General features: G+C 53.2%; 4 protein-coding genes across 7 annotated transcripts; 3 read left to right on the forward strand and 1 right to left on the reverse strand.

Annotated features, from left to right (window-relative positions):
* Positions 1–17,072: 17,072 nt before the first annotated feature.
* On the reverse strand, positions 17,073–23,252 carry COMMD7 (COMM domain containing 7). Its single transcript, XM_064521721.1, has 9 exons — positions 23,095–23,252; positions 21,369–21,422; positions 21,168–21,270; positions 19,511–19,567; positions 19,396–19,433; positions 18,728–18,818; positions 18,531–18,580; positions 17,981–18,029; positions 17,073–17,452 (listed from the first exon to the last, which is right to left on the reverse strand). The coding sequence occupies exons 1-9, from the start codon at positions 23,176–23,178 to the stop codon at positions 17,376–17,378; spliced, it is 603 nt and encodes a 200-aa protein (XP_064377791.1). The 5' UTR covers positions 23,179–23,252; the 3' UTR covers positions 17,073–17,375.
* A 7,134-nt stretch (positions 23,253–30,386) lies between these two features.
* Positions 30,387–52,232, forward strand: DNMT3B (DNA methyltransferase 3 beta). 4 transcript variants are annotated; one of them, XM_026107066.2, is made up of 20 exons: positions 30,387–30,579; positions 32,012–32,118; positions 36,313–36,457; positions 37,565–37,671; positions 38,433–38,585; positions 38,821–39,042; positions 40,305–40,463; positions 41,760–41,867; positions 42,598–42,739; positions 43,149–43,277; positions 43,950–43,994; positions 44,419–44,498; positions 44,671–44,783; positions 45,125–45,308; positions 45,587–45,671; positions 46,195–46,340; positions 46,510–46,600; positions 46,939–47,087; positions 47,828–47,913; positions 51,969–52,232. In XM_026107066.2, exons 1-20 carry the CDS (start codon positions 30,402–30,404, stop codon positions 52,108–52,110), a joined length of 2,571 nt encoding a protein of 856 aa, XP_025962851.2. In that variant the 5' UTR covers positions 30,387–30,401; the 3' UTR covers positions 52,111–52,232. The 4 variants fall into 4 exon arrangements, with proteins under 4 accessions (XP_025962851.2, XP_025962849.2, XP_064377793.1 ...); XM_026107064.2 differs by having other exon boundaries at positions 38,505–38,585; XM_064521724.1 differs by lacking the exon at positions 30,387–30,579 and adding an exon at positions 31,229–31,286.
* A 3,014-nt stretch (positions 52,233–55,246) lies between these two features.
* MAPRE1 (microtubule associated protein RP/EB family member 1) lies at positions 55,247–64,109 on the forward strand. Its single transcript, XM_064521725.1, has 7 exons — positions 55,247–55,398; positions 56,141–56,264; positions 59,096–59,241; positions 60,447–60,651; positions 61,084–61,193; positions 61,883–62,035; positions 62,425–64,109. Exons 2-7 carry the CDS (start codon positions 56,144–56,146, stop codon positions 62,479–62,481), a joined length of 792 nt encoding a protein of 263 aa, XP_064377795.1. The 5' UTR covers positions 55,247–55,398; positions 56,141–56,143; the 3' UTR covers positions 62,482–64,109.
* Positions 64,110–65,738: 1,629 nt separating this feature from the next.
* On the forward strand, positions 65,739–99,721 carry LOC112987252 (uncharacterized). Its single transcript, XM_026107055.2, has 19 exons — positions 65,739–66,554; positions 69,835–69,951; positions 71,675–71,778; positions 73,869–73,954; positions 90,399–90,514; positions 91,047–91,137; positions 91,713–91,817; positions 92,178–92,333; positions 93,226–93,289; positions 93,779–93,842; positions 94,662–94,747; positions 95,028–95,204; positions 95,831–95,884; positions 96,373–96,543; positions 96,859–96,926; positions 97,041–97,083; positions 97,587–97,650; positions 98,216–98,295; positions 99,337–99,721. Exons 5-19 carry the CDS (start codon positions 90,415–90,417, stop codon positions 99,379–99,381), a joined length of 1,368 nt encoding a protein of 455 aa, XP_025962840.2. The 5' UTR covers positions 65,739–66,554; positions 69,835–69,951; positions 71,675–71,778; positions 73,869–73,954; positions 90,399–90,414; the 3' UTR covers positions 99,382–99,721.
* Positions 99,722–105,648: the final 5,927 nt, after the last annotated feature.

Genomic DNA, 105,648 nt, shown 5'->3' on the forward strand with positions numbered 1-105,648 from the left:
GGTGACCGTCAAACGGAAGCCCATCACCATGGCGTAGGGTCGTTATGCTGTTTTTTTGCGAGGGACAGACGCCCTCGCTGACCTGCGTGGCCTTGGCGGAGTGAGAGCTGGCTCTGCCCGCCGGATCGGAGGGACCCGGCCCGGAAAGGGCCGGCGCAGGACGAGCCCCGGGCAGAGGCGTGCGGGAGAGCCGCGAGGATGATGGGGGCAAGCGGTAGGAAGGCTGGAGGAGAGCTCCCAGCAAGGCTTTGAAAGGAGGAAAAGTTCATTGGAGAAACTGGCCGTGGGAGGCAATTTCTAGCGTAGGGAGAGCCTGAATAGAGGGGTGAGTCAAGAGGGGGAAGGAGAAGAAAAGAGCCGTGAGGGCCCCGGCACGCGGCTTGCGATTGCTGTTTTGTGCTCGGAAGTGAGGCGGTGATCTCGCGGGCGGCATTTCCACCCTAGCACTGTCGCGTTGTCACTTGCTCGCGCGCGCTGGCTGGGAAGTGCTCGCCACGACGCCGATAACTAACACGAGCTTTTGGAAATCGAAGGAACGGGTCCTGCCCCGTGTGGAGGTGGTGGGTCCAACAGAGCTGCTGAGGTGAATTACAGCGGTTGCATGGCCAGTGCCTCGGCCGCAGCCCTCTGCGTGCGTGCGGGTGCTCACCAGGGCTAGACGTAGGACCGGAGGCAAGAAGGCAGGTGGAGAAGAGATATCCATGGGCTGGGAAGCTTGGATCTGACCCAGCGGGGAGGAAGGCACTGGCAAAGAGGGGCCTGCGAGGAGGAGGAGTGCGGTGCCGCGTCTGGTCGTCAGCAGTCGCGGGCTCCTTGAGACCGTTCATAGACAGCGATTTGTTTGGGTAGACATATACTTGGCATGCAGCGAGCCAGTCTGCTCCAACCACATGGTGGGAACGGCTGGGGGAAGGAAGTACTTCAGTGGCCTCCTCCCTGGCAGTGGCTGTCCTCCGCAGAAAATTGCTGGAAACAGCAGTATTTGCAATGAGTGCCCTTAGTCGGATGTCCAGCGCCCGCCAGGCTCGCTTTCTTTGCTTTTCAGTGTCCTGGATGTTGAGAACTATGTCCTCCAGCTTTGTCGTTTGACTAGATTTCTCTCGTGTCTTCCATCTGGTTTGATTTGCTAACTGTTCCAATTAATTTCCGTGTCTGCTCTTCCCTATGACTAACTGAGTCTGTCTGTTGTTTCTGCTAAGCAGGTTTGGGCTCTACCTGGAGATGATACGGAGGACCACTCTCCGGAGAGCATGGGAACGAATTTCCCCAGTCTGGAAAGGCGAAACAAGGCAAGGAAGGGCAAAGAAGAGAAAGGGACAGAATATAAAGCAAACACAGCTGTTGTTCTCTGAATGCAGATTTGGGGAACATCATCTCCACCATGGGTTGAGTGTTCAGATCTACATTTCAGGTCCCAACCCAGCATGCATGCAACAAGGGTTTAAGCTGTAGCGCATCAGTAATCTCAAAACGTGCCAGATTTTAATGCACGCAATTGAGACCACTCTTGTCCTTAAAGTTAGGAAAAAAAAAGTGTCAATATTAGTTGGAGCTGGACCTTACACCCTCAGTTCTGGACAACAGAAATAGTAGTCATTTAGCATAGGGGATCTGCTGCAGGCTTTTTGGTAGACAAACATGTGATAACTCCAGGTCCGTTGCTATTTATACTATGTAAATAAAAATTGCTCTTAGGACCTTCCAACAATTCTAAAGGAGACAGTAGTTCTCTGTGTAACAGCATTTTTTCCTGCGGAGGTACCCTAGCCCCCGGATTACTGTACTGCCTTGTGATTATTGGGAACGAGCAGTCATAATACCTAGACGATACTTAATCAGAAATATCAGACCAGCTTAGCTGAGGTGGGAGATGAGCCAGGAAGGCCGCGATGCAATTCTGCATGGAGAACGGAGAACGTCCAGAGAAGGGAAATGGCACATCCTTGCTGGTCTCTTCTCACAGCGCAAGAATAAAGGGACAATCCGCAAAACTGAAAGTCATCCAGACTGATAAAAATAGGTAATTTTTACCCAGTTTATAGCTAAGCTATAGACCTCACCACCACAGAGACTGTTTGTGTGTTCAGAAGGACTGGGCGCCTGTTGGAGGAGAAAAACGTGAAGGTGCAGATTTAAAAGAAAAGGAGAGCTGAACACTCATGCTTTAGGGGATAAGTCCAAAGCGGATTGTCGGAGTGGGAAAGATGCTCCCACTGTGGATACTTCCTTCTGCAGCTTTTCGCTGTAGCGCTTGGGCCTTCCTTTGACGCTTCTGATGTTTATCGGGGTCAGGGACAGCACAGCGGTCTGGATGGACTGATTCGGCTCGGCGGTATTCCTGTGCTTCCTGCGTTTCCTACAGCTGCTACGGCTATCCAGCAGCCCCTGTTCGGCGGGGTCCTTCCATCGCCTCTGCATCCAGCGCCCGTTCCGGAGCACGCGGTGCCGTCGGCCTCTGCTCAGTCCCACCCGAGCTGGTCGGGTGGGAATGGGAATGGTTTGGCGCAAACAGTCACGGTAAGGTTAGTTGTACTTTGAAAGAAATGTCACCAGGTATTTGTACTCGGGGCGACTGTGAAACTTTCCTCATGAAAGCCGTAAAGGAAAAAGGGACAAGGGCAGCTCAAACCACGTAAAAAGCCATTTCCTACAAGTCAACAGCAAGTGCTGCATAGATCTCGGTTAGAGACTGTACAGCAGCAGCTAGTGCCCTGCCGTATCCCGGGTTATTCTGGTTTTATCAGTCAACATCTGGATTCGTACTTAGAGTTGGACCAGAACTGAAACCATTTACCAAGTATTCCCGGGTGCTGCTGGTTGGGATAAGAGAGGCAACCCGAGGAGCGGCATGCAGGAGGAACCGAGCGTCTCGATGGACGCGGGGTGATACCGGGCAAAGCGAACGGAGGAGTTAACCATCGTTTCTGATAGGAGCTGGAAGTTCTTCACTTGGAAATAATACAGCAGAGAAATGCTGAGGTACTTATTGGATCACCAAGGATGAGCATTCGACTCTCTTAACTTCAGTTATTCAGAAGCTGGACAGCTGGTGGGACCTGGCTGTCTGGACTCCCTTTGCAGTCAATGGGGGAAGATGAGCACCTCCAGAAATGATTCATCCCAGATGCTTTAAACACCTATCGTATGACTCGCTCTCTGGAGGTGCCTTATTCTTTCTACCAATTATAAAGGGAGCCTAAATACCTCGCACAGACTTTATCTGTGACTTTCTGCTACCTGAAGCTGGATGAGATGACTGTGATCCAGCAACAGGATGCAGTGAAGAAAAAGGAGCGTGTGATCGCAGGCTGTCTCAGGAGAGTCATTTCAAGAGAGATACAGAGAAATATAAAAGGCTCTGGTGAAGCTCTGGGCTACTGTGTACAATTTTGGTTACCTATATTTAAAGAATTTGGCTTGAAACAAGTGCAGAAATAGTTGTTAGAGTAATTAGGAGAAAGGACAGCACCTTGCAGAGATGGCTTGGCTCGCTGATCTCGGTAAAATGAATACTGAGATTATCTGTGGACAATCAAGAGCAAAACGCCAGGGAAGGAAAAGAACTAAACAACAACACTATGCTGGCTTGGGAACAAATGGGAATAAACTGACAACGTATAAATTCAGGCTTGAAATCAGAAGCTGCTAACCGAGCGTCGGAGCAGGGAGTTTCTACAGGAACCATCTCGGAGGAGAACTGGGGAGAGGAGCTGACCGGTGTGAAAACGGAGCTGGGTCGGCTTGTGAAGGACACTGTGATGTGGCTGCCTCTCGCAGCAGGGGACCGGGTGCCGTCTAGCAGGTCCCTCCCAGAGCTGTGTCCTTCTCGTGAGAAATCAGTTTTAATTCCCCATAGACTTTGCTAACTCTGAAGCTAAACAATGAGATTTTGCAAAGCAGAATTATCCTTGACTTTAAAATCAGAACCTGATTTAGATCCAGGTCAGATAAGAAGTCTAAACACCTAAGGGGAGTCAGCAAAGAGGGTGAATTCCCTCTGGGCGTCACAGCAGCAAAACATTTTTGGTGCGCCTTTTGCTCTGGAGAGGTCTGGGACCGAAACAAGCGGAGGAACTGCTGGTACAAATTGGATTGGGATCTGTGAAACTAATAGACTTTCTCCCACCTTCCCTCTCCAGCTTGGCCTCAGAGGTCTGGGAATCGAACAGCGTGGATGCTCATTTGACATGACTGGGGAAAAAAACGCAGAAGAAGGAGCGCAGTAGCTTGAATGTTTTGGTTAGGACTGAAATACCCATCAGCTGCCAGAGCCGTGTGGGAGCCTGGGCTGCAACAGCCAAGGAGCTGCACAGGACTGAGCTACATTTCCAGAGCTGCGTGGGGAAGTCTGATGGCACCTGCCCACATCCTGTGCGACTGCACATGATGCCACAGCTCCCTCACTTTCACAATCAGCAGATTTACCCCTCTCTTTTTTTCCTCTTCAGGAGAAAAAGAAAAAGCCCGACCGGGAGACCAGAGCTCTGCAGGCCGGGCTGTGTTAGCGCGGCGCGAACGGTCGCGAGGCAAAGCCCGAAGAGACAGGATGCCCTCTGCAAGCTAGAGCTCTCGTTGTCTGTGTGGCAGAGGATGAGAAAGGAAGTAATACGAATCAAAAATAGTCTTGCAGTTTGGGAAGTGAAACCGTGTTCCTGTGACCTCTAATGCTTGTGCTCATGGGCAGGGCGATGGGTTTTCTTGCTCACCCAGCCGAGAGAGGAGGGTCGTCTCCTCTCCCCTGGGTGGATTTCATTCCCCTGGACACGTCTGCGGGCTCTCCTCCCCGTTGCCGTGGTCCTCTTCTGAAACCCTCACCGGGGCTGCACTCCGGCAGCATCTGCCAACATCTGGGTGGGTTTTCCCGTGAGCCCGTTTGCACTGCTGTGCGGCCAGGGGATCGCTCTGGCCCGCTGCGAGGAAACCCCAGCGCGGCTGTGCTGCCCCGTGGGACCTTTGGGCAGTAGCTAGCAGGGGAAGGCAGAGGCTAGTTTTAGCTTAAAGCATTCGAATTCTGCTGCTTAAAAGAGTCTGGCTGGTGGGGAAGGAAGACGGCAGCAGAGGCCTTGTGCCCGGGGGGGCTGCCCGCGCGCCAGGGTCCCTCGGTGGGAGCTGGGCTTAAATTTCCGCGGCATCATGGTGGGCACGACGGCCCATGCAGCGACAGTCCTGGGCGGGTTTTAATGGACTCGGGCTAAATCCCGGAAACGTGCTTAGCACTGGGATGGTGAAATGCCAGCGCTTTTTCGGCCTGGCTGTTTCCCACGTCCTAAAACTTGAAATATTTTGCCGCAGCAGTTAATTCAGCGGTGGCCGCTGCTCCGTGCGACTCCTCCGCCTCCCGTCCCTGCTCTGCTCGGTGCCCAACGTGGTTCATTTGTGACCGCCGGGGAGCGACCGCCCGCAGCGAGCACGCTGTCTGGATCCTCCTGGATGCAGAGGCTCGTTCCCGGCAGCCCGGCCTGCAGCATCCCCTCCGCCCGGCCGCGCGGCCTCCTCCCGCACCGGGGCTCGCGGCTGCTCCGCCAGCCAGGCCCTGCGGCACTGCCGGATGCTCTAGGATGCTGGTTCCCTGCGGGCAACTTTTAATGCAAGGCAGTGGCTGAGTGAGTACGGGGACAATCTTTATTTTCTTTTTTCTTCTCCTTTTTCCTTTTTCTTGCCTGGCTCCCTAGGATTTTCTCAGAGGAGCTGAAGTCTGCCCTGGTCCCGGATTGCGCATCGTCGTGGCCCGGAAGGGGTTAATTTTTGTGCTTCTCTCCCCAGCTCGCTGCGGACTCTGGCTGGGACAGAACATCTGTCTGTTGCTATGGTTGCAGTATACTTGAAGGGGATGACTGGATAATTATTGCAAACATCCATCCTGCTGATGTGCGCCCGGACCCTCTCCTGCCGAAACGAAAGGGTGACGGCGAGGAGGTTCGGAGCACAACTTCGGTCCGGGGATCCTACCTAGGCATGGTGCGCTGGCAACACCTCTCATTTGCATAATTAATGAGGCCGAGGCTGCAGGGCTCCTGGGAAATCCAATGCAGAACAGCAGCGATAAAATGGCATGGAGGGCTCCAGCCTTCTCCTTGGCTCGTTAGAGCTGTGCTCGCTGGTAACGCCCCGCTTTGGAGCTGCAAGGGAGCTGTTCTCCCGGTTCCATTAATCCACCACCCACTTCTCTCCGAGCAGATTGCTCGGGGCCCGATCCTGCAAGCGCCTCCTCCCAGGCCCGGCCCCGGCCCCGGCCCCGGCTGCCTGGTGCAGCCGAGCAGCCTTCGCGCGCGCGACGCACAGGTGCTGGTCGCGGCCGGGACGCGGGGCCTGGGCACGGTGCAGCGGCGATGCAGGGCAGCCGCCGGCCGGCACGTCGCCGGCGTCGGGATGCTGCTAGCAGCAGGCAGCTTGCTGCTCTGCAAGGTAAGCGAGGCCTCGCTGTGCGCGAGCGGTGCCCCGGCAGCCCTCCGGCAGCCCCGTTTTGGTTAAACACCCGGGAACAGCAGGGTCCAGGCTGCACGGTGTGGCCGCGCACGGCGTCCCGGCACGCTGCCCGTCCCCGGGGGCCGGCAGGCCCCAAAGCGCTCCCCCCCGGGAAGCCCCTTCCCGTGCTCCCGGGAACGCGCCTGCCCGTCAGCCGCGCGACGAGCACCGGCCAGCAACACCCCGGCCGGCACCGTTCTGACTTCACTACGGGTCTTTTTGGCTGCAGGTGTTGAACCCTGCTCCAACCCTGGGGGATGTTTAAAATCCAGCTCTGGCCTTGCATTTTGTGCATCATCCCTGTTTCATCCGATCCCCGCGTCTGGATTAATAGGGCAAAAACCGACACGGACGTTCCCCTTCGGACTAGAGACTGCTGTGCTCTCTGCTTAACTGTGCAACTTCAATGCATCCATTGTACAATTTTTTCTGTTTATCAACAAGTGGCGGGATAGTGAGTCAGGGACGGAGCTGGAATCACAATGAACGCGGACCGTCGCAGCCGCCGGCCGATGAACAGAGCCGCGCGGCCGGGGACCCTCCGCCGAGGACGCGTCAGCTCCCGCGCGCTCCAGGTAGGTGCGTGGGACAAGACTGCCCCTTGCTTTCCAAGTTATCTATAACACCGGCAGTAAATAATAACACAGCGCATTTCGTGCAGCGCTTCACATCCGAGAGGCGCTCCGCAAACATTATTCAGTGCGGAGTTGTGGAGCCGGCGTCGGGGGGGGACGGGCACGGGTCCTCGTGGCTCCGGCCGTCAGGCAGCGTGGCCTCTTTAAGCAGGAAAGGAGGGTGGCACAGAAAAAGCTGTGGGCTGCTCAGCGGGTCCTGTTTGATCGTTATCACCCATGCATTTTTGTGTATGATTCAATAAACTCCTTTGCTTGCACAACTTACTTGATTTTCATCAGTATGACTCAGGTGTGAATGATCCGCTCCCATTAGCAAGCCGTAGAGTTGAACCCCATGGCTACAAAACCTTGGAGAGATCCTTCTTTCGATTCCACCCGCCTGGAGGGCAGAGCCAAACGCTTCCCTCTTCGAGGCCGGTTCCCCGCGGATGGGGTAAGCGAGGGTGGGACTGCACGCACCACGCCGGCTCTGCAAAGGGGGCTCCCGGGCACGGCCGAGGTTCGCATCTCTTTGCCAAAGCTGCAGAAAGTCCGAGCTCTGCCGTGCTGGGTCGGGCCCGAGCCCCGGGCACCCAGGGCGGCCCGGGCTCCCCGGGGATGCGATCTCCTCCGCGGGGCTGGCTGCAGAGGGAGCTGCAGGCGCTCGGCACCTCCGACCGAACGGCCATCCGGGCGCCCGCGCCCGCTTGCAGGTGTCTCGTTCCTAGGTGCCCGTGCCTGGAGGTAAGTGACGTGCCTGCGACAACGCGGCACGCGTGGCCCGTGCACCGTCCTGGGGCAGAGTGTCACTGCCTAAAGTCACCAATCCTGCCCCGGGGCTGGCTCGGCGACGTGGCTGCGGTGTTGCCAGCCAGGCCCGTACAGGAGACGGGGCTCCGGATGGACAGCTTCGGTTTCCGTGCTCCCGAACGCCGCAAGCAGGGAAGAGGCCAAGTGAGTCACTGCAAAGCCACGGCTGAAATGCCGGGGCTGCGCCGCTGCCCTGGGAGCCGGGCTTTGCCCGCGGGCGGCCGGGGAGCGGCTCCAGCGAGGGGAGGCCCCCCCAGCCCGGGGCGGCCCGGGCAGCAGCCGGTCGGGAGCTCGAGGTGGGGATCGGTGGGGAAGCGGAGCCTGGCCACCTCCTCTACCTCTGGGTTTGGCCCCGTTTCCACCGCGTCCTGGCACCATATGGTGCTTGCTTTATTCGTCCGCTGCGCCTGGGGAAGGAGGGCAGCGTTTCATTGTCTGGAGGAGGAGACGGGACGCAGGCACGGGAACATGTCCCGGTCCCCGGGGATCCCCGTCAGAGCCGCGGCTCGGTGCCTCCCGCTCAGGCGCCCCAAGCAGCCCTTGCTTTGCTCCGTGGGGGCTTCCCGGAGAACCGCTCCGCTCCGGAGCGTCGCCCACGTGGCTCCGGAGCCAGCCGGCACCGCGTGCATCCCAATGCCGAGCACTGCAGCCCCGCTGCGGGACGCGGGCTGGTAGGAGGGAAACGTGGCAGCGCTGTGACTGACTCATCGGCGCGCAGGCAGCCATCCTGCACCCGCGATGCTGGGCTCGCCCAGCACCAGAAAGTGACAGCTCGCTCCCCCCCGGCTCGCAGCGGGCAGGAGCCTCCCCGCGTGCCCGCTGGCCGGAGGAGCCGCTATCCCGCGCATCTCCCAGCCTCGCTCCGTGTCGTGTCGGAGCGCAGCCTCCAGCTCTGCCTCCCCCCGTGCTCCCGGGGCCGCGTTTCTCGTTCCCCGCCCCAGCCATCCTCCCTGCTGTCTAGCTGCAGACAGCGGCGGGGGGGGCGCGGGGGGGGCGTTCGCATGAGAGGCCTCCGAGGCCCTTCCCTGCAGGACCTGCATGGTTTTTCGCTAGCCCCTAACGGAGGCATTTCTGAGGGGAAGTGCACGCGTCTCCTTCCGTCCCGCTGCTGCTCTGGCTGCCGGGACAGCAGCAGCCGCGCGTTAAAGGGACGCTGCCCGGCCTGCGCAGCGGGCTTGTCGTGGATGTGGCCCTGCTCCGCGCGCTCGCGGGACCCCGCTGCTCGCTGGCTCCGAACGGGGACGTTTTTCCTGGGTGGTTTCAGAGCCGAGAGGCTTTAACGCTACTGACCCGGGACCCGGTCCTGTCCCTCTTCCCCCGAGCAGGAGCCCTGGCGGTAGCGAGGCTGCAGCTCCACCAACCTGCACATTTTATTTTTTATCAGAATTTCCAGCGTCTCCCTCCTCTCGTGTATAATTTAGCCGCATGGAAAGGAGCTGTGCGAGGAGGGGAGAGGATGGGGAAACTTGCAAAGTCAGCCATGGAGAGGGAATCTGTGTCAGAAAGCATTACAAAGGGAGCCGGGGGATTGGCTCCAGTCGCTTCCAGTTGCTGTTTGTTTGTGCCAGCCCCTTAGGAGATTGCCCAGTGCGATGCGAGGCTCTTTCTTTCCCTGCGTCCCTCTCTCTGCCTTTATTGCGCTGCAGACTCGGGCTGGGACAGCCCATCGCGGTTGCTATGGCTGCGGTGTGCCGGGAGGGTTTGGCCGGATGATAATTGCGAGCATCTCGCTGCTTCCTGCCCCGCGGTTCCCGCGGCCCCTCTGCCCGGGGACCCCGCAGCTCAGCCGCGCTCGGGGGTCGCTCCGGCTCCTCCCCGGCCAAAGCCGCCGCGCAGCGTTTCGTGCCCGCGGGACGAGCCGGGGCCGCGCCCGCCGCTGCCGGGGCCCGCGGGGCTGCTCGGCCGGGGGGGGGCCGGGGGGGCCGGGGGGGCCCGGGCCCGGCTCGCCGCCTCCGCGGGCGGCGGGAGGCACCAGCTGAAGGCGGCGAGCGCAGCTGATGCCCGGCCGCGGAGCGCAGCTGAGCCGCAGCCCGCCCGCCCCCGCCAGCTGCCGCCGAGACGGGGCGGCCCCGCACCCCCCGGGCCCCCCCCGGCCCCCCCCGGCCCCGCTGCCGCAGCCCGGCCGCCCCCGCCTGCGCCGGCCGCCGAGCGCGGGGGGGGCCGCGCAGGTGAAGGGCGGGGAGGGCACGGCCGAGGCAGCCGGGGGGGCGGCGGCGGGTCCCCGGTGCGGGAGGGAAGAAAGGGCCGAGGCGAGCGGGCGGGGCGGCCGGGGCCTCGCCAGCCCCTCGCTGCGGAGCCGGGGCCGCGGGAGCGGGCGGAACAAGCCGGCTGAGGCCGCTCCTCCTGCCGCCGGGGCTCCGGGCTCCGGGGGTGGCAGCGCCGGGGGGGGCCGAGCCACTCGCTGCGGGCGGAGGGGCCGGAGGCGGCGGCCGCCCCGGGTGGGGAGCGCTGCGCCGGGCGCTGCCGGCTGCGAGGACTCAGCTCGCTCGGCGCCGGGTGATGCTCGGGAGCAGCCCCGGCCGCAGCGCAGTTCCTCTTATCCGGCGCGATACCGCGAGGGGAAGCGCAGGGCGTGCGACCCCCTTTTGTCCCCACGGCAGCAGCAGGGCGAGCTGCATCCCGGGCGGGCTGCATCCCGGGCGGGCTGCGTCCACCGCAGCCCCACTGCAGCCCCCGCTGCAGCCCCCGCTGCAGGCCACACTCCGTGGGCTGGGGACCCTGCTGGCGCTGGCACTGCCCCGCTCCCGGGACCGGGGCGATGCTGCAGTCTGGGGACCACGAGCACCAGTCGGGACGCGGCTGCCACCCCTCATTGCCCCGCGAGGTCCCCGTAAAGGACCCCGCCGTGCACATGCATTTGCTCATGCAACACGCATTTGCTTGGGGCAGGCGTTGCGGTGAGCAGGGCCCGCAGCGGTGACACAGCTGCGATGGCACATCCCAGCCTCGCCAGCGTGGCCCCAGCCCGGCCGCGGTGCTCCGCTCGCCCTCGGCACCCGCGGGCCTCGCGCTCCTGATTGCCGTCTCGTTGGGAGCCGGGGCAGCGGCTGTAATTCAATGCTCTCCAAGTTGGGGTTTACGAGGGACACGGCAGCCATCAGAGGGCTCCTCTTGCCTCCCAAGAGAAAAAGTCTTCCTCTCCCCGCAACACGCAGCGGCTCTGCGTGCCAAGCAGGGCTGGCCTCACGTGGGGCATCCTTCAGAAATGCCTCGCGGGGTCGGCACCTCCGGAGCGATGCCTGGCAGCCGGGCTGGGAGCCCTCCGGAGCGCTCGGCCGTGGGGCAGCCCGCTGGTCTCCGTGTCGGTGCCGGCTCTGCTCGGCTGGTCTCCGTGTCGGTGCCGGCTCTGCTCATCGTCGCAAGGGCACCCGGCGGGCAGGAGCGGCGCGGGCTGGAGCTGGCTGCCCCAGGGACTCATCAGCGACCCGTTGACAAATCCTTTCACTCGCAAGCAAGAGAAGCAGGACTCAGCCTGGCGCGAGGCCTCCCGCCGCGGCTGCAATCCCGCTGGGATTTGCCGGTGCCACTGCCACGGAGCTGCAGAGCAGCCCCCTCCCTGGCTGCCGGGGGCTGGGGACAGGCCGGGGACACCCGCCAGGGCAGCGGGCAGGGTGGCTGCAGGCCCGTCCACGCAGAGCAAACGTCGCGGGGCAGAGCCACCCGCGTGGCTCGTCTGCAGACCGGGGAAGGCAGCTGCTCGTGCCCGTGCGCCTGTCTTTTATCTGCCACACTCCCTCTGCAAGGCCGGTCTCCGCTGCAGCCGGTCTTGGGCAGCGGCACGAGGGCAGCAAGCGCTCCGCGAGCCCTTCGTGCTGCACCGTGCTCGGGCAGCGGCATCTGCCGCGGGGGAGCAGGTCCTGCCGTTTGGGGGGTTTGGTTTGGTTTTGTGCCCCCAGCTCCCGGGAGCCCCCGGCCGGGAGGAGGAGGAGGAGGATGGCTGAACCCAAATCAGTAGCGGGAGAGACGTGGTGGTAGCCTGGATGCGGCAGGAGCTGGAGCCCGGGGCGGTGGGGCTGGGGTGGGGCTGGGGCAGGGCGGGGGCCAGGGGCCACGGCGCGGGCAGGGTGAGGGGGGCGGGAGGCGGCCTCCAGGCAGAGGCGGCGAGGCCGGGTGCCCAACCAGCTCCGTGCAAGCGAGCTGCGCGTGTTCCCGGGGGCTGCACCGAGGTGACCCGCTGCTGACGCTGCTGCCTGGCCCGGGGGGGGGGGGGGGACAGGACCACACTGCGCTCTGCGGCCGTGCGAGCCCGGGGCGTTGCACCTCGGCTGCGCGGGAGGGTTGGCAGCGCGGCTGGGGAGGCCAGGGCCCATCCCCGGGGCTGCTGCCCAGCACGGGGGGCAACCTCAGCTCTCTGCTGCCCTGTTTGTAAGCTCGGTTTCTAGGTAGAGCCTTAAAACTGGCATGCATACAGCACTAAAAAAAAGCATAATTTTATTCAATAATTGCATTGTGTGCTTAGAATTCACTTACACAGGAGATGGATCTAGCAGGAGAGCCTGCGGAAAGACACGTGCTTTCCCTCCCCATAACGTGCTCCCGCGGCGCTCCGTTAAACCTGCTCGGACCAGGAGCGGCTGCCCGCAGCATCGCCCCGCGCACGCGGCTCCGTCTCCAGCGAGGGACCCGGGCAGCCCACGGGGGACGCTGGCAGCGCCTCACCATCCCTACACGAATGAGGGGTTGGTAACTTTTATACCTAAAAAAGCTGATTCCTGGGCAGCGGAAGCTTAAAACTACCAGCCGGCCTGGTCCTGTACCTGGATGCCTTGATTCGGCCCCAGTGAGCCGGTATTTTTTACCCTGCTGTTAGCAAAGTCAGCCCAAGTGCCACCCCGCTCCGATGTGGCCCATCATGGGGCGCAGCACGTCTTTCAGGACTCCGAAGGGGCTGCCACAGACTGCTCACCCCCGGGTAGCAGGGGTACATGGGGTGACAGGGAGCTGATACAGGCACCCATCTGCAGGGGAGGGAAAGGGGACGGTTAGCCTCCAGGTTCATCGCATTTCAAATTAATTTGCAAAGTGAATAAAGGGGTGCAATGATGCAAAGCAGCTGCTGCCCTTACCAGCTGGGAAGCTGAGCTGGGGTGTGTGCTGCAGGCTTGGCGTGGCTGGGCTCGGCGTTTCCTGAGGCTGGACCCACGTTTAGCACCACGGTAGGTTTTGGAGCGTCTCCGGTTCCCAGTAGCCCCGGACAGTGCTGCCCAGCCGGGAGCAGGGGATGCTCTGGGGACTCTGCTGCTGCAGCGAGGCCCGGGGCAGCCTGGAAGCCGCTGGGCTGGGTGCTCCCGGCTGGAGGCTGGTGCTGGGGGCTGCCTGTGGGTGGGTGCTGGGGGCTGCCTGTGGGTGGGTGCTGGGGGCTGCCTGGTGCTGGGGGCTTGGGGCTGCCTGGTGCTGGGGGCTCGGGGCTGCCTGGGGGTGGGTGCTGGAGGGCTGCCCGGGGCTGGGGCTGCCTGTGGGATAGGTGCTGGGGGCTGCCCGGGGCTGGGGGGCCGCTGGGGGTGGCCCGGGGGGTGGATACCGGGGGCCGCCCCGGGGTGGATGCTGGGGGTTGCCCGGGGCTGGGGGCTGCCCGGGGCCCGGCGCGCGAGCGCGGCGCCGCGCGGTGCTTTGGCGCCCCCTGCTGGCCTCGGCGGTGCGCAGCGGGCGGCGGCCCAGCGCGGTACCGGGCGAGGGGGGGGGACGGACTCGGGCGCGGTACCAGGCGGGGGGATGGACGGACCCGATCGCGGTCCCGGGGCGGCGGGATGGACGCGATGGCGGTGGCAGGCTGCGGGGCTGCCCACCAGGGGTGGGGGCAAGGAGCAGTCCTGCGGGGTTCCCAGAAGCCGGCCGGCACAGCGGTGTCGTGAGTTTGCCCGGGCTCAGGAGTGGTGATGGCAATGTGCAGAGGAAGAGATGGGCCTTCCCCCCGCCCCCCCCGAGGGGCCCCCAGACCCCACCGCTAGCTCAGGGTCCCGGTGCCACTTTCCCGGGCCGGGGATGCCGTGGTGCCAGGCCCGGGCCGGCTCGGGGCTCCTCACCCAGCGGCCGCAGCGCGATCCCGGGGGGCGGTCGAGGGAGCCGTTTCGCAGCCGTTCCTCCGGTGCCGGGAGACCAGCAGCAGCGCGAGGGTTAACCCTGCCTCCGCTCTCTCCGTGGCCGAACTCGAACTCGCGGCGTGCTCGTGCGGTGCCGGTGCTCGGGGATAACCTCGTGAGCGGCTGCGCTGCAGCGCGCGATGCCCCTGGGACAGAGCAGACCTATAAAATGGAGCTGCGCGAGCCGCGGGGAAGTGCTGGGAAATGGTCGCGGCGGTTGCTGGGCCGGCGAGGCCGCACCGTGCCAGGTCCGGCTGCAGCGTGGGCTGGGAGCCGCGCGGGACTGCAGGGCCGGGGCACGTGCTGCACGGTCCAGGCGGCCGTGACGGTGCTGGGCCCAGAGGGAGGCAACTGCAGTGCAGAGACGGGCGACGTCTGCACAGAACCGCTGGCAATTTCTGCACGTTAGAGGATGGGAAAAGCAGGGAAAGACTCATCCGTTCAGGAGCACAGCTGGAGTGGGCTTTGGTCAGAGGCGGGTGGGATTCACCTGGCCTGCGGGGCAGATGGGCTCCCTGTGCCCAGCATCCCTCCCTGCTGCGGATGGACAGCCACAGCCCGGCTCAGCTGTCCCGGTTGTTCCCTGTGTGCACGGACAAAGAAACGCCCAGCGAGATGGCAAGGCTTCGGGAGAGCGGCCGTGCTGGGGACATCCCTGCCCTGCAGCCACGGTCCCTCCCCTCCCGCGGGAACGGAGGCAGCGGCTCCCAGGGCAGCCGTCCCGGAGCTGGCTGCAGCCTCCTTCCCGGGGAGCCGGGCTGTCCCGCTCCCGGCACGGGAGGGCCCTGCCAGCCTCCCGGGGCGGCCCACGCATCTCTGACGGCTGCTCAAGCTTTGCAGCGCGCTCGCTCCCCCGCGGCGAGCGGGGCCGCGTTGGTGGGGGGCGGCGAGCTCTCGCTTCGCCTGCGCGCGGCGAGCAGGGCTGGGAGCGTCGCTTCCCCCCACTGTGGAGCTGCATCCCGCAGTGCTGCGGCCTGGGATGCGCTCAGCCATTGCCTGCATCCCTATCCCCCCCCCCCCCTCGGTGCTGCAGAGCTGCATCCTGCAGCATCACGGCCTGGGATGCGCTCAGCCATTGCCTGCATCCCTACCTGCCCCCCCCCCGGTGCTGCAGAGCTGCATCCCGCAGCATCACGGCCTGGGATGCGCTCGGCCATTGCCTGCATCCCTATCCCCCCCCCCGGTGCTGCAGAGCTGCATCCCGCAGCATCACGGCCTGGGATGCGCTCAGCCAGCGCGTCCTGGGTGAAACCAGCCCCGAGCCGGCCGTTCGGCATGGCGGGGCGCAGCCGTGCCCCGGGACGTCCCGGCAGCGGGCTCCCCCCGTGAGAGCCCAGCGGGTTATCGAGGGGCCCCGGGGCTCAGCTGGGGCTGGGGCAGGCGCCAGGGAGGGGGGGGTCGGGGCACAGCTGCCCCCGGCGGAAACGGGCCGCGAAAGCCCGCGGGGAGCCCAAACCGCGGTGGGCGTACGGTTGGCCTGGCCCAGCGCTGCGAGGGCCCCGGCTTCCCCCCGCGCCCGCTGTCCCGCCGAGATTAGCGCTCGGCTGGCTGCGCGCGGCCGGAAAAGCCGCTGGTGGGGGGCCGCCGGCCCGGAAACCCCAGGGAACAGCCCCGGAGCGGCCCCGGCCGCGGCGCTGCGGGGGGGCGGCCGGCAGCCTGCCGCCTTCCTGCCGGCCCCATCCCGAGCATCCCGCGCCGGAGCAGGAGGCCGGGGCGGCAGCGCCCAAGAGCGGCACCGCCGCAGCCCAGCTCCCCCGTAACTGGATGCGGTTGAGCGATGCTGCCCTGGCACCGGGGGGCTGGGAGAAATGATAGGAACAGGCAGCAGAAAACGTTAAGCGAGGAAATTCCTTTTGTCTCGAGAAAACAGCCCTTCAGAGCCTCTCTTCCTTCCCAAAATAGCTTTTGCAGCTACCCGAAAGGAGAGGGAATATTTTTGCAGGACAATATTTCAATAGATGGGGGTTTTTTTTTTAATTTACCATAATCATGTGACAAAGCTTGTGAATGGACCGATACGTGGGAAAACAAATATGCAAACATTGTCCCTGGGTTTGCCAGCAGCACTCCCCATGCTGTTTTCCAAACACACAGCACAGCCTGTGTTTTTTACAGGTTCTGGTTACTCGTGCAGAGTTGCGTGCAATGCAATGCAGAAAAATGCGAAGTTGTCTGTAAGCTGGAAACGTGCGGTTAAAGCGGGGGCTGCAGGGAGCTCTGCAGCCGTCACCGTGCACGGCCGAAACTGGGACCAGCCCGGGCAGAGGGAGCTGTGGTGCTGTGTCGCAGCAGACTTGCAGCGTGCCACAGTCGGGGAATCACCTCGGATGTAGGCTGGAAACTACCTGAAAGCATCTTACCGGCCCCTCTCCCGGTGCTGCAGTCCCTCACGTCTGCTGTGGCTGCCGAATTCACCAGGGACGTGCCAGCGCCTCGGGAAGTGCCAGCGGTGGAAAGAGCACGCGCTGTAAGGGGAACCGCTCTCGGCTCAGCGCTGTGGGAGCAGCTTACACCGAACTCGGGCTGCCGAAAGGTGTTAGGAACGATAACGCTGGACGATTAGACAGCCCAGGCACAGGAGGGACCTCGGTGAACGTGGCATCTTCTTCTCGCTGTCCCTGTGGCCAGGTCGGGGCAGCCCTCTGCTTCCCAGCGAAGAGCTCGTCCTGCCATTAGACAACCGAGTAGCCAAGCTGATGGTGCTCCGGGGGCTCGGGCAAGGAAATGGGCTGCATCTAACTGTGTTATTTCACACAAACTGCAGATTAAAGAGGTGTTCGCTAGAGCCCAGCACGCCCAACATTTGTCTAGTCACCCCCCTGAGATGGTTTTTCCCCCTTGCACAGAGGCAGATGCTTGATTGTTTAAGATTTAAAATCAACTGCCACTTAGATACTTTTCCATACGGAGGCATGCTTGGGACAGATGCAATCAGTCCATTTCTCAGGACAAGCGGAGTGAGAGGCTTGGAAATGAACGTGAAGTGATTCATCAGGTTAGGAGCTCTCCTCACTTCTCTGTCCTGTTTGCTTGATCCTTCCAAGTGTGAAAACAATACTTTGCTTGCGTTCCTCTCTCTCAAAAAATCAGACTCTGATACGAATGGAGCAGGACATGAATGGGTTTATTTCTTTGCTATTTCAACACAAGCATCCCTATACCTCTGACAATAATTTCTCACAATAGTATAAAAAAGAGGTGAATGGACCTGTAGCTGCTTCAAAACAGTTGTGGAAGTTTCAGGTTCTAAAGGACTGATGAGTCCTTCTGGGTCTTCACACCACTGCTTGCTACAGTGTTGTCTTCTTTTACCAGGTTGTTGGAGGCAGCTAGGAAGGCGCAGATCTGCAGGCCCCTGAGAGCAATTAAACATCCTGGAGAGATGTCTGTTCTGGCCCATGCAGCTTCAGCTGAAGCTTTCCAGGCTGGTTTTGACCCGTTCCATCTCATGCAAAAAGCTGTAGAACTGGGGCAAAGTTAACTCTAGAAAATAGAGGCATAAAATCTTAGATTTCAGGTTATGCTTCCAACACCGGAAAAGCCATTCTGGTGCTGTTGCAGAACAACTTACATTCACCTAAACTAAGCTGGATTAGATATTCTGACTCTCGGCAGCTGTCTTTGCGCTAGCTGGACCGCACGGGGATCCCAGGCTAGGATTTTCATAACAGGGACTGACACTTTGGCATATTATTTTTGTTTACTTTCTTCTTCTGCCACGCTACTTTCTGACTGCTTTTGACAGTTCCCTGGCATATCTACATTTACTTGTTCAAAGATGCAAAGACTGCTCCCAAATTAGCATTCCTAAACATTTCCCGGAGTGACGGCGGCGGGGAGAGGCCGGGGCTGGACGAGCCGCCAGCATCCACCCAGCGATGCTCTCGCAGTGACCCTGCCAGGTCTGCTCCCAAAGCTCCTCCGTCGCCACTAATGCCGCGGTCTTTCTGAGGTGCAACTCAGCTTTCACGTATTTAAGTATTTGCTTCTCTTCTAGAACAGGTAACTTACCTATGTACACATTTTCCATTTGACTCCCTTTTTTGATCACCAGCTTCAGCTTGGGGGGAGAAAAAGCAGAGATGTTTTAATTAAGATAGGCCTGGTTCCAAGCATCGTGAAAAGACACTCTGCCCTGAGTTTTAGACAGCGTCGACTGCTGTAAGGCGTATGCATTTCTGACTGACAGGCTTTTCGGGGAACGTCACTGTAGGAATAGATTCCTCAGGCATTGAGGGGTCTCTGGAGCTCCTCAGCAACGATCGTCCCCCCCGCCCCGAGATCGCGTGACCTTTGCTAGACTGAGCTTTCTGCACAGCTTCTCGGAGTGGGCTGCGCTTCTGAGATACACGACGTCTTCAGAAAAGAAACGAATAGCAGCGTGCCTGCTTTCTGTTGGCAGCGGCACAGGGAAGGCGCGAGAACGTGCACCGTCGTGGGGCCTGGTCCTGTGAACCTGGCTTTCTTCTGTCCCCTCTCGAGCCAGTGCTTCCCACACGCCTGGTCTCAGACTGGGCCTTAACTGCACTAGAACCTGAACTCTCTGATGTGGGAGATTTACCTGTAAGAAGATACTTCCCACTTTTTCCAGTTCACTGCTCCCGGCAGTCACTGTGAGGCAGAAAGAGGAGAAGGGAGATAACCCGTTACCTAAACTGTGAAATAAAAAGTTCTTGCGGCCGAGAGCTGCTGTTGCGTCTCGGTCCCTGCGTTCTGCAGGCCTCCCACCCCACTCAGTGTGTGTTTTAGCTCTGTTACCTCCAAACTTCCACTCCATGTCTATCAGCTGGTTAATCATCAGTGTCTGACCAACAGCCAGGCGCGTTAGAGCGGGGGAATTCAGCTTCCACTGCAAGAGCAACAGACACAGAGCGATCCGCTGAGAACGGCCTCCACTTAGGTCACTTGGCGTTTCAGCATAAACCCGAAGCCAGGCAGAATCAGGGTAAAGCGCAAAGTGGATGTGTGTAAAGGGACAAGCTAATGCAGACAGGAGGACGCTCAAAGATGCTTGAGTCCTGCTAGGACCTCCATCTGCCTTGTCGCTTCTGGAAATCAAACGTTTTGGTTCGTTTGTTTGTTTTATCACTGGTTCAGTATCACAATATCTGTGCAAAAAGTCATGTGTTCATGTAACTGCATAATCCCTGGCCTCGAAGCATGCGAAGGAGAAAAGCAATCAAAAGAAAGCTACGCAGAATTACAGGAGTCAGTAAACCTGTGCGGTACAGGCCACTCCGAACCAGAGGTATCGTTAGACAAAGTGTTTCTTATCAGTCATCCTAGGATCTTCAGTTCAGGAGCCTGAGCTGGTTTTGAAGCAATCGCCCAAGGTGCTGGTACACCTCCTTATCACATTGAGGTTTTATAAGCTCCCACTCCAAGACTGTTATTTTGTTAATTTAGAAACAAAAAAATATTAATACCTGTTCTGCAAAATAACTGGCTTTCTCTTCACTGAGTCCTGTGGGAGAAACCACATGAGATTACTAAATGATAAATATTAATTAGCTTTTATTTAGTGAAAGTCAGGTGACCTACCTAGAGCGATAAAATCTGCCCGGACTTGTTCGGAAGACAGATTCCTCTTCAGGGCACCTGAATAAACAACGCAAAGGAGAAAAATCAGTTTTTCCCGCGTCAAAACAGTCTTTACTGAGTCAAATAAATGGAGAGATGGAGACACTGCAATAGGAGGACTCTGTTCTTGGACTGTGTTTTGAAACAAACCGCAGTTCACCCAAATAGGAAATACGATTGCATCTGCTGGTATCGTTGCAGATGCCAGTGCTTTAAAAGTCAGGCCCACGTTTAAGTGCCTGAGAGAGAGAGATTTCATTGCAGGTATCCATGGCGACAGCAGCAGCAGCCTTGTTTTGAAGTTACGGCTCCTGCTCCTAGAGAAGCTTTGCTTGTTAAAGCAAAACCGTTAAGGCTGGCAGGCTACTAATTTGACCTACCTGCTGTGTTTTGGATTATGGGTGGGAACATGTGCGGTGAGGCTTCCCCCGCTGCGCCTGCCTCCTTTGTTCTGGGGCGGGATCTGCTCTCCAAAGGCAGGAGCAGGAATCTCGTAAATTCAGGGGCCGCCGGCCCCGCGTGGCTTTGCAGCCGTGCGGCACGTAGGCAGAGTTATCCGCTGTGATGCGTTCTGGTGTGTCCACAGCATCCCAGGGCTAACCAGGAGTTACAGACGGACTGGAGCGAGTGCACATAAACAGGGACTATGGGGCGAGACGACGTGTGCCTGCTCCAGAGGCGGGAAGGGGGAAATGCCGATTCCAGATTAAATGCCTACCGGGCAGTTGTAGGAAAGGGAACTATTCAGAGCTTCTCCTGGACAGAGGAATGGCCCCAAGTAGTAGAATGAAAGTTGAGACCTGAAAAAAGTTGTGCGTGGCTGCGTGGAGAGCTATGGGAAACGCAGGCCGGAAGGGTACTGGTAAGAAGACTGTGAATAACGGGCAGGATCGATGGGACGAACTCGCAGCGGAGGTGGTTGGCGCATTATGCTGTCAACCGGCAGCCCTGCCATCACAGTAACCTCACACAGTGCCAGAGCCAGGCCGGGGCGTTCAAAGCGAATCCCCCCCCCCCGCCTCGCTATTTATGAATGAGAAATTGCAGGACACCTAAGTGTTTTTCTAAAGCAAGGCTTCAAGGACAGATGTCTCATTTACGTGACCTGGCACTATGCTGGTTTCCAGCCTGCTCTAGAGAGGTGTGAATACTGTCTCCTCTGTCTCAAGCAGCACTTTGTTCTTGTGGGAATTACGGTACTGGGTCACTTAGATGCTAACTCCCACAAATAGTTAGTGCCAACATAAGTTTGAACTGGTGTAACAAAATGTGGATTTATAGGTTAGATCAATCTCTGTTACTGTGACACAATGTTGTGCATGCCTTTAATAAACAGATATTTAAGTCAGTTTAGTTAAAGCTGTGAAACCTGTGTGCAGGTTCTCTAAAGAAGACAAAGTCTGACTCAATAAAAGGGATACTTCAACAGGAAAGCGATTTTGGGATTTTTGCCAATTCATTTTTGATTCTTAAATACTAAGTCATTTATTAGCTACCATTAATGCTTATTGTGCAAATCAAATGCACCGTATTTCTGAAGACATATGGACTTCAGCAGCGTGCAGGAATGGGCACAACAGTTTGGTCGCAGGGTAGTACATGCACACATATTACTTACCGTTCGGTACCAGAAGAATACTTTTGACGATGTTTTTCAGAGGGCCTAAGCTGATTTTATTCATGGTAGCAAAGTCTGAGAGCTGGGTCAGAAACCTTTCCACCTGACCAAGAGAAAAAGCAGGAATATAATCTCATTTCTGCCTGTGTCTCACCGGAGCGCTGCAGTGAACCGCGTCCGGGTGCTCTGCGCGTGCCTTACCTCCTTGGGCTCCGTCAGAAAGCGGAAGAGCACTTCGGTCAGCGCCGAGAATTGCTGTGAAGGAACAGGACAGCGTTACGGAGCTGGGCATCGGCAGGGTACGTTGCTCAGCCCCCGCCAGTCCCCATCGCCACCGCAAAATGGCAGTGGTAACGCACCTCAATGCAGCTAACTGGGAGCTGCTGCTCTGTGCTGCCTGGTCCCCAAACCTGCCTAATGGGAGACGATGGGAACGCCTACTGTTGTGTTTCATAAACCCACGGAGTAACCCAGCTAGCCTGGGGAGGGAGAAGAACTGGTTAAAGCCGCTGGCCCGTGCAGGCCACGACCGCGGGGCTCCCTGGGGTGATGCTGCCCGTGAGTCCCATCCTGCGCTCGTAGCTGGCCTTGCACCAGGTCATCTGACTGCAGTCGGCTGTAGCCGCACTCTGTGACGAAGGTGACACTGGGGTTTGCTGCACCCACGGGTCTGGTGAACGTGGGTCTGATGTAACCCATGGTTCAAGCAAGCTCAGGCGAAAAATCTGCACGTCTTCCACTAACGGCAGCGTGAGCGGAATCAGCCTCTGAGAGGAGGTGGCACACGGTGGCGGGCTGGCTACGAGGGCACGTGCGCACCGAGCCCGCGAGCACTGACTGCGGACGAGAGGGAGGCTTGTTCTGCACCCACGCGCGTGCCGGTGCCAACCCAAACGCTGTGCAGAGCAAAGCGGCGTGCGGTGGGAACCTCTCACTTAAAGGGTGAGAGACACGAGCATCTCCATCCCCTACACGCCTTGCTCAGCGCCCGTAGCCCGAAAAGGCAGTTCCCAAAGTGCGCGGGGGCTTTCCCCGCCGTGCCGTGCCGTGCCGTGCCGTGCGAGCCGGCGGGGCTGTGGCACGTCCCAGGGCCTGGATCCGTGCGCGGGCAGCATGTGGGCACAGGGCAAATACCTCGAAGCAAAGATGAGCTCAAACAAGAGGAGCCGCTGTTTGCTCCTGCTGCAGGCTGAGACCTGGGGGGGTCCCCGGCACCAGGGCCTGCCAGGCCCCCGGGCACCGCTGGTACCAGTACCGGGGCCGTACCGGGCTGCGGGGCCTGCCAAGCCCCCGGGCACTGCCGGTACCAGTACCGGGGCCGTACCAGGACGCAGGGCCTGCCAGGCCATGGGGCACCACCAGTACTGGTACTAGGGCCGTACCGGGGCATGGGGCCTGCTAGGCCATGGGGCACCGCTGGTGCCAGTACCGGGGCCGCACCAAGGCATGGGGCCTGCCAGGCCCTGCGGCACTGCCGGTACCAGTACCGGGGCTGTCCCAGGGCACGAGGCCTGCTAGGCCCCCGGGCACTGCTGGTACCGGTACCAGGCTGTGCCGGGGCGCGTGGCCTGCCAGGCCGTGGGGCACCGCTGGTACCAGTACCGGGGCCATATAGGGGTGCAGCGCCTGCCAGGCCCCTGGGCACCGCCGGTACTGGTACCGGGGCTGTACCAGGATGTGGGGCCTGCCAGGCCACGGGGCACCACCGTCACCAGTACCGGGGCTGTCCCAGGGCCTGCTAGGCCCCCGGGCACCGCTGGTACCGGTACCGGGGCCGTCCCGGGGCGCAGTCTGGGTCCGCCCCGGATCCCGCGCCCGCTGCGGCCTGGGGCAGCTCGGCGGCGGCCGCTCCGGCCTGCTCCTCCCCGCGCCGCGGCCGCGGGCCCCCGCCGCTCCCCCGGCCCCCCCGGCCCCCCCGGCCCCGCACCTCGGCGCTGAGCTGGTTCAGGTTGTGCATGTCGGCGCTGACGGCCTCCGGCAGCGGGTCGCGGGTGAAGTTGAGCAGCCCCATGGCCGCCCGCCCCGCTCGGCCCGCCCCGGCTCGGCCTCCCGCCGCAGCCTGAGCATTGGCAGACGCACTTTCCGCCCCGCCGCCGCCGCTGCCGCCCCGCGCCCCCGGCCCGCTGCCACCGCCACCGCCGCCGCCGCCGACCCCCGGCCGGGCACCGAGCTGCCCCACGGGGCTGGGCCTGCACCCGGGGCGGCCGGGCCTGGGCAGCCCGCAGGGGTGCCGGCGCCCGGGCCGCTGCGTGTGCCCGCGTGTGCTGTGTGTGTGTGCTGTGTGTGCCCGCGTGTGCTGTGTGTGTGTGCTACATGTGTGCCCGTGTGTGCTCTGTGTGTGTGCTGTGTGTGCCCGCGTGTGCTGTGTGTGTGTGCTACATGTGTGCCCGCGTGTGCTCTGTGTGCTACATGTGTGCCCGTGTGCTGCATGTGCACTGTGCCCTGCGTGTGCCTGCGTGTGCTGCGTGTTCCCCGCGTGTGCAAGGTGTGCTGTGTACCGTGTACTCCGTGTGCCCCACGTGTGCTGCGTGTGCCCCGCGTGTGCTGTGTGCACTGCGTGTCCTGTGCTCCCTGTGTGTGCCCCGTGTGTGCGCTGTGCTGTGCACTGCGTGTGCCCTCTGTGCGCCCTGTGCCTCATGTGTGCCCCGCATATGCCTTGCACATGCCCTGTGCATTCCCTGTGTCCCATGTGTGCCCCACATGTGCCCCACATGTGCCCTGCGTGTGCCTGCGTGTGCCCGTGTGCCCGCATGCCCCTCGTGTGCGCTGCACACCCTGCATGTGCCCTGTGCCCTGCGTGTGCCCCATGTGTGCCCCATGTGTGCCCCATATGTGCCCCGTGTGTGCCCTGCCTGTGCCCCACATCTGCCCCGCATGTGCCCCGCGTGTGCCCACGTGCCCCTTGTGTGCGCTGTGCCCTGTATGTGCCCCATATGTGCCCATGTGTGCCCCACGTGTGCCCTGTGTGTGCCTCTTATGTGCCCACGTGTGCCCTGCGTGTGCCCTGCATGTGCCCATGTGTGTCCCGTGTGTGCCCTGCGTGTGCCCTGTGTGCCCCACGTGTCCTGTGTGCCCTGCATGTGCCCATGTGTGTCCCGTGTGTGCCCTGCGTGTGCCCTGTGTGCCCCACGTGTCCTGTGTGCCCTACGTGTGCCCTGTGTGTCCTGCATGTCCTGTGTGTCCTGCATGTACCCCGCATGCACCCACGTGTGCCCTTCCCCTCCCTGCCCTGCCCACGCCAGCAGCAGGACCCCGGAGCCGGGGGGCGGCACGCGGCTCTGCGCAGCCCCCGCTCGTCCCCCGAGGTCTCCGTCCCGGGCAGGTCTCGCCCCGCCGCCCTGGGCGTGCTCGCGTGCCCCGCTCGTCCTCTGCGGGTGCCGAGCCACGTCCCGGCCGCCCCGGGAGAAGGGCAGGCGCCCCGCGGCGCGGGCGTCCCGGTGACCGCCGAGCGGTGGTGGTCGTTTTTCAGTGCCCAAACCCTCAAACTGTTGGAAAGGGCAGAGTTTCTGGGCAGAGCGATTGCTCTTTCCTCCAGCTCCCACTTAGGACCTGAAACTGAGCCGTGGTTCTCCCCTCTTTCGGCCGCCCGCGCCTCGCACAGGTTCATCGCTCGGCCTCATCACTGCTGCTGCCGGTGCCGGTGCCGGTGCCGGTGCCGGTGCCTTGCCTGGAGGGAGACGGGTTCATCCCCGGCAGCTGGGCTGGCTCTGCAGCACGGAGGGGTTTTGGTGGGAAGGCGAAGGGACACCTCTGCTCCACGCAAGGCCACCGGCAGAGCAGAGCTGCCTCCCAGAGGGGTCAGGGCTTCTCGCAAAGGTTTTGAGCTAGTTTTCCCTAAAATCAATAAGCAGTTCAGAGAGCTGCAGGAAGGCAGGTGAGTTGCAAAATCGCTGCCGCCTTATTCTCTATGACGGTCTCGTTTTCGTCTGCGCTGGGGATGCAGGCCTTGGTCCAGAAAATGCTGAACCTCGATGTATTCTTGCTGAAGACAATGGAGCCGATCACATGCTCGAGACTCAATTGCCCTGAGCTGTTATTTTGCAACTTCCCAAGCGCAGGAAAATAAGATCTCCACAAGCTTGGGGAAAATAAGATCTCCACAAGTTATTTCGCTATCAGCGTGAATGCACCAGGTCCGTTTTATCTGGAAGCCGCTCGCCGACGCCTGAGCGGATCCTGGATCCCGTAGAAAAGCCTTTGTGAGCAGCAAAGCCGCGGCAGCCCGCGACGCTTCTGTTCTGTTCCCGACACTTTCAGTTGCAAATGAGAGCAGGGACAATTTTACAGTGCCTTTCACCGCGGAGATATGCCCAAGAGCAGTTTATACACAAGGAGTTAAGCAGCCAAGCACCGCTAACGATGAGGAGTTGAGGAGATATTTACTGCTCGTCGGGCTAGAAATGCCGCTCTCGGCCTTTCTTTTCTTCTCCCAGTATCTCCCAGTTCAGCGCGGCTATTTCGTATGTACTTTGAATGGGGTGGGACTGTGTTCCTTGATTTAATAGGATTGTTGATGTAAAAAAGCTACATGTGGAAGTGCCTACACGATTTGACCCAAAGTATTAAATACACCTTAAAACAAGGTGCAGATTTTTTACGTTGTGGGTAATTAGCTGCTGGAACAATTTATCAGGTTCTGTGGTGAACTGGCCACACTGGTGGTTTTAAAACCAGAAGGATATGTTTTTCTCTAAAAATAAGATTTAATTTTAACCAAAATTTATTCAGGGAAAGTTATGGATTGTGTAACACGGGAAGGCCAGAGCATGTGAACGTTACACTCCTTTTGGGACTGAGAATTTTACATAAACTCTTATGTAAATGTTTATAATTCAATACTTGCAGGTGGGTGTGCAGTCTCGTAGCCCAAGCCACCCGCCCGTGCTGCGTGGCAGAACGGACACGAGGAAAGAGGCAGTTTCAGCCTGGCTCTGCACGCCGGCACCAGCCGTGCAGCAGCAGTGATCTTCACCTCCCCGTGTCTTTCCAGGGTGACGCTCTCGGAGACTAATCAAGGACAGTCTGGCTGCACGCGCGCACGCTTGCGTGAGCATGTACGAGGTACGGCAGAAGGGAGAAGACAATATTATTAAAGAATTTCCCAGGCAGCAAAAAAAAAATTCTTGGGAAAGCTGAGTGACAGGGCCCAAGAAGAGGCGTTTAAACGGAGGTACGTGCTCACAGCATCCTGTTTAGACGCTCCGCAGGCAGTGCGGCGCGGGCACCTCTTTGGACGCTGGTATATCTGAGGCATGGCACACAGCTGCAGCGCCCTGCTCGCATTGCACCGGCTCTCCCGCACCGGCGGGCAGGACGGGTCCTGGCCGCAGTCATTTTTAAAAGGGATTTATTCAAATGGGAGAGAACTTTGCAAAAGCCAGTTTTAGTCACTAATAGAAGGGAGCGTTTTCCAGGGAGGAAGAGGTGGCCGAGCTGGGATTAGTTTCGCGTGCACCGGGCAGAGGCTGCTTCCCCCGTCCCCGTGGTCCTGCCCCCCCAGGGCCCTGGGCAGGGGCTCGGGCTGCCCTCGCCCACCCTGCCTCCCCTCCTGTGGGTGCAGGGAGCCTTTGGCCCAAAGAAAGGCTCCTTAGCAGCCATCAGGTCCGTGGATGGGTGCCTCTGCCAGGCCATTCTCATGCAGAATGTGTCACTGATTGACTCATCAGCGCTGGGGACAAGGGACGGCATTTCAGTGCTGGAGACAGGGCTCCTTGCAGCCACAATGCCGGAGTCAAAACAGCAGCAAGAAGCAATGGGGGGAAAGCAAGGTGTTCAAAACGGTGCCCTCCAGAATGAGTCACAGGACCCGTGTCCCCTGCTCTAGAGACATCGTTCAGCTTCATTTCACCTGTTTTCTTCAGCTTGGAAAGCCTCCTCCCTGAATGTCCTCAGCACTCAGGGGGTGTTGCCTTGGGAAAGCTCCTTGGTGTTGTCTCTTCCAAAGAGGTCAAACCCCGGGTGCCACTGCCCCGCTCTGTGATGCCACCCTGTCCCCGAACACCTCGGAGCACTTTGCCGTCACGCCCCGTCCAGCCTGGCAGCACCTTCCTGAAGCGGGGAGACATCACCTGCGCTTGGTGGCTGGAGAAAGGCCCAGAAAGGCTGGGAGTCCCTGGAGGAGGCCAAGCCCGGGCCTCTCACCCTGCCCAGCGCTTGGACCATCTGTCTTCTGTCCATCCCTCCAGTCTGCAGGGCCTCCCCCTTGGCCGTGCGGGTTTGGGAGAGCATCGCTCTCCAAGGGCTGAGGAGCACTAAAACCCTTCCGTTTGCTCCTGTGGCCGATGTTGCCCGGCTGAAACGCCGGAGAGGGCAGTTCTGCTCCCGCAGGGACCCTGCCGCAAAGGAGATCTTGGGGGACGGGAGCTCCGGTCTGTTCTGCAGCCGACTGCCCCTTCCCCGCTCCCGGCACGCTCGGTGCTGGCTGCTCCCAAGCGGAGGCGGCTGCAGGAGCGGGTGTTCCCGGGTGCTGCCTGGGTGCACGGGCTGGGCAGCGCTGGAGACGCCACCTCCGCGCTCCGCTTTGCTCCTGCCTCGCGACGTTTCATCCCCCGAGCTCCTCGGCCCTGCGCGGGGATAATAACCCTCCAGCCGCGATGGCGAGCAGGACTCCGGACCCGGAGCGCGGGGATTTCTGCCGAAACGCAGCCTCTCCCGCGGAGCAGCCTTTCTGTGGCGCGAGCACACGCTTAGGAGGGCGGTTTGGGGAGGCCGCGTCGCTTCACGTTGGGCTGCAGCAGGCGTATCCTGTTTTCTAGGAAAGAGGATTTTGTGGCCGGCTTTGTGAGAGAAGCATTGAAGATTTTTCTTTGTGTACTTTTTCATTTGAAGTTTACGCATCGGTTGCTGCCGTCTTTCTAGATATTCTGGCTACAGGGATGACCTTTATTTTTAACCTCCTTTTTATTAGGGGGCCGCATCGTGTGGTCCTGGCCAGCCCACGGGAAGGGCTAGAAACTCCACGTAGGAGGGATAACACTTCCCACCTCCACGTACACAGCAGTTCCCCCCAGATGTGCAAAGCCACCCCAGCTACCCGGGGGCACGGGAGCTCTCCCGGGAGCGGCGAGGCGGCACGGCTGGCCCCTGGGATGCTGCGGAGCAGCGGAGGCCGGCGGGGCGCAGCCGAGGCGCAGGGTGCCGCGGGGCTGGTGGACAGCGCGGGGCTGGGGCGAGGCCTGGGCCCAGGAGCACCCACCAAGCTCGTGGACGATGACGCATCCCAGGGGACGCGCTTGGACGGGGTCTTGCAGTGAAGAGGAACAGCCGATGCAAGTGCTTCCTCCCTGGCAGAGCAGCGTTGTCCGGGGTGACATAAAGGTGCTTCTCTCCACCTGCTAGAAGACTGAACACTTAGCCTTCGCAGTGGTCTAGCAATCTCTGCCACCAGACTCCAGGGATGACAAGGCTGCACTGCTGAAGGCTGTAGGTAATAAAACATATTTACTCCATTGCTTTGTTTGTCTAAGATCTCCAGGCACGTTGCTTAAGAAACACAGAGCAAAAAGTTTCCAACTCAACCGCTTTTCTTTGCAGAGCAGAAGGCAGAACAGAGCATGAGGGAGGAAACTGCTGGTTTGACTTACCAGCATAGCAAAGGAGGGTTTAAAGAAGAGACTTCAAGGAGGAGAATAAGGTAGACAGGAACTGAGACTGGTGCAGTGACATAACCCAGCGATACTGCGGAGAAGGTGACAGATACGTGGCCTTTGGTGAGAAGGAGAATTCAGGGTCAGGAGTGATGTGAGTGATGTGAGCCGGAGCTGCACGATTACTGGAAACCTGCCGATGAGGAGTCACTTTTGATGTGAATGGATGTTACCAGTGCTGTCTGACTCGGGTGTGACGGTGACAGATAGTGCCTCTTTCCGCTGGCTGGTCACAAGCTCCATTGACTTGAAATTATGGCTGAGGAAGACCAGCCAGGTGTGAAAATGGCTCTTCTTGCTGGAATGATTTTTTCCAGAAGCATTGGGCAGGCAGGGCCCAGCAGTGCTGCAGATGGACCAGTCACTCGGTCACGGGGCCGGGACGAGTCTGTGACACAGAGCGCAGAGGACAGGCAGACCATGTTCACGGGGTGGGGAAGGCCTTTAAGCCTTCCTCAGCCCCTGCTCCTCATCCTGACAACCCCGAGCCTGGGCACGCTTCCAGGCTTCTCGCAGTTGCTCCCCCCGGCGTGTGCAAGCGGAGGAGCTGAGCTCCCAGACCCCCAGCCCACGGCCGGTCCTTGCTGCGGGAAGGTCAGGGCTCACGCGGAGCAGCGTGGGGTGGGGGGTCTGCTCCGGTACCTGTCTGAAACGGGTTGCGAGGCCAAGCCCTTGTTCACCAGGAATGGCTGAGTGACTAATTCAAGGTACGAGAAATGCCTGGAGGAAGCTTAAGTCTAAAATCCTCTTTAAAGGTACCGTTTTTTCTCCAAGACCTGCAGGCTCCCTTGGCTGTTAGGAAGACTTGCAGCATCTCTCTGCTGTCGTGTGCAGAGACGGGAGAAAGGGTCGGGGTTTTGCTCATTATCCGGTCGCAGCGGCTTTGTTTGGTACCATACACACAGTATTCCCAGAAGTGCTCTCCTGAATTAAATGATAACCGAGGGGAAGAGAGAAAGAGGGCGTTTCCAGAGCGATGGGAGATTGATGGCAGGTCAGTGGGGCAGACAGAGGCAGGGAGGTTTCACTAGAAAGGGAGAGGAGTCCCTGGATCCTTGAAGCAAGGGCTAATTCCACTCTTCACAGTGGCCTAGAAAGTCTCAGGAGTTCAACCCACAAAAGCATTTTGCTTTTCCAAAATTGGAAAAACAAACATGAGTAAAATCTATTTGCTTGGTTTTAATCTACTCGGCAGAGTTACAAATTAGCTTTAGGTTTATTTGGTGTGTGTTTATTTGAACTGTAATTGCCAGTGTTCCCGAAGGCTTATCCAGACCAGATTCCTCGGCTCCTTCTCTTGTTCACTTGCAGGTTTTTCTTGCACGTGCAGCCGCATTTTTCATGCTTGTGTTTGTGCAGACGGAGGGGTGGTCTGGGGGGAGCCCCGCTGCACAGGCCCGCGGGTTGGGCCGGCACTTCCCACCGCTTTTGGGCACTTTGGCTGACCCGTTTTCCCCCCTGGCCTGGAGAGCTTGTTTCTGTAACACCAGGGTAATCATATCGCTTCTTTTCATATGGATATACAGTTTTCCGCTGGATCTAGAAGTAATCGCAACTGAGCAGAGATTACACCCCACGTGGGCTCTGGATGCTTTGTCTTGGGCAGGAGACCTGCGGACTGTTTTGCTCCGTCTGCAGCACAGCCCTCGCGAGCGCTCGCCTCTGTACGGCAAAGCAAGAGAGCAAACAGTCGAGGGAAGATTGTGGAAGTGTTGCAGGCTTTGTCCGTCCGCGCCAGGAAGTGCTGCGTGCCGCGGCGGGGCACGGTGCTGGCGGCCGGCGTGCGGGGGGGGCCTGGTTCCCCTTGGGGGCAGCTGCTGCTGCACCAGCAGCTCCGGGAGCAGCAGGGGATGCGGGGGCCCGGGGGGATGCGGGGCCCGGGGGGATGCAGGGCCCGGGGTGGGGATGTGGAGCCCCGGGGGGATGTGGGATCCGGGGGGGGATGAGGGAGCCCAGGGAGATGCGGGGGTCTGGAGGGATGCAGGGCCTGGGGGGGATGTGGAGCCCCGGACGGATGTGGGACGCGGGGGGGATGCGAGGCCCGGGGGGGATGCGGAGCACCAGGGGGGATGCGAGGCCCGGGGGGATGTGGGGGCCTGGGGGGATGCGGAGCCCCGGGGGGATGCATGGCCCGGGGGGATGCGGCGGGGCGGCGTTGCTTCGCGGGGGGCGGCGGCCGGGGCCGGGGCCGGGCCGGGTCCAGCCCCGCGCCCCCCCCCCCCGTGCCGTCCCCCCCCCGTGCCGTCCCCTCCCCTCGCGTCGCCTCGGCTCCCCTCCCCCGCCGTGCGGCGCGGCGCGGCGGCGTGGGGCGGCGGCGGCGGAGGAGGAGGGGCTGCCCAGCACGGGCAGGGTTAAAGCGCCATGTAACCGGAGCGCGGGGCTCGTCGGGGCCGGCCGGGGCGCGGGCGGCGGGCGGGCGGGCGAGCGGCGGCGGCGCGGCCCCGCTGGACGGCGCGTCCCGCCCGCGGCGCAGGTGAGCGCGGCGGCGGCGGCGGCGGCGGCGGCGGCGGGCGGGGAGCGCGGGGCCCCCGGGGCAGCGGGGCCGCCCGGGGCCGCCGCGCATCCTCGTGGGCGGCTTTGTTGTGCGCGGCGCGGGGGACAATGGGGCGGGCCGGGAGCGCGGCACCGGGCGCACCGGGGCGCCGCGCCGCCCCCGCCGCCCCCGCCGCCGCCTCCCGCCCCTCCCCGGGCCGCGGCCGGTCCCTCGCGGTTGCCCCTTGCCGGGGCCGGGGCCGGGAGCGGGGGAGCCGGCGGCGCGGGCTGCCCGCGGCCACTTGTTGCAGCGCCGAGGTGCGGGTGGCTGCGCGGGGCCGCCCCGCGTCCGCGTCCCCGGTGCCGGGGCTGTCACCGCTGCCGGGGCCCGGTTCTGCGCCTCGCTGCTGCCGGGAGGCGCTGCGGGGCCCCGGCTGCGCCCGGGAGGCGCCGGGACCGTCGGGAAAGCGGCGCCGAGCCGCGGGGGGGGCGCGGCCGTCAGGGCTCGGCTTTCCCGTCTGTGAAATGGGCGCAGCGGTTGCCCTGCCCGCGGGCCGGGGGGGCTGGGGGTGGAATAGCCTTGCCCCGGCTGCGTACGCGTTCCCAGCGCTGCCCCCTCCCCAGGGCAGCCGGGGGGGTCCGGGAGGAGCACGGCCCCCAGCACAGCCCCCCCGCCTCCCTCTTGGACGAGTTATCTAAGCGCATCTTCCCTTTCCCTCTCGGCAGGAAAGCGGCTCCCGGCCGCTGCCTCAGGTGCGGAGCTGCCCTGGCTGGGGACGGAAGCGGGAGGACGCGAGGCGCCGCGCTGGGCCCCCCCGCCGGCACCGCCCCAGGTAGCGACAGGGCTGAGTAATGCGGGAGGGAGCCCCCCCGCCGCCTCCCCCCGAGGGCCGGGGGAAGCCCCTGCGGGGGCAGAGGCGGGGGGGGGCACAGCGGAGGGACGCGCTCCCACGCTGGCCCGGCTCCCCGGGAGAGGGGCTGCACCGGGGGGGCCCGGGCCGAGGCGGCCGGGGGCCCGCAGAGGTGCAGCGGGCCGGGAAGGGGCACGAGGTGTCTCCCCCGCTGCCTCGCTCCGCTCCCCGGTGACTCCCCGCCGCTCGAGGCTCCCGAGCCCGGGGGTGCGGGAAGGGGGCTGGGGGGGCTCTGCCCTGCTGTGGGGCAGCCCGGGGGGGACGGGGACAGCGCGGTGTCACCGCTTTGTCCCCTTTCGTCTTGGGGAAAGATGACGCGGTTGTAACTCCAGACCCAGCATCCCTCGTGCCCAGCTCGTCCCACCTGCGCGACGGCGGAGCCCTGCCCGGCCCCCCCGGCCCCCCGGCCCCGCGGGGAGAGCGGCGGCTGCGGCCGAGAGGAGCGGGGTGAAGAGCCCAGCGCGGCGACGGTGGCAGCCCCGGAGAGCTCCCGGGCCCGGCCCTCGCGGGGGAGCGGGGGCCGCCTGGTTCTGCTTCCTTCCTTCCAGCCAAGCGTCGCCGGCGGCCGATGCCCGAGCCGGGGCGGCGGGGAGGAAGCGGGGGGAATGGAGGGAAGTGCCGGAGCCCGCCGGAGCCGGAGCCGGAGCCGGAGCCCGCCGCGCCGCGCCGCGGAGGAGAGGGGCCCGCACAGGAAACGGGCAGGGAGGGGAGAGCCCGGCCTTGCTGATGAGCACATCGGGCTCCCTTTCCCATTGAACTGCCAGCCCCGCAGCTCTTTTCTTCCCGGGATTAGAGGGAAACGCTCCGTTTTGGGGCGCGTTAAAGGCCATTTGCGTGCGTGATGGCCGGGGGAGCCGGGGCTGGAGGGAGCTGCTCCGGCCATCGCTCCGGCCATCGGGGCCTTTCTTCCTTTTTGTTATTCAAAGAGGGCCGGGGCGATGGCTGCCATCCCCGCCATCCGGCAACGCTTCCCTCCAGCCTTTTGATATGCGTGCCCCGGTCCCGAGGCAAAGTCCGGCGTCTCCCTCCCAGTCTCTCCACCTCCTGGGGAAACTACCTGATAAGGGCCACTCTGTTTTCTCAGGAAGGAAAACCGAAAGCAGCCCCGGGCCGGGCTGGGGGGGCCGCGCTGGCCCCGGGGACCGGCCCCGGGCGCCGTGCGGGAGGGAGAGGCGCTGCCCGCGCCAGCCCCGCCGGGCAGGGCCCGGTTGCCGGTCCCCCGGCCGGGAGGCTCTCCCGGCAGCTGCTCTTAGGGCATGGCAAACCTTAAAGGAACGAGTATTGCAAAACGAGGGCGGCTCCGAAGCCAGCGGGTTTATTGTCTCTGTGGGGAACAGCCACAGGGAACGGGCCGGGCACCAGGGACTTGCAGCGAGAGCCGGTCTCCTTGGGGGGCTTTAGACACCAGAGCTGGAAATCTGGATTATTTTATTCTTCCTGGGTTGTTCTGCGACATGTACTGCTGCAGTGTATGTTGGCATACTTGCAGTGCATTAAGCAGTGCACAGGCTGTTGTGCTGTTTTCCTCCCCCCCCCCCATGAGAGCAGCATGCGGGGGGAGCGCTCTGTGCTCTGTTTCTTATTATTTTCTCAATGCCCTGTGTGCAGAGCTGGTGTTTCTGGGAGGGGAGGCGAGGACAAAGACCGTGCCTGGCCCTGAGCAGAAGGTGCTGCGGCTTGCGACGCGGGACGCCTCGCCGGTGGTCGGGGGGGTGGCGGGCTGGCTGCCCTCTTCCCGCCGGGCAGGACGGCCTGGAGCTTGCAGCTGCATTTCCAGGCGCGGAGGCCTGCGGTAATAAGAAGAGGGATGGATGTTGCAGGCTTGCTGGCTGGGTGTAGGAGTTTGAGCAGCTTTGCACAGTCCGAGCTCTGGACTACCCTTCCTGGACCCCTCATGCATCGGAAGATGGTGCTGGGCATCCTTTAGGGAGCGTTCTCGGGTGCTGCGACTGGAGAAGTGCCCGTGGCGAGCGCTTCTGCTGCAGGCACACGCGCCGCAGGTCCTGCAGGTACCTGGCGTTTTGCAATGCCTGTCCTTAGGCCCCGGTGCTGTGCCCATCTCGTGGACGGGCAGAGCCTTGCTGTGGGGGGGTTTACAGCCCTGCAAGGCAATGGTTGCTTCCAATCAAAGCAACTTTTTTTCCAACTAAACTAAAAAAAATTGGTTTTGGAGGCAGAGCTCCCTAAGCGCACGGCGAAGCTAAGCTTGGCCCGTCGGATGCCCTCAAGTCCTGGTTACACAGCCGGCAGGAGAGCTGCAGGAGTCGCCTCTCCAGTGGGGTGGGATGGGAGCACGACCCCCGTGTCGCCCTCCTGGGCTGAGGCCCCGACCGAGGGCCGAATGCAGAATTGCTCTGACGGCCCCAGCGTGGCTCTGTGGGTGCAGATGTTTTGACGGGCGCAGGGTTGGAGGTGGCTGTGCCTGGTCCTGCGCCCTCCCCGGGCCTGAACAAACCCCGTTTCCGTAGCGTTTCCCTTCCCACGTCACTCTTCCTAAAGCTGATGCTCTTGCAGATGTCTGCTGGACTCTCCACGTTGTCCACCCCTTTCCCAAGACGCGGTTCCCGGAGGTGCTCCCCGTTCTTCACCATGCCCTCGCCGCTGCTTGGGTGCTCTCGAATGAGATACGTTGCTTTTTGGGGCAGCATCGCTGCTGCTGGTGACTCGCTGCTCTTCTGCAGCGCTGCAGAAGGGTCCGGCGCGTGCACGGGGCCGGGCGGGGAGCGCTGGCTGTGCTGGCGGTGGCTCCGGGACGGGCACTGCAGGCCTCCCCGAGCCGGCCGCGAGCCGCCGGGGGGGTCCGGCGAGTCTGGGCAGCTCCCAGGAATTGTTCGCTCTGCCTGGGAGCAGATGTGCTGGAGCAGTGGGATTTCTGCAGACAGCTGTAGGGCTTTACTTGGCTCTCTTGCCATTTGTCTCCTCCTCGTCCCTTTGTTGAGGAGACATGTGCTCCGCGGGGAGGACGTGCACCCGGCCCCGCGCCCGCGGAGGTGGCGGCTGGACACCTGCTTTCCTTTGCGTTTTGGATTTTACCAGCGTTTTAATGCTCCCCTCTTGCATTTAGAGCATCAAACCCCGACTGGTCTTTGTCTGCGGGAGGTGCTGACAGACGATGTGAGAGCAGGAATCCCAATTGTTGGGGAGCCGGTGGGAGCCAGCGCTGGGAGCAGGCAGGGACGTCCCCCGCGCCGAGCCCGGGCAGGGGCTGCCGTGCCTGCCGTCCGCTCCCGAGCGCCTGCTTTCCGGCCCTGCGAGGCCTCGGGCGGGCAGAAACCCTGGCAGCCCGCGTCGAGCCTCGCGCCGGGGCTCGGGAGTGAGGGGTTGAGTTCCCGGGGCTCCAGCAGCCCAGTGTCCGCTCTGCCCCGCGGGGAGGGTGCTGGGAGAGGGCTTAGCGGTAGGAAGGGTTGGAAATGCGTCTGCCTCCTGCTCGTTTCTACCTTGCTTTTTTGGGCTCCGTCTGTCTGCAGAGAAGTTTGTCCAGGAAACTCCCGGCAGGTTTTGGCTCCCCGTGGAGGCAGAGCCGCGGTCGTTGGCCGGCTGAGCCGCGGCAGCGGGCTGCTGCTTGTGCACGAGAGCAGCCCCCGAGCCACTGACCTCCGTGCAAAACCCCACAGATTGGGGCGTTTGGGCACCCGCTGCCGTGCTGGCTCCCAGAGCCACCGCGGGGGACGCGAGCAGCGGTGATGGGCTCGTGGGCTCTGTGGCTCGGCCAGCCCAGCCACGACCTGCGCTGCTCAACGGGAGTTAGGCTGGGCTGAGCTAAAGTCTGAGTGCTTTCTGGGCCGTACTGGGGGGAGCCCATCCTGCCAGGTGTGCAGAGTCCTCGGAGAAATGTCCCGCTTCCCTCAAGGACGAACGAGCAGGTTTGAGCCTGGGACCTTCGTTGGCTGAAGCTGTGGATCTTTGGGCCGCGTTTGCGGGAAGGCCGCGTCCCGGTTCCCGTTAGCACGTGGGGCTTGCCCAGCCCCGGCGCTCGCGTTTGCTTCCCTGGGTGCTTTAGGAGAGCTGCTAAGGGAATGCTCGTTGTGGCTTGCTTGAACAGCTTTGCCAGTCCGGTTTGTCTCTCCTGGGGCTTTCTGGATGGCTGAATTTCCTTTCTGCTTGCTGCTTGCATAGGCCACCATGAAAAAGGACAAGACCCATGGCGGGGAAGAGGCAGACTGCAGGGCAGAGCTGATCCTCATCAACGGAGACTGCGCTGATCCTGCTAAGGACAAACCTTCCCTTGTTCTGGAAGCAAACGGGAAGCCCGACGCTCCAGGTGAGCTGAGCCTTGCCGGGCCGGAGCTGGGCCGGGGTTTCCGGCTGTGCTCCGACGGCCGCGCCGGGCTGCGGGAACGCCGCACCGCAGAGCAACGACGGCCGTGGCGGGGGGTCTCGTCCCTGCGCCGGGACACTGGCCCTCCGCGCGCTGCAGACGGCGGGAGCTGTGCTGCCGGGCTCGCCTCGGAGCAGGGCTGGGCAGCGCGGCGGGGCGCCCTGCGTTCCGGCATTCGGCGAAGATGATGCATTTCACTAGCGTTGCTTAAATTCACACCCTAAACCACAAAGTTCTGCTGGCCTTAAGGCCAAGGCAGCAATGCGAGTTGCTCATCCCTAACAGCATCTGTTGAAAATAATAACATAACGGCAGCAGATGCTGTTGTGGGAGCTGTGCCACGCGGCATCACGCGTGAAGCTGGCTCTGCCCCTTGCTCGTTTAATTAACCGCACCAAGAGCGAGGGGCAGAGGAGGAATCCTACAGGCACCGGGAGAGCTGCCGGCTTGAGGGTTGTGGCATGGGTCTTGCGATGCTCTCACTGCTTTCCCCAAGCCTTGGTCCTAGGTTCACGAAATTTTAGGAAGATCTCTAGCAAAGCGCGGTGGGTCCTTGGATGGAGGTTGACTTTGGCTTCTGGACCTTGAAGTCCAGGAAGGATTCAGGGAGACACGTCCTGCTCTTTGCCAAGCCCTGGTCTGCTGGAGTAGTCTGTGCTTGCAAATGACAGAGCTTGCCTCTTTCATGGGGTGATTAAATGGATTGAGGACAAGACCTGAGCAGCTGGTTTCAGTATTCCGAAACAAAAAGGTTAAAAGAAAAAAAAAAGAGCAAGCCCCACACTTGCTATTAAAACTCCTTGCAGTCTTTAGAGCAAGTCCGTGATTTGCTGGAGATGTGATTTTTGGGTCTGCCCGTGTCAGCAGTACCGCGATGGGGAGGTTTGAAGGTACCGCTTTTCTTCCACTCTCAGCCACGTTTCTCCAAGATGAGGTTTCGGTCTCTCCAGATCAAGACTTGCTCCTCTGAGCAGAGTCGCGTGCAGGGCGGTGCGATGCGGCCGGGATGGCTTGCTGAGGGCGAGACTGCTCTGACTGTCCCTCCTGCAGATGCTGGGAATCTGGGATTGCCGTCCCTCAGGACCAAGAGGATGAGCAAGGGGGACCTCGCCAAGGAGGAGCTGTCCTGGCCGCTCGCTCTGGCGGAGGCTCAGGAGGTAGGTGACCCCGAGTTGCAGCCGTGGGCTTCCGTGGAGGCCGCCGTGGAAGGGGTGGCTCATTCGCAGGACGTGGCTCAGTCCTCGCGTTGCAGCGAGTCGCCGCTGGCGTGGCTCTCGTGCTGGGGGCAGCCTTTCCACGGAGGGTGCAATTTTCATTTATAAGTTTAATATTTGTCTTCATTTTTAATTTTTGTGCTTGTGCAGCAGTGGGAGGTGTAGTCTGTAATGCAGCTATGCCCACTATGCATTGTAGCGATCTAACAGTTTTTACTGTGTAGTTCTTTTACTGATACCAATATTTTCTTCAAGAAGGTCTGGCTCTATTGGTGGACTGACACATCTCCTGTCTCCCACTGCCAGGGTGGCCTGGTTTTAGCAGCCATGGGTGCTGGATCCCAGTTTTGCCCCCTCCCACCCCCTCTCTTTTTTTAACTGGGCTGACAAACCTCCAGTGTCTGGGAGCATTTTTGGCTTCTGGTTTTATTGTTTTGACTTTGAAGTAAAACCCCGCGGCTGGAGCTCTGCCTGCGACTGTGCAGCTTCCGAAGGAAGAGCTGAGCTCCGCTGGGGTAGACTTGCTGTCCGGTGCGTTGCTTTCGGGGGCCATTCGCTGCACAAATCTCTCTGTTTTAACCCTGCTGCGCCGGATGCAGGAAACGTGCCCGGTTCGGGCTGTCTGGGGAGCTGCGGCTGCCGCACACCGCGGGGGAAAGCGGCCCGCAGCCCCGGCACTCAGACCCGTCCTTGCCGCGCTGCAGGTGCGGCCGCGGGGCAGTGCCGGCTGGGAGAGCAGCCTGCGGCAGAAGCCGCCCGTGCGCCTCATCTTCCAGGCGGGACAGACCCGGCACGAGATGCGGATCAAGGAAGGCAGCGGCGCCGAGGCTTTCAGGGAGCTGCCGGCTCCGGCGCGGGTGAGGCCGCGTGCCGCTCGGGGACGGCGGGCGGGCGCCTCCGTGCCTCAGTTTCCCCACCTGCGGGAGGGGGATGCTGCTGAGAGCCCTTGTTACGGCCTGGGAGCAGCTTTGGCTGGATGGGAAACGGGGACGGGCAGGGTGACGCGGGACGGCGCTCCTCCGCCTTTCGGGCCCCTCTCGCCCCGTTCTCGGGCGGGCGCTGACGCTCCTCTCCGCTCCCGCTGCCGCGCAGGGCTCCAAGAGGCGACCGGCCGTGTCCATCCAGGCGCCCACCATCGACCTCACCGAGGACGACTCCCAGGACTCCTCGCAGAGCAGCAGCACCATCTCTGGGAGCAGCTCCCAGGAGGGCCAGAACGGCACCGCCGAGCTCCTGGCCGAGGAGCCCGAGAGCAGGGACGCGGAGAGCAGGGACGCGGAGAGCAGGGAGCCGGGCATCGCCCCGGAGTACCAGGTACGGGGGAGAGGCTCCGCGCCGGGGGGGCACGCGTGCGGCACGCGCCGGCCGTGCCCCGCGGAGGGAGGCAAGTGGCTGCACGCGCAGAAATGTTTCTGTCCGGGGATGCTGGAGAGGAAGGACGTTGCTGGAGCTGCAGACGGGAGTGATTCACTGCCTGCAGGCTGCAAGGGCAGGGCCAGAGGCTTGCAGGAATTGGGCAATTGCATTTCGCTGCATAATTAGGCGCCTAATTGCAGAACAAAGCTCGGAGGAGGGTTTTGCAGCAGGGGAACCCCCCCTCGGCGAGGCTGCCGTCCCGGTCGCCGTCGCAGAGGACGGAGGCACCGGCGGGGTCCCCCCCACCCCTCTCGGGAGAGGCAGGGCACAACTCGGGGGCCCTCGGTGCAATGACGTCTAAATTCCCGGCTCCTCTGGTTCTTTTCTCATTGCCTTGTTTTCTGTTCTCCCCTGGGGGAGTAAGACGAGGGTGGGCGTCCTGCCCCCGGGGCGCAGCCGGACCTGCTTATTTGGTGAAGCAGGAACCGACCCAGTCGGTGCAGGGAGCGGTCCCAGGGCAAGGCACGCTCTTCCCCGTGGCGCGGCGGGATGGGCAGCATCCTGCTCTGGGCCGTCCCGCATCCTCGCACGCCGGGGCCCCGCGCCCTGGGCTGCGCGTCGCGGTGCGGGAGCAGCAGGGAGACGCGGGCGGACGTCTGCTCGTCGGCAGCACCGTGCCAACTGCCCTCGCCAGGGCAGCAAGTCCTTTCCGTGCAATCAGGAGCTTCCTAGACCGGGGTTTGGTTGGACGTGGGAAAAGGCTGCGCGGTGCTGGCGGAGCCGCGGCAAGGCGCGGGCAGGAGCGGGCACGCGGCGGTGCCGACGGCGGCAGGCCTGGGCGCAGGACACGGCACGCACCGCATCGCATGCTGCTGTGCCGGGCGCCTGGCTCGCGTAAAGCTGGCAGCACGCAGGCTTTCCCTTGACTTCCGAACACATGATGTGGTGTGGTGCGATGGCTGGGGGCCAGCACTGAGCAGGATGTGGAGCCCGGCCCTGCTCACGGATAAAAGGCCGGGGGAGCTCTGCAATTAGCCTTCGAGGAAGGTCACGGCTTTCAGTGCATCATTGTGCAGAGCTGGGCGCAGGCGTCGTGGCTCCCACGAATAACCCGCGGGCAGGCGCGGAGCGGCTCTGCCAGTGCCCCAGGCGCACGGAGCGGGGCTGTAAACGAGGGCGCGTGCTTGTAGCTCACTTGCGTTGTCCCGTTCGGCTTCCAGGATGGGAAGGAGTTTGGAATCGGGGAGCTGGTGTGGGGAAAGATCAAAGGCTTCTCCTGGTGGCCCGCGATCGTCGTCTCCTACAGAGCCACCTCCAAGCGCCAGGCTGTCTCCGGCATGCGGTGGGTGCAGTGGTTCGGAGACGGGAAGTTCTCGGAGGTAAGGCCTGAGAGCGCCCTGCCCGCGCCTGGTGCTCTGTGCATGCGTGTGTGTGTGCATGCATGTGTGTGTGCATGCGTGTGCATGCGTGTGTGTGTGCATGCATGTGTGTGTGCATGCGTGTGCATGCGTGTGTGTGCATGCACATCCCACTGCAGCCTCTCCAGGGCAGAGACCCAGCCCTTTTGCACGGCGTGACGGCTCTGGCACGCTTGTGCGGCTCTAGATAGCGTAGATAGCTAATGACTGGCTGCTGCAAGCTGGAGACAGGCTCCAGCACCTGGCGAGGGAAAGCTGCCTTCCAGACCGCTGCCTGCTCTCGTTGCCCTGTGCAGGATCTGGTCCTGGCCCCGTCCCTGGCCCTGCCCCGCCGCTGCCCGCCCCAACTCCTTGCATCCTTGCATCGCGGCCGGTGCCTGTGCCGGTGCGGCCGTGCTGGCAGAGGCGCCGGTGCCCAGCAGAGGGTGCAAAAAGCCCGTCGCTGGTGGAGGTGCCGGGCTGCCGCTGCCCTCCTTCCTCCCTGCCCGGCTTATCTGGCCCCCGTGCAACGCTGACGCCGTTTCCTCGCGCCCAAACAAAGGCACCGTGACGGCACGCGGCCGCAGCGGGACAGGGTCTGCGCACCCGCCTCCCCGGGCACGCGGGGCTCGGCGCCGGCGCTGGGGGGTCCTGAGCCCCCGGGGGAGCACGGGCACCGCCGGTGCCGGTACCGCTGCGGAGAGCGCGGGCCGCGGAGCTGCTGCGTTATGCAGTTGGCCCTGCTCACGCGCTGTCACGGCGCGTGCTGGCCCCGGGATCCCTCGCGGGCTGGACACCCCCCTTTGAAGGCTAACCCGTGCCAAAACTGTCCCTCCAGCCCGTGGCTGAGCGTGTCCCAGGACCGGGGACAGACCGCGGTGGTTGGGGGCGCGGAGAGCTGGACGCTGCGTCTGGGCAGGGCTTTCGGTGGAGAGGGACGTCCCGGAGCCGGGGCAGCGTGCGAGAGTGTCTCCGACACGAGGACCCGGGCGGATGTGGGGATGCGCTTCTGCTTCCGTCCGCTGGCATCCCTCTCTCCAGCAGCATTGATAAGGGGGTGACACCTACACAGGGGCCGGTGCCCCGGGGCTTCCCCCCCGGTTCTGCTGCTGACCCTCGCCCAGCTGAGCCGGGCACGTCCCGGGCGCTCTGCCTCGCCCTCCTTGGAGAGGTGCCGCGGCACGGCCCAGCTTCGCGGGGACGTCGGGGACGATGCTCCTTCTGCAAAGCGTGCGCAGATCCTGAAACGAGACCTTGTTAAGCGTTTCACTCTCCTAGGTTTCTGCGGACAAGCTGGTGGGACTGATGGCGTTCAGGCAGCATTTCAATTCTTCCACTTTCAATAAGCTGGTGTCCTATCGGCGAGCCGTGTACCACGCCCTGGAGGTACCCGACGGGGCGAGCTGGGCTTGGGGTGGTGAAGATGGGAACCGGGGGCGGTAGCTGGGCTCCAGCCCCCGCGGGGAGCGCTGGGGAGGCGGGGAGAGGTGCTGCGCCCTGCCCGGGCCGATGCCACTACCTGGGGGCTCCTCGCCGAGGAAGCCCCGGGTTCGGGGGGGGGGGTCCCTGGCCCGAAGGCCGGCCATGCCCTGCCGCAGACGAGCCCTGCTGCGCGCCGAGTTCAGGTGCTGTGCGAAGGCGGCTGGGGCCAGGGCTTCCCCGCTGCGCCGGCATGTAGCCTGGCTCTGCTCCGCGTTTGGGCGGCCCTGGATAACGCGTATGGAGCATTTCGAGAGCTATCGGTGACGCCGATGCCACGATCCAGCGTTAATCACCGTCCCCAGCTGTATCCCCTCACCGGCGGTGCGTGGACGTGGCCACTCCGAGACCCCCGGTGTGGCGGAGGTCGGGGCCGGGCTCTGGCTCGCGGCAGCGTGTTGCCGGGAGCAGCCGCCACCGCGCTCGGTCCCCGGGGCCGGCACCGTGCACCCCGTGCAGCCGACTGACCCCACGGGCGATGCGCCGTGCTCCGGCTCATGGCTCTGCGCACCCCACGGACACCTTCTGCCTGCCCACGGCTCGCTCTTGCTGGGTGGGGGGTCACTGCCCGGCCTCGGTCCCAGCGGCACCGGGTCCCCGGAGGTTTTCTGAGCCGCGGCCACTTCTCTCGCGACAGGTCGCGAGGAGCCGCTCGGGGAAGACGTTCACGACCGCCCCCGGGGAGTCTCTGGAGGAGCAGCTGAAGCCCATGATTGACTGGGCGCTCACCGGCTTCAAACCCTTAGGCTTCAAGGGACTGAAACCACCCAAAATACCAGGTTCGAGGGGTTTGTGAGCTGGGCAGCGGGGGTGGCCGGGGCAGCAGGCCACCGCGCTCCCTCCCGCCGGCTGCGGGGGCCTGGCCGAGCCCAGCTCCGGGCTCCGTCTGGGATGCAGCTCCGCAGGAGCGGCTTGGCGAAAGGCCGGGGGACAGCACCTGCCTGGCCCTCGGGACCATTGCTCCTGGCAGCGGGACGTGGTCTGGGGCCCCTCGGGGACCGCGGGGTTTGGGCAGAGCAGAGAAGGGGAAAGGAAAAGCTCTGCAAGGAAGTATTTTGCACGTCGCGTGCAGGGTCCGGCTAGGTCTTTTCCTCGTGGTCTTGCGCTAGCCTGGAGCTGTCGCGGCACGAGGGCGTTTACTTGTGCGTAGGACGGTGCCCGTGCCCACGGCCCCGCGTTGCTTTGCAGAGAACGGGGCCCTGCGCAACGGCACCGAGGAGGTGCTGCCCCTCGAGCAGTGCCCCCCCACCAAGAGGCTAAAGACCAACCCCTGCAACAACGGCAAGGAGCAGCGGGTGGAGGAGGACCAGACCCGAGGTAACGGGCAGCGAGAGCGGGGGACGCGGCGGGGCCTCGCGTGTGCGACCGGCACGAGAAGGAACGGCGGGGAGCGAGGAAATAGCTCCAGGCGGAGGCAGCACCAGGAGCGGACGCGGAGCAGGGATGCTGGGGCTGCAGCCCGGTCGCAGGAGCAGGCGCGGCGGTTTGTGCCCTAGGGACAGCAGCAGACCAAACCACGAGGCGCAGAGCCACGAGCTGAGCTGCATGAATTGCTCAGCTCAGAAATGCTCTGTGTGTGGAGCGTTGCAGACGGGAGCTCAGCTGGGCGGTCAGCGCGTGCCCCGCGTGCATCCTGTGCATGCACAGTCCTCCACGCACTGTCCTGCCAACGCCTCTGCGTGTCTGCACCACGCGTGTGCCGGCTGTGCCAGCCCTGCCCCGACGTGCGCGTCCACGCCAGCAGCACCGGGGCCCCGGTACGGGCAGCTCCTTGCTCCCTCCCTGGCTCACGCGTCCGCGCTGCCGCCTTCATCCTGCCCGGTACCTGCCACGCGTACGCGTGGGGTCTGCCTCCTCCGAGCCGTGCTCAGCCGGGCTGCCTCTGTCCTAGCGCGGGAGACGGGGCAGCTGTAGCTAGCCTGCGTTTGAGGGGTGTTATGTTAAGGAATGAATAAATCTGCATGTGTTTTTTTTTTTCTTTTTATAAAGAGCAAATGGTTTCTGAAGTTACGAACAACAGCGGGAGTCTCGAAGGTAATTATTGTCTGCTCCCTCCTGGCAGAAGATCCAGGCTAACGCTTGGGCCCGGGACCAGCACTCGACAGAAATAACCGGTCTCCCTGTCTAAATGCACCCGCGGAGTCGGGGAGGGGGCTGCAGACTGCCGGGCCGTCGTCGGTGCTGGGAACAGGCTGCTGCAGATCCCCGCCGTGGGGCTGAGCCCTGGGGGAGCCCCGGCCCCCGGGGGAGCCCCGGCCCTGCAGGCGCTTTAGGGAAAGGGTCTCCGCCTTTCCCAGCCCGCGGTCCGGCGGGGGCGGCGCGCTCCGGGGTTTGGCCCGTGGCCCCCGGGTGCTCTCCGTCCTTGCACGCCCTGGGAGCAAGCGCGGGGCGGCCGCGGAGCCCGGCTGCCCCGGGGGCGAAGCAGCAGCGGGGCGAGCGGGGCTCTCTCTGTGCGCAGACAGCTGCTTGTCCTGCGGCAGGAGGAACCCGGCCACCTTCCACCCGCTCTTCGAGGGGGGGCTCTGCCAGACGTGCAGGGTAAGTGCCGGGGTCCCGCTCCGGTGCCGCCGGGCTGGGGGTGGCTCCGGGGGCGGGTGGCGGGTGCAGGCACCCCGGGGCACCGACGCACTGCTGCTGGGGGGCCGCCGCCGCGCACCGAGCGGGAAGGGACGCGGGGGGGGCCGCGCTGATCCTCTCTTCTCCTTGCCAGGATAGATTCCTGGAGCTCTTCTATATGTACGACGAGGACGGCTACCAGTCGTACTGCACCGTGTGCTGCGAGGGCAAGGAGCTGCTGCTCTGCAGCAATGCCAGCTGCTGCAGGTGGGCCCCGGCGCCCCTGCCCTCCGCCGCGACCGCAGCCGCGCGGGATGTCCTCGCGCGGGATGTCCCCGTGCAGCGTAGCCATCCGTGCTCCGCGGGGCCGCAGCTAAACGCGTCCTGGGGAGGACGGCGGGGCCGCAGCCAGGCTGAGCTGCGAGCTTATTTCGGCAGCTCTGAACGCCGGGGCCCTGCCGGGAAATGCACCCTTCCTGGGAAATGCACCCTTCCTGGGAAATGCACCTTTCCCGCAAAGCGGGGCTCTGACGGGTTCCCGGGGTGGCTCCAGAAGAGCCTGGAGGGGTCTCGGGGGGGACGGGCACGAGGCGCTGTGGTTCGGGCAGGTGCTTCTGCGTCGAGTGCCTGGAGGTGCTGGTGGGGCGAGGGACGTCGGCCAAGGCGAAGGAGCAGGAGCCCTGGAACTGCTACATGTGCCAGCCGCAGAGGAGCTACGGGGTGCTCCATCGCCGGCAGGACTGGAACGTCCGCCTGCAGGACTTCTTCACCAGCGACAAAGGACAGGAATACGTAAGGGCCGCGGGTGGGAGCGGCGGGAGGAGGAGAGGGCTGCAGAGGGCAGGGGCAGCTGCACAACACCCCTCAGCCCTCGGCTTTGTCTCGCGTTGGTGGTCCCCACGTACCCGTCCCCACGGCTGCTGGGCGCTTACGGGTGGCCATCACCCTCCCGAAGGCAGAGAGGGGCCGTGGAGCTGCGGTTTGTGCTGGCCTTGCAAAGCGTCGCAGCAGCTCGGAGGGGGAAAGCTGCTGCAGCGGGAGCCAAGCCTTCATCGCTGTCTTCATTGCAGGATGCCCCTAAGATCTACCCAGCAGTCCCACCCGCGAAGAGGAGGCCGATTCGGGTGCTGTCTTTATTCGATGGCATCGCAACAGGTGAGGCACTGGAGCATCTCCGTGCCGGCGCGGCAGTGCTGCCGTCGGCGATGAGCAGTTCTGCGGCCCCGAGGCGTCTCCAAGCTCGGCGAGGGGGGTCGAGGGCCCAGGTCGCTCCCTCCCGCTGGCAGCGGGATGCAGAGGAGGCACCGGCGCAGATGCGCGAATTGGGCTCCCAGATGTTCTTGCCGTGCTGAATGTCTTCTCAGGTGGCTGGTTTCCCTGAGAAGTGAGAGATGTGGGAGTGTTTTTAAGCTGGTCTCAGTATTTCAGGGCAACTGGTTTGACTCCAGTTCACTCAGCATTGACATTCTGGGAGCAAAGCTGTGGTTTTTGGATGCCTCTCTGAAAATCGCCTGGAGGAGAGAGGTCAAAAACATGTATTCTGCTCATCTAAAAATGGCCTTTGGCCGTACCCACCTAGGACAAGCAAGAGTGGCAAAATCGGTCTTCTGTGCTTACGAAGGAGACTGGAAGACTGCACAGAGCAGTGCAAGCTCGGACCTTTGGTGTCTCCTGGCAGGCTACCTGGTGCTGAAGGAGCTGGGCATTAAGGTGGAGAAGTACATCGCCTCGGAGATCTGCGAAGACCCCATCGCTGTGGGAACCATGCGGCACGAAGGGAACATCACCTACGTGCACGACGTCAGGAACATAACCAAGAGAAACGTGAGCGCCGCTTCCGCGGGAGGGCTGGGGGCTGCGGCTCGAGGCGCTGCGGCCCCCGGGACGGGGAGGCGTCGGGGATGAATGGCCCCTGCCGCAGCCCCCGGCCCTGCCGGCGGGCCGAGACTTGGCTGCGTGGTGCCTCCTGACCGGGCCCGTCGCTTTGCTCTAGATCGAGGAGTGGGGTCCCTTCGACCTGGTGATCGGCGGGAGCCCCTGTAACGATATCTCCATCGTGAATCCCGCCAGGAAGGGTCTGTACGGTAAGGCCGCGTTGTCGCCGGCGGGGCTGGGTGCCCCTCGGGTGCTGGGACGGGTGAGGGGCCACCTCGGTGTCCGAGGGAACCGTTCAGACCCGGTCCACGCTGGTGGTGGCTGCCCTGTGGGGTGACATCTGCAAAATGTCACCTGTCTCCGCCTCGTTTCTGGTGCTCTCCGGGGAGGCTGGGCACCGGCCGGACCACGGCTGGACCTCACCGGACCGGAGGGACCACTCTGCAAATGGCCCCGCTTGCCCCATGCTGGTGCCCCCGCCGTGCATGCAGACCCCCTCGCGATGCCGCAGCCGTTCCTGATGCCGCGTTGCCGTCCTCCCTTGCAGAAGGAACCGGGAGGCTGTTCTTTGAATTCTACCATCTCCTGAACTACGCTCGTCCCAAGGCGGGAGAGGAACGCCCCTTCTTCTGGATGTTCGAGAACGTGGTGGCCATGAGGGTCAATGACAAGAGGGACATTTCGCGGTTCTTGGAGGTAGGGACAGCTGCGGGGAAAGGCCCAGGAGCAGTCTGGCAGGGCGGGGAGGGTATCGCCTGGGGTTTTGTACGGCCCCAGTGCTGGAAAATCCTCCGCCTGCCTCACTCGCTAGGAAGCGGCTTTGTAACCTCGCCTGTGCCGCGGGATCCCCGCCGACCTTGGGCAGGTTAGCTGCTCATCCCTGGCTCTCCACGGTAAAAGTACTTCCAGCCTTGCAGAAAGCTTCTGTTCTTCAGAGCAAATGCTCTGGCACCTCTAAGGAGGGGGTGGGGGGGGACTGGCAAGCAATTTTAAGTCTGTGGTACCCAAGACCAAGCTGTGGTTTAAGTGGTGACACCCACTGCAGCTTCCTAGTCTGTGCCGTGAGAGTCTGCCCCGAGGTCCACAGCTCTGGTCGTGGCCCGGAGAAACCCGCCCTGAAACGTGCTGCGCTTTTCATTATTACCTGCTGGTCATGGCTGTCGCCTGGGAGCCCACGTAGCGGGTCGGGCTGCGTCCTGGGGATGTGGAACAAGGGTTTGCTTGGGCTAAATCCCTAAGGAAGGATTTGTTGAGTTTTTTACTCTGCAGTGCAGCAGAGGATGTCCATCCCTGCTGGACGGGGATCAGCTGGGCCCTGCCGCCCCTGCCCGGGGCACGTCCAGGTCCTGCTCACCTGCGCAAAGCAGGTCTCGGCAAAAGACTCGTCTTGCACCAACCATCCTAATTACTTTTTTTCTTTCTCCCTTGGACGGCAGTGTAACCCAGTTATGATTGACGCTATCAAGATCTCAGCTGCCCACAGAGCACGCTATTTCTGGGGCAACCTCCCGGGGATGAACAGGTAATCTTTTGCTGTGGTTTTACTCGGTTTTGAGGTGGTTGTGCAGTTCTTTCCTCCTTGGCCCTAAGCGCAGCCCCTGGGAGCCAAAGAGCCACAGTTCCCACCCGGTGCGATTTCCCTGTGATGGTGTTTTGATGCTAACGCGCTTACTAATGAGCAGGGATGAGAATCTGGATAAAATGCAGATGAGTTCCCTGCCCCCAAAGCCGAGGTCTGTGCAGTGAGGAGTAGCTGGCCTTGCCCAGGCTGCTGTGCAGCGTGTCCGGCACAGCTCGCTGTGCGAGGCGGACGCGCGTGCGAGCAGCTCGGCCCCCGGCGGATGCACGTGCCGCTCTGGGCAGGACCGCTCCGGGAGCAGCGGTGCCCTGCTGCGCCGTGCCTGGAGGCACGCCTGTGCCTGGCCTTGGTTGAAGATACAGATAGACGCTTGGCCAAAGGCCCCCCCAGCTCAGGCGGGCGAATAGATTCGCTGGGATGAATCCGCACGACCTGGAGCTGGTGCCCCCCGTCCGGCGGGGAGGCTGGGGCTGCGGCCGGCTGGCAGAGGCTGCTAGACCCCGCGTTCCTCCAGGCCTGGTGCACACCCTGCTCTGAAAGCACAGCAAAGCACAGCAGAAGGGCCTGGAGGATTCCTAGCAGCCCTGCGCACAGAACATGCTCGCAGCGAAAGATGAAGTTTTCACGCAGCTAAAGCCTCAGCTGACAAATGCAGACTTGTTTTAAATATTTTTGCATGTTTATGCTTAAATTGCCAGTATTTTTTAGGAGTTAAAACTAATTAAAGCTGAGCCAGAGGCATCCAGGTATTTGAAAGTTAAATAGCAATTACTCAGCCCTTGTCGTCTCATGCCGTCTGAAATGGCACTTGCACCTTCATCCGGTTGTGACCAAGCGGAGAGCGGGGCACGATGGCTCAGGGCTCCCCGCGAAGCGGCCGGGGGCATCGCTGCCCGAGGTCCCTTAGTCCTGCTTCGGGCAGAGGGCAGCGCGGAGGGACGATGCCGGGTGCAGGCGCCTCCGAACGCGCTGCCACGAAAGCTGCCAGGGCACCGATGCGCGTCCCCGTTTAGAATACGCCTCCGTGAAGAACGGCTAATTAACGAGGACAGCTATGCTGCTGTGTTAGTAGAAGGATGTTGAATAGCGGTAAAATTGCCAGGGACTTCGGAGAGCTGTAAGCAAAGGTTTGAGGAGGGGGCGGGAAGAAGAAGTGATGGTGGTGTGTTGCTCGGTCTGTGTTGTGGATGCAGAGCGACTCGTGGTGGTCCTCGTGTCGCGGGTCTGCGGCGGGGGGTGGCATTTCTCTGTGGTCCCACTCTTTCTTCCCCGTCCTCGCTGCCCAGAGACCTTCTCTGAGCCATGGGCTCGATCGGACGAGATAGCTGCTGCTTGGGTTTCCGTCTTGTGTTTCGCGGGACAGTTGCATTTATGTGTGTTGATCCTGGAGAGCAGCAAAGGGCACGAGCCGAGCGTTTGGAGAGAGCCCGGCATTTCGGGAGAGGCGTGCTCGTGGTAACGGCCTTGCTGGAGAGCACAAACCCTGCTGCATTTTTCCTTCTCCTCCATGTCCTCGGACTGTCCCTTCAGTAGGCACAAATTGCAAGATACGTTTAATCGGGTCAGCCTTGGCCAAAAGTGCCTAGATAAAATTACTGACCGCATTTCCCCAGTACACACACGTGCACACAAATGCGTGTGCGTATATGTGTATTTTTAAACCTTCTCTTGTGAGGTCAGCCACTTCCTTGGGGCCAGGGTTGCCGACTCCATCGCTGGCATCTGTTGCATGTGTTATTTCAAAAGCTGGTGCTGGCACAGCCGTCGTTCGCCGTCGGCCTGTTCCCGGGAGCCGGTCCCGGGAGAGCGCCCGACGCAGAGCCCTCGCTCCCGTTTCCTCTGGCTGCCGCTTAGGTTCACTTCACTCTCGTTTTACCCTTCAGCTGAGAGAAGTGCAGACCCTAACGGCAAACTCAACCCAAGCAAGCGGGGCAGGAGCCCGCGGCAGCCAGGTCCCGTGCAGGACGTCCGTCCGTCTGCGGGGCCGAGTCGGGGCTGAGCCGGGCTGGCGGCTCCGCTAAGCCGCGGGCGACCGGGCTGCGGCTGCGCTCGGGAGCAGGAGCGACTGGGGCTTCTCCCTGTAGGAGACTCGTAAAGTTTATTGCGTTTTCAGTGCCTCGGGGTGAGGCCCCGAGGTGAAAGGCCCCTGCGTTTATGCTGGAGGAGGAGGTGGGAGCGGGCAGGAGGGTGCGGGTTTATGGCAAATGACCTCCAACGACTTGGCAGTGACTCGGTGAGAATGATTGATTGACTGTGGACGAGGCAGAGAGCCTGCGTTCGGCTGCCCTGATGCACAGAGCTGGAAGGAGGAATTCTCTATTGTCCTCAGATATGTTGTGCTTGTTTTTTACTTGATAGTGTTCAATGCTAGTGCTGATTCCAGGCCGAGAGCTTACTGGTGGCTCTTCTCTTTTGCTTTTCCTTTTACTTTCCTAGTGCAATTTTAAAATAGGGCCAGCGTGCCAGGTCCATAATCCCTGTCCAGCATCCCCTTGAACCGGGAAACCTGAGCCCTGCTGGGATGTGTCCCCAGGGAATTCGCTGCTGCGTGCGGCGGCGGGCTGTGACTGCCCTGCAGCTCAGGGGAAGTCAGCGCTCCCGGTTCCTCTGACAACTGCCTCCTGACTCGAGCAGCGAATCTCTGGTATTTGACACTTCTGTTCCAGCCTCCGAGACAAGCAGTCTGCTGTAGTCGCTTGTATTTCAGTAGAAGGCTGTGGCAGTTGTACAAGAGGCCATCAGCAAGATGCATACATTGCCGTGTTTCAGGGAAGCACGGCACACTCGCTGTGTTTCATCTGACGGGCTGCACGTCAGGGCACTTCAGCGAGAGGAGAGCCCTCGCCACGTCTTGGACACGAGAGATTACCTTTCCGGATCAGTAAGGCTCAAAGACTGAGATCATAGCAGCAGCAGCCCTGGATGGGGGTGTATAACAACATCTATCTCTTGTCATGCTCCTTGCTCCCCGGGGACACAACACAGAGACTGTCAGTGCAGTTTAACACTAGTGGACTCCAGAGCCTTAAATCAAGTTTTAGTATTTCTGCTGGCTGATTTTTGCAAACGAACAGGCTGCTCTTGGTGCCCCGGGGAGCCGGGGCCGCTCTCCGTCCCCCCGGCCGCGCGCGCGGCTGGCTCCCGCTGCGACCGAGGGAGGCATGTGCGCATACTTGCCGCGTATAGATTTCTCGGGGTTGGCAGGTGCAGCGCCGGATTCCTTCATTCCTCCCTCGGATTCCCACCGGACGGGTCGCAGCGCGAGCTGACTGCGCCCTGGGCTCCCGGAGCTGGGCTGGGGCGCTTGGTCCCCGTTTGCGAACGTTAAGTCGTGGGGGGAGACCTGCCCAGTGGATCTCTCCCACGGATTAGCGCGTGGGTGATTTTTCAGGCTACCTGGCTCTGCGAGTGCTGGGCTTTGGGAGACTGGGATTCTGCTCCCGGCTCTGCCGTAGCAGACTTGCCCAGGGGCATCGGGGGCAGCTTTCTCCGGGCCTCGGTTTCTGTCCCTGTAAAATGGGACAGCATCGCCTTTGCCGAGTGCTTTGAGGGCGTCTGAGGGGAAGTGGTGTGTGTTCGTTGACTACCCCGACAGCAGAGGAAAGAGCTGACGGGGAGCGCCGGCTTTTAGCAGGGCAAAGCCCTCGCCAGCCGAGGTTTAAGACCCGGGGCTCGGGTCCAGCAGAGCCGCGGGGTGGACGTGGGGATGGGCAGAGCGGCCGCGTCCTGCCCTGCCGCGTGCGCTGGCGGAGGCCGCGCCGGCTGCGAAAAGCCGTGGCGAGACCCCAGGCTGGTGGGCGCGATGGACGGAGGGGGCCGGGGCCCTCGAGGGCGCTCCGCGGCGCTGAGCCCCTGCAGGGGAGGCCGCGGGAGCCGGCGCTGCGCAGCCCCGCGCCCGGGGGACGGGGCGGACGGAGGGGCCGCGGTGCCCGTCCCCGCGGTGTGCAGGCCACGGGCCTCTCCCGCAGCCCGGCGTCTCCCGTTGCCTCTCCCTGCAGGATCTTCGGCTTCCCCCTCCACTACACGGACGTCTCCAACCTGGGCCGCGGCGCTCGCCAGAAGGTGCTCGGGAGGTCCTGGAGCGTCCCCGTCATCCGGCACCTCTTCTCCCCGCTCAAGGATTACTTCGCCTGCGAATAGCAAGTAGCGCTTGCCTCGCGTCTCTGGTAAAGATGCAGAGCTCCGCTGCCGTTGCGGGAGGGGGACGGACAGGCAGCCCCGACCTCCCGCAGGCTCCGCGACCCCCAACCATCCCTCCCCGGCCGCCGCCGCGGAAGGAGCGTGGCCCGCAGGGAGAGCTCAGGAAATGTCTTTAACCAAAGAACCTGGCAGGGTGACTTTTCTTTAAGGGGACGAGCGACAGTGATGCTTAGAGAATGACGGACAAACGAGCTTTAATTACCCAGCACAGGAAGCTGTGTGCGTAACTGATGGGACGAGACATCTCCTCCAGAGCATTAAATACTCCATTTTAAGCTGAAAAGTTGCAACTTGCTGAACAGCGAGTGCGGAGGCAGCCGCTGGGACGCTGCAAACACCTCCAATGACAGAGAAACGATGCTTTTCTTAAGCAAAACCACTGCTAAAAAAACCAAAACTGTAGCAGCAGGTGTAAAGGACCCTGGTCAGGTTACATACACTGAACATGCAGGATACAGAAGCCAAATCTTTTTTTAAGACTTTTTTTGTTAAACTTTGATTTTGTTGTTCAACGTCTGTTGCTGCTTTAAGGCATCACGTAAGAATGTGGCGATTCCTAGACCTGAATGTAGCTGAAACTGAGCTGTGAGGTGGTAGAGTTACTCTTCTAGTTAGAACTAAAGAAATGTTGGTTTGTGAGTTCGGCTGTAGTCTACAACTATTCACTACTTCCTTTTTAAAGCATTTGAAGTTTTCCCTTACATTTGAAGATCCTGCTGAGTGATTTGAAAGGTTGAACAGTCATCCGAGAGCAGGGAGGATTTGGGATGCGGTGTCCTACCGTTCATTGCCAAAATGAACGCCAGCAGCAGGAAGGATGGTGTAGCGATCGATGTCTTGAAAATACAGCCCCCCAAAATGTCACTTCCGAAGCGCCATCACCGAGCAGCGCGTGGGCGGCCGTGCCTGCCCCGGGGCCGGGGGGGATGCGTGCACGCGGCAGCGCTCCCCCGTCAACGCCGTTTTCCGTAGCGGGAGGTTGCAGTCCTGGCAGCCCCCCGGGAACTTAACTCCAATGCACCTTTCAATGCACTGAAACACGTTCACCCTCCATCCCCGTGTCCTCCCCTGCCTCCGCTCTTCGCTGCAAACCGCGGCCCCACGTTGGCCGAGTCCTTGGGTGCATTCTCAAACTGAAGCAGCCGCAGAGCGCGGTTGTGCTGGTGGTCAGCGTGCTGCCCCACGGCCCAGCGCCTCGCCAGTGGGAAATGGGAGCTTCCCTCCCGGCTCCTCCTACCTCTCTTTGACAAGTGGGGACCCTCCTGCACCTCCTGCCCGGGCGGTGGAAGGCGGTGGGTCCCCAGCAGCGAGGGAGTCTCCCATTTTCCACTCCTCCCTCTGTTTTTATGTAGTTTTCCACCCCCACCCCCTCTTCCCCCCCTTGCTGGGGGGAGCTGCCTGCCCCTCGTCTTCTCTTGGTCTCCAAGCCAAGACCGCACTCAGGAATTGGCAGGGAAGGGAACCCAGGAAAAGTTTCAAGGCTTATTTTCCTTGATCCTACCTGGCGGTTATTCCTGAAAGTCTTCTGCTAAGGCGTTCCCAAATGCATGCATTTGAGCGAGCCTTAATTCAGAAAAGCTGGAGAGAAAGCCAAGCGGCCTCCTCGGTCCCCACTAGCAGCCGCAAGTCTTTGCGGGCTGCTCAGGGACGACCCATCACCACCTTTCGTCACCTCGCACCATTACCTGCCCGGCCGCTGCGGAGGACGGGGAGGGGGGTCCGTGGTGCCGTGGTGCCGGTGGCGCTCGAGGAGGCCGAAGGGCTTCTGGCCAACGCGGGACCTGCACCTGAACCAAAACACTAAAGCCTCAGGCTGGCCCTGCGCTGCCGTCCCCGGCTGCCGGTCCCCGTCCCCGGCTGCCGGTCCCCGAGGCCGTGGGGAGTTCCCTGGCCAGGACCGGCCGCGGGGGATGGAGCCGCCGAGCGGCAGCAGCCCTCTCCACCTTTCTGCCCCATGACAATGTTATTTCTCAAAACTCGGTTAATACATAATCTCCGCTCAGTGGCATCTTTTTCACATCTTTTCCTATCTGATCGAAAGAAAAATAAATACAAGAGGAAAAAAAAAAGGACTTTGAGAAAGTAAAGATAAAAGGAATAGTAATTGTCTTGGCATTAAGCTTACGCGATGAAAATTGTAGTAGACAAGTCTTCCTTGAAATATTTTTCCCTGTAAGAGCTGCCTTTTATTATGTGTTTATAAAAATGTTGTAAGAAGAGAGATTTCAGAAATGCCTTTTTAATAATTTTTAAAGGCCTGTAACTCTCCCTGGTGCTATTTTTTTAGGGTAAGGATTTTGATGTTGAAAGTTTTGTGGGTTTTTATACAATCTTTTAAAAATCAAAGGAGTTTGTATTGTTGTTTTTTTAGAAATGTTTCATATACTTTTTGTATTGGGAGCCCAGTACCAAAGTATGAAAAACTTAAAACTGTGCCTTGTCTGAAACAGTTTACTGATTTCCGTATGGGAAAGAAAACAGATCCACGTCTGGAGTTTACCATTTATCACTGTCTAATTAAAAATCAGTATTTCTGTATGACTGGACATTATTTGTTATTCTTGGGGGGGGGGGGGAAGTGAGCCAGTAGGACCAGCCTGCCAGGCGGCCTGTCATCCCGGCCTGCAGCCCCGCCGCTGGGGCGGGCGTCACCGGGGCCTAAGGGGCCCTTCTGGCCTTTAACGGCTCCGCGGCGGCGGGGCCCACGCGCTCCCTCAGGAGGCCTCGCCGCCTGCGGGGCGGCCACAGCCCCAGCGCCCAGGCCTCGGCCGGGTCCGGGGTCCGGGCTCCAGGCCCTGCCAGGCGCCCGGCGCGGCCGCGGTGGCCTCGCTCGTGGCTCCGCGCCCCTCACAGGCCGCCGCGGCGAGAACCGGCCCGGGCCCCGCCCAGGGGGACCCGCCCGAACGGGCGCGGCAGGAGCTGCGGGGCGGGGCCTACCCCACGGCGCGTGCTAATGGCGGGGCCGCCGCGGGGGCGGGGCTAAGAGCCGCCACCAATCCCAGGCGGGGGGCGGGGCCTCGCTGCGGCATCGCAGCGGCTGTCCCGCCCCCTAGCAACGGCGCCCCCCGCCCCCCTCGCGGGGAGCTCGGCCGTGAGCCGCCGAGCGGCGCTCGCTATAACCGCCGTGACGTCGGCGTGACGCGAGCGCGTAGCGTGCGAGTGACGTGGTCCCGGGCAGGCGGGCGGGGCCGGTTTGAACGCGGAGGAGACGGGCGCGAGCGGGGGCAGGTAACGGGGCCGGGGGCGGCGGCGGGCGCGGGGCGCGGCCCGGGGTGGCGGCGGCGGGCGGCGGCGACGACGGGCCCGGGCGGCGGCGGGGAAACGCGGGGCGGGTCGGCGCCCGGTGGGCTGCGAGGAGCCCGGCGTGAGGCCTGCAGGGCCGGGCCGGGCCCTGCCCGGGGCGCGCCCCTCCGCGGGGCCCGGGGGCGGCGGGAGGCAGGCGGCGGGGAGGGGGCCCGGCCTGGCCTGGCCTCCCCCGCTGGGGCGCGTGCGGCGGGGCCCGGCGGCCCTGCCCGCGGCAGCTGCTCGGCTCCGCAGCGGGCGGCGGCTCCGCTTTGTGCCGCCGGGGCCGGGCGGCACCGGGCGCCCCGTGTTTCTCCCCGGCGAGACACCGCGCCGCGCCGGGAAGCGTCGCCCCGCGGCTCGGCCGGCGTGGGTGAGGAGGGCGGGTAATTCGCCGCAGCTGCGGGTCCTTTCATCAGAGTTTCTGCGTGAGCGGTGGCTCGGCGTCAATTTTCTTTGGAGAGGCGCTGGGCCCTGGCCTTTACAGCCGCGGTGAAGCGAGGTCTCTCCAGCTGTTAGCGCCGGGCAGCTTCGCTGTGTTTCCTGTGAATCACGTTTCGCTTGCCTGTTCCGTCATGAAGGCTGGGAAGGAAGCGCCTGTAGCTTGCTGCGGTGAGCCTGCCGTCGCAGGAGCGGTGAGCGTGCAGGGCTTCCACGTGTGACACTCACCCCTTTGGTTTTCTTTCAGAAAATGGCAGTTAATGTGTATTCTACTTCAGTGACTAGCGATAACTTGAGTCGACATGACATGCTTGCGTGGATCAATGAGTCTCTGCAGCTGACGCTGACAAAGATTGAACAGCTATGTTCAGGTAAGAGGACTGGTGGCAAAAGGAATGCTAAATTTGATTTGTGCTGTCTCTTTATAGAGGTAAAACTGTGCTGTGTGAGCCATCTGTGCTGACCCGCTGTAGCAATGTTGTTGGCTAAACTGGTGTTAACTGTCAACTTAATCTAGCATTTTGCATTATAATTTGCTTGTGATTTGAGTTTTATTTAAATTATTTTTTAGCAATCTAAGCATAACGAAAAGGTGTATTCTTCTTCTGACACGCTGCAGTATAAAAGGAATAAGAAGGAATGGTAGTTAATGTGACAAAAAAATTCTTACAGGAGGGTGTTTCTCAAGGGAAATTAAGTACTCAGGCATGATGGTAGTGTGCAAATCTTCCAAGTAACCAGCATAAACAAATGGTCTTATGGAAGAGAAGAGAATGCCTGGGAGATTTGGGAGGTTTCTAAAGATTCAGATGGGGCAGAAGGAGAGGTGTGAGGAAGACACTGTGGACTCTCTTGGGCTCGCCTTGAGGACTTCACAACTCCTGATGATAAAGGAGCATCTCCATCTATGTCACTCCGAGTCACTTTGGCTTGAGTTGACTTTAGCAAAGCTGAATCTCTGATAAGACTTGTAAGCAGGAAAGGGGAAGTGATTAAGGTACGGAAATAAAGTCACGTGTCACTCAGAGGAATGTGCACGTAGGGGAGAAGGGTTATAGCAATGAAGGAAAAATAATAGTGCATGGAGTAAGAGCTGAAAATGAAACCAAGGCTAAGAACATGGCTTGTGTAAAGATGATGATTTGGATAACTGCAACAGAAATAGAAAGGGACTTGGTAAAAAGTGGAAGTTCAACTCATACAGTGAATTTGAGATAAGATGTTGCTCACACAATGAGAGATGCGGAAGCTGCAGACAGAATAAAAGGGGAAGAAGTAAAAAATACATTTGGAACTGTCGGTACAGCTTATGGCTGAGTCCATGGAAGAAACATTCACAAGGATAACAGAAGTCGGGAACTTAGAGTACTACTTGTACTATTCTGACAAGTACTTGTAGCAGCTTTTTGTCTAATGAAAAGGCAGAGAAAGTCAGCAAAGAGGAAGGAACTAAAGATCTAGCTGGCAGGTTTAAAATAAGAACAATTGCTTAGAATCAATGCAAGTCTCAAATGCTGTGGGGCTCTGCCTCTGAGAAGTGTGGATGTTAGTACTGACTGTGCAGAATCTCCGCTAACCTGTTTTCAGCAGAAGGCTGAGAGCTTATGATGTGGTATGTGCTGAGTAATGTCCCTTTTCTGTGTCTGCAAAAATACTCTGTGCCTCTGCATGGATGGAAGTGGCTTTGACTTAGTCGTAGTCATTTAAAAGCAAGTCTCTAAGTTTTCTTTGCTCCCTTTAGTAAGGGGGTAGCCGCAGTAATTTGAGGCTGCGTAAATATGAAAGAAGGCCTTTGACTTGTGCTGCTCTTTTTTAAATCATGCTTCTCTCTGATTGCCAGATAGTTAGCAAAACCCTGATCTCTGGGAGGCATCTATTTTTGAGTTGGCTGTTGGAGTCCTTCAGTAAGTAAACTGAAAGTGCAGATCAAAACAAAGATTTTTTTTTTCCTTCTACCTGTAGAGAAGCAGAGATTTTCTGTTTATCACAGGTAAAGCAGGAGTCCCAAACAGCCTGCAAATGTCTTGCTAGAAAGTGGACAGTATAGGACTTTCCCTTACCTGGGGTTGACATGGATAGACTAGCTTAGGCCTATATTGTAATGTATTAATTCTTGGATATTAGATCCCCCACAAAAGCTTGTGTAGCTGTCTGTTTTAGTTTCAGGCTCCCATTATTCTCTGCGTGCACTTAATTTTTTGGTATTTGTGGGGGGAATAGTGATCAGTGTGTTGCACTTGTATTTTCAATGGCATATGATTACATATTATCACTGCAAGCACCCATATAGTTTTAAAATATCTTTTTAATGGGGTATGTATGTTCTACAAAAGCTAATTTTCTCTTTTGGAAGATGGTTGTCTGCTTTTTAGGGGTTAACGGAATCCTCCCTTTGTTCTAATTGTAATGAGAGTTGAATTGATGTGTATGAAAGATTTAAAATGGATAGGAAGAAATACTAGCTTGTTTGAGTTTTTTGACTAAGACTGGGTTTAAATATAACACAGCTTAATTTGGCTTCTTAACTTTGAGGGTGTTTTGAATTGTGGATAGGTTCTGTCTGTATTAAGTAAATCATTTTATTAATTATTTAAAATAACTGTTGTTCTGGTTTAGCTCTATTAATATTTATAATAATATATATCTCTTAAAAGCACATAACATCTTGGATCTGTACTGATATCCATGAAGGAATGAAATCCAAATTACATGTTGGATTTGTTGCTTGAACTTCTAGAGGCAGTATTGCTCTTGCTCATAAGGGCTCAAGTCATGAGACCAAAAGTCTGATCCTGTAGTCAGCTGAAGGTTATTTAAGGCCATACTGCATCAAAACAGAAGATTAAAGGCTCTTGATACCTTGCTTTTGTTCCCTTTAAGGGCTCATGTAGCTGAGGAGTGAGTCAGGTCAGCTTGCTGATCTGACTGAGAAGTAACTTTTGTGGGCTTAGTGAGCTGACTTGATTCATCCTAGGACTTGTATTCCTTAGAACTGAGGCCAGAAAGGCAGAGAGAAAGTGTGGCTGGGGACAAAGGCAGAGAAGGAACACTTTTTTTGGTAGTAGCTTGCAGTTAAGTAGGCTTCAGAACAGTAGGGTGGTAAGCTGAACCTCCGTTTCCTATTGTAGTAAATGGTGCGTCAAGAAAACTTGCTCATATTTTCACTTCAAATAAGATAGCACATGAATTTTTCTTTTGGCAGGTGCTGCCTACTGTCAGTTCATGGACATGCTCTTCCCCGGTTCTGTAGCACTCAAGAAAGTGAAGTTTCAAGCAAAATTGGAGCATGAGTATATTCAAAACTTCAAGATTCTACAAGCAGGTTTTAAACGAATGGGTGTTGACAAAGTAAGCTGGGTTATAACTGATTCTCCTTGCTCTTAACATCAAAGTAGATGGAATGTGTTATCACCACTTCCATCTCCAGACCTGAATAAATCTTGGAGCACAGCTTGCTTCTGGTTTGCATTAGGGTTCTTGCTCTTGTTGACTTGGGACAGTATCTGCTTTACTCCAGCTAAGGTTAGGCTTCTAGTTCTTAATGATAAGATTAATTTTCCCATTTTAGTTCTATATAAGATACAGATTAATGCAGAAAATCTGAGATAAATTGTACTTAAGCCTCCTGTTTGAACCAGCTTTGTACCAGATGTGATCCCATAACCTGTTGGTATGGTAGTCTTAATGACTTCGAGTTCCTCTTTACAAGCTTATTTAATTTTAAGATGGTGAAAATTAGATCTCTGAAAATACTTGTTCAGATTAAATAATTATGTTCATGGAAGGGTGATTTATCTAGGTAATAGTTACTGGCGGCATATTTGATTAACACTAAGCAGTTTGGTGTTAAAACTTGGTTCTTTATTTATTTGAAGGTATCTCATTCTGTGGTTGTTAATAGCTTCAGCACACATTTAATCAGGCTTCTACTTAGGGGAAGTACCGCTAACTTGTGCAGCATGTCCAGAGCTGGACAACCATGCTTTTAAAAGTTAAATGACTGTATAATGGTAATGACTCTTTGCCCCTGCCAAACTTGATAGACTCTCAGCTGGTGGCCTACAGACAAGAAGTTACAATTTGCTGCATCCTTTTAATAATCTTCTTTTTCAGCATCTCTGGAATGAAGAGTGTAATTGGAGCCTACGAAAAAGGCGATGTTTAAATTTTGTAGTAGTTCTTTATGTTAGTAGTCTGTAAAAACTGGTCAGCAGTTCAGATTTATGAAAACTAGTGCTGGATGAGCTGGCTTCAAAAGTACAGGAAGAAGTTTGGTGTTGAAACGTGGTGCAGCAGAAACCTTATTGCAGAACTAATTTTAAAATTTTAATTTAAAATTTAGTTGGACACTGACAGTGAATCCACGACTTGTTTTTTAATTCCAGTTATTAGGAAAATCTTACTATTTGAGATGCACTTATGCCTAAGGAGTATTTTCTCTAGAATAGACAAAGAATTGCATTTGCCCATCTCCTGAGTGTGCTCTTGTTAAAACTTGTTATACATAAACGAAAGGTTCTTTACTGTTAATACAAGTTTTTACCTTTTTTCAGATAATTCCTGTGGACAAACTAGTGAAAGGAAAATTTCAGGACAACTTTGAATTTGTTCAGTGGTTCAAAAAATTTTTTGATGCAAACTATGATGGGAAGGAGTATGATCCCGTTGCTGCTCGACAAGGCCAAGAGACAGTAGCACCAAACCTCGTTGCTCCAGTTGTGAACAAACCCAAGAAAGCTCTCAGTTCTAGCAGTGCAGGTAGAGTAAATACTTAAAGGTTATCTAGATCATAAAAAAAAAAAACCAAAAAAAAAACCCACACTTCAGGAAAGCAAGACTGAGTCCCTGTTCAAATTCAGTGCATCAAATTATAGTATTTTGCAGCTTATTTCTGAGTCGATGTTTAAGACTAGCATCTCTAACAGTAGTACCCGGTTATCTGGGAGTTACAGAAAGGACAATTTTCTCTAAAAGAAAAGATGGCAATGCTTGGTGCCAATGCATGTTGAAGAAAACAGCCATGTTGCATGGAGTCAGGGAGAAGGAATGCTTCAGATAGAGAAATTTGAAGACAAGTTCCTATGTACCTAAGTGTGTCTGGAAGGCTGATGGTACCTTTTGAAGAAGGAGAGAGAGGAGGAAAAAAAAAAAGATATTCTGAGGGGAGCTAATGCTGATTCAATCTTACAGCCCCACAGAGGCCCATTGTTACACAGAGAACTGCAGCAACTCCAAAAGGTGGTACTGGAATGGTCAAAAAGGCTCCAGGAGATGACGAATCGGCAGGATTGATTGAGCAGGTGTGTTGATCAAAATGGCCCTGTGTACTGATCTATGTATTATGGATTTCTGTATGGAGTGGTTTTATTTCTTTACTTATGTAAAGAGCCAAATGACTAGGACAGGGAGATGCAAGAAAGAGATCATAATGTAGTAAGCTTCTTTGAAGTCAATTATTCCGAAACCTTTATTAGAGTGGTCTCACTCTCCTGACAGGAGTGAAACTCCTTATGCAGTACACTAGTACCCAGACATTTACATCTAGTATGTGCCATATCCCACATAGCATTGTTTTTAAGTATTTCCACAGCTGTGTTGCAGATATCACAGCATTCCAACTGAGCTATGAGCAGCTGCTACTTCACTGCAATACTGAATGCAGTACAACTAAAACTCCTGTCGGCATGAGAGAGTTGACTTGAAAGAATGTGTTGGCAAGGAAAACTGCAAGCAGTTGGCTTTTTACCTGTGTCATGTAGTAAGCCATTAGAATTTCCAAAGGATATTGCGTGTTTTGGGCTGGATTTTTTTTGTGGAAGCAGTGTTATAATTTGTGAAATAGTAACCACCCCACCCCCGGTTTTGATTATTTCTAAAGTGTTTTGCATATGAATACCATCCTGGTAACTTTGGGAATCTCGCCATTTGAATAAACCACTACCTTATTTTCTTCTTGGTGGAGAAATTACCATTGATATCTTTTGGGCAGATCAATGTATTGAAACTCACTGTTGAAGATTTGGAGAAGGAGAGAGACTTCTACTTTGGCAAACTGAGAAACATTGAATTGATCTGCCAGGAGAATGAAGGGGAGAATGATCCAGTGTTGCAGCGGATTGTGGAAATTCTTTATGCCACAGATGTAAGTAACCTTGTAGAAATTGGATTACTTTTTTTTTCCCCTTCCCATAACTGGACGTTGGGCTGTTTTCTAGTGCTCCCTCCATTTTTACTTGTTTTTTTCCTTTTGGTTTATGGCCTAGCTTTTTCCTGTAATAAAGAACAGATAACAATTCTATTTGGGCAGCAGACAGGCTTAGGCTTACGTGAAGAGTATGTAACAAATGAATCAAAGATGAGGAAATAATTTGTCTGCTAGTATATACTAACACTGTAAATGATAACTTGACAGTATTTCCTTTCCACTATCCTAAGTGAAAAATAAAAGAAAGGTACATACATCTCAAGAGTAGCCAGGAACTGGTTTGAGATCAGTTTTTCATTAAAGCCCTTGTTTTATCCCCTCTTCAGGAAGGCTTTGTGATACCTGACGAAGGAGCACCGCAGGAGGAACAAGAAGAGTATTAACAGACCACATACTGTACCAGCAGAGCAGCAACATCAGAATTCTTTGCCCCAGATCATGTGCTTAACTGTAAAATACTCCACTTTATTCTTAGAGGACTCACTGGTTTCTTTTCATAAGCAAAAAGTACCTCTTCTTAAAGTGCACTTTGCAGAAGTTTCACTCTTTTTACAGTGGGTTTGAGTTAGGAGCTCTTTCTCACTTTGTAGCGGAGCAGTATTCACATCTAGTTGGTATATTTAGGGAGCAAGAGGCTGAATATTTGGAACTTGTTGCAGAATGGTTTGCTGGTAAAACACTGGTTTGTGGAAAGACTCTTTTCTTGTATCTAAGATGGTGTGTAGTGGAGAAATTAAAGACTCTGACTCACAGAAAGATTGAGTTAATGTGAAATTGCAGCAGAGAAATTATAATTAAATGCCTTAAGAGTATTTAAAATATGCTTCCATATGCCAAATTGAAGTAATGTGACAGGAGATTTTATGTGCTTCATACCGGGGTAGACACTTGTTTGACTCCATACACTGCTGTTTGAGAGGCCTTGCATGGCAGCCGCCTTTGTCAGCAAGTGCTCAAAAGGGGCTATTAAATCAAAACTCCATTCCTATGTAAAGCTGCTTACTAAGTGATTAGTTCTCGATGAAATAGGCCTTACTGTTGCCTGTCACAAGATTAGAGGGAGTATGAACAGCTGAGACACATAAATTACCTTGAAGAGCGCTAAAGCCTTTTTCTGTGGCATTGTGGCTAATGACTTTGCCAAAATGTACTGTGTTTTCTGTAAAACAAAAAACAAACAAAAGGGCATCTACTATTATTGCCTAAAAGTAATTTTTTTCCTGGCTCTTGTTTCTCCTTGTCCTGTTTCTGTTTGTTTTTGTTGGTATACCTTCTGGTATCTCACTGGTTCTTTTCCCCATTCCAAGGAGTGCTGGTCAAATCAAATGGTTGTAACAGAGTTTGCACTGTGCAACTATCTTAAAATGAAAGTGAATCGAGCACATGAGGATAAACTTTCTGTGTGTTTTTTTTTTTTTTTTTTTTTTTTTTTTTTTTTTTTTTTTTAAAACCAGGGTGTATCTAATAATACTTGCCAGTTCAGTAATCTTCTGGGGTCAAAACTAAAAAGGTGCTGGCTAACAGAGCTAATGTTATTGCAGAAAATACAGTACTGAGACTAACTTAAATATTAATATTTAAAGTACTTTCTTTAACTGTCTTTTTTTTCTTGCTATCATGCCCCTCATTACTTTTGTGTTTGGCAAGATCCTGCAAGACTTCTGATCCCCCTTCACTACTGAGATTGATCAGTCCTGTTGTGCTTGTATTCATTTGTTTCTGGTGGTAGCTTGTCCTAAAATGTGTGTAGGAGAGCATTTTATGGTAATTGTTGTGTAGTGCATGAATCTTTGTGAAATTCAGAGAAAAACCCAAATTCAGTGAATGCCAAAAAATGCAAGTATCTAGCCATTGTTTAAAATTGCAGTGGTGCTATTTCTCTTGTGGCCTTTTAGACTTTTGTTGCCCTGAAACTCCATTTTACTGAGAAACCATATTTGACTTGGATTTTTCTTGACAGGGTTTTTCTATTTTAAGCGGTTTCTAAATAAAGTTCTGTATTTCAAGAGTGTCACGTCTACTGGATTCTCTCGTATTTTCAGACATGATCAGGCAAATCACAATAGTTTAATTCTGAAGCTTGCAGGACCTGGAATATCAGCTTTTGTTCCCCAGTCCTAGTTACATTCATTGCTAACTGGACTAGCAGTAATGTTGAAACTTTCCTTGGAGTAGGCTGGGGAAAACATCACTTACTCTTCATTCTTTCCCAAGCAGATGAAATGTGACTGTATTGTTGGCTTCTTCCTTTTGAAGGTGTAAGAATGGGGTTGGATAATAGGAACACTGTCAGGCGACTTTAAATGGTGGAATGGCTAAAACAGTGGTTATAAACAAGATGTTAATTGTGGCATCTGTCACCAGTGTGAGCAGATTGACTCTTAACCTAGTTGTTTTGTTTCAGTTGGAGTATGTTTTGTAGATGAGCTTAAATGTTATTTTTACAGATGTGTACACTGACCAGCTTCTCAGAGAAGTGCTTGTGTGATGTGTCTGACTTTGAAGTTGGAAGCATTCCCCAAAAGGCTTATCTATCATGGTGGAGAACCCTAAGCGTTCTACAGATGCTTTATTCTGAAGAATAGGCATTGCTGGCAGTGCCTACTGATATTGCAATATTGGTGTTGGACTACAGAAGCACAGTTGTAGAATGAGGGTTTTTTGATGCACATAAAATCTTCTTTACCATTACTTGTTCACTTTGAGATCAAAAGCATACTATTTTCAACTCCATTCTTCCACCAACTCAAAGCAAAAGATGGCAATGATTTGTGACTTAAGATGACTTCTGGGGTGTTTCAGTACTCTTGATGGTTCAGTTGCACATTGGAACGTGGTTGCTTCAAGTCCCCCCACCCTCAAGATTGCGTGGAACTGTGAAGTGCTGAGATAATCAGATGGGTCAATTTTTGTTCTCTGCTACTAGAAGCAAGCAAATATACTTTAATGCTAAGAGAATGATGAGTCAGAAGTAGTGCTGGTGCTCCTTGACCATGTGAGACTGTTCAATGTGTGAATCTATTGGATGTGCATTATAAAACTAAATTGAAGCTGCAGTCTTGAAAGTCAAATGCTGCTAAGATTTCCAGTTGCTTACATGCCTTTTGTACCACCAAGATGAGTTATAAATAGAACGGACAAACTCATACGGTCAACTTACCTGTCTACGTTATAGATACCTTGGCATAATCTTTTTTAATGTCCTTTTTGAAAGCAAGCAACCACAACAAACCCAACTCAAACCCATAAACTTAACATAGCTACTCTGTTACGCTGGTACAGTATATGCTGTTAAATATTGAATGCTCACCTGCTGGAACAATTCAGATAGCATCCAGCCTTTCTTAGGGTCTTAGTTTTATCAGATATTTGAAAAGTGAACAGAACGGAAGAACCAAAAGCTCACCTTTCCTTTCTGTACCGACATGTCTTACAGGTGGGCTTGTGGATGTTTTTTTAACTTTTATTGTTCAATCTTTTCAAAATTCCTGGTTTGCAATGACAATTCTTACTGTAACTGTTAAAAGCCTTCAAATAAAGGCCAATAACTTACTCACTGTTGTATCATATCACTATTTAATGTGACTGCTTAAGCACTCGGTGATCTCGTAGATTAATGTCTGTCCTCAAGAACAAGTGTATCCTTGAGGGGTGTGTGGGGGGTTGTTTTTTGTTTTGTTTTTTGCTTTTTTCCTTTCCTTTTTTCCTCTTTGACAACATCCTCCTATGGATAAGGCTGGGATCTACTTCTCACAAGGGGAAGATTTTTAGCAAATTGGTGTGAAAACCTAATGAGGTTTTCAGGCTGTATTGGTGACACAGACTATTCTCAATTTGTATAGTAGTGCAAGAAATACAGGGAATGATGATATGGGCCTAACACAGTTGATAGGATAACTTGCATGCCTAGAACTTTAATTCAAGGTAGTAGCTTTTTGGCAAAGCACAGGTTGAGATGAAAAAAGAATAATGTTGCTTCATGTGTGTGAGCCTTAGGTCAAGTATATCCCTTTCAGAGTTGGGGGAATGTAAAAACTGTGTAAAAGGACTTAAGGTGGAAAAAGAACAAGCGCTCTGGCAAAATTCCAGCATAGTAGATCAGCAAATCAGTGGGGTTTGGTGGTTGGAATCTTGTGAACAACTGGAAAAATCTACCAAACTACAGGATTTTATTATTACAGGGAATGCAAGCTGCCCAGGTACCTGAGAAAAAGGAAAGTGCAGCAGGGCGCATGTGGATTGTTAGCAGGAGAGCTGAAGAATTTACTGATCTTCTGATGCAGAAAGCAGAGAAAGCAACAAGACAAAGATGTTGCAGATCCAGTTCTGGTCAACGAATGTGAAATGGCAAGCAGCTTGGATTAGAGTATGGAATACTGAAGCTGACGGTCCTTAGGACAGAGGCAACAAAAATACAAACCATGGCTTTGCAGAAGGGAGGCCTCAGACTCGGTTGGTAAGTAAGATCTGGGATGAGATTTTGGAATTGTGGCTGTCAGTTCCTTGCAGAAATTGATACTAAGCCCATTAACTATCCAAATGTGGAGGAAGGAAGTGTGTTAAACAAATGTGACAAGAACACAAAGAATATATAGAGAATAAGCACTTAGAGAAGGTTGCAGTCATAAAGGAACAGGATAAATGTATAGGGACAAAATCAAGCATGGTATGAAATGCTTGACAAATAAAACTTGGAAGAAACCTGATGTGAGAACACTTTTTAAGGAAAGGAAGCAGAAGTGCAATATTCTATACTTAAAGAGGGATAATCAGTGCACAAGTACAGCACAGTGAATATGTGATTACATAGCAACTCTGCAGAAAAGCTGGAGTTTTAATACAGGCAATGTGCATCTAAAGAGATGGAAAACAAATGGGTTGTCTTTTTTGGGTAATAGCTGTTTAAACTGAAGGATCAGACTATCTGGAGGAAACAGCATTTTTGCTGAAGCTATGCATCCTTATACTATCATTAAGACAGAAAACTGTATCTTCCAAGAAAGTGTTTTTTCTTCTTTTTTCCTTAGTAGAGCAGGAACAAGTTTAACTTGGCCCTTGAAATTTCCTAAGACCAAAAGGAAAGTCTAGAGAGGGCAATTCCAGCCTTATGTCATAAGGGGGGAATAACTGACCAACTTTTTTCCTTCCACTTTTTCTCCCCTCCTTGGGGGGCATCTTTCAAAGCTCTGTAGAGACAAAGGCCACTTTCTTAAAACTAGCTCTTTTCCCTTACTCACTAAAGCTGGCTAGCTTCTCAATAGTGGCCTTACCAAAAAAAAAAAAAAAAGTGTGTGTTTATATACATATACGTATGTATATACATATACATATACGTATGTATATACATATACATATACGTATGTATATACATATACATACACGTATGTATATACATATACATAAACATAAAAATTGTGGCTGACCTCTTGGAACTATAGAAAACAGGAACTGGTGTGATTTCTGTTTTTAAGTCTGTGAGAGATGTTTTGCAAACATCTTCCTCTTGAAAGTAATTTTGTAAAATGGTTGTCTGTCAATCTTCTGATAGTGCTCTGGCTCTGGTTTTGTCCCAGGGAATACATAAGAATGAATGGACATTTGGGAGGCTTTGAATCTCATGAGACTGCATGGATATAAATCTCTTATTCAAAGCTCTGCAGATTGATATTTATGAAGTGATGAACAAATGAAGCTAAAATGGGGGGGACAGCGGAGTTGGGTCTATTTTCAAAACTTGAATACAAAGCCATATTTCATCTTGGCATTTCTCTCAAAGAGGGGTTTGAGAAAAAGGAAGAAAGTGGACTGAGAGTTCTGTGATAGCGGCTGCAAGGACTAGAGTGAGACTCCACGGCAGCCTTGCACAAGGGTAGAGTAGGGTGAAGAGCTAGAGCAGGAACCCTGGGAGCTGTTTCCCTGGGACCTCAGGAGCAGCGTGGATGTGTTCTCAGAGGACCTTCTGTGTCTAATTATCGTTACATGGGAAAGTGCTTTTAGAGAACAGCTGAAGAGGAACTCCTTTATCCATCAGGGTATCCATCCTCTGGGGCAGGATTAATAAAATCCCTGATAAATTGGTCAAGAGAATGATGGAAGGAGGAGTCTCCCTTGAAGTCCTTTAGCTGTTGAGAATCTGTAGAACCGTGATATAACAGACCTCGCTCATGACTTCACGTTCAGGTCCCCAGCGGATACGCAAGGGAAGCGGGAACAGAAGAAACGTGTTGCTGCAGTGGTCAGTAGCCCCACAAGAGACCCAGGGTCCTCCAGAAGCAGTGTTTTACTCTGGCGTGGTTAGTGTTGCAAGAGGGGGCACAGAGCTCGTCAACTGGGGGAAGCTAATTCCCTTCTTCAGAGAAGGTTTTTCTTTTTTTTTTCTCAATCTGCCTAGAAATCCCAGTCATAGAAGATCCTTATTAGATATTTGAATGGATGTCAAAGTGCTTAGGAGCTTTCAGTTTCCCCACATGTAATAGGGGAATGAAAGATCACTTTCTTACTGCAGTTTTACTATGGTTTGTCCAAGTCACGTGGGCCCGGGAGGTTACGTGTGCAGGTGATCAGCGTGTGCTGGGCTCTGTACTGCCGTGGCTACCCTGATAGCACTGTCTGCACTGGCTAATCTTAAGCTAGTTTGGGTGTGAGCTGTGGTCAAGGCATTGTCGTGGCGAGCATGTTCATAGGGTTATTTCTATTTGTTTGAACTTTCAGGGTAGACTTGGTCTGCTCTTGTTTAATGATCTTTGTCTTCAAAAACAGCATGAGGTAAATGAATGCCATGATGTGGATGAATAGAGTGCAAAAGTCTGCATTCTTTAGCTCTGTTGAAACATAGTTTGGATGGGCTCAATGAAACAGCTACAATGGGTCCCTTTTTCAAAAAAAACAGAACAAAACAAAAATACCAGAACTTACATCGCTTTAGTTTTTTTATGGAAGAATCAGTAGTTACAAGCTTACATTAATGTATTGAAATCAGTAGATACTGTGCACCCTGGCAGCCAAATCTCCAGGAGGGGGGATGTTCTCAGAGCCATTGCAGATGGGAGAAAAGTGTTTTCTCCTGCACTTGAAGCTTGCTGCAATGCTCTTTGATCAGAATTACTCTGTGCCCAATTATCCCTGCTTTCGAGGCTGTGCTCAGAGCAGGATACATCCATGTTTACATAATGCTTCTGCAGGGAAGATCTTGTTTTCAGCACTGAGCGAAATACTCTGAGGGCTCTGCTAGCTTTACCGTGTCGCTCTCCGGGCAAATGAGCCCCAAGATGCCCCAGTGCTTCAGCTGCTCCGGAGAGGCGGCTGAGAGTCAGCTACATCAGCTGCATCCAGCAGGGTTTGATGCCCCCTCTAGCCAGATAACGTTCTGGCAGCTGCACCACAGCTATGAATTGAAACCTGTACTGCTAAAGATGTGTTCAAATTTGTTATAAAGCATTATCAAAATAGAGTTTTCATGCTTGCATTATCATAAGTTTCTCTCAGTTCTGCTGTCACATCTTTAGTCTGCTTACACTAGTAAGAGATTTTAGCATGGTTACCTTGGATTGTAAAGCTTTTGTAACAGGCTATTTCTTATAGCTGCAGATAGTTTGTCAGAAATACCCTGGAAAACACTCTTAAAAGGTTAGTTCCTGTCCTGCAACTCTTCCTCCTTTTCTGCAAGACATAATTATGAGATTCTAAGTGTCACAAAAAGTCTGTGCGATCTGTTTTCGAATCGTACCGTTTTTCAGGCTACGAGGTTTTCAGACGGAGGTCAAAGGCTGTCTTCCACAGACATCTCCCATGCCTGACAAGTGGAAGATAGGATTGCTTCTGAGTACTTACAGAAATTGGCAAAAGGATTTCAGGTGAGGCTGGAGGTGATGATGCAGTTCATTCCAGAGCATTTCAGTATTTAATGGCTTTTCTTTTTGTTGTCCTAATGTTTGGTAACTCTTTCACAATTGCTATGAATAAAGAGAAAGTGGATAGCAGAGATGTATGTTTTGTTATCTTAATTCTATAATATGAAGGCAGAATGCAAGTTCTAAGAGGCCAAAAGAACAAAATTGGCAGGCTCTAGATTTTGACTTTTGGAAGGTGATTCACGTTAGGTAAAGTCACCTATGAAGATACTGGTGATGCAGGTACAGTACAGTATTCCAGAATCTTTCTGCTGCAAACAGATTAATACTTAATCTTCCCCCAACCCAGACTGGTTATTGTGGTATTATCACCTCAGTTTTACAGATGGAGAAACTTGGCTCAGGGAGGCTGTGATTAATCGTACATCATACAGGAGTTTAGTAGTGGATGTAGGCATAAATCTCAACTTTCCAGTTTCCCCGTCGTACTCTTTTTTTGATAGATATCCTGATGTTCACCTGCTATGATGGTTAGGCTTTCTTCCCATGTCTTTGTGCTTCTAGGTATCCTTTGACATGCACTGATCTGAACTGGATTGCCAGACATATCCGATAAGATGTATCTGCTGTAACTGCACAGTTTTTGGATATGATTTAGGATCTGTCTTTGAATTTTGATTCACATAGACTGGTAGCAGTATCATTTCCGAGATTTATATATACAGTTACTTTAAAGTGGATGTTCCTAAGGAGATGCTGTGTTAGATTCACTGGGAATATTTAACATAGACTACACAACAAAGTGGCTGGGAAACATCACTCAAAATATTTGATGAAAATGGAGCTCCGCCCTGCCCATTAACTTATGATATGGTCTTTATGAAAAATCTAACTTCATTTCTTCCTTCAAACTTTCAATATTGAAAGACAGTTTTAAAAATCTCCATTTTGAATGTTACTAGGGCAAGGCAGTAGCTGCAACATGTTATTCCATTTTGGTAAATTTAGGAAAACTTAGGTTAGTAGGTGGTATTCACAAGACAGTTTTAACACTTAGAAGTTACATAGTGGTTTGTTCTGTGCGCAAAATTATTGCAGCTACATATGTGAATTGGAAAATGACGTGTATAAATGGCCAGTTTTAAAATAACCGTATACCACATCTCTCTGGGTGCATAATGGCAATAAACTATGTGCGTAGTTTAGACTTCCAATAAATGTATTTGCTGATGTGGAAACTGTAGAAATCTGCCACAGGATTCTTTCTTTTTGAGGTCACCTTTGATACAATAATATTATGACATGCCTTCTTCATGATATCTTTTCTCAGTAATGAATTATCTGGCTGAGTACAGCTCTCAGTTTATGCTTGTTTTCACAGGTTTGGATATGAATAAGTTCTGCATGTCAAAGAGATAATAGAGAAAACTGACAATAAAGACATTCACGAAGACTGACACTGATTGTGATGGCTTTATAGCCTGTGTAATGGTACTGTCCTCTGAGATGAAAGATGAGGGCTAAGGAATAGTAGTTGCAAAAGTAGTTTCCTGATTTATTTAAAAAAACACAAAAATCGAACATCATTTGTTACTGACGGTAGGGTAGTGTTTATTTTCTTAGCCATCTTCCATAATTCTTGCTCTGTCAACACCACAGAACCTGAGATAATTAATTCTGCTCTCCCTTTGATACCGTGCTAATGAAATCACTGTCTGCCATACAGGAAGAATAGCTGGACTATGTGCTACAGGAATTCAGAAGCAAGGATAACACGCTGAAAAGCAAATCTCACCTGCTCTTTAAGATGCCTATGGAAGTAATCCCAGGGTAAGACATCTTTGAGGAGCAGTCCTGCACTAAAAGCTACTTGTATTTGTCTTCCACTTAAATGGTTCTCCTGTGATGCAATGAAAAATGCCTACTACTTAAGCATTCATTTTACATCAAAGAGAAAACATGAGCATCTTCCAAATGAAACTGGCTTAATAAGCCAGGCCCTAATTTAAGAACAATGTCTATTATAAGATAATAGATTTGGTGATAAATGACTGCTTGAAATGGGTTCCCTTTTGTGTTTAGTCAGTCTGGTTTGACTATTGTATGTAAAAGCATCAATTTAGTGGATTGTCTGTTACAACAACAAACCAGAGTATAAGATATGACAGCTATTCTCCTTCATGGCTTGGAGATTTACAGAAGTAACATGGCCTATTAAGGAAGATTAAAAGAACTGAAGTTAATCTAGCCTAGAGAGGAGAAGTCTGCAGTGAGGCTGGAGGAAAAGACTTATGCCACATGAGTGGCTGCAAGAAGAGAGTCTGACTGTGTTTATGGTGAAAAGGACACAAGATCGTGGAATTACCTTTCAGATATTCATATGAGAAAACAGGATTTTTTTCCCCCCTAATATCAAAGGCAGGGCAATAGTAGTACACGAATGTCTAGAAAGGATGCAAAGGTTTGACAAACATCTATCAGAGAGGTAGATCTTGACCGACTGACTAGAAGAGCCATTTTCTTTCCTGCCTTGTGTGGCAGTTTGCAAAGCTGCATGTACAGGCTCTGCTCTGCAGTGCTCATAGTTTGAAGCCACATTGCAAAAGCTGACCAAACTCACCAGCTGCACTTTGGGCCCCAGAGTCAGTTACTTTCTGTTCAGACAAGCAGATGTGCTCCTGTCTAAATATATTGAAATGCACCAGAGGCAGAGGGGGGATTATGCCCTCTTCATCCTTACCACCCTGCTTCATTTCTCCTCTCGCTTCCTTCTCTTTCTCAGGGTCCCAGGCCTTTGGAAACTTAGTTTTTCCTGAGCCAGAGATGGTTTAAAGGCAGGTGTGAGATAGGTGGAGAAAGAGCTTGGAGTCTGTCAGGACAGTTCCTGATGGTGAGCAGGGAAGGAATCCTGCTCCACTGGTGTGATGCATTCAAGCTGCTCTGTGCTCTCTCCGTAGGTAGACAGTCATGGATCTGACTGATGGAAGGTCTCAACTTCTCTCTGATCAGCATAGCAGCGATGCTCAGTGTTTCCTTACTGGGGGACCTTCCCTTCCCTTTTCCTGTTTAGCAGTAAAAGGGGTAGCTGGGGTCCTGTCCTCTGCCCAGGGAGCTTATCCCGTGGTAGACTGGAGCGCGTGCCTAGTGCAGGTGTCTGCTCTCTGTATTTATTGCTGTTTCTGTATCTGTAAATCTTGTCAGGAGCGGCTGCTCCAAGGGTAGAGATGCAGCACAGAGCAGTTGCAAGCAGCTCTGAAAAGGAAGCTTGGCCCATTTTGTGACCTTTTCCTAAGTCACTTTAAGTCAGAGCCTGTCGATTGGGGGGGGGGGGGGTGGCTGTGTTCTCCCCCACCCTCTAGAATGAAGCAAGGTGGCAGAAAGGGGTGTGAATTTATGTTTGAAGATGTGTGTGAGAAATGCTTTCCTTCTGTGTTGCTACTACTTTCCTGAAAACTTTTTAGGAACTGTAAGAGGGAAAACAATTTTTCACATAAGGAAAATTTTTTCATTAATTTCCCTGGAGAGTCTGTTTAAACAGAAACATCTGGTCTCAGCTCAAATTACTGCCTGCTAAGTCAACTGTTCTAGACTGAGCACGGGATAACGAATTGGCCTTGAATGCTGGAGAGGTGCAATTAGACCCTTGAATCCTGTTTTTTCTCCATCCTGTCATTAGTGATCTTCAAACTAATATTCTTTGTAGGGTTTTTCTTGAACTTTTTGTTTTTCTGTAAAGGCTATCATGGATTAAAAAAAAAAAAGTCTGACTTGCAACTCTTTTGGTGTTGAGTTCATCCCAGAACAGAGGCGCAAGGAAGCCCATTTGTCACTTAAAGTGACAGTGAAGTTCATGGAGTGGCAGATGGTTGGCACCCTTTTTGCCTGAATTCTGAGAACAACTGGTTTCCTCTTCTCCACAGCTTGACCAGACCAATCGAGGACTACATCAAAAGATGCGGGTGTCGGAGCAACTTGCTGAGTATAGCATCTACTGATCGAACTATTGGTAAATACTTACAAACGTTACTGCCTGTTCTGGAGCTGGGCATAGTGTCTTGACCTCTGAAGTCAGAGGGAACTATACCCTTGTTGTCAGTTGGTTTGTGATTTTTGTATTTGAGTATATTGTCGGCATGTTTAATACTGTGCATGCTTGTGAATCGCTGTCAAAATGGGTGCCCGTACTCAAGCTTAAAAATGTTTATCTCTGTGTAAAAACAGACTGCTGTCAACATGTCAGTAGTTCTGTTTCATAGGATCTCTCTCTGTAAATGTGGCATAGAATTCTTCAGTATCAGTCACAACAAATGTGACAGGATCTTTTGCCTCATTGAGTTGGACAGCTGCATCACAGCCTTGAATTACGGGTAGGATGCTTCTCCAAATGGGCAGATGACTTATTTACAGCAGGACTTTGGATGAGAAGTCTGTGCCTCCCTTCTGTGAAAGAGATCCTTGAGAAAAAAACATGCTTATGAGCTCTCATTGCATTCCCTGGAGTATAAAAACAATGCTCACTGTTTCTAGGCTCTGCACTCCTAACTCTTGGAGGCAATTCTCAGTGCTGGGGGTTAGAATTTGTGCTTTTGGTTGGCAGGGAATAAGCTCCACATGGATCATGCTGCAGTGTCTGGGGTGGCCGTTGTGTGTGATGTAATGGCAGTGGCAAAGTCCAGGTAGTCACCACTTTGTTACTTGGGTATTAATTCAGGTTCCTACTCACTGCTCATTCATGCTTTGCAAGCAGTAAGGCCTTTTATTTTATTTTTATTTATTTATTTATTTATTTATTTATTTATTACTTCCCACCACTGAATGGTATGGAGACATGTCAGGGGCACAATGGGATTAGCTTGCTGGTGGTGCTTTAAACGTGTTTTGCTCAGAGTAGAGACCAAACCCCAAACTTTTTCATGAATATGACCAGCACTGAATAGAAACAGTTTTCTTGCTTCTACTTGGTCCTTCGTCCATCCAGTGCTGTGACCAGGATTCAGTGCAAGTTCTGAAAGAAGAAAAACAGACAATGCACATTTCCGAGTGCCAGAGTTTCTCTTTTTCATTGGTTGAAATGAAGAAATTGTCTTCAACACTGTGTAGAAGAGGCAAGTTCTCACTGACCTTACCTGGTGTTTACCCGTGAGTCTAGCTGAGAGCTGAGTGTGCTATAATCTTGGGGCAAACTTGTCTCTCTGTGCTTCACTGTTATGAAAGGCAGTGAGGAAAAGCTGATATTTATCACTGAACTAGTAAACTGCAAATCTAATGTCTAGCTGTCAGAATGGTCTGCATGTCTGATGCTCTTTGGAAATCATTTTCAGCTTCTAGTGCCTCATGTGCTACGTGCATTCATGTACCTTTAAATGGCATGCACACACATGCAGGGCATCTGGCACAGCGGGGTTTCTGGGCGCTTGCATAATATAAATATTAATAATAGTAGGCCAGTGGCACTCCTACTTCTCTTCTTCTACCATCTTCCTACACCAAAATGGGAAACATACTTGGTGCTGATGCTCCCGTACCTTTTGGGCCGCAGGAGCAGGAGGTGGAGTTCTGTGAGCGACTCTGTTTGCACATCCTTAGGGCCGGCTCCTCAAAGCGGAATGACTTTGGTATGATCCTTCTCTATCGCTTCTGATGTACACAGTGCTAACGCTGCCCCAAATGGCTAATGCATTTTCACAGTAATCTTCGCTTACTGGGTTGCAGACAGAGGAATCCCTTTGAGGGAATGTTATTGCTCTTGTTGGAGTTAAGGCATTCTCATGGTCTTTATTCAGAGCCAATGATGCACACCTAGTCTTCTGTTTAGGCTGAACCACTGTTATGCATGTAGATGCTGTACCTCCTCTATTCTGCTTTGGCTTTCTATTGTGTTCCTCTCTCCAGTGTTTCTTTTCTCCATCTTCTGTGGCCAGTCCCCTCTGCTCTCTTCTGTTTTCATCTTCTCATCAGACTTGCATTTTAGCCACTGTATTCCAACGGTCTCTCTTTTTACAAGAACTGGAAACACTGGACTAAACTCCCTCCCTCCGTCTTCTCCACTAAAAGTAAGATGTTTGCAGTGAAACACACTGAGGCTTAAACCACAATGTCATTAAGTGAAATCTTTCCTCTCTTCCAGGCACTCCTTGGGAACTGGTGCCACCAGATAAAGCTCATTCCTGAGCTCAAGCTTGTTGCCTCCTGCTCAGCAACTGATAAGAGAGCCATGATGCTTACTTAATTTCCATTAAATAACTTGCACAAATGCTGGTAAAACAGGTCTCTCTGTCTCTGTTCTATAAATTCGCCATTGCACAATGGTATAGGGTAATGTTGCTGGTCTTTTAACGTTCCCTTCCCTCCAAGTAAAACCCGGTAACACACTCAGGTTCTGGGAAGCGTGAATTATGGAGAAAATGTGGAAGGGGCTTACTTCATTTACAGGTTAAAGAATCATTTAAGAAAAAGCTTCTGAACATTGTTTTAGGCTGTGTAAGGACAGCTCCTGCAGAGTAGGGGAATGACTGGCTATCGGATCGATTTCTGTAGAAAACCGTAGAGGGGATTGTCCTCTGCAGGCATCCCCCCGCCTGGAAGGAGATCCAAAGATACTCTTGTTTCTGACGTAGGAACCTAAGCTAAGTGGATTTGTTGAGGGCTTTACAGCCCAGGGAAAGCCTGTGAGCAAACGATCCCCTGATGTCAGAGGAAGTGTGGTGCTTGGCAGAACTGATGATCAGAAGCCAGACTTGGGGGCTTGGGCCTGGGGAGGCTGGAGATCTGCAGGGAAATGAGGGGGGTAAGGTAAGCAGAGGAAGCTGGCTCTCTGGCCAGAGGAGGGGTTTATACTCACTGGGTATATTTAGGCTCTGTGCTCCCAAAAGAGTGGGGCAGGAGCCTGTTTTGGAAGTAGCCCAGGCGTTGGGAAAGGCTAGTTTAACAGGAATGCGTGAGATCTCTTTGCGCACCCGTGCAAACCAGGTATCTTCCTGGTCATTCACCTCCCTCATTTTTTTTTTTCAGTTTACCTTTCAGTTGTTTATTTTCTGCCTTTTCTTGCAAATTTTACTCAGCTCCATTTCCCATTACTTTTAATTCCCCCTCTTCCTTTTCTTCCCATCTTTTTCTTGCTTTTTATGTTCACACTCCTTGCTGGTGTCTCTTCCTTATGTGCCTCTTATTCCTCCTCTTTCACTCCTGTTTCTTACTCTTTACCCTCTCTCATGGCTCTGTGTTCTCCCATCCCCCTTCTCTGCTTTCACAGTGCATTAAATCTGGCAACAGTCCACCATCTCCTGAAAGCTGATGGGGTACAATAGAAAGCCCCATAGCTGCTCTTTAGCATCGTGGCAGTTGTCCAAACATACTTCTGTATCTGGTCTGCTGTAAATTTGGGAGACATCTGACCATGTTTTTCATCTACAGCTGTATCGCTTTTGCTGTTTTCCTCAGCCTTGGTAACCACTTTCTTCTCTGTTTTGCCTATATGCGTTACACTTTGCTCTCTAGCAAAGTCGGCTGAATAATGTCTGCCTGGAAATTGTAGGTCTCTGCATCTGCAGTTTCTCGTGTCCAAACAATTCTGGAATAACAAAAGATGTTAAATTACTGCTTCCAGGAGTCTAAAATCCCAATTGTTGGCACCTGGACTTCTAAATTTCTGTTTCTGATCCTGACGATAGGATAGAGTTGAGTCTTCTGTGACTGTCATAATTTATTAATCTGTAAATTTAGTCTTGTGCCTTACTTGTGGGTTTTTTTTCTTGCATCTGGTTAGATGAGTTTAAAGAAAATGGTGCAGTGATTTAAAGCGTATTTTCTATGTGGGCTTGTCTGCCTTTCTTACTAAATAAACTGTTATGATAGTTTTCTGTGGTTCTGACAAACCTGTGTTCTTTAACTCCAAAGTCTCTGGCAGTCCCTCTGTCAGTATACAGAAGTGAATTCTGAAGGTGGTGTTATGGTCTGTCCCCGTTTTCAAAACATCTGGATTTAATGCCTTAAATGAATTTAATGATTTTTCTGTCTCTGGTTGCAGCAGAAAGGGGTTACCGCGAGGTGGTACTGTTGGGCTTTTGTCTGTGCTTTAAAGAGCCTGAGCTTGTGTACACCGCTTTCACTGAAGGATTTATATGGCAGGATTAACCCGGGTCATCTCTGCAGACTTTCTGTTTTGTTATTAGCACAGAAGCGTTGTATATGCTGGAATTTTAGCCTGTGAATGGCTTGCAAATCCTTAGCTACTTCCTAGCTATTCAGAATTTGGCATTTCAGGTATACTGTTAGCTGTTTAAATTGTTTTACTGGGGGCCCATCTGCTGCTGTTAATCTATACACCAGCTTCCTTTCAAAACATGTATTTTAGCAACTGGACAAACCTGGGGTTGTGCTGCAGGGCCAGAATCGCTCCTCAGATCCATCCCTCACGTGCGTTTCATGGCAAGCGGATGGAGAGTCCCAGTCCAAAAGAGGTTCCTTCTAGAACTGCCTTTTCTGTTGGCAAAACAGTTTTCTCTGGTGCAAGGACATATTCATTTCCAGGCGTCTTGGTACGTCAGTTAAGTGCAAGTTTCCTGCTTGGACCCCTTCTAAAATCAAGTTTTGATTTGATTTTTAGGCATTGGCCTTGTGCTGCTCTGTGTGCTAGTTCTCACAGTATTCTCCTCCTTTTTGCCCATATTGTCCTCGTTTTATTAACACCTTTATTAACACCTAACAGCTGTTTCTTCTGCTAGGGTACCAGGCACCACTGAGGTGGAAAGTGCCTGTGGGTGTCTGAGCCTCCTGCAAAGTGATACCTCAGAGGAGTCTCCAGGATTTGTAAACCAGACAGACCAACCATTCCCAAAGCAAAACAGCAGTCCCCTTCCCCTCCCTCCTGACGTAAAAGCCCATTGCCAAATTGGTCACTTCTTTCCCCTGACAGTGGTTGCTCTAAGTGAGCTGGCAGGCCTCTGCAGGCACCATTACTTATCCTGACAAGCTGTTATTTTCCTATTAGGACCCCCTGTTTTTAGGCTGTAAATCACTGACTATGTTACTTGCCAGAGCCTAGTTCTGGTGGCTGTTCTATCCAGGGGATTGAATGAAGAATGGTTGTGTTTCTGCTTTATAGTTGTTCCAGGTCTGTTTCCTTTCCCCCTAGCAGGAAGGGTACATGCTCGATCCTTTTCCTAGTCTTCTCTCTCCACATCTTGTTTCTCTGCTGCTTTTTCTACTTGGATTGTGATATTGTTTATCTTTGTCTCTCCTTCTACTTGCATCTCTAGCAGTTTCCAAAAGCCTACTGCCAGCCCACTGCAAAAGCAGCCTTCTTCCTTTGTTATTCCTCAGACAGGAGCAAAGGGATCAGCTGTGTGCTGGGTTTCTCTGGCTTTGCTTCTGCAAACAGAGTTAAGGATTTACATAGCACTCGAGTGCAGCATTAGCTTTGCGTGAACTGAAGGCCAGCACTGGCCCTCTACTCTTTTGTAACCCTTTTTACCTGGAAGTGGATCTGGCAACGGTGGAAGCTTTTTCCTAAATTTGTTCAGATCAGGAGTTTCTGTCTGTGATCGCTACAGAAGTTCAGAGCTTGGATACTTATATAAACGTCTCTCGTTTGCTTCTCTTCTTTACCTTTCCTTCTTGTTATCCAACCTTTTCTCTTTCATATTTTCTCTGATTTTCTGTTATTTTCCCACGTGTGCTCTCTTTCCCTACCCTAGAATTCTCCTCCTTCATATAGAATGTCTTTCAGACACAGATACGTCCTACGCAGCCTTCTCTGAGAACTTGCAGTGCGTTTTAAATGACCTGCTTTAATTTTCGTGCATAGCTGTATATTTCCTCTGCTCATAGATCATCAGTGATTGCTTTAGAGAAAGGCATCTTCTGTTTTGATAGTTCCCCAGAGATGAATGTTATTCGTAAGATGCCATAAAAGCCTTTTTTCTCCATTCTGTAGATGAAATCATACATGCTTATAATGGTTGTTATTTCTGACACTCACTGTTTGATTAGTAATATGGAGACTTATGTCTTAATCAGATGGTCAAAACTGGTGTGTAGTAATAGCAGTGCATTCTAATAGTAGGGTAGAATTTTTGCTTATTCAGTAGAAGCATCTGCAAAGGCTGGTATAAAGGCTATATTTTGTCAAGGTTCTGTTATAACCTTCAAAATAATTAAGTAGTACTCATGCAATTAGAATTTTTCTGCCTTCTGATTCCCCCCTGCGCGCCCTCCCCCGATGGTTATTGCTCATTAATGCAATTTTGCTGTGTTGTACTTGATGGATCACTTTTGTCCGCAAACCATCCCTGGCAGGAACATTTTGATAACTTGTTGTCCTATTCTTAATGCCTGTTACAGTAAAGAACTTCTTCCTATGTACCTCATTCCCAGTGAGTTATTTATTTGATTGCCCTTTATATTTGGTTAAAATATATTTCTTTTCACAAAAATGGAAAAAGCTTTACTGAGGTGATGCTTCCATAATATTTAGTGAAAGAGTTGGGGGGACATGGGTGAGAGAAGTATTCATATAAGTAGTTTTCCCCTACGTTTGACTGATTGCTATCATGTCCTGTCTCCGATAGGACAGAGCTGAAGGCTCTGTCCTATTCCCACTAAAGCCATTAGAAGTTGACTCTAGTGGAAACTGCTTCAGCCATCCTTCCAGGCATGTCTCTAAACAAATGATCTGACTTTTCCAAGTGCTTCTCACAGTGGATACTGCTTTGCTCTTAGCGCTTGTTATTGGAGCCAGTGGATGGTATTAAATGCATCATGATGGAAAAAAGTAGGAAGTGTCAGTGGAAGCTTTCCCAATGAAGCATGGCTGACTTCCAGTGGTCAGAAGTTTGCTGAGAATGAAGAGGTATCCATGAGAAGTATGCAAAAGAAACCAGTGATTTTTAGTGTGATTCCTCAGTGAGGCTGATGGGCGGAAAACATTGTGGATGAACAAATCTCCAGTGATGCCTGAAAGTGCTGAGGAGACTTCTGCTTCCTGTTTTTACTATCGCAAAGATTTGACATCTGCTTCACTGCACAGAACAGCCCAAAGGAGAGGGGACTGCTCAAGCTAAAGGACATCAGCAGGTGTGATTCTGTGCGGGCACCTGTGATTTAGCAAGAGTCAGAGTAAACTCAGCCTCAATCCAGAATGTATATGCACCGTTTCTTCTCCTTGAATCCTGCCCTCAAGCAACAGCTTCTTTCAGAAATGAAGAAGCATTCTTCATTTCTAGCATTCTTGCTTCTCTCTCTGCCTGGTTTTCAGCATGACTCTCCAATTCTGTCCCTTATGTCTCAGTAAAGTTGCTGCAGAATATGTCTTTATAAGAAATTCTCTCTTTCATGCTCAATCTTCAAAGAAATATTGCCCCCCAAAAGTGCTGTCACATTCTTCAAACATGCAGAATATGCTTCAGATAAAAGCAGCGCTGAAATGGTCTGTGGGGTATGATTCAAAGTGCAGGAGCTTTGGGCATGTGATGATGCTTCTGACATTTGCAGGCAGCCCAACGAGGCAAAAATGCTGAGATACATGTCAATTCTCTCAAGAACCAGCAAGCTGCTGCTAGAGCTTATCAGCAAAACCAAAAGGAACAAAACTAGCAGGAAGTTGAGGGGTTCAGCAGTAACTGTGCAAAAGGCTGGAGGTGTTAGTTCTGCTCTGCAGCCTACCCATTGGTCATGGGGGAAGGAGAGCAGACGATGCACGAGTCACTCTGTGTTCGCTCTTCCAGGTGACTTTCCTGCCGAAACGTGAGCAAAATCCTGCCGCAACTATCCTGTTTGCCGGCTCTGAGGATGGCTGCATTTATGCTTCATCATAGGTAGGAAAGGGGGATGCTGGGCGAATTCAGAGCAGCGCACTGAAAAGATGAGTGCAGTTGCCCGAGCCATGTCCACAGACGCAAATGGCTAAATCTTTTTGCCTGGGGGTTCCTGGGCTATGTTAAGATGAATGTTCGATATGCCTAAGCAATACTCTGGTTACCTTTACCAGGAAGATAGCAGACTAATAATGAGATACCTGTACTAAAAGTAGTCTAGTTGTGGAGTCATAGAGACTTTTTAATATGATGATTTCCACTGCTGGGAAGACCTGAAGATGCCTCCCAGGATCTCCCTGCCAATTCATAGCCTACTATAGTCAAACAGAGAGAACTCCTCCTCCAAAACACAATCTTGCTTGTCTTAACAGTTTTTGGAAGGGATGGGGTACCCCTCTCTCAGTTGATTCTGTAGAGGCATCCAGTGAGCCCAGTCTAAATGCCTAACTTTAGATGGCTTAAGCTATCTAGTGAAGCACATTGTTGTCTGCACTGAACTGCAGTATAAATATCCAAGCTAGTTTAAGTACCAGCGGTAACAGCACAGAACATGTCATGGGCTAACGTAATTGGCTTGAGGAGAGGATTTGGAGACAAAAAATACTAAAATCACTGAATATATAATCTGTGTGGTTTAGAATATGTTGACCATTTTGTTCCTTGTCAAAAGGCTGGGTGATAATGAAGAAATGGTTTTTTTTTTTAAATAAAAAAGGTCTGAATTTTAGTCTGATGAATGAATGAATAAAACTGCAGAGAAAAAGAATATTTCTGAAATTTCAGGATGAAACAGGGGATGAGTTACTTGCATAGCTCTTGCCATTGTGAATGGAAAAGGTAAGGCTGTTCATTTTCCAGCCAGCCTTCGGGGAATATATAATACAGCACATTTCTGTAGGTGGAAATAAAAAATATTAAGTCTCTTCCTAGATCTGGGACACTGAGCATTGCTGCAGATCAAAAGTAGTAAAGAATGATTTCACAGAGGAAAAGACAAAAACTACCAAAGAAAAGAACAAGTTTTGGTACCTAATTGCAAAGTACTGCGGAACTCCTACCAGACATATCTCATCCATGGAAAACAAGAAGGCAGTAGTGTTGTGCTGTTAAAATACCTTGTATTTCATGTTAGTTAATAGTAAAGTTGCTTTGTTAGTTTTCCAAGTGTAGGTTGTTATGCTCAGTGTGGATTAGCATTTCTAAAACTTACCTGTAACAGGGAGAATGTTTGCAGTTGTTTCCGAAATATTCACATTTGTTATCTTTGCCAGTATGATCACATGCGTTCATACTGCAGGTGGATATGCGTGGAGCTCTTCACTGATACTGGAGCTCAGGGATTAAGGGGAGTTGTGTTCCTCAGTTACCTTAGCTGTTTTGGAAAATCCAGTTTTGTGTTCATGAATATTGCATGTATGTTCTTAGAAGCATACTGGAAATGTAAGACCATTGTTGTGAGGCTAACTAATCTCCCTGTCTAGATAGGTGGGTAGCCATCATATAAGATTATTAGAGCTACTTCTTTTTCTGAAGTGGCACTGACATCACATATGTCTCAAAAGAGGAAAAGCTCTTCAGCCCTTTCATCTTCTGAAAGAGCTGATGTAGTAATGAGTGACATGAAGAAACTAAACTAAAATACTTATCAGTACTGAATGTAAAAATAGGGTCTAGCAGGATCCTGCTTTATATCGGGAGAATTCCAAAACAAGACTGTGCTCAATTGATCCATGTTGTGTCCAAGAGCTGTAGATTTTGGTCTAATAGTTGCCATGAACTACTGAACCCTACAAGTTGTTTACCATTAGTGCTGTCCATGTCCCTGAAGGGATGAAAGTCTTTTCTTGGCAGATCACTTTCTTGCAGTTTCTTAATGTCACAGTGACAGTTGCCACAGAAATAATTTAGATAGTGGAGAATATGTAAAGGTTAAACTGACAAGAACCTCCATAAATTGTTGGGCTTGTCCTTAGTGAGAATCTTCATGAATTAATTTAATCTGTTCAGCAGATTGTGAATGGTTGGATTTCATCCCTGGTCCCTCCAGAGCTTCTGAGCTCTTGGAGGGTCATTTGAAGAACATATCTTACATTGTGTATATAAAAAGTCTCAAGCTTATCATTACTTCTAGCAGCAATTGCAATGTCAGATTGCAGAGGCTGTCAGGGAGATGCATAGGTACAACCATATGGAATTTTCATTCATTAATATCAGCTGGCCTTTTGTAGTGTGGGACCTTGGTCCTGTGACAGAGTAATCTTATCTGAGCAGATATATACCTGTTGGTGTTTTATTAGCTGCTATGAGTGCTTTTATAATTGACATGTGATTTGCTTATACTCTGCACGTTCTTATTTGAAGGTGTGGGAGGCTGCCTGGTTCTTAGTTCAATCCATACTCAAATCTCAGCTGTCTCCGCCAAAAGGATTTCATTCTTAAAAATAATTTTGGTCTGTTTCCAGGGAGCAAACCTAGGATGATGAAGCCAGAAAATAGTCCAAGTTTTGCTTCTGATGTGTCAATATGCTGCAGATGGGACGAAATGTCAGGCCAATTTTGCCAATGGTAACTTATGTAAAACTCAGTGATATCCCCCAGGGCATGGGGACAGAGTCGAATGTAGCAGTTCACTAGAATTTATCTGCCTAGGGGATGTGCAGATGTCGAACACCCCTCTGGGCATGATTCTGATTTCTAGGTTAGAGATTATAGCTCTAGGATTTAGGCAGGAAGGGTTTAATAAAGTTTCAGCCTCTGAAGCAGTACAGCTGATGCCAGGTGTGTAGTGCTTCTGGGCTTGTGATGAGAATAGTGATGCTACAGAACCGCAGTTTCTCTTAGGCTTCTCTCCATTACCTTGTCTTCCAGGAATTTTACTTTAGAAGAGAAAGATAGATGCTTATCCCAGTTTGTCTCTGCTTTTACCATCTTAGAATTTGTTGGAAGAAATATTTTAATGCAGGTTCTGAATTTCTTAGCCAAATATAACATTGAACTGGATTAGATCACTGTCCGATACCAGCCCCTTTTAAATAGAGAAGGTCACCCCCTCTTTGCTCCTCTAGAACATAAGGATGGTGGTGGCGAGGACGAATCACAGTACGTAGGAGAAACTCTTCTGGCATCTCTGGTGGTGAACCAGGTGGGGAACCATTTTTCTGTAGATGAACAGTGCAAATTTTCCTAGAGGGGAGTAAGTAGCTTTGTGCTAACCCAACAAGAAAGCCTTTTGAAGAGCTCACCTGGGCTGAGATGGTATGGTAGAGCTGCAATGTGTTTGAAATACAATACCACCTGGCAGGCCCAAAAGAGATTGGGTAGATAAAGACCTTGGTACCCAGTAGGAGAAATCAGTTGACATGCTGTGTGCTCGTATTTCCTGACTTCTGCCTGGTCTAATGACCCTGGTTTAGTTGAAACAGAAGGGATGATGCTTTCAGGACCCCAAACAGCAAAGTGCTGAGCACCTTCCTTTCCCACCAATGCTAAGGAGAGTTGGTGTTCAGCTCTGCGCAGCTGGGCCTTCAGAGCTCCAAACCCAACCACACTGAATCAAAACATTTTGGCTGTAGATATGTCCCAACAGACTTGTAATCTGGCTGATTTGTAAGACCTGTTCTCTGCATTAATAGGGAATTTCCTGCAAGTTTTTTCTCTTTTTTAAGAGGAGAGTGACAGCAGTTTGCTTGCATATACTCGCTAATTTTTGAATGCAGGCATGTTGCTCAAGTGTTGTGCCTGACTTGCTTTCTTTTCTGTTGGTTTAAGGATAGTAACTTTTGGTCAGTTGGTATGGAAGATCAGGGAGCAGGACTTGATCTCAGATAAAGTGCTAAGAGATCTCCGAAGAGCTTGTTTCAGCCTTTTCAGGGTTTGCATAGCACAAGACAAGTGCATGAACAGCCTGCCTCTGAAGGGTCCCTGACAGCCCTTACAATAGGTTCCCACTTAAATATTTATTTTATTTTTAAAATCTCTACGTAAGGAGAGAAAAACTTATAGCTTTCTCCCTCAAAACATCAGTTATTTTGGCCTCTGGCTTTTGTTTTCCTAAGATGTAGTAAGATCTGTTGCTGTCTGAGCAGGCAGATCTGGATTCAACCGTGTTGTAAAGGCAGAGACTTGTACATTTTTATTATAGCAAATAAAAATTAATTTCAGCCTGACCAAAATACAATTAAAAATCGTGAGAAAATGCTGTAATTTGTGTTACCTCACATTCCCGTTTTTGATTGGGAATAATTACAGCCGATCTCCATGTCTGTGCTAGTTGCAAACTATTACAGTGGGAAGATGCCCTGAGCTACCCGATGAGGCTCAGTGTTCAGGCAGCAGCAGGCTGTTCCCAAGAGAGGGTGTGTGCGTGTGAGCCTTGTTAGAAAGGAGCCACAACAGCCTTTCCCTTTCTTGGTTGTGTTTTCTGGTGCCCAGTGTGGGTGTGCCAACATCCCAGAATCTTGTGAGAGGGAAGACCTTGAAATCCTTGAAATAACTATTTAAAAACTCAATAAAAACAAAGCTCGCTGAGAACTGGCTGAGCAGGTTGCTCAAAGCCAACGAGCAGTGTAGGTTCGTTGCCGACTTTGGTTTTTCCAGGCGTGAAATCTGTTGGGGGCAGGTACAGGATTGCTGGAAAGAGCAGTGATGTAAGAGCAAGATAAAGACTTGAAAGTTTTATTTTTAGCAATGGCTAAAACATCTCCTTTGCAGTCCTCCCTCTGGCCTCGTGACCCTCCTTCTGCTCCCTACAGCACTGCAGGCGTTCACTGGCTTGAAGTGCAAATGCAGCGTTTGCACAGGCTCATCATAGTCCTGCCTCTGAATACTTGGCCCTTAAAACACCGGTAGAGCATTATCTTTATTTCCTAAAATCTTGAGCACCAAACTGTCAGCAGCTTTGGTTAGAGGAAGGTGGAGTGTGGCACGGTGTTCTGCTGATACGTGTAAGATGATGAGATACTGTAATAGTGATGGTGGCATAGATACCCTCAGCAAGAGAGACAACCGAGTGGCTAATACTCCTTCTGTGGCGGCACCCTAATTACCAAGGACACATTTGTGTTCATGCACATTATTTGGTAATTATACTTAGTAGACCATAGGGGACAGTTAGGAAAGCTTAAACATGTGGCAGCTTCCACTACATCATCACTGTAAGCAGCAGCAAAATTGGGATCACAGCCTTAAAAAGTTTTAGTGCTAAACAAGGGGAGAAGGAGCTCGCACGTGTCGGAGAGCCGAGCTGGTTCTTTTGGAAGGCAGGTGTCACACTGGAAGCTCAAGTTCTCCCTTTGATTGCGAGAAAGGAAAGGACGTCTGTATTTAGACTTCCTTCTCTGTATTTACAGTAGTGGGGGAAACGCACGATGGGAAATAGATACGGGTCTTCTAATAAGTAATTGACTGTTTGCATCCAAGTGTGAGCTCTGCAGCAGGTATGATGTTAAACACAAAGGCAAACACAAGCAGTGAAACAATGCTTTGTACCGTACAGTGTGCCTTGGTATCTTATTAATTCATAATTATCCCTCCTAAAAGAATATCATTGTTTGTGAAATGACTTGGAACTTGGGAGCTAAATGGCAGCTTGACAATGGCTGCTGATAACATCGCTGCCACCAGCCGCCGCGGGCCTGCCCGAGGCTGGCTGGTGTCTAGGGCCGGTCGTCTCCCTCGTGGCTCCCGTGTTCGTTCCTTGCGCAGAGCTGGCTGTGCTGGACGAGAAGCTGTCTGTCATCCCTCCGCGTGGGGAGACGGAGGAACGGGGACCAAACCCGAAGAGTGACACTTTATTCCAGAAGAATTATCTCCTGAATCCTCCTGAGCAATATTGGCAGACATCGTGGAGCTAAGTTCTGAGTATAAAGTGTGTGTTTGAGGAGGAACTGCGTGCAAAACTTGTATCTGAGCAAGGAAGGCTATTGCAGGAGCATCATAGCAGTTAGCTGCTGTGTTTTTGCCAGCACTGTGTGCAGATGTTTGGATACTGTGAGCGTGTGCACAGAAATACCTGCCTTCAGAGTCTGGTGTACTTGTGCTGGGATTTTCAGCCAACGTGGGCAGAATGGCACTGCAATGGGGCAACGTTCCTCCAGGTCGGCCCAAGGGGAGGAAAGTGCAGGAATTCGGGGGTTAAAGCTCTGGCCTCGAGTGGGCACCTGTGAAATAAAACTCCGGCTGCGGCAAACCGCTGGCTGTCTCGGAAGTGCAGCTCTTCAGATGCTCAGCCAGCCAAACAGCAAGTCATGGGTCTGTGTTAAACCGACTGTGCTGCTCCAGAGCAGGTCAGGTGGCACCTTGAAGCGTGCGCAGGGCTCTGCTGGGCGGGCAGCTGAAAGCCTCCCCCCGAGGGGCCTAAATGTGTCCTTCAGAGCCAGCTGCCTCCAAAGCTTCTCTGAACGCATGTGGGGCCGGAGGGGCAGAAGGAAAAGAGACAAAGAGGAACATCACTGTTTGGTTTGAGGGAAGAGCTTCTCAAAGCGGGGATGCGGGTTGCATGGATCTGTACGGCAGGGCTCCTGTGAAGTGCAGCATGGTTCAGAAAAAGCAGCAGTGCTTGGTCCCAAATGGTGTCCATTCATGCCTGAAAGGCTGTTGGAGGGGTTTTGTGTTCTGTTTGCCTGAAGCTGTTGGCTTGCAGTTGATAGAGATGCTGGATATTGACATTTCAACTATAAATCTCATTTAAAATATAGGTTTATTGGGGTGCATCCCCTGGGACTGTAGTCAAGCATGTGACATTACTGCGCAGTGGCAAATGAGCAATTAGCACATCTGTGCATGAGTCTTCTGCTGTGCAGAGCTCTCGGAGGTGTCATTAGCGTGCAGTTATGTGTCTGCCTTAAAGTGTCGTATTGTTTACGGAGTGGCCTTGAACTGTTTGAGCTTGGACAATGGCTGCTGATAATATCGCAGCCAGAAGTAGCTTGGGAGCTCGGATACGTGGAGCGTGTCGCCTGTATCATGGCAAATTGGTGACTGTGTTTGTTCATCTCCCCGTTGTGCAGCGCGTCCTGACATTGCCGGTGCTGGCAGCGGGGGAGAAGTAAGGATGCTGGTGGGCCTGTGAAGAAGAGGGTCCCATCCTGCTCTCCGAGAAGGCAGTGAAAGTTCTGCATCAAGTGCGATTTTGCTGATTGGTCTTTCCTCTCATGTTTTCAGTGGAATTGAGTGTTTGTCACCTGTGCAGCAAATCAGTGTTACTTGTAGGAAGACTGACTCCCTAGAGGAGCACGAAACTCCTGCTCTGGCTCAAGCACGCCTTCCCGGGGAGGAGGACTGCAAGACTGCAGATGTGCTAAAGGTGGGGTGTCTCCACGGACTCTGCAGTGTGGCAGAAATGAGCAACTTGCCTGAAGAGAAGTGTCTTGAGCTTCTCCTACAGATAAAGGGTTTGTCACCTGCTTCAGCTGACACCAGGCAAAGACCATGAATCTCTCCATTCTTTTGAAATGGCACCTCTCTGTGTTGACACTCCTTTAGTGACTGCTATGGACCTGAGAGGTTAGTGTGACCTGTGGTTAGGGACTATTGTCAGCCTGGTCACTGGCTAGGCATTTCGAGCAGAACATTCCCTATTTAAGTGGGGTTCCCCGCAATTCTGGTACCTGCTGGAGCTGGCAGGGAGGACAAAGGGCTGCAGGACTTGCTCTTGGTTCCCTGGCTGTGACTGGAGGAGTGTATGTTTGCTTCATGCTGTTGACTGGAGTATGTGTATTTATTTTATTTGGGTATGGAAGGGGGAAGGCAGGCAGTGTGAAGCTGCCTGCTCAGTCCTTGGTTTGTTGGTAAGGCCAGAATGGTCTGCAGTGCAGCTCAGTGAGGGTACCTTCACCTCGGGCAGCTGGCTGAGAAGTCGGTGACGAGCCTGCCTCTGAGTGTCACGGCTTGGAGAGGGCACATTTATCCATCAGCTTTGCATTTTACTTTTCCTAAGATTTTGGTGCCTTTTTCTGGTCTTTTGTATTCCTAGGCTTTTGTGCTGTGGGACTGTTTGATGGCTACTCATCACTCAACGTCCAGCCCTCAGCACATTTCTCATCACTGGAGCAGAGAGTAAAGCAGTAGGGCAGAGTCCTTATTATTTGTTTAATGTTAGCTGTGTTTATTATGAATATTTTGTACAAAAATGATCTTTGTTTCATGATTTGGGGAATCATGAGTCATAACAGCTCATGATGAAACACTTGCATAGATGAGCTTTGTTGCTTGCATTTTGCATGGTGCACTCGGAGCACTGTTCGCTGGCTGACTGCCACGTCAATAGCTATTGCCTGGGCTACATTTTGTAGTAGCTGTCTGGGGGAAAGACCTAGCTTCTACCCTATCTAAGGGTTGCATTAAGTAAAAATAGATTCACGTTACTCAAGTGCGCTTCAAATAGTGACTCAGAATTGCCTTGGAAACTATTTCAGATCCTGAAACAGCTGATGTTGGGTGGATTATTTTGGAGAAAAAGAATAAAAGAGAGATTACAATATCTTAAATATCTGTGGGCTTTTCTGTTTACTTCTCTGGATGGTTCTGTATGCCTCTTCTGTCTGAATTACTAGTGATTTGTGACCTATAAGCTTTGCACATAAGCAAAGTGGCAAAAGGAGAATTGTCTTTGTTGTACTGACTGAGTGTCATTGGCAGGTTGTTAAGACTGAAGATGCTAAAGGTGTTAGGCTTTGTCCTGTGTGGTCTGCTGATGTCATTGCAAAGTTCAAATGCAGAAAGCACCATCATCTCTCAAGAAGCATATGAGAAGGGTGAGTAAAACCTCTCTAGCTTTATCCCAGCCATTCTGTGCATTGTATGATCATTTCCCAATGACCCTTTTCTTGCTGCTCTGCTTATGTTTGTTTATACTTTCTATTAAAGTTCTCAGCCATTGGAAATGTCAGCTCTTTTAGGAAACTGAGCAAGTCTGTTTTGTAGATCCCCTCCTCCCTAGACCCAAAGAGTTTTGAAGGTCTCATTTTTTCCATCTAGCCCACAGCAGCAGCTATTTTTGAGCTGCAGGCCACTTGAATTAAAAACAAAAATGTCTCCCTTCACCCCGAAGAAACTAAGCAAGCTTTATGCTTCCTGAGACACCCTGGCATGTGTCTGGATAACTGAATTCTGTTGTTTGCAACTTCAGTTGACTGAGAGCATAAACTCATTGCCTGGATAGTGCATCCTTTGACTCTTCTCTCCTGTGGGAAGATATGTGAAAAAATGACAACTTGGGTGCTCTTCCATATGGTTACAGGTCATCATCCAGAGCACTAGATCTAATAGCAGTGGTTTTCTTTACAGCCTGTGAAGATTCAACAAATAGCCTTTTTGAGTCTGAAATGAGCAAATTCACGTTCCCAGAATTAAAAGTGGATTCAATAACTATCAAAGGGTGAGTTACAAACAGAATAAAGGCTTCTGCATGATTATTTGTCTTGTGACAATGTCTAGAAGCCCAGTTGCACACTAAGGTGTCTTTGCACTGAGCACTGTTTGCATCATAGCAGAAATGTTAGTTGCAGGAGGCGTGTATGCGATGGGTAAAGGTGTGTTAAGTACATACATTACAATCCGCCCACGGGATCTACAAGCTAATTGGGGGAGAGACAGGCTTCAGCAAACAACTTTGAGCTGGGACCCCATCCACAAGGGATTATCTGGAGAGAAATGACAAGACAGAATAAAACCAAAAGCATTTTATTGGATAAATGTCTCTTATTTGACAAGAAAAGATGCAGTCTTGGACGCCTGCCTTGCAAAAGCCAGCCTCATTTCTGTCCATTCTCTCTTTACATTTCATTTTCTGCCTGAGCTGTTTAGGGACAGTTCTTCCTGCTACTCTGTGTTTGACTGTACATTCTTGTTCATGTTTGTAAAAGCAAATAAAGGGCCCTGCAGGAGCTGCTTGGTTTGACACTCTGAGCCTAGATATCTTTGCTGCTCATATTTTCTGGTCTCATTTCACAGGCTGTACATCATGAATGTTACAATTCTTCCAATAAAGGCCAAGTGCATCCCTGGAGCTGGGGTCAAGGTGTACTTTTCCACTCTTCTGAGTATCTTTGGTACTTGGTGAGTGCTGGCCAGAAACTCTTCTGGAGTTCGATTTCCTTTCAGCAGCATAGGAGAAGTATAAGGAAGGTTTCTGTATGGGCAAGAGGAGGGAGAGGAAATGAGGTTTTTCTGTCAAGAAACTCTGCAGAAACAAAACACTATTTCAGGATCCAGTGTAACTACATATGTTGAGTAGTTTTTGTTGGAAACTGAGGTTTCCCAAAAGGATTGTCCAGAGAGCAGGCTCTGGGAAGGGCAGTAATGATGGTAGATCCTGATGGAGGTGGGTTTTAATCTGAGTATAGCTGCCTTCGCCTACAGAAAGCAGATCCCAGTGATGGTGCATGGTAGATATTCAGTGAAACCTTGTCTCTCCAGTGGAAATGTCCTTGTGCCTGGCGTGGTCACTGTCACTGTGAGGTTAAACTGCAGCGCACTGGTTCTGCTGGAAGGCTACTCGCCAGACAACAGCTCTGTTGGTGTCAGGGACTACACATGTGACGCGAGTCTGATAGATGTCGAAATAAGCTTGAGGTGAGTGCTGCTGATTTTTCACAAGCACAGATCTTTGTGGGATAGGGCCCTGTGCTAAGGCATGTCAACAGCCTTTAAATCTCCATTTGATACAGCTTGTATTTCTGATTTACCACCTTTGTTTTGGACTTGTTTGGGCAGCATAGCTGTTTGAGTGACCAGAGAAAGGTTTCCTTCATGTCTCTGTTTATCAGTGTCACAGACTGAGACACTTTTGATTTTGGTCTCTGCTTGGCAGGTTGATCTGTGCCTCTGTGCTTGGGCAATGACTTGCACAGATGCCAGTCCACCAAGATACTGTCCTACTGTTTGATTCTCCCCATCCTTTTCTTAGATGTAAACTATTTTATATTTTAGACTAACTCACAGCAATGTATTTTATCCAGAGGCTTGGGCTACACCCATGCAGAGGGGCATATACTCTGTTTAGACTGATACAGGCTTCTCACCACATTGCACGAGCTGTGGGGCACTGTAAACGTGAAGACTGGGATCTAGCAGATGCAGCCTGTGCTGCTGCAGAGGGAGGACTAACGCACACGCCGTCAGCGCAGACCACAGCCTCACCGATGTGGCTGGTCAGCTGTGGTCTCTCTGGGCCCAGCCCTTGTCATGGGAGGCTCTCGAGAACGAGCCTTGCGAACCAGCCTGCGGTTGTGGACCTGACTGGCCTGGAGACAGCTAGGAGATGAGGGCTGCTGCGGTTTGCTTGCTCTCTGTTCGCAGGGGAAGAATAAACTCATTTGCGTGCTGAGACTGCCCTCTCCTGAGGCAGCAGCCTGGTGGCAGCACTTAAAAAGTCTCCTGACGATCACCTCCCTCTCCCTTCTCTCAAGTGCTTTTGTCTGATAATGGCTTGTTCTGTTTCAAAATAGTTTCATTTTGTCTGCAGCAATGTTGACTTAAGCGTGGAAGCAACGTTGAGAAACAACATCCTGTTTGAGTTAAAAAACAAGGTACAGCTCATTTCTGATTACGTTTCCTAAAGCCCTGAGAAAGAAAAGACAGTTTCTCTCACTCAGCTCCTCCAGGCATAGACAGGGAGCAGACGCTTCGTAAGGTCTCCTTTTGCCAACCCTCACTGCTGATACGAAGCAGAGCCTTGGCTCCGCAGTTTGGTCTTCCTGACCACGAGTGGAGATGTCAGCTCTCCAGAGCTGCAGCAGATGGTTTCCCTGCTAGGAGAAGGAAGTGAGCTGTAGCTCTGGTAGCCCCTTAAAGCCTTCTGAGCAGCGTGAGCTGTCCTCCTATGCCCCATCTCTAGAGGAAGAGATCTCTGCTCAGTTCTGCAGTGCTAAGCAGTAACAGCATCTCTGAACCAAAGTGTGACAGTGGGTGATACGCTGCCACCTATAAAAGGGGGGAAAGGAACAGCCCTAGTTTTTCCCTGACTTCTCTATAAAATCTCTGAGCCTGGAATGGAATAACTTTCTCTTGTGTTTCAGACACCTAAAATACTTTCAAGTTGCTTTTCCATTGGGCACAGGAAGCTGCTGCATCGTATAAATTGTGAGTGAGGCACTCATTCTCATTTTCCTTGTTATACCTGATAATCTCGGTGGAGAGATACCCCGGTGCTTTCCTGTTCTGGCCAGATGTTTGTTGTGTACCGAGATGCTGTTGGGCACGCTGTATGTGACAGTATACAGTGTATAACTGGACACACCTTGATCTATTACCAGCTGTAAGACAGAGCATCACCAGAATGCTCACTAATTATGTAGAGATGATGCTCTATTTTTAAACACTGCCAGAAACTTACGGAACGGAGAAACTGGGAGGGGAGCGGACTGGACGTGGTTCTTCCTAGGTAATGTCTTCCTATGTGGCTGTTTCAATCCAGGTCTATGAAGAGCTAATTGCAGCTGTAATGGGGGGCCTATAGGAAGTTCAGGCATGTAAAGGTTAGCTTTCATCGCAAACTGTCTTTTCATTTTCTCTTGTATCAGTTGTTAACTGATATTTCTGTTTTGTTTTTGTCCACAAATTGCTGAAAGTCAGTATCCTTGTTACATAAATTTGAGGATAGCTAAGAAATTCTTTGGGAGAGATGGCCTGTATTTCAAGATATTTTATGCAGTTTTGAAAATTTTATTGGAGGGGTTATATTGATTGGGATTTTGTCCTACTCTTTGAACTGGACTGAGTCTTCACTTTTTTTAAAAAAACAAACAAAAATCTATATACCAAGCAGACTTGTTTTGATGCCTATTTAAGTTGATTTAGGTCATCTAATATCGTTCAGTAGCAACTCAAAATCATAGCCTTCCGTCTGATCTGATATTTTACCCGGGTTTCCCCCATAAATCTCTTTCTGTTTCCATGCAGCTGTAATTGCATTTGAGACAGGGAAAATCATATATGTGCCCAAGCCCCCCAAAGTACATAACTACTCCATTGAAATACCTCTGCAGGTAAGTGCAAGCTGTGAGTGTCGTTTCTGAGACTGAAGTTTCACAACTTTTTGCTTGATAGTTTCTGAGCAGTTTGAGCTTCATTTCCTCTCTGACGCTAATCAGAGACACAGTTGGTAGAAAAGCTGTTGTGTGGTTCATCAGCTGTCAAGATTCACTTGGAATTCATGCAGAATGGTTCTCCTGCTCTTGCTCACATCTAGTAGCATGTGCGCGTTGAAACCTATGTAATTAAGGGGTTTCTCCCATAGTGAATGCGTGGTGTTGTCTTTGCTTTCAGACTCAATATGAGACCAGTGATGGGAAGAGAATTCCCATTCCATCTCTGCCAGCCAGCCCTGAGGTGATGCTGGCAGCAAATGGCACAACTGAAACCATTGGGGAGAATACGTTTACCACTATCCTCTCCCGCATAGTCTTTGAGAAACCCAAGACCATCCCTTGCACCCCTGAAACAGTGAGTGATGCAACTGTCTGCATTGTTCAAGTTTCCATTCGGTGTGGCTCTTAGCACAGCATTTTGGACCAGTGCCTGGTCCTAAGTTCCTGGCTTTTTTGCACCGCTAACATTCCAATGCTTATTGCTTCTTCATTAAATGTGTGTTTTCAGGTACTACATTTGCATAAAATCTCTGACTTTCTGGAGTTGCAGCTTTGAACACCTGTGCAGCTGTTGCTGCAGAGCTCAGAGAGCCTATTGTAAAGCTATCTATTCTAATTGCGGTTTCTATATATTCCTCAATTGCCTGAAAGGGCTTGGAAGCAGCTGTTGAAAAGCCATAGAAAACCTGATTGAGGAAGAACCTACTAGGTTTGTTTAGATTATGAAAAGAGAAACTGCCTTCAAACTCCATTGAGAAGAATAAAAAGCACTGTAAAGAGAAGTTAGCTTGGGAACCAGTGGGTCGTTGTGGTCTTCTCGTTACCAGCATATATCATTTGTGAGGAAGGCTTCATGTAGCCGAAGGAAGCGGTGTCCCCCTGCCCAATCCTTCTGGGAGGAGGTGGACCGTGTCTGGGTCTTTAACGTTCGTCTTTGAGGCAACGGGGCATTTCCAGCTGATGCTTGTTTCCCTCAAACAGTTCCCAGAGACTCGTGCTCTTGAGGCGGCCCTCAACGATACAGTTGTGTCTAAGGTGAGCCTGTCCCAAATCCGTGGATGTTGTTTCCCTGCTGTATCCTAAACCTCTCATTACTTAGCCCACTGCCAAGCAGCACTCTCTCCTCTCCTGACCGCGTGACTTGCAGTTGGTACCTGGTATCTTCCCGCAGTTCCGCAGCTTCTCGCCATTGCGAGAGGCCGTGCTGCTGCACCGCACCCAGAGGTGCGGGAGCGGTGGGGAACGCTGAGGAGCAGGAGGCAAAGGCCTGGGCGAGGGGCCAAGGCAGCCTTGCAGCTTCCCTGCTAAATTTGCACTGTGCTGAGGACACCAAGGGGAGAAAGCTCCTACTGAGACTGTGTGGGCAGTTGGCCCGGCAGCAACACCTCCTGCCCCGCCTGACCCCGAGGGTTCACTCTGTGCTGTCCCGTTGCCCCGCTGCCTGTCCCGGTTGTCCCTGTGCTAGCTCTGGTTGGATGTCTGCTTCGGTCTGAGCCTAGTTCTGGCCTCTCCCTGCCTTGCAGTGCCCGGCGTGCTCATCGTCCCCTTTCTCGCTCGTCGTCATTGTTGAAGTGGTCACGCCTTTGAAGGTCCATCTGGATGTGAACTTGTGCACCATGAATATTTCTCTTAACCTGGAGATAATGAGTAAAAAAGGAAATGAGAGCTTGCTGGTTCTTGCTCTCCTGGAGGCTGTAAGTGCTGGGACCAAGGCTTCTGTTGAAAGTCAGTGGCTAAGCGTGGGGGACAGAGGGGAGGGAGGGGAACCCATGTGTGGAGTCTGATGGGTAAATGGCAAAATGTGAATTTGTTCATTTACATCAATAAATTGAGTAGAAACCCTTGGATGAATTTCAGCTGAAAAAGGCACTAATAACTGAAGCCTATGCACGGATAATTTTTTTTTTTAATACAGAGCCCAGTGTTGCTTATGTTTTATGTAGTGGTTTGTAGTGCTGAGATCAATTCGGATGCAGTTTTGGTGATCTGCTCTCCTGTCCTCATTGCAGAAACTCGATTTGGCAGCCACTCTTCACGTCACTGAAGGGGAAGTGCAGTTCAGCGTGGCCCTTGACAGGTAGGACGTTCTCGAGGCCCTTTATGCAGACGGGCTCCCTGCATTGCCTGCTTTAGCCGTTTGGAGAGACCCTGTGGCTGCTGCCCTACCTCGCCTGTTCTCCTCTCTCCGCAGCCTGGCTCTCTCGCTGGTTTCCTCAGTCAACGGCACCGCGGATGTAAGTCCCGTGTTTCGCCAGCCCGGTGCTACGCGGAGCCGTGCAGGCAGCGCTCCGGCAGCTGGGCAGACCTGGCTCCGCTCTGTCCTTCCAGGGAGCCAGCAGTGCACTGGCCCCGGAGGCAGGAGAGTCCTTCCCTCCCCTCTGAGAGGGATTAAAGGTGCATTGAGAAAGGAAGGGGAGAGCAGTTGAGGTGTTCTCTGTTCCTGTGCTCTTCTGTCCCTACAGCCACTAGGAGCCAAGATGCATCACTAAAGAGGCAGCGTGTACAAGCTTTTGCAGGGTTGTAGCGAACACCCTACAGCAGGTTGAGGGCAGGAGTGGGGGACAAACCTCTGACAATGCTGTGTGATGCAGAAACACCCTCTGCTCTGGCTTCTGCTAACATGACAGTGATGTGCAAAGCCTGTCTAGCAGAAATCCACTTACTACTAGGTGGTGTTGGGTAGGCTTTCAGCAATGCACTTTTTTGATTTTCTTACTAAGTCATCTCTGTTTTTCAGGTTAAACTACTTCAGAAACCCTTGAGAGCTTTTGTTCAAGAAGTTATAATAAATGAAATCAATTGTAAGTCCTCAAGGATGTTTTCTCCACTGATTTCTTGTTAGTCATAAACCAAATTATATAAGCCAAAAATGTTCTTTGGAGTAGTTCAAGTGTATGTCCTTTGCTGGAGCAGTTGCATGTTCTACAAGTATTAACTCATAAAAGGCAAGCTGAGTCTTTGGAATCTTGCTTATACACAGCCATCAACTTGGCTCTTAGACTGTGCTGTTTATGTGCTACAGCAATAAATTTATATCGTATGAAGATGTGGGTGTTCGGGGGGAACTGAACAGTAAAGTCCAAAAGTGGAGCATCTCCAGATGCATGCACCAAATCTGTCTGTCCCTTTACATGGTAAGAAGATATTTGTACTAAGAATCAAGCAAAGGGAGCATGTCTCCCCTGGAGTAACTTTCCTGTATTATAAATGCACTTAGGCTTTTGCAAATGTGAAAGAGATTTTTTCAGTATCTGCACTGCATTTTTACTGCTACATCCTTTTGCCCCTCATCCTGGTTCTAACCCAACCTTAACAGGGAGAGTAAGACAGGCCAAGGGTGTTAATCTTTGTACTTGTTTATTTCAGCGTATCTCAAAATTGGAAAAATCCCAATACTTAGGATCCCAGGACTGACGTACACAGCTGTCGACTGCCGCGCTGCACAGGTAAGCGCTCTGTCTTCAGGGTGAGCCTCCTCTTCCATAGTGCTCTTCCTCTTCTCTGCAGTGTCTCAGTGTGCAGTGACTTATTTAAATACCATGCTTAAAATGTCCAGCGAATGTTCTGTAGAACCAAATACCTCAGAGACTACCTCCTCTCCATAAGCTGTAGTTGGCCTATTATGTTTGCTGCTAACAGGACGTATGAACGTGTTGTCATTTTTCTCAGAAACCTACTGTACGTGTTGCAGCCAGGCCAGGGCTTACAGGGGCCCTCACCATTTGTTTTTATTTGTGGCTTTCCGCACAGTGGGTTCACTCCGTATGTGAATTCTGCCACTTGTATGAGGACATCTCATTAAAAAGAATTGTGCCCCTGCAACACTGGAGTTGTCTTGCAAATGGTGATTTCCTGATAGTCTTAAATCAAAGGCTGGGTAGATGTAGCCGTACTGACTTAAATGCTTCCTCCCTTCTACAGCTGCAATATAGATATATCCTTAGAAGCAGATCAGCTGATTGTGTTCCAGTGTTGCCATTTGCCTAGGCCAGCACAGGACAAGCTAGGCAGAAGTGTTTGCATTTACATGGGTCTTGAAAGGTTTCTTATATCCATGAAGTTAATGCAATGGAAAATGGATTTTTTCCTGCCCACCTAAGCAAGCCTTTAGTGATTAATGCTGTTAAGTGTTGTTTTTTTTAAAAGAGAGAGAGAAGAAAAGGAGGAGGCAACAAATTCAATTTTATAATGTGCTTTGGATTTCATGTCTATGAAGAATGTTTGCTTTGTGAAAGAAATGTTTCCTTCTTCTAGAAAGAATTTTCAAAAATATTTTATCTCCCTAAAATCCCCTTGTTTCCATAGCTGCATTTTGGTGCTAATGGGCTTCATAGCTTCATAATTCTTTGTCTCTCTTCTTGCATTGGTACAAGGCTAAATTCTATTGCAGAATAGATATGTTCGGCTAGGAAAGAAACTTAGCAGAAGAGAGGATCCGTTCTTTGCTTGTGAAATTAGTTGAGCTTTTTCATTTGTTGTTCTCCTAGCGCTGTATTGTGTGCCATAACTACCACAAGAAAAAGAAAAACTGACGTACAGGATGAGTTGCTTGCTGTCGCGTCTCTTACACTGAACAGCAAAGACAGAGACCGTCATGAGTGAAGATATTTTAATTCATATAATTCTTTATTCTAAAACGTTGATTACTTTTTTTTAATGGGGGAAAAACTCCTACATCTGCTTTAGAATTACAGTTAAGGAAGTACAGAGGATCCAAACAGTCTCTTTGTTAAAAATACATTCTACTAGAAGTGCTGTTTTCCGAAATCAATGATGTGTTTGGTTATATGCTTCAAGGGAAAGTTTGGGACATTGGTTACTGTTCTTGCTTTCTTTTGGCTGCTCTAAATAAATGGCTGTACTTTGCCAGCACTTTCCTTGTGATCTTTTACCCCATAACAGGATTTGGTTCCTTCCCGTTGCTGTTATCCAGGGAGGGAGTGAATGGCTGTTTTTTGCATGCAAACCACAAGAAACAGAGGCCCTGGGTGTACAGAGAGTCGTAAGAGTAGCAGAGGACTTGCAGCGTGGCAGAGGTTTGGGGTTTCCTCTCACCCTGTTGTGCAGTGGAGCTGCACAGATACGCCTGCAAGTGACTGTGCTCAACCCTTTCTCAGCATGACATCGGGCATGACCAGCTGGTGTCAAAACATTATGGCAGGTTGATGAAGTCTGCTTGGACAGCAGACGATTTTCTAGGGCTAGCTGCCCTTCCGCTCCCCTTCTCCTTTTCTGTGAACAGAGATGAACAGTGGATGAGATCAGGTTTTTACAAAACAAATGATGGGTCCTTCAAAGAGGCTGGTTTGCAAGTCTCCTGCAAACCAGGAGTTCAGCTGATGTGAAGCTGTGCTACCTGCAAGTGTGATCATTGCATGCCCGGGGGAGATCACACGCACAGCCTCCGAGCCCGATTAGCAAGGAAGGCTTGGTGCACGCTCGGGGAAAGGCAAAATCCCAGCTCAGCCCCTGCTCTCGTATAGCTCTTTCCCCTCTGGTTCATCCTCAGTGCTGGCCCCAGCTGATATGCTTGAACCAATCCGATACCAGTCAGGCAGCCTTCCAAGTAGTTATCGCTGGTCCACTGGGCTGAATTTAAAATTAAATGTTTTCTTTGAGTGAGAGGTTTCAGAGGCTTTGTTCCCAGCTACAGCAAAGCACACTGCTACTGAAAAATAAAGGTACAACATGGGTCAGGATATTCTGCCTGCTCATGAAGCTATCCACGAATTGCAGATATGGATTATATGACTTGAATGTTACGCTATGATGTGTGTTCAGTCATCTAAATCATATGGCGGTGTTTGAGCTTTGTCCAGATAATTGATTCAAATGTAAATTGAATTAAATCCTTTATCGGCTAAAATATGCTCTCTTTTTATCTTGATTCTTTTTTCTGTTTTTGTTGTTGAGTGGCGTAGAAAATAGGTGGTTTTAATCTAATAAATATGTATTTGACTACTTTTCTAAGAGGGCAGGTGAAATGAGTTCTGTATGGTTTGTTTTGAAATGCTTTACTATTTTGTTTGTTGAATTACTAACCTGTTTATACCTTGGCTCATGTACTCCTGGTCAATAATCTGCTTGTGGAAGTGTTTGTGCCAGTCCTTGATGGCAAGGCCAGGTGGATATTTATTTCTCTAAACGCATATTTGTCAAGCGCAAAATATTTAAATCTCTTTCCATTTTTTTATTCATGCAGTGGAGTACTGGGGTGAAACGGTGCCCTGCTGGCATCAAAGACTTGCTCAGTTTGGGAATCCGTACAGAGAGACTTGAACTGGCGTCAGGACCAGTCTGTGGCTGGCTCTGAGCATTTTGTGAACATTTTAAGCTATTTTTTCCTTAAGGCTCACTGATGTTTCATTAGAGACAGGACTAGCATGTGAAGTACAGCCCAGCAAACGAATGACCTTTAAACTTTTCTCCCAGCCTGGTTCTATTTAATCAGCAATTCCACGGATGGTAATTCTTGGAGCCAGTATCTTTCCAGTGAAGTCCGGTGGGTCCCTCACTCACCCCCACCACTTCAGTGGTGGCATTTCTAGTCCCAGAGCAAGCGTGTAGTTAGTGAGTGGAATCGGGCACTTGCTGTCCCTTAGGCTGTAAGGATTTGGGCATTTCTCACGTCTCGGGGCAGGACTCCCACCGCTGCCTACCCGGGGTGCTCACTGGCTCGTCAGAATTTCATCCCGCTCTCGATACGTTCGATGCCTCGTCTGCTCTTCCCTTTGCACTGCTCCCCAGCAACTCGCGTCATTAGCAAGGTAAAAATCCCCGGAACGGCTCATCTCTGATGTCCATTCAAGACTGTCATTTCCTGCTGACAGCTCTTGGTTTCACGTGCTTCAGAGGAAGGTACAAGAACTTTGCAGCACATCTGAGAAAACCCCTCTGCCTCCTCTCCCTTTTCTTGCTCTCAGAAGGTCTCTGGGAGTAAGAGATTGGAGTCAGAGCCCGCTGCAGTGAAATATCCCTGAAATGTGTTACCAGTCACTGTGATGACTGCGTGTGTCCTCAGTGTCCGTGTAAGTGTCCAGACCTCTTTTGAATCTAAGCAACGTCTTGGCTTTGGAGATCATCTTTGGCAGAATATCCCATGTTAGAATTGCCTACGTGAAAATACATTTCCTCCTGCCAGTTCCCCCGAGGTGGAGAAGTCCCTGCTTTGGCTGTTTGTACCACAGTGCTGTTTGCTAGAAGTGTTCTGCTTTCTGTCTTTGCGTACCTCACTACGTTCCCCCTCGCCGCAGTGCCTGGGGCTGGCCGTTCGGTGCACGTGCACACTGGAAATCCCAGAGTTTTGTGATTATTTCGAGAGCTGGTTGTTCTGGAGCAACTGGTGCAGCAACCTGGCGTACAGGGTATGTGAAGGCTCCGTACCCAGCATGGCTGGATTGCTGGGAGTGCCGCCTGTACTATCCACTTCATATTAGGGAAAAAAAACAGGCAAGGTCCATCTTTCCTTCCATCCACCAGTGCCTTGGGAGGCACTGCATAACCCTCGTAACACGCAGTGTTCCCCGAAAGGTACTGGATTGCTCCTACGTTGGCATAATAAGAGGTCTGCTTGTGCCTGTCATTGCTGCCAGCTGCTGAACATCAATATATATAGATCGTTGTTATACAGCTGCTTGCATGTGTGTTGCGTTTATAGGGGAAAAATGGCAAATAAAATCGTTCATGCCCAAACTTGCTACTATTCAGAATCTGAATTTCTCTCTCCCTGTCTCTACGCTGGGCCATTAAGAATCAGAGATCCGGTGAGTGGCTTCAGAGCCTGACTTTGGCTATTTAGAAAGCATCCATTCAGTAAATCATACGGGGAGCAGCTGCCGCTCTCTGCTGAGCCAAGACACAACAGATAAAATATTGCTCATCTATTTGGTTTGCTAGAAATAAAGTTGCTGTAGTGGAACATCATTACAGGCTCTTCTTAATTCACCTCAGGGCTATTTCTAATAGCAGCACACAATTCTCCTGCGACAGTGTGAGTGAATGAGATGGGTGTTTTGATGTCAAGCTGAATATAAGAAAGGTTTTAGGAATCAAAGTTTTGAAAGAATAACTACTGTTTGTGCTCTGATGCTGGAAGAGGTCCCTGTTTTGTTATTAACACTATAGCTATTGAAAGTCCTGACACTTGTTCCTTGGAGACTTGAAGCAATTCAATTCATGAAATACTGTTTCAGTGGTTTTTTTTGTTTAAAGTTGCTGCATGTTGGTGAAGCTGAAGGTGGCCTTGATTGCTAGCGGAGGCCTCCAGGGCTGGCGTTACGTTAATACTTGTTTGGTTTTTTCAGCTGTGAGACAACCTGGAAACCTGTTTCTGTCCAGCTCCTGGCTTCCAGGAGTTAGCGACTTGCATATGAGCAGGGCTGTTCATGAAGTTTTGTCCAAAGTATTTGAATTTCGGCTCACTGCTTTGCACAAATGCTGTCACCGTGATATTCAGCAATGGGGCCGTGGCATCTCTAGGCATGTTGCCCACTAATCTGACAAGCTGCTAAAGAGTTTTACTTGAGGAGGGGAATAAAAAAAGGTAGGAAGCCAATAGGAGTGTCCCAGGGTAGGGCTGGGTGCGTATTTTCTTTGGCAAGGAAATGGCATCTCATCAGGATCCTGCTTTTCCCCTTAACCCTGCTCTCCAGACGTCACTCCGTCTTCTCACTGGTGTTACCGCTTGGCTAAAAAAAGCAGGAGCGTTGCATGGGTTTGAAGACGGTACCATATCGCGAGTTAGGCGGGCAAAGGACGTGATCTTCTCTCTGTGTTATGTCTTTAAACGTCCAGTCACGGGTGTGGAGGCAGCTGGTGCTTTGTGCCCGTTTTGGGTGTGGGCTGCTGCAGCAGAGCCGCGTATGCAGCTCTTCTGGAGAGGCATTTCTTTGTCCTTGCTGGTCTTAATTATTCCCTATAAAACAGGGAGAACTGGCTGAAAGCGTGTGGCTGCTCTAGCTTGCAGAAAAGCAGCTCGCGTTGCCCAGAGTGACAAAGCTAAGGAAACGCGACGAGGCGCCCGGGCCCCTCCGCGCCGCATCGCGCTGTGGCTGACAAAACAGATGGTCTTTGTTCGGCTGCGGCGCAGGCCCTGCCCGCGCCGTGATTTAGTGACGGCAGCGCCGTGACCCTGAAGTCCCGGATATTTAATCACGGGCTGCTTCAGCGTCGCTCCCGAAGGGCACCGTGCCGCCGGCCCGCGGGGGGTTCGGTGCCGGTGACGAGATGCTGGTGGTCGCTGGGCAGAAATGAGCAACGGGAGAAAATGATCTACAATTTGCTGGGCTTATCGGGGTCGGTCTGAGCAGCGCTGCTGTGCTTTCCAGGCAGGAATACTGCTGATGCCGACAGTCGTACTAAGCACGGTCCCTCTCCGGACAGCCCGGAGAGCCTCTGCTTAACAGTCACTTCTGCTGCAAAAGAAGAAAGCGGGCGCTGAAATAGCAGCGCTCGGAGAGCAGAGCTCTCGCGAACTGTTAGCGATGACCTCGATTCGTATGTGAGGGCTGCAAAGTATCGTGATTCAGTGAGAATATTTATCCTGAGCTGTGCTGCACGAGCTCAGAGTCTCGAGACCTCATTTTATCTGAGTCATTTTTGTGTCAAATAGGGGAGTTTTTTTAAACTCCGACTGCGTGCTCCCCGTAAACCTCCAGAGCGCTCAGCTCCCGTGCATAAAAGTTTCTCGACGTGCTAGTGATGGAGCTGTTTAGTTCGGCTCCATTTCCATGCGCCCGGTGACTTTGTTACGCGGCAGTTCCCTGCAGCCAGCGTCTCTTTGATGCTAGGTGGTGTACGGCACATTAAAAATCCTTAACGTGGTTTGCAAAGTCCCACTAAAACCCTACTGGGACTTTGATGTTGAGAAGATTCCTCTCAAAGCGCCCAACCCTCTGAAGCTCGCCCGGCCCTTATCTCGGAGGCAGACCGGCAAGCGGCTGCCTCGGGCAGTGCAATATCAGTGGCAGCAAAACCGTGTAGTGATTATTTATGGTCTGAGCATCTGCAGTCAGGAGAGGCTGCTGGAAACTGCCAGAGCCTGGTGATGCCTTGAAGAATCCAGTTCTTTGTTTCGGGGACGGTATTAAGGGCTGCGTGTGTTGGTGCTGCCGTTTCGCTATCTGTGAAGATCCAGCTGAAATTTCTCGGCAGAGCACTGTGTAATTTCATGCACAAATTCCCGTTGTAAGCCTCTCTGCTCCCACATGCTTATAAAGGGCCTCTTTTGTCGAGCGATAACGTGCTAAAAGCAACTGTGGAACCTTACTTAGAATAGCCCAAATGATTTTAATTAGACTGCAGCAAGCTTTTAACCATGACATCTTGCTGCTGCCATGCATATGAATAGCATGTGCCTTCGCTCAGCGCCGCGCGGCCACGCGCTCACGGACTGACCCCGCCAGCACCGCCGTGTCTCCGGGGCATCGCCGTCGCCCGCACGAGGAGCGCTGCCCGCGGGCTCCCTTGCTGCACGGTGTTAATGGATCCTGCGTTGTTGCAATGGTGCCAGCATCTTGCTTTTGCTATGTGAGTGAATGAAATTGGCTTTTGAATTGGTCTTTTATTTAGTTTATTCTATAGTGTGAAATATGTGGGTCTAGAGTGTGGCTCACTCCCGTGTGCTATATCTGTCTTCAAGGCTGATGGGTTTTTTTTGTGCAATGGGTCTGATACTGTAACAAATTATTTTTTGGAGTTAAAGGGGGATTAAGGGAGTGGTTTTCACATATTTTTTATATATATATATATATAGTGCACAGGAATTGATTTAATTGATTTTTAAAAAAGTTTTCCCACGC

The sequence above is a fragment of the Dromaius novaehollandiae genome, chromosome 16 (assembly GCF_036370855.1).
Source record: "Dromaius novaehollandiae isolate bDroNov1 chromosome 16, bDroNov1.hap1, whole genome shotgun sequence".
NCBI lineage: Eukaryota > Metazoa > Chordata > Aves > Casuariiformes > Dromaiidae > Dromaius > Dromaius novaehollandiae.

What these genes read in the sequence shown, in the direction of transcription:
- COMMD7 (XM_064521721.1), bottom strand. Translation starts at nt 23,178, where the DNA reads ATGGGGCTGCTCAACTTCACCCGCGACCCGCTGCCGGAGGCCGTCAGC. An exon ending in CATGGAGTGGAAGTTTGGAG is followed by an intron (nt 18,581 to 18,727) that starts GTAACAGAGCTA and finishes TCTGCCTCACAG; the next exon opens with TGACTGCCGGGAGCAGTGAA. An exon ending in TGGGAAGTATCTTCTTACAG is followed by an intron (nt 18,030 to 18,530) that starts GTAAATCTCCCA and finishes TCTCCCCCCAAG; the next exon opens with CTGAAGCTGGTGATCAAAAA.
- DNMT3B (XM_026107066.2), top strand. Translation starts at nt 30,402, where the DNA reads ATGCTTTGTCTTGGGCAGGAGACCTGCGGACTGTTTTGCTCCGTCTGC. An exon ending in AGCAATGCCAGCTGCTGCAG is followed by an intron (nt 44,784 to 45,124) that starts GTGGGCCCCGGC and finishes TGGTTCGGGCAG; the next exon opens with GTGCTTCTGCGTCGAGTGCC. An exon ending in AACCTCCCGGGGATGAACAG is followed by an intron (nt 47,914 to 51,968) that starts GTAATCTTTTGC and finishes CTCTCCCTGCAG; the next exon opens with GATCTTCGGCTTCCCCCTCC.
- MAPRE1 (XM_064521725.1), top strand. Translation starts at nt 56,144, where the DNA reads ATGGCAGTTAATGTGTATTCTACTTCAGTGACTAGCGATAACTTGAGT. An exon ending in AACGAATGGGTGTTGACAAA is followed by an intron (nt 59,242 to 60,446) that starts GTAAGCTGGGTT and finishes ACCTTTTTTCAG; the next exon opens with ATAATTCCTGTGGACAAACT. An exon ending in CGGCAGGATTGATTGAGCAG is followed by an intron (nt 61,194 to 61,882) that starts GTGTGTTGATCA and finishes TCTTTTGGGCAG; the next exon opens with ATCAATGTATTGAAACTCAC.
- LOC112987252 (XM_026107055.2), top strand. Translation starts at nt 90,415, where the DNA reads ATGCTAAAGGTGTTAGGCTTTGTCCTGTGTGGTCTGCTGATGTCATTG. An exon ending in GATGTCGAAATAAGCTTGAG is followed by an intron (nt 92,334 to 93,225) that starts GTGAGTGCTGCT and finishes TTTTGTCTGCAG; the next exon opens with CAATGTTGACTTAAGCGTGG. An exon ending in TCCCTTGCACCCCTGAAACA is followed by an intron (nt 95,205 to 95,830) that starts GTGAGTGATGCA and finishes TCCCTCAAACAG; the next exon opens with TTCCCAGAGACTCGTGCTCT.